The sequence below is a fragment of the Cheilinus undulatus genome, linkage group 10, assembly GCF_018320785.1.
Source record: "Cheilinus undulatus linkage group 10, ASM1832078v1, whole genome shotgun sequence".
Lineage (NCBI taxonomy): Eukaryota > Metazoa > Chordata > Actinopteri > Labriformes > Labridae > Cheilinus > Cheilinus undulatus.
In genome coordinates, this window is record NC_054874.1 from 42,731,554 (window position 1) to 42,875,732 (window position 144,179).

General features: G+C 39.9%; 1 protein-coding gene across 1 annotated transcript; it reads right to left on the minus strand.

The window, feature by feature from the left end:
- Nucleotides 1–49,380: 49,380 nt before the first annotated feature.
- On the minus strand, nt 49,381–115,806 carry ankrd50 (ankyrin repeat domain 50). Its single transcript, XM_041797284.1, has 5 exons — nt 115,568–115,806; nt 109,540–110,642; nt 86,552–86,784; nt 51,368–54,912; nt 49,381–51,102 (listed from the first exon to the last, which is right to left on the minus strand). The coding sequence occupies exons 2-4, from the start codon at nt 110,043–110,045 to the stop codon at nt 51,371–51,373; spliced, it is 4,281 nt and encodes a 1,426-aa protein (XP_041653218.1). The 5' UTR covers nt 110,046–110,642; nt 115,568–115,806; the 3' UTR covers nt 49,381–51,102; nt 51,368–51,370.
- Nucleotides 115,807–144,179: the final 28,373 nt, after the last annotated feature.

A 144,179-nucleotide genomic window follows, 5' to 3' on the forward strand; every position in this document is an offset into this window, starting at 1 on the left:
ATTTTTTAAAATGCTCTGCCTTTTCCCAAACGCCGTCTATGGAAGGTTTTCCGGATGGATGTGTGAAACACATCAATCTGGCGTGCCAAGTTAGCAAAGTACCACACTGAAAGCCTTTCATGATGGAAAAGATTTGTTCACTCTTCTCTTGACCTGCTTCAGCTTGAGGGGCGGGGTTTAGTTGTACTTTAGGCCAGTAATGGCTGCTAATGGGGCAATAAGCTGGCATGTGTCTACAGCATCTGTTTTATCCAAGGCACCCTGGCAGCAGAACGTACTCCCTCTCTTAGACCTTTAATCTTAGACTCCGTCTATGTCAGAACACATGCTAAAATTTTGAAATCAAATCTGATTAAGCCTGCACTTAGGGTTAGGGTAAGGGTTAGGACACCAAAGGTCTCCAAAACCTGATTAACACAACTTTATTAAGCATTTTGCCAACACTCTGCTTACAGGAAAAAAAAATTTTCTCCAAGAAAAACATTCTAACATAGCTACAGAGCTAGTGTAGCTAAAGCTTAGCTCACAAAGCACATGGACAATACGAACAAAGCCAATGTTAGCTACACAAGCTTCCTTTGATAAAGCTAACTTAGCTACTCTGGCTTATGTTGCAGTGTTAACTACATAGCTAGCATAGATTTGTTAGCTTTAGCTAAAGCTAATGAAGCTAAAGCAAGCCTCTATTCGTGTACTTCTAAAACAAGTCTATACATGATTTAATCCCTGATTAGACCTCTGACCTTTATCTCTGTTTTACTAGGGATTATTTCTGTGCATGCGCCGGATGTGTGAGGACGCTGGCGTGTTTGTCGCCGCTTCACAATCCTAAGAAAACTGTCTGCTTTCGCTTAACATCGATTATTTCTTGTAGTTCTGCTGTTCCTCTGCTGTTGCTAAACCATCCAATCGAGCGCTGATTGATATCAGTTAGCTCTAACTTTGTTACAACGAACCTTATGTTGTCGTCAGCCGAAGTACTCACCGCCCCACAGCTGTTAGCGTCCTCCTGCTAACCTCTAGCCCCCTGTCTTAGCAAGTCTCCCATCGGAGCTCCGAATGTGCTTTTCCCCTTCGAATCTTGAGTATTTTCTCCTGACCACCTGTGGATCTTCCATTAGGTTTTCCCAGCTAGACGCCTGTGAACCGTAATTCCTCTTGGATTAGCTGTTAGCTCGTAGCCGCCGATCAGCTGTTAGCGTCCTCCCGCTAACCTCTAGCCTCCTGGCTTAGCAAGAGACCCACCGGAGCTCTGACTGTGCTTTTCCCCTTCGAATCTTGAGCATTCTCTCTTGACCACCTGTGAATCTTCCATCAGGATTTCCCGGCTAGACGCCGGTTTAGCTGTTAGCTTGTAGCCGCCGATCAGCTGTTAGCCTCTGTGGGCTAGCGGATAGCTAGCTAGCAGCAGCCTGCTCCCACTGCTTCCTCGCGCAGCTAACATGGTGCTCCTCAAATACTCGCCCCAGCAGCTTCTCAACCTCATCTCTTTCTCCACTCCAGCCTGTCTTACAGACATTAAATCCCTCGGCCTTCTGCGTCGTCCTCGTTATATCCACAGAGCACAGAAACTAAAGTTTGTTTACTCCAGCCACGCCGTCCCCACAGTCCAGTCGGACCGGCGCCCTGCCCACTCTCGACGACGTCATCACAACAAACCACACGTACAGCTCAGTAACCTGAGACCTCTCAGATGCACTAACGTCCCTCCCACTCCCCTCTGCTTATCATCTTCAAACATTTCCACCACATTTATGCTGCAAAATGCCTGGTCCATAAACAATAAAGCCCACCTCATCCATGACATCATCACAGACAGGAAAGTAGACTTCTTATGTCTGACTGAAATCTGGCAAAGCCCAAATGACTACTTCACACTAAATCAAGCAACCCCACCTGGCTATGTGTATATCCAAAAACCTCGCACCACTGGTCGCGGTGGGGGGCTGGCCGTGATATATAGAGAAGATTTCCAGGTTAAGGAGCTACCAGCACCCAGCACCTCAGCTCTCGAGTGTCTAATCATCTCTCTCACTGGATCAGCTCCGCTTCAGATCGTCCTCATCTACCGGCCTCCCAAAGCAACTACCACCTTCCTGTCTGACCTGTCTGAGCTCCTCACCTCTGTCTGCTCCAGGTCTTCTTCCATACTTCTCCTTGGAGACTTCAATATCCACATTGACTCCACCAGCTGCACACTCACCTCCGAATTTCTATCACTACTGAACTGCTTCAACATCACACAGCATGTCCAAGGACCCACCCACTCCAAAGGTCACACACTGGATCTTGTGTGCTCCACTGGTCTCACCCCATTCATTCCACAATGCCTGGACCTAGCCATCTCAGATCACCATGCTGTTTTCTTCTCTATCCCCACCCCCCTCCCCAGACAGCTTACAAAACGCAACATCACTTTCCGTAACCTCAAGTCAATAAGCATCCCAGCCCTCAAGAACATGTTAGCTACCAACCTGACCACTACACACCCTATAACCACAGTTGATGCCCTGGTGAATCACTACAATACAGCACTATCCCTCAGCCTGGATTTTCTTGCCCCTCTGAAGACTCACTCAGTCTCCTTTACCCACCCAGCCCCCTGGTACACTGCTGAACTCCGCTTCATGAAGGCTTCTGGCCGACAGCTGGAGAGACTTTCTAAAAAATCTGGCCTCACCGTCCATCTGGAGGCCTATAAAGAGCATGTGCGCTCCTACAAAGAAGCTCTCTCCAGAGCAAAGTCCAGCTACAACTCATCCCTCATCAGTGACCAGCAAAACCATCCCCGGATGCTCTTCTCCACAATAAATCGCCTTCTCAGCCCCATTGACAACCTTCATTCCCCAGCCAACTTTGACCGCTGCACTAGGCACCTGCAGTTTTCCCAGGATAAAGTTGCCTCCATCCAGCAGCAACTTTCATCTGGACCTCCACCTCAGGATTTCACTTCACATCAGGACACCGCTCCTCCGCCTCACTGCCGTCTTTCCTGCTTCACACCCGTGGACACTCTCCAAGTGGCTGAATGGGTCAAGAAGGCCAAGGCATCCACCTGCTCCCTCGACCCCATGCCCACACCACTGGTGAAAGCATCTCTGTCTGTTCTGTGCCCCATCATGGTAGACATCATCAACACCTCATTATCATCTGGAATTGTCCCCTCATCCTTCAAAACTGCCTCAGTAACCCCCATCATCAAGAAGCCTGGGTCAGACCCGGAGGACCTCTCCAACTATCGACCGATCTCCAACCTTCCCTTCATCAGCAAAATTCTCGAAAAAGCAGTCGCTGCCCAACTCCAGCAACACAACCATGAGCTCCATGAACCTCTTCAATCAGGATTTCGCACTCACCACAGCACTGAGACCGCCCTTATCAAAATAACCAATGACCTCCTCACAGCTGCAGATTCTGGACACATCAGCCTCCTCATTCTCCTTGACCTAACTGCTGCCTTCGACACAATATCCCACACCCTCCTCCTTGACCGCCTGTCTCACCATCTTGGCATCACTGATACAGCTCTCTCCTGGTTTCACTCATATCTCTCACAAAGAAAACAGTTTGTTACCATCGGCACCTCTCACTCATCCCCCGCCCCAGTTAACCAGGGTGTGCCTCAAGGCTCTGTTCTTGGACCTCTCCTTTTCACCATCTACATGCTTCCCCTTGGACAGATTATTCACAAACACGGTCTCAGCTTCCACTCTTATGCAGATGACACCCAACTCTATCTCAGCACCAAACCATCCACTCAGCTCCCTCCCCACTCCCTGGTAAACTGCCTCTATGACATCAAAGCCTGGATGACCTCTAACCAACTCAAACTCAACAGCAATAAAACAGAGCTCATGGTGGTGGCCCCCAAAGCGCTGCTGCAGAAGGTTGGAGATCTCATGCTCGATGCGGACGGGACCTCCATCTGTCCATCCTCCGAGGTCCGAAACCAGGGCATCATCCTGGACTCCACCCTCTCCTTCCAGTCCCACAAAAAGTCTGTCACCAAATCTGCCTTCTGTCATCTCAAGAACATCTCCAGACTCCGACCATCACTCCCTGATTCTGTGGCTGAAACACTCATTCATGCTTTCATAACCTCCCGCCTGGACTACTGTAATGGAGTCCTATCTGGAGTTCCCAGCAAAACCCTGGACAGGCTTCAGTACATCCAAAACTCTGCAGCTAGAGTTCTCACCCGCACTAGACCCTGGCAACACATCACTCCGACCCTCATCCACCTCCACTGGCTCCCTATCAAGTCCCGTATCAACTACAAAGTCCTCCTCCTCACATACAAATCTCTCCATGCTCTGGCTCCCCAGTACCTTTCTGATCTCCTCCATCCATACACACCATCCCGCAACCTTCGATCTTCAGACACCGGCCTACTTTCCATGCCCAAAACCAAACTCCGAACCTATGGAGACAGAGCCTTCAGTGCTGCAGCTCCCACCCTCTGGAACACTCTTCCTGCAGACATTTGTAGCGCTCCATCTCTGGACATTTTCAAAAAACGTCTCAAGCACCACCTGTTCACCACAGCCTACAGTCTTCACTAAACCACCCCTTACACTCCTCCTACCCCTCACATAGTTTTTCCATGTCTATGTGTTCCTGTAAAGCGTCCTTGGGTTTCTTGAAAGGTGCTATATAAATTCAAGATATTATTATTATTATGATTATTATGAAATTTTGCTCAGTCTGTATTGTTTGCAATGTGGTTATTCCATGAATGTAAGTGCCAGGCAGTGTCCCAGATGTACGGTCTGCAGCCAGACCTCTCCCTTTCACATGATCTGAGCCACTTTTCCTCACTGAAAAAGAGCATAGAACTGCACTGAAAGCTTTTTGGGAGGGGGTGGAAAAGATGTTTTTTTCTCTTCTCCCAACCTGTTTTGGCATGGGTTTAATAATAGTGAAAGGCAAACTTAAGTTGTATAGCAGTAGTCATTGCTACTGGTGAATCTATTAGCTTGGATGTACTTTAGTGACAGCATAGCTAAGGATAAAGCGTTGTAAAAACACAGCAACTGTTCAAAAACATTTATTCATTACTACTGCAGGAGTGACATGTTTGTGTTTGGCATTAGGCTCTGACAACATCACTTCTTGACGATTTATTTTTACGTGCAGAATTGAAGTGATGGAAGCAAGAGCACAGTACTGGTTCAAGGCAGAGCTGTCAACAACGCAGCAGAGGGAGAGAGCAGAAATCTTGCAGTTGAAATAGACTAACAGATTGGAAGGATGTTTGTCAGTTGATTGGGTTATGATGCATGTCAGGAGTGAATTCAGCGCAGCTTGAGATTTGTCTGCCTGAGCTCTGAACAGGCCGTGCTCTTTTAGGGGTGCAGAAATTGACTGCACTGTAAACTGACTGAAACCCGATCTAAAGTCTAAAGTTTGTGCTCCTGCATTTTTGTTCGATTTTGCATTGGAAAGACAGACATACACAGATGGGTTCATGATGGACAAGCGTACAGGGAAGCACAGTGTAACTCCCAGTGCTCAGTCAAGTATGTTTTTGCTTCTTGTTTGCTAAAATACACAGTGTAAATACCAACGTCCCAGCCTGCAGGTGCACCTGGCTCTTAAAGGGAATGCTAACATTGACTGATTTGATTGATGTCACCCCTTAACCAAACCTATTGATAAAGTCAGCAAATTAATCCAACCTTAAGCACTCTATGCTTAACTTAAAGCCCATTGTGCACCGCCAGACCATTTTAGGAATGTAGCTTGGTGACTAGCTTAGGCATCCTTACAACATCCTTGAAACATCCTCAATAGACAGCCCAAGTTGAGGGTAAAGGGTGGAGCAGGTTTACAAATCAATCAGTAATTTTAATTAAGCATCTATTCAAACAAAATTAGCAGTAGAGACTAAAGGCTTAATTATGGCTACTTGGTTCTACAGGAACAAATCCCCCTTAGAATGGCAGTATCATTCTCACAGCCATTTTTAGCACAAATGCACAGAAAATACTAACTTCTTTGCCCTCCCTATGTCCTGCAAACTTGATAACTCATATATTATCAATGTTATTTTAGATGTTTTTTCCAGTTACCACCTGCTGGGCCTCATATTGATCCTGGATGTTTGTGCCTGATGTAGTCATCAGAGGATTTCTGCCTCAGCTTAAGAGTCTTACAGAAATATATCTTTAACGCCTCTGATAGTCTACTTAAAGAATCAATTACTGCATCAATCACTTTGTAAGTCTCTGTCTTAACTCTAACTCCCATACAGGTGTGTTTGGAGCAAAGCGATCCCCTGATTTTCTCTGTAAAGCTTTTAGAGCTGTATAGGTCTACTTTAAGTCCCGTCTGATTGCAATCTGATTACAGGCTTCAGATTGCTTTCTTTTGTTTATTAGTATTCTGGGGATTAAAGGCCATCACAGAGTGCATCTGTTCATCTACTTTCAATTCTTCAGCCATGAAATAAAACCTATTAAAGAACGATGCCAGCATACAAATTGTGACTTATGAAAAAGTTGTGAAGTTATTACAGATAAGTTAACTTCAAGAAAGTTTTGTCCTTGTTCTACGGGTAACTGTAGTCAGCTTACCAAATGTTATCATCTGGATCAAAAGTTTAAAGCCAGACTTTTCCACTGAGTTTATGGATGACATATCTTTAATAAAATGCAGCAAGACTGCAAGACTCCACTGTGTACCTTTCTTCCTATATGCAGTGCGGTGATTTAATGGATGTTGGGGTATGTTTTTAGTGTTTGAGAGCCGGAGCCGTCTTGTGCATCTCGCAGTAAGAAATACTTCTGCTTGGCTGTGTGCATCCGTTTGACATATTAAATTAAATTGGTTGTGCTTCTGCCTTTAGCTGCAACATCCTTTGAACAAACTTTGCAGTGGGCTGTGGTTTGTTTAAGTGAACCAGTTCTGACAAGACAGTGCCTTTATTGGGAGCATGGGCAGCTGTGCTGCTGTTGTTGTGTGTGTTATTGGAGCCAAAGGAGGAAGTGAAATACTAAATCCAGACCATCTGCAATCCATCACAACAGCAAAATTTGCCCAATGAACCACATCTTCAAATTAATCAATAAAAAATACTTAATTGATCTGCCCTAGTATCTTATGTAACTGCAAAGTAATGTATCAATCCAAGAAGAAAAAGAACTGGACTTACAGGCCGAACAGATCTGAATGTAGAGTAACAGCAGAGAACCAATCAGCCAATCAGAAGACACTACCTGCAGATTCCTATTCAAATGCCTGGCCAATGCAAAGTTTATTCAAGCTTTGTTGTTTTCAGTTCCTCACTGTGCCTCTCATTGTCCATGTCTTTTCTGAACTGCTTTGAAAACTACTAATCCCGTGGTTGTCTTTGTGTTCTTAGGCCCTCTTTGGGGTGATCCACAAAGATATTTTATGCTGCAGATTTTAGCACAAGATTTGCGCCTGCATATAAGAATTTGCACTAATGACATGCAGGTGCAAACATGCCCATCATGCTTTGACATGGGCAAAGTGTTACATCAGTGGCTTTGCAATAAGATCACCAACACCACAAGGATAGAGAAAAAACTGAAAATTACAAATATCAGACAAAGAACTACACACCTGTTGGCACATTAGAGGATCATGTTTGACTCAGAAACTGAATGAAAAAGAATAAATGTGCTGACCATACACTGGTTGCCACTGTTGATGTAACAATATCTCATAAAACACATTATTATGACATAAAATAATATGTTTGGAAATCAGTCATTGGTCAGCTACAGCTGAGAGAAGTCATTTTGGATGATGTTACACTTCCTGCTGCGTAAATCAGTATTTTACCAATAAATCAATTTGAAGTTTAGGTGCATTCAGTGTGTTTTTTTCACTATCATAATTAACAGCAGCCCAGACTGCAAAAGACCACAAACTTTACACCACAAGTTCACACAGACAAAGAGCAGTAAGGAGACATCCATTTAATGCAGAGGATGAAGAAGACACAAAACCATGCAGATGTTTCTTACCATTACACATCTTCGGCGTGTTTTTGGGTATCATTGGCAGGACCGTGTGTCGAATACAGACATGCCTAGGAGGGGAGAGGTCAGCTGGAGGTTACCTGGAGAGATGGGGCATGGGGCTGGTGCAAGCCTGGGTAATCACCAGGCTGGAAATGTCTTGTCAGGGCATCCAGTATCAAAAATACTTGCACCCATTTAAAGGATAAAAACTTGGTGGAGAAATCCCTAAATGCAGTTATGCCCTAAATGTTGGCCCTCACAAGTCTACTGTGCAGACTAATAGGCCAGCACTTTGCCAGGGATGACAAGAGGGACGCCTTTTGCTCAGGCCTGACTTTCATGATGTTTCTTTAACATGATTTAAAGGTGTGTTTGGGATAGTACTGTGTCTCATATTGCATCATCATATTACCCAAGTGCCTTATAGAGACCCGCTTGAAAAATTTTGTACTCTCTCTTTAATAACTTCCTGTGGTAGTACAAGGTCACTTGGGTGTCATTGTAGTCTCAGAGGATGTGATATAACCTGCTCTTGGCTGCTCTGTGTGACCTATATTCTCTTGTACCTGCATTTGCAAAGCTCCCACATTCCAGGGAACACAATGGAAGAATGACACAAAGACACATGGAGAGACAGGCATGAAGCAGGCCAACACGTCATTGAGGATGACTGTGCTCAGAATAGAGATCCCTAAAAGCAGCGACATGCAGCAATAAATCAATCTGTGAGACATTTACCACGTAAAATCACACAAACAGCACAAAGTATTCACAAACTGTCTCCAAAATAAACATAAATAGAATGAAATACAATATAACACTGACAAAGAGAAGATAAAAGCACCTCCTAACAGCAAAGCTGAACAAAAGAAAGATTATGTATGGAGTTGGATTAGGTTCATTTTTCCCTCTGAAGGTGTAAAGACTGGAATAATAATTGCAATTTCAAGCTTTTTTCTTTTCTTTTCATTGTCCACATTTCATCGACCCGTGTCTCATTAAGAATACTCCGAGAGACGTAAATGGCTGCAGGGGCGTTGATGTGCAGGAAGAGCAGGCTGTCTTAATGGGGGACAGGAGTGGGTGGTGGGCTCTCTGAGGGCCCTTACCTTGCTGAGATGACTCACCGAATTCAGCTTAGTCACCACGCTTTGTATGGTGTTGTAACATGTTTGCTTATCATCCTATTTCATGCTTTTTATCATGAGTGCAGCATTCATTAGTGTTCAGTAAGGAAGGCGGCTGCAGAGAGGAGATGTGCTTGTAGCCTTTTGGCAAAATTGGACCAGATATTTCAGAAAGATGGGTGTTATTTCCTTTCATCAGAGAGCTGGTGAAGTCTGACACCAGAGCTTCATGATGTATGTCAAAGGAGTGAATCTCAGGTCTTGTTTCTCCATGCCCTGACAAATTTCAAACTAACTCTTTTCTGAATGGGAAATTTCTTCTGATTTCTTACCCTGATATTTCCATTCATATGTGAATTGTTTTATTACATTTCATACACTGAGGTTTAATAAGATGTAAAATACCCAATCAATCCCTGATATTTGAGACAGTATTGTTAACCTATAGAACAACCAAAACCAACACTTTACTAATCTGTACTTCAGTGTTAATTTCCTAACATTGCCAAGTCAAGCCTGGGAAACACAAATCAGTCTTCACAAATACCTATCTATATTTTTAAATCAGGTAAAGCCGCTGTGAAGTAGGCATTATTTACTTTTTTAAAGAGATGTGAGCGTTAAACCATATAAGCAATGACACAACTACAATAAGGAATTTAGACATACATAAAAACAGCAGCTAGATATCCATTATCTTTCCCTGCTCTCACAACATTGGAGAATCAGAACATTACTAAGATTTTGAAAGTCTCAAAATGCAACCCGAATTCCAAAAAAGTTGGGGCACTGTGCAAATTTGCAAATCTTATTAACCTACATGTTATCCAAAGTACAATATGAACGACTTATCATTCATTAAAACTGAGACATTTTACCATTCCATGAAAGATATTTAGCCCATTTTGAGTTTTATGGTGGTAACACTACGGTGAAGTGGGCCAAAGCTCATTTAAAATGGACTGAAGCAAATTGGAAAACTGTTCTGTGGTTAGATTGATTAAATCTGAAGTTTATTCTGGAAACTGCAAGCCCCTTTACTTTGGACTACAGAGGAGAGGGACCGTCCAGCTTGTTATCAGCACACAGTTCAAAAGCCATTAGTGGCTATGGTGTGTGCAACTCACACATCTGGAAAGGCATTATCAGTCCTGAAGAGTATTAAGAGGTTTAAGAGTGACATCTGTCCCCATCCAGACAGCATCTCTTTCAGTAAAGGGCAACTATATCCCAGCCCTAGTTGGATACAACTGGAAACAACCTCAATTTCACCTAGTTAAAAAACAAAACAAAACAAAACAAATAACGTGGATCTCTTCTCATCCCCAAGAGAAAACTTCCCCATGAAATACCTCAGTAAAAGTAAATAAATTTTGCCCAAATGGAAAAGAAAAAAATGACTCAGTCACAAGAAAGTGAGTAAATCAACTTATCTGCTTTCCACCTCTGTTATTTTAAGTCTGCTCTTGGAAAGCAAACAGGCTTATACAGGTTAAAACAGGGCTCTTTTTGAGAGCTCTCTTATCAACTGACATCTCAACTGCTCCCATGACACCCAAACAGACACTTCACCGTTGTTTCAACGATTAACGACAATGAACAAACTGACTGTTTAACAGGTTTTAACTGCTCTGTGCTTTTACACATTTGAAGATCTTTAGTGACACTTTAAAATAATAACATGATTTTTAGCATCCCTCTTTAAAACATTATTAAAACATTATTATTATGGCACTTAGAAACACAGCTAAAAATACTGAAGTGCTGCATTAAGCACTGTAAAGAATTAGTACAGTATCAGTAACCCTAACCCTGCCCATACCCCTTGAATGGTGTTTTAATGCATCAATAGAGCATTTGTAATTGTGTTTTATAACAACATATAAGGGTGCAGATGGTCCAGTGGTTAGGCCACGACCCATGTATGTGGATGGTCTGGGTTCAGGTCTGGTCTTAGGCTCCTTTCTGCATGTCTCTACCCCACTCTTTTTTCCCTGTTTTCAACTGTAGCCACTGTCGTATAGAGGCATAAAAAGGCCAGAAATTTATCTGGACAAAAAGAAAAAATATCAAATTAAATTAATTCATTGTGCCTTATTTTTCTAAAAATTCAAAATATATATCAGATAGGTAGATATAGATATAGACAGCGAGATACAGATACAGTATATTAGGGGTTAAAAAAAGATTTTGAGAAAAACATTTTTATTGCGATTAATCTCAGAATTTCTTTTAACTGTAATTAATCACACCCTTTTTGTTGCATTTTAAAATTCCATTATTTTGCATTTTAAACTGTTTTTGTGTCATTCTTTATGATGCTGTCTTAAACAAAGGGTAAATGACTTCCTGTTTGTACATGGACTTGCTTTTATCAGTACATAGCATGAACTTTACCAGGAGGAAAGGAACTTGTAATGGATTGGAAATGAAATAAGGGGACATTAAAAAGGTTCAGATGGCTTTTGACCAGTCAGCTAAGCTGTCTGTACGTTTTTCAAAATAAAACGAGACATGAAAGAGCAGTGATGACTGATTTGATATCACTGTAAGTGCAGGGGGATGTTAATGTGTCTGAAAGTCTGTTGAAGGGGACTATTAAGCATGTGATTAATAGCAATACATGGGACTTGATTAATCGCAATCGAGTCGATTAACCTTGACAGCCCTAATATATACAGAATATCATCTTATTTGCAGAGGAGCCTGTGATTATTTTAGTTCTTAACACACAAACAATTTTGAAATCTGCTAAGAGAAAGACCTCTGGCTTTGCACTGTTACATGAAAACATAATGTTACAGATATGGCATTGCTTTCTCCTTTATAGGAGAGACAAGAGCAAATATTAACCATGTCCTCACCTTTGACTGCGTCAGCCTGTCACAGAGGTAACAGCCTCATGTTGCTGCCATGTTGTTTGTTTCCTGACATTTCTAGGCTGAAGCCACGCCCACAGAGATAGCCAGCACTTGTCAGAAAACAGGGAAAGGTGTATATGTAGCACTGTATCCCATTTTATTTTGGAGTTCTCTAGGTGGGAAATATGGTGTTGCAAAACCAGCAGAAGACCAAGCAAATGTGAAATACTCATGTCTATAGAAAGACATTATTTTGTGAGCCAGCTGTTTGCAGCATGGTCATGCAGACTTAGATTGTCCTGAGAAAGCCTTGTCTTCCATCTGCAGTTAGCAATGCTATAAATGTGTTTCTATATCACAGCAGGCTGAGATGTGTATTTAAACCATCTGACAAATATGGTGCTACTCCTTCTGAACTGGATTACAATCATACAAATCCCCCTCACTGAACCCAGACCAAACAGCAACACTGTTGTTCTAGTAAACAATGTTTACTTACACAAGTGTAATGATTAAAATAGCAACGGCTCTTCTAGTGTAACTTGCAATTACACAGTGATTGTGTTGGACGTGCTGCTTGTTTACTGCGTGTTTGAAGGCCACAACAAACAGCGGCCTGAGCAGAGCTTTAGAAAACAGCAGTTAGAGAGGGAGATTTGAGAGAGGAATTAAAGAGAGTGAGTTTAGAGGAAACTAATTAGAGTTTATTTGCACTGTAAAGTGCATCCATCTAATCCTTTTACTTCTCCACTTATGAAGCCATAGATTCTGCTCTAAAATGAGCTAAATACAGATGGACCCTCAAGGTAAAGCCGTTTCTCTTTGGCTAAAGAAAATCCATTTAGAAATTTAGTTTTCTCCAGCAAAGCGGATATATAGGTTTTAATATTTAACAGCTGATTAAAGAACTCAGAGGAGACTTTTTCAGAGGCAGTTATTCATCTCCATGACTGGAATAAAATCCAAGAAGACAAAACTCAGTCGATTAAAATGAACACCACCAACATTTACAACATGAACCCCCTAAGATATTTCATAACTCCATACTGGGTGTCAATTTTAGCTAAATTAAAAGCTCAGAGGTATCCTGGTAGCTTTACCAAATCAACTCAACTCTCGCCTGTCCGTTATACCAGTGAAACCTTTTTACCAGAACATAATTCTGAGACGTGCTGTCAATACCACAAGTGGAGTTAAACTTGATAAATGATTGATCATCAAATCAGATACAAAATGTTATTATTTTCTTGTTCTGGCAGTGTTAGATGAATTATCTGTTGCAAATACGGATTTTTTATATAGAATAATCACATTTTGATGACAAAAACACTGAAAAAATGTCTCCATCCATCCATCCATCCATCCATCCATTTTCTTCTGCTTATCCAGGGCTGGGTCACAGTGCTAGCAGACTGAGCCCACCCACACATCCATTTCCCAAGCAACATGTCCCTGCTCTTCCATGGGGATTCTGAGGCGTAATCCCTCCAGTGAGTCCTGGGCCTACCCTGGGGTCTCCTCCCAGTTGAACAACCTCCACAGGGAGGCAACCAGCCAACCGAACCATCTCAGCTGGCTCCTTTTGAGTCAAAGGGAGCAGTGTCTCTACTTCAAGATCCCTCTGGATGTCCAAGCTCCTCACCCTATCTCTAAGGCTGATCCCAGTCACCCTCCTGAGGAATCTTATTTCGACTGCTGGAATTTGGGGTCTTATTCTTCCAGTCAGATGAAGTTTATAAGATCTTCCACAGTCTGCAGACACAAATGGACCACTGTGTTTTAACAGTAAGTCCTGGGAGATGTGCATGATATGGTCCATGCAATCACTGTCCGAGGTAAACTTTTTTTTTTAAACCTTTCAGTATGGCACTGCACTGCTACATCAGTATAAAGCCATAATTGTCAGAATACCAGAAAAAAAGAGTCTTATTTGAATTAAAGGAGACATTTTTTACCCTTTAAAGACAAGTTTATATTGGTCTCAAAGGTCCCCAAAACATGCCTGTGAAGTCTATTGCTAACAAAACCCCTCTAGTAAAGGATTTTTGTATGCCTAAAAAAACCCCTCTCTTTCAGCCCTGTTTCAGAACGAGCTGTTTCTGTTTCTGTGGCATTAAATGTTACTTAGCTTTCAGACTCCGCCCAGTGGTCAGTGGTTTACGGGTCCTTGGGACATCCACAGCACAACCAGGGCTCACAGAAACCCTGCTACCCACCCAGACAGTACCACAGGCCGTGCTTACTGACCACATCCACCCCTGACTCCACCTTAAGGGTGTGGACTCTGGGTTTTTTTTGTTTGTTTGTTTGTTTTTCCAGCAGGTTGCATTTTTATGCCCCTGGTAATATGCAAAGACATCCAGAGAATGACCTGGGTTGTGTCAATGCTCCTTCCCTCCAGATGGCCTCAGGCCCTCAGGTTGGCCTTTTCACCATTACAGGCCTTATATCAGCCTCAGTTTTTGGCCCAAACATGCCTAAAACTTATACACAGTACAGCATAATCCCACAAGCGTACACTGCGTTGCTAACATCATGTACTACATCACTTTGCTGCAAACTTTGCTATGTCTTACTATAAATTACCATAAATAAACTAATTACTGCTATGGTAAGCATTTTTGTTCACTGATAGTTGAACATGAAGGATCAGTTGTTTGAGTATCTGATTCTGTTCCAGCTTTTATAGTGTTTTTGAAAGCAGGGGTGTCAAACTCAATCACAGTTGGGGCCGAAATCTGGATTTAGGTCTGACCTGAGGGACTAACAGGGTCAAGATTTAACCAAAATCTGTCAACCGTGTTTTCACAGGTAATGAATTATAGGGGAAATTAAACAGTTATGATAAATGATTTTAAGATTTAAAAAAAAAAAGTCAAAATGACTAAATATCACAGCTTCACGTTTACTGTGTCCATGTCAAATATATGCTAAATAAATAAATGAATGAGTTCAAGGCTCAAAATCTGAGATGAAATGTCAACTTTATAAGTCCTAACGGTCAAAATACAAAATTAAAAGTCAAAATAAGGTTTTTTAAAGGCAAAAATATGAAATAGAGATTTAAAATCATGAGTTTAAAGGTCAAGATATGAGATAAAATACAAAATCAAGAGTTTAAAAGGTCAAAAGGAAGATAAAATTCAAAATTGTGACCCTTTAAGGTCAAAATATGAGATAAAATCCTCAACCAGGAGCTTAAAAAGAGAAAATATGGGATTAAAAGTCAAAATTATGAATTCAAAAATGTCAAATATGAAACAAAAAGTCAAAATCCTAAGTTTCAGTCATAATCTTGGGATGCAAAATGAAACCATGAAATGGAAACACAAATTAATTTCTTTCCCTCATTCCTGACTTTTCATTTAATTTAATTACTTCTACTCTTTACTTTTTCTAAATTTTTATAACTTGACAGGGCTTTTTTTTTTTTTTTTTTCAAATCTTCAAGGTAAAATTTACATTTCTATACTGGAGGAAATCTGCAGACCTCATACCAGTGAGCCAGTTCTAATTAAGATATGATATAGTCTTGCAGGCTTGGTAAAACTGCACTGTGGGCCGCATTTGGCCCCCTTGAGTTTGACACCTGTGCATTAGAGCTTCAGACACCACACATATGGCCACTCATGCCCACAGAACGATTTGCTGACATTTCATTTGATACATCCTTCTATTTCAGGTCAATGTCTCCTTCTATCTATGATGTACAGACTTGACATCCATCCCATGACACACCTTCTGCTTCCTCCTCCAAACCTCTCAGACTGCACATGAATGGTGTAAACAGATAGGAAATGAAGGGCAGGATCTTGCCTGTACTTTCATTTATATGTTAATCTGTCTGCAGACCTTGGTTAGGATTTGAGTGATTCCAGCATAAGGTTTGGTAATGCATTCAGCTGGACATATTCTGACGGCGGTGGAAAGCCTGTACATCCTTGTAGTGCTGAAACCATCTATCATTTGTGAGGTCTGGCAGCATGTCCCCCCCCAGACTCCATAACCGTTCCATTTATTTAGGAGACTACCTGTACAATATCTGTTGAATATAGAGCAGCCAGGCAGCCGGGGTTAACTTTTGTCATAAATCCAGGAGACAAAATAGGAATTTACCCATGTATGATTGACTGTACTCACTTTCCATCCAGTAACTGGCAAACTGTGAATGGCAATTGTGGGTAAAAAGGAGGAAATGAGATATTTCACAGGCCGCTAATGCAAACACATGCCTGTTGAAAGCTTTGGAAAGAGTGGGATGATGGATGGAAGCTATTCCCCGACATGGGGGAGAAAAGGGATTTGAATTGGGCTGTTTGCTGCTTTGAACATGTTGCATAGTTTAAGGATTTCTATCCATTTGTCTGCCCAGTAATACAGTGTCTATGAAAAGTGTCCCCCACCTTGGAAGTTTTACCATTTAATCAGTTATATAAATCAGACTTAGTCATAGAATCTGGCTTCTTTGACAAAAAACTCTTTAATGTTAAAGTGGCACCACATTTCTACAAAGTGATGTCAATTAAGCAAAAGTATTTCATGTAAAATAAGTGATTGCACAAATATTCTCCCCCTTTAAAGTGGCTGACCTAATTCAGTCAAGGTCCAGCCAATTGCTGCTAGCAGCCTCACTGTTAGTGAAATGGGGATCACCTGAGCACAATGAATGCGTCTCAAGTGATTGTAGTATAAAGCAGGGGTTCTCAACCATTTCAGCCCGCAACCCCCAAAATAAAGGTATCAGAGACCGAGACCCCCACTGTACCTGAAGGTGGTTCAACATGCACAATCAAGACAGTCATTTGCAGACAAGGTCATCCATAAGTGGGGTGAATGGGAGAGCTTTCTGGCACCCAGCCAAACTGGGGGCCCATGGAGGTCAGCAAAATCATGGTCTATTAAAAAGTTAAGCTGTGATAGCCATATTTTAATTAACCTTATAAAATACCCTCTCTTATCAAAGAAACAAATAGGTTTTTTAATCATTTTTGTTGTAAATAGCCTTCTTAAAAATGTAAATCCCTTTAGTTTAAAATAAAATAGAATTAAAATTGGTTAATAATGGCAAAGAAAAGGTGGAAAAAGTGGTGAAATTGGATTTTAATACTAGCAGGAATGGGTTAAAAGTGGCAACAATTACATAAAAATGCAACAAAAAATCCATGGCAAAAAATTGGTTTAAGTTGAAAAAATGGGCATAAATAGTAGTAAAGAGGAGTTCAAAAGTGGTTGAAATGGCTTTAAGTTGGCAAAAATGTGTGGAAATTTTGCAAAAAAAATGAAAAAAAATTGATATAAACCGACAAAAAGTGTTAACTGAGTAAGCAAAAATAGGCAGATACTGGCAGATTGGTTAAACTAGCAAAAACTGGCATATCAGATAAGTTAAATCCATCATCAAGAAATGGAAAGAATATGGCACATGTGTTAATCTGCCTAGATCACGCCATCCTCACAAAGTGAATGAGCATACAAGAAGAAGACCAGTGAGAGAAGTCACCAAGATACCTATGACTACTCTGAAGGAGTTACAAGCTTCAGCGGCTGAGATGGGAGAGACTCTGCACACAACAACTGTTGCCCAGATTCTCCACCAGTTAAAGCTTTATGGGAGAAAGCCACTGTTGAACAAAACTCAGATTAAATCTCTACTGGAGATGCCAAAAAGCATGTGGGAGACTCCATGGTCAAGTGGTTTGAGAGAGCAAAATGCACAGCGGACACCAACCACTAAACACACTTCCCACTGGGAAGCACAGTGGTGGCAGCATCACGCTGTGGGGATGCTTCTCGGCAGCTGGCTGTAAAGGCTTGTAAAGGTAGAGGGTAAAATGAATGCAGTAAAATATAGGAAAAATCCTGGAGGACAATCTTTTTTTGTGCAAGCCTGACTTTGTTTTTTAAGTTTTTGGTCTGAAACTCAAACTGTATTGACCATAATTGATTTATAAAATCAATGGAAGGGTTAACCATCCAGGGGGGTGAATACATTTAATAGCCACATAGCACATTATATTCAAATGTCAGTGCTCCATTTTTGTGAGTATGAGTCATTCATATTCAACTTTTTACTGCTGTCATCTGAAATGAACACAGTATGTTAGCACGGTGATATGTTCTTGTGCATATTAGAGACTTGAGCTGATATTTGGTCAAACAAACAGAATATTTCTGAGAAGCAGCACTAAGAGGATAACCAGAATGATTATCCTGAGAGACACAGAAATGTGTGGGCAAAATTTGATGGTAATCCTTTGTAAGCTAACATGAAATGTTAGAAAACAAATGAGCTGTCTGTTCTCTGTGTTGTAAGTATCTTGTTTCATAAATTAATCCACATAGCTCCCTGCCTCATATTTAGGCTAGTTCTATTTATACAAGCCAGCCTACATAGGAAAGCATCAAACACAGAGGAAATCTTAGATCTCCTCGTGGTGCAGCTCAGTCCATCCTGCTCTTTCAACACTTCTCCTTGGTCATTCATCAGCAGACCCTCCCTAGACTGCCTGCCACAGCTCCTAATGAGGTCAGACTCCCGCCTGCTCGGCTGGCCTGATCAGCAGTATGTGTGTCAGTGTGTGTTTGTGTGTATTGGAGAGGAGGGGATGAAGCAAGCAAGACAAAGAGAGACAGAAGAAGCAGTGTATGTGTGTGTGCAGCTTTCTAGGGATAAAAGAAGTCTAAGAGGGCATGTGTGTGTTTCTGTGCCATACGTATTGACCTGGAATAGGGTTAGTGCTAATGAGCAAAGGGTGACACAGAGATGTGAGGGGAAGCGCAGGGTTGCCAGGTCACGACTAATTCGCATTTAGAGGAGGCCAGAATTGAAAAGTCATGCACTGCTTGTGCTGAATAGAAGCTGCTCTCAGGGTTTGGTGTCTCACACGAAAGCTGGGCCAACGATTTGAATGGTGGGAAGTAAATGTCTACAGCGAGAATAGACACCCCAGCCAGAAGCAATTAGCCTTCTAATACTGTAGCAACTGTGTAGCAACTTGGACTTTCAGCTATGCTAATGTGTCTCTGGAATAAACAAAAGGCTACATTTCTATTACCAGGCCAACAAAGCTGTTATCCTTTTAGCAGTACAAAAATAAATCATTATAAATAAAGGCAAATGTCACAAAGCTCCTCGCTAGATAACAGCCAAAGAATGAGACAATGCAAGAAGGGTTTTTAACAACATCAAAAACAGCATCAAAGAAATTGCAATTAAAAACTGGCAAAATTATTCAGATCAGATATATTTCTCTTATGGACACAAGGTCTGCTGTCCACTCACTAACCAAGACTTTACAAGATGGGACAAACAGATTGGGACTCTGCAAGCAGAAGTCTGTAAACCTATCCTCCATGTCCAACAAAAAACACCCAATAATGCTTGTAGAGAAGAATTAGAACAATATCCTTTGCTCTTAGAAATACAAAATAAAGTAAATTTAGGTCCCTACTCACCCCCTTGGATATTTTATCCTTTTATTGATTCCTCAGATCAGTCATGGTCATTGGAAAACAGATTTTTACAATAAAAAGTCATTTGATTAAACATTTTCAAGGCAAATAAGTGACTGCATAAATATCCAACCCCTTCAGGTCAGTATTTAGTAGACCCACCTTTGGCTGCAATCACAGCACAGAGTCTGTGTGGATAGGTCTCAGTCAGGCTTGTACATCTGGACACTGCAATATTGCTCCATTTCTCTTTGCAAAACTGCTCAAGGTTGTCAGGTTGCATGGAAATTGGGCTTGAACAGCCCTTTTCAGGTCCAGCCACAAATTCTCCATTGGATTGAGGTCTGGGTTTTGACTCGGCCACTCCAGAACATTCACCTTGTTGTCTTCAAACCATTCCCTTGTAGCTTCAATTGTATGCTTCGGGTCGTTTTCTTGCTAGAAAGTAAATCTTCTCCCGAGCTGTAGTTCTCTTGCAAACTGAATAACATTGTCCTCCAGGATTTTCCCACATTTTCCCACTTTTTTCCCCCCTACCTTTATGAATCTTCTAGGACCAGCTGCCAAGAAGCATCCCCACAGCATGATGCTGCCACCACCAGTGGAGATAGTGTGTTCAGTATGACCCCCAGGGGGACTGCTTTAAGATTCCCCCTCAGACAGCTGGAACCAAGACTGTTTACCTGCAGGGCTCTGAAACCCCAACCAGCTTAAACCAAATTATTCAACAACAAAAAATAAACCATTAAATCAACCAAAAAACAAAGAAAACTGGAATGATATTTGTCCCTGAATAGGGAATACACAGTTGCAGAATACTTAAGCACTCTGACTGATCCATGGCTGTGAAATGTTTGACTTTTTACAGACTCAGTAAGCAACTGTCTTGCAACTGAGAGACAAAACAGGATACCTAAAGAAGACAGACTGTGCACCCACTGCAGCCAACCATCAAAACAACAAACAGAAACCTCCATATCTGCTGGGTGAAGTGTAACAGTGTGCAACTTCTGCAGCACATTACATGACCACAAAGAGCCTTAAAGACCCTGTAAAGGGAAATCCAGTTTTTTTCTTAAGACTCTAGATATGTTGGAATATGGTTGCTGTAAACATGTGAAAACACTGAGATTCACATATGACTGAACTTTGGATTGGGACTGTTAAAACGTTTTTCACCTCTTTCCTAACTGGTTTTCATGTGGGCGGGGCCAATATGTTGGCTAATGATGTCATGAGCCCACAGTAGGGAATGACCACGCCCCTCTAAAACTGAGGTAAATTTGCCAAACCTGTCAGCCGCAGTGGTCTATTGCTCATTTACAGTATCATAACAGAGATTTGAGCCAGAAAACTGACTTTGTCTGTTCCTCTGAGGTCAACAAAAGGTCAAGAGGCAGGCTAATGGTGAGAGTGCTGTCATCCATTCACATTGTAAAATTTTTAAACCTGAGTGGATCATTTTCCTCCGGAGTGGGCGTGGCTTCATCTCATTCAACAGACACACCCACACCATCCTGGAGCAGATTTTACTGCCTCATTTTTCAGGATTTTGAAGCTTAATTTTATAAACTTAGAGATGTTTTATTTGACTGAATTGATTTGGGGGTTCATAACACAGTGACCTGTCATACAACAAACCTAAATACAGATTTATTTTTACTTTACAGGGTCTTCAAACATCACACCAAATGTATTTGTACACTGCTTTTGCAGTGCTTACACATGTTTCCTGTGAGGGAGATCACACAGGGCATTCACTGAGTGTGATCAATCAGTGCAGTGCCAGGTGTGTGAGAGCTGATTGCTGCTGATTGTGGCCAGGTGTGGTAAGCTTACATATACTCCTGTGTTTCAGCTCTCAGTGCTGACTCACCTCCAGAGAAAAGGAGAGCATCTCTTTGGGGTTTTCTGGGATTTCTCTGCATTTTCTGTGTGTGTCATGAATGTAAAGTGTGCTTAAGCATTTCAAGAATCTTTTATGTTCTAAGTTGCCAATCAATCTAGAATAGTAGTTTGTGCTGAAAGCCATTACCCAGCCTTTTTGCTTCACCAGTCTGATGGCTGTGGTATTTCTTTTTAGAATCATTCTCCCTGTCTTTCCCAGCTGCTTGGCAGCAGTGGTTTTATTTGCCATTTTTCCTCACTTATTAAGAATGGAAGCTTTCTAATTTTGGCCTCTGCCATCTTGTTTGGTGTTTTTCTCCCTTTCCAAGTATTTATATGCGATTTATAGTTGTTATCCTCGTTGGATAACTTTAAGATACCTGGGTCTGCAATCGCGTACCACTTCCTACCTCCTGACATTTTCCATGCCATTTTCTAGATCAAAAGAGTTGCAAATTGTGCCATTACAACAAGGTGTCACTGATGTTGTCAGTTCATTGTGCTTTGCTTGTTTGGATCCAGGCTGTAGAGTGATATTACAGCAAGGCAGTTGTGATTACCTGCAGCTACATTAACGATCAGTGTCTGCATTAAAGTTTAGGTAGACTGTTGGCCAGTATTGGGGGCCTGTAATGCTTAAAACCAAAAATAGAAATTAAGAATTAGCTTAACCCACAAGCAGTAGGGTGGCCTACTGAGCAATCTGACTATATTTAACTGGTTAATCATACACATCCCCAGTATTAAAGGGCCTGTGGTTTGAAACCATGGCTGGAAAAGGAGCATTAATGGGCTGTTATTCAAGGACAACTATGACGGATGTGAAACTCACTGATTACACTATCAGTCATTATTAAACAGTGATTTAAGCCTGCTGTGGCGGAAAACAAGATTGATGAGATCAGTTAAAGAGAACCCAAACAGTTGACTGATGCTTAAAAATCTAAACTATGTGCTGAAAAATGATCAAGCTTCTTAGAGCCGAGGGAAACTAAAGAGACAGCTGATTAGGCCCAGTTTAGACTTTTTCACACATCAGCACCTGAAAATAACTGGAAAGTTTCAGGTGAGGCTGTCCCTAAAATCTTTCATTCCTGTCTGTTCACAAACACAGCAGACAGAAGAGTCAGGGGTTTCAGGAGGTGGAACATAATTTGAATTACATGAATCTACAGCATCCAAATTTTAATGCCAGTTTTGCCTTTATTTCCATGCTACCTGTGCCTGGGCATATTAAAGCATCAGGAAACTAAAGATAAAGAACATACTTTACTTCAAATATACTGCAGTGTTTCATGCACGTATTAGGACATCTTAGGTAACCTTTTACACAAGATCAGTCAATAAACATTCCTGATAAATGTATTGACACTTGGCTTTCATAGTGTTTGATGGTCAGTTTTACTATATTAACATATAAGCCTTCATATGTGACCTGCAGCCTATGTTTACAAAACAAGCCGCTAGATATAGTATTAAAAATGTTATTTAGTTAGCAGTTAGTAGCTCATTCAACTATGTGTTGACTAACCATTAGTGACTTTCTTCCTGCTGGTTTCATAGCAGTTAGTTATTCATTTGTTTCCTGGTTTACTTGCCATTAGTTACAAATATGTAATCCTGTAAATATTCTCATTAGTAGTTGTTTTTTCTCCAGTCAGCTTTATGTTTGCTGATCATTTTCAAGGATAACTAGCAGTTGGTAGCTTTATTTTTTATTTTTTACCAAGAAACTAAGAGTGCTTTCACATTAGACCCAGTTGTTTCGAGCTGCGCCACAGCACGATCCCCCCCCCCCCCCGGCTTGCTTTCACACAAGCAACGTCGATCGATGCCCGGGCCCACTTGTGTATATACTCGGTCTGATACAGCAGGTGGCAGTATGCATGTAGCTGGTTCACAAATCTGCCAAGGAGGAGAAAGAAGAAAAAGCTACCACGGCAACCACTCGGGTCATTACCTGAGTGAAGTTTTTTTTTTTTTTATTTCAGTTCGCCAAAAAGTCCATCCTGCAACCATGGAGGATTTAAAATCACTTTTTAAGGTGCCAGGAACGTCGCTCTTCACATCTGCACATCTACGTGCAGCTCAGAGGATTAAATGGGCTTGCACTGCGCAGGTGACAGGAGACTTTTACTGCCTTTGCATCTCATCTCACTGACTCCGACATGTGTTCATCCTCAGTGTGAGCCACAACAGACCGTTTATTGACTTGATTCTCATGATTTCTGCCTTTTGTTGAGGAAAAATGTGGACAAACTGCTGCGCTGTGGAACGAAATTTAGTTTTTATGATGACGTCATAAAGCTGATATGGCGCTCTGTCCCGTATCTGTGCGCGGTTGCATTCACAGTTCCGGAGTCCACTTGAATTGTGCCCAAGACCACCACCCCAAGTGGGCCTGGGCCTGGTGCCTGGGTGCGGTTAATTTGCATTCACACTAACCAAAACGAACCAGACTTCAGGCTCAAGTGCACTCGGATCCAGGACCAGGCCCCTAGTGCGAAAGCCCCCTTATTCATTCCTTGGTCAATAACCTGGTTATGCAGCTGTTAGTCATTGATCCCTGGCCAACTAACAGTTACTGTATGTATTAATCACATGGTAGTTATCCCAAATTTAGCAGGCTAACTAGTAGTGAATATCTCATTTGCTACATAGTAATTTGCCAAATTGTATGTACATTTATGTCAAAATTTTGATTCAAAGCTCTTTATCAATAAACTAGAAGGACAAATATTAACCCTTATGCCCCTCTCGCACATTTTTGTCCATTTTTCTCAACTTTGTTTTTTTAATTTGTGATCATTTTGTCAGTTTTACAGCTTGTGGCATGAATTTTTGCGGGAACTTTTCTTCTGTACCCTCTGGACACCTTCGAGGCAAAAATGTACACATACAAAAAAATAACTGCTATTAAATCACCATACGTCAATATTTTTTTCTACTTTTTCATAAATCTCTTTAACAACTTCAGACCTGCTCAAAACTATCAAACATGCAATAATACTCAGAATTTTAACCCTTTTAATACCACTTTGATTGTTTGAAATATTTCATTTTTTACTACAAAAAACACAAAAGGGGATTATTTTCCATATAATAGATATTAGAAAGATAGGGCTTCAGGGGTGATAAGCATCTTGGATGGGTCAAAGATTAGCAAATTTTTTGTACGTGTACATTTTTGCCTTGAAGGTGTCCAGAGGGTGCCTTTATGTTAAAGCTGGCACTACATAAAAAATACAAATGCAATCAAATCAATTTTGTTGCTAATCTTTGACCCGTCCAAGACTCTTATCAGTACCAAAGCCCCATCTTTCCACTATTAATTATATGGAAAATAATTCACTCTTTGTGTTTTTTTTTTTTTTTGTTTGTTTTGTTTTGTTTTGTTTTTGGTGTAAAAATAAAATATTTCAAAGAATCAAACTGCATTTTAAATAGAACAAATATTGACTTATGGTGATTTAATGGCAATTTTTCTGTACCTGTACATTTTTGCCTCGAAGGTGTCCAGAGGGTAGTAAATTTGAGGAGGGCACAAGGGTTAACTGTGCTAAATAAAAGGAAAGACTTTATTTGAGGATGATGCATATCTGTACCACTAATCATGTAAATATATTCAGTAGCTGTTAAGATATTTCACATGATAGAGCTGCAGAGATGTGTTGAATTGCCTCGCCACCATCCCTGTCCCCAGGGAAACACTGCTAGCGTGGCTAATCTCACCGGGTGAACTCGGTTCAGCATCCAGCGCTGGGGAACAACAGTGTTTCTGGCAACCAAATGCCGCTGGTTTTCCCTACTGTTATTTTCTTTTATCTTATTGCATCTTTAAAGAGAAACAAAGCAGATAGATTTGTCCCAGAGCTGCCACCTAGAATCTATGATCTTAGTTTGCTGCGTTGTGTAAGTTGTGATATCCAGACGGTCTTATGACTGCTGATAAACGTCTGCTGCAGAAGTTAAATCAGGTCAAATCTGTTAAGCACTCCTTACAAACAAATTTAAATGCTGGCAGAAGCTAGGCGGCAGAATACGATCTCTAAATTGAATCCAAGAGGGCAGAGTCAGTGCCAGTTTCTTTGCTCGTGTGTGAACAGTGCTCAACAGTATCCATTTGTGATATCATGTGGCATTCTGGACTAAGCCCTCCTTGTCATTTTAATATTGCACACTTGGCTGTTTGCGTCAGTGAAATTCTCAGAATGTCTTTGTTTTGTCGTAACTGTTCTCCATCTGTCCCCGGGCCCCGCTACACCCAGGAGTTTGAACGAGTCGACAAACGGTGCGTATGTGTGCAACAGAAACAGCAGCGGAGCGCGGGTCTGTCCTCGGATGAACTCTTGCAGCAGCCGTGTTGAGGTCTGCTCGCTGCTGACTGAGGGAAGAAACAGAAGGAGCCGGCGAGGGCAGAGAACAGACAAAGAGAGCTGAGCGACAGAGAGAAGGCAGACGTGACAAAGAGAAGTCAAAGAGACACGTAGAGACGACAGAGGGAAAATTCCCCCTATAACGGAACAAACAGCGCATGATTGAGTGGCACAAAGAGAGAGGATGAGCCGCAAAGAGGCAGAGCAACAGGAAAACAGCAGAAAGTCAAAGAGAAGGACAGGAAAATCTGGAAGAAAGGGGTCAAAGGGAGGACGACGAAAACAGACAAGGTCGGGAAATGCAGAATAAAAGAGTCGCATAAAGGATGGGGAAATGGGAAAAAAGAGGAAATGTCAGAGACCAGGAAGGAGACATTAATCCAAATACCGAGAACATTAAGTGAGAAAAACAAAAGTCAGTAAACAGCAGAAAGAGCATGACAGAAAGAAAGACAAGCGCGGAGAAAATAAAGAAAACAAAGCCAAGAAGAGAGACGGAGCCAGGTAGCGAGAACGAGCGGGAAAGAGAGAGAGAAAAAAAGCCTCAGCCAACTCTGTGAAATTTCTTTAACTCCCGGCGATAATAGTTTTGCATAATAAGCCGATTTTGCAGCTCAGTGCCAGTAAAACACCCAGGTGGTGCTCACTTCTCTGTTTGATGAACAAACGCTGTGTTGCAAGCTAAATCTGCCTCTCACTGTTGGGTTTTTCCGACTGTTTGATGGTCAGGTACAGATAAAACAGGAAGTGGGTGTCAATGATCACTCCAGCTTAGATGAAAATTAGCAGTTTGGTGTTGTGTGTATTGATCTGTCCAGGTATTTAATACAGTAGGACATAACAAGCTGTTTGAATGCTCTGGAGAATCTGGCTTTGATAACTTGTTGATGAGCCTGCAAAACAGACAATATGTTCCTAAAGAAGTCCACCACCAGGAGATCGGCATCAGAGGAGCTCCTCAGGATACTGGAGTTTGTGTTCATTATTGCTGGATCAAGTTCATTATATTTGTTCATCATTATCATTTGAAAACATACAGATGTAACATCAGAAGTCAAGGTTTGGTGCACACAGACACATGGCAGATACATTTGAAACACTGGTGGATTGTGGGGGGTTCCCTAATGTTCAAAAAGTGCCCCATTGGTTGTCCTTCTAGTGGGCAATATGTGATCAAGTGCCAATAAATTTAAAATAATGAATGGAAATCTTTTTTTATAGGCTATGAACTCCATCCAACATTTGTTCAAGGATTGGGTTGAAACGGTTACCAGTACTAATTATAACCACGCTGAAAATTCCTCATGGTTATCATGCTACTCAAATTTTATTCAACTTTTAAGCCGTTGGCTTTAACCTGGCTTAGATAACACGGTAAATGATGTCCAGACAGAAAGCTATGGGAGCTTGACACAGTTTGGCTCAAGCTTAGAGGAAAACATTCAGGGACAGTGACATGATAAGACTCTACGGTTACCTTTGACTAGGAAAAAAAAGAAAAACTCTGACTGTGAGAGTAGAAAACACTCAGTGGCTTTAGCTGCTCCTCATCTCCTCAGATCATCCACTAAAGCTCTCCCAAACTTTGTAGTGGTTAAAAATATTAAAGGGATATTTTGGTATCTTTTAAGTTGGGTTGAAATGGGAACTGTGCAATAGTAGTGGCGTTAGCCTCCAGGGCTTTCAGTGAGCATTTTCCTTTATACAGGATACGCCTGGGCAGGCCTATTCAATTAGTGGCCCGGGGGCCACATGTGGCCCAGAACCAACCACCAAGTGACTCAGTCTGTGGTCATGCCAGAGATGCAGAGGGCAACCTGTTTCACAAGTTTTCATAAATTCCCACATTATTTCAGACAGTGAATGCAACACTCCGTGGCTAGCGATGCTGATAGAAGTAACCCCAAAATATCAAGTATAAATCATGTCCTTTACAACTGTAGCTACAGCTGTGCAAATTTAGTTTTATGCACTTTAAGATATCCCTGGTTAAGATGTGACCAAAACTATTATTCACAGAATGTCATTTTATTTTTCATTCTATCTTTTTCTTTTTTTCAAGTGAAAAAAAAAATTCTACTACTATTATTTTCCAATACAGCCCTGTTGTCTGTTTTTATGCAATTTTTGATGTGTTTTTGCAATGTTGCCAAATTTAAAAGGGAGAATACGAATAAAAGAGTGCATATTTTTCATCAAATTGATCTGTACTGGTTCCAGATTTGACATAACCAGGACACCGAACATGTCTGGCCTGGCTATACATTTCTTGATTTTAAAATTCGGCGTAGCTAAATTTGTAGTTGAATAGCCCTACGCTAGGGTAAGCAAGGCCACACAACACCACAGGTGGGTACCACTCCGACTGCACGATCACATCTTTGATTTTATTTTAACTTTTCACATGGAAGTCTTACCCTGTCCCCTCCATCAGCTATGGGATGCATGTATAAAAACTACTGCAGACAGTATGGTTAAAAATCAGACTATGAGGAGAGTCTATCTGCTAAGTGTTGGTAGTAAAAAATGAATTCTGATAGAATGAAGAGAATGTGTTCAGTGAAAACATCATGTTTCACTAAAAATGCTGGAATCTGTAACTCTGACATTCAACCATGACTCCAGAAGAAGCTGGAAAAACTGCAGAAATAGTAGAATCACTGACATTGTCAAGCTCTGAATGAACGTGGTTGAGGTCTTTTTGTTCATGTCTTACTCTGCTGTTGCCACCCCCAGTCTAAGGAAGCCATCAGTCATCCCCACCTCTGCAGTGCTGTCACTCCTTACAGGCCCATTTGTCTCCCAGCTACGCCCACTTATGAGTGATCCATTCAAACAATTTCATCAAATCCTCTTAAAACGTCTCCTCACCCACATCGTAAGTTTATTTAGATATATGTGACATTGTGGGGGCTGAATATACTCTGCTGTTCACTGTCCCACATCTGTCATGTGATTACTAGTAACAACTGTGCTAATCCTTATTTTGAATAAATACATTAAAAAGACAGCCCTGGAGTCAAAGTGGCCATATTTACTCTTCATATATCCTTTAGAGCGCTCCAGACTTTCAGTTCCAGATGTCGTGACTCACCTTCTCACTCATGCTCTTCTTTTAGAAATTGCTAGGATTAAGACAAACTCATGAAAATGTGCTTTTAGTCACTCTGTCCTTTAGCAATCAGAATACTATCAGGCTTTTCACACATGGTTACTCTCAATCTTCCTCTGTCATTGAAACATTGCCCACAGCTGTTTTAATTTCACTCCAGTGCTTCCCTCATAAAATTGGCGTCTTCATCGTTTATCTTTTTACAGTTTGTTCAATAGAGTATTAAATGTTATCTACATCTTGTTTTACTGTTTGGCATCCACAGTGGCCATGCTACACTGACACAAGTGAGAATGGGAGTCTCATATCCTTTTATGATGTTATGCTGCTGTTTTTCAAGTGGAATTAAGTAAGAGTAGGAAACTTCACAATTATTTTTCCTTATCCTCTAGCAACTGCAAAGACAATGGCTTGACAAAATGTAAATATACTTGAGCCATACTTCCAATCACATTGAATTAAATCACTTTATACCTCAGCCCTTTGACAGCCTGTACTTCATTGTAAAAAAGTCCTTAAAAGTGGTAAATATGATGCATTTAGGTTTGTTTTATGATATATGGCTTTATTAACAACCACCAGGCCAAATTTCAGTTATGAATAAACATCTCCACATATGTAGAATTAAACATCAAAATAATGGAGCAGTAATAGCTGCTCGAGGATGCTGCGGTTGTGTCATTTAAATGTGTGAAGTCACACCCACTCTTGTGTCTGTCTGCTCTTCTGGACCTGTCAGCTTTATGGGTTTGTTCAATTACTCTTTTTACTAGGGAAAACTTAATTTAATTGTGTGTTATCCCTTTAGGCAGTGCTTTTAAAGCAGACATATTTTACCACTGATAAGTTTATATTGGCCTCAGAATAAACAGTCCAATATAGGATTTTTGTGTGTCTAAAAAAAAAAAACCTCACTTTCAGGCCTGCTCAGATCAGCTGTTTCTGTGTTTGTGACTGACTCCGCCCCTGACTCCGCCCCTCTCAGGAAATGGATGTGGCTCTCCTGATCCTCCTCTCAGCTGTCAGCTGAAGATCGGGACAGGAGAGTGGAACTTTCCCTCAAGCGGGGCGGGCCAACCTGGGGATGGGGTTAACTCCCTATATGATATCATGAGGGGAAAATCTGAGAATGTTTTTTTTAGCACACAGTTTTGAAAGGTAGAGAAAGAGAGGGCGGGAGGGGATGGATTTTTCTGGTACTTGAGGGAATTGTGGACAGGCTAGGGGCATATATTTTTGTTAGAAACACCTGAAAAAGTGATTTTTGAATTATGTCCCCTTTAAGTTTATCCACTTATTCTCTTTTAACAGTGTGGCACATCCAGTTGAACAACATCTTGGTGCTTCCATGATTATATGCAGTCACGGGACAGCTATGAATGCTGGGACAAGGACTGCCCTGGGTGTTCTGTGTTGCCAAACAGATTTGGATGAGAGCTTTTCATGCACATTGGCATGAACTGATCCTTTAATTGTTAGTTGGCTTTCTGAAACTCTACAAAACCCCTGCCTTAGCCTAAAAGAGAAGTTTGACAATGATTACAGAATAGTCACCAGTAAATAAGATTTTATTGTTGAGCTGCTGAAAGAGAAATAAATGACTTTTCAAAATTGATCAATGGCAAATCGAATCAATGTGAACAAAGTTTGAAAAAAGGTTTTATTTTTGTCATTTTTTATGAATTGCCAGACAATTCAAGGACCAAAGCTAACATTGCTGCACCACACTTCTTTTATTCTGAGAGAGCACCCTTTTTCTTAAATTCAATTTAAAAAGCGTCTGTGTGTTTCACTTAGTTTATTTATTTATTTATTTTTAAACCATGAAAACAGCCTTGATTTATCATTTCAATCAATCAGTCCCAGACCTCTGGTTGTGAATGTTTGCCAATCCACAGGTAAAAACAATAGTGGAGAACAAATGCAGTCTTTACTCATGCTTTTTTAGCTACAGAAATTATTAATTCTTGGATCTTACAGAACTATAATGTTAAGATGTTTTTCACTATCAAACAAAAATACTGTTGGGGGTTTTAGGGGTAATGAGAAACAAAGAATGCCACAAACCTCATCCTTCATTGGTATTCCATCTATTTTCCACCCAAAACTGGCCGAGGCATTCTCAATATGCCCAACCAATCTGTGCACCCTGAAGTAGAACAGCAAAAGCAGTAGAAGAAAGCAGGAGAGAAAACAATATAAAGATGCTGCAGTCACAGCTCTGAGTCTGTGTGAATAGGTCTCAGTCAGGCTTGCACATCTGGACATGACAATTTTACTCCATTCTTCTTTGCTAGACTGCTCAAACTCGGTCAGGTTGCACAGAGATCAGGCGTGAACAGCCCTTTTTAAGTCCAGCCAAAAAATTCTCTATTGGATTGAGGTCTGGGTTTTGACTCGGCCACTCCAGAACATTCATCCTGTTGTCTTTAAACTATTTCTGTGTAGCTTTCGCTGTATGCTACAGGTCATTATCTTGCTGAAAAATAAATCTTCTCCTAATCCGTGGTTCTCTTTCAGTTTGAATAAGATTGTCCTCCAGGATTTTCCTATGTTTTGCTGCATTCATTCAGGGCTGGATTAAGAAGCATCCCCACAACATGATGCTTCCACCACCGTGCCTCATGGTAGGGATGGTGGGTTTGTGCTGATGAAGTGTTTGGTGTCTTGTCTGATGGCCAAAAAGCATCATAGTGGTCTAATCAGACCAAATAACTTTCTTCAGCTTGACCATAGAGTCTCCCATATGCCCTCTGGAGAACTCCAGTCCAGTTCTGATATGAGTTTCTTCAACAGTGGCTTTCTCTTTTCCACTCTTCCATGAAGCTCTGACTAGTGAAGAACCCAGGAAACAGCTGTTGTATTCAGAGTCTCTCCCATCTCTGCTGCTGAAGCTTGGAACTCCTTCAGAGTAGTCATAGGTGTCTTGGTGGCCTCTCTCACTGGTCTCCTTGCACGTTCACTCACTTTGTGAGGACGGCCTGATCTAGGCAGATTTAAACACGTGCCATATTCCTTCCATTTCTTGATGATGGATTTGACTGTATGCTGGAGGATGTCCAGTGTCTTAGAATTTTTTTTATATCCAATCCCTGACTTATACTTTTTAATAACCTTTTCTCCAAGTTGCTTGGAGTGTTCTTTTGTCTTCGTGGTGTAATGGTTGCCAGGAATACTGATGAACCAGTGACTGGGCATTCCAGACACAGGTGTCTTTATACTGCAATCTCTTAAGACACATTCACTTCAGTCAGGTGATTGCCATTCCCCTAATTGTGAGACTGCTAGCACAAATTGATGTTTTTTGTCAAAATATAATTATATTGACCATGACTGATGTATAAAATCAATAAAAGGGTAAAACAAATCCAAGGGGGTGAATACCTTTCATAGACACTCAAAATATACACATCCAAATATACAATATTTTGCCTTTAATTGTTAGCAGAATTAGTGCTATAGTAGTTCATTCGAAAAAACTTGGTTGCTTTCATGGTGAAGGCAGGGCGTTACACAGTCAATTAATGCAAAATGGTTGAAAGCAAAAATCAGCTTCTTTTGGCTTTACAAGTTGTCTTGCCAGAGTTTGATCAGTTATGAAGCAATGAGCTGTGATTATAGCTCTGATAGCCTATGTAACAGCAGTACAGCGTTATAGCATCCATCTAAGCTTCCCACCCAGAGAGCGGCGACTGAGGGAACGGCCTGTGTGAATTTTGTGAGGACACTTCTAAGACAGAGCTTTGTTCCTGTGAGCTTGCCGTGTATACACTTAAACCTTTCCATCCCCGGCTGCTTTGTACTGATTCCACTCTCTAACATATCTTCTCAGCTGGGCGCTAACCTTGTAACTCAAGTAGAAGTGAATTAGAGGATTATATGCTCCACAGGCTAAGAAAATTCTCTCACCTCTTGGGCTTACAAAACCTTTTGGAGAACACGGTGTGGCTTCAAAACTGGATTGTCTTCAAGATGTCAACAAAGCTGTTTTTCTAAGTCCCTTGAAAGCTGACATTTTTGGAGATACAGGGTTAGCATGAGAAAGCTAGAGTGAGGCAAAGAAAGCACTGAGCTGTGAAACATTAGCATTTGTTTACAGGCTGCTGTTTTGACCCTGTTAACATCTGACGTCAACATCCATGCTAGTTAATAGACACTCATCTAGACAGCATTTCTGTGTCCTTTGGGTGCATGTTTATGAGAAAAATTAGGGAATTAAGCTGTTCGTAGATTCACTGCTAGCCTTTTAGCATGTGGCTAAGTATGCATGCTATGCCACTGGAAGTAGGACTGAATGAGGGCAAATTAGCCACAAACTAGGTTCCCTCTTTAACAGCTTTTCTCCATATTTTATCCAATACAGCTCTGGCAGAAATCTAGTCAATATGAGTCTGGTTTTGCTCAAGGTTTCTGCCAGGTTAAAGGTGTTTTTTTTTTTCTTTAACTTTGCTAAAGTTGCTTAGTACTGAGATCATGGGGGATTAATGTTGGGTCTTCACAAGGCTGCCCATAAAGGGGGGTAAAGGGGAGAGCTTTCCAGGGACCAGCCAAACTGGCGGCCCATGGAGGCCAGCAAAATCAGTGTCCGTTGTAAAGTTAAGCTGTGATGTCCATATTTATATATTTTTTACCTTAATCATAACCACTATAATCAAAACAACAGTTATTTTTTTTATTTATTTATGCCATAGTATATGGCCTTCTTAAAAATGTAAACCAATTTTCATAAAACAAAATTAGACTGGATTAATAGTGGCAAAAATGGGTCAACAGATACAGAAAAAGGTAGAAAGTTGCAGATAAGAATGATATAGTATTTAAAAGTGGGGAAAAATGGTCAAAAGTGGCAGAAAGTGTGGTGTAAAGGGAATACAAGTGGCAAAAATAATTTTAAAGTCACAAAAAAATGGGCCTAGAAGTAGCTAGTTGCTCTTAAAAGTTGCATGAATCGGCTGGAAAGTGGTGGAAATGGGGGATTTGTTGCAAAATTGGTTAACAGAGGTAACAAAAGGTGGAAAGTGGCAAAAATGGGTAACAAGTGCCAGAAAACGGGCAGAACGAGTACTCAAAAGAGATTAACAGTGCCAAAACCGGTTCAAAAGTGGCAAGAACAAGAGATAAAGTAGCAAAATTAATGCAAAGTGGCACCAAGACTAGCACCTATGCTGCTGATCCAACACATATTGATGCATCAATAAATCACAGCTGAGGTTGACCCCTTTGTGTCCAGGTTTGTCTGGGGCACAGAGATCTGTGGACAGGCCGGGGCCTGAGCACGGACTAGACCTGGCCTCTTTGTAACGTATCTTACAATAACATTGGTTTTCAGTTGGAGCTACACAAATAAAGACTGATAAATCTATGGATAACTATTCTTTAAAAGGATATTGTGATATTATTTTGCGACTGAACCTTGTGGTGTCCTGCTTCGATTAAAATCAGCTGTGTAGTGAAGTAGGTAATTTATGCTCCTCTTCTTTCTTAAGCCATCCAGCAAAGGATAAATGGCCTGCTTCTGCATATTCACCGCATCCAAAAATAACAATGTTGTACTTGCACATTGACACTCAGTTTCTGCTGCTTGACTTCTGTTAGTATGAGATTATTATGAGGGAAAAAACCTCACAGAAAGTAACGCTGCCATCTCTGTACATTTAGGTATACTAGAGAACCGTGACCCCCCTCTACTCTACCTCTTATCAACAATCATGACAATAATGACTATATTTACCTTGGCCAAGGAGGTTATGTGATCGGCAGGGTTTGTTTGTTAGTTTGTTAGCAACACAACTTAAAAAGTTATGGATGGATTTTGATGAAATTTTCAGGAAATGTCGGAAATAGCATAAGGAAGAACTGATTCGATTTTGGGACTTGGCTTACCAATCAATCATCAAAATGACCTCCTATAAGCTATGTTTTAAGCATAGATTCAAAAACAGGAAGTGAGTTTAATCTGAAAGGATTTTACCTGGTCTGAAAATGGACAGGCCCAGTCAGTGTGATTTGAGGAAAACAAGGCAGTAACTATGTGTGGGGTTTGTTCTTCTGCAAGCCAGTGTGCAATGGCAAACAGGTTTAATTACAATTTGACCAAATTTTCATACTAAAAGAACAGCAAGGAACCGCCCTTAAGCTTTTCTTGACAGGAAAGATGTTTTTGCTTTCTTGACAATTTTTTTTTTTTTTTTTTTTTTTTTTTTTGCATGAAGGCAACCAGACTAAGACTAACTAAAAATGCTAAAACAAGACTAAAAATGTCAGTGTTGGATGTGCAAATTAATTAAAAATCAAAAACTTAAATTTCACATTGGCATAACAATTTAGACCCGATGAAAACACATGTTAAATTTAGCTCAGGATCTTCCCATTTCTCTGGGTATTTGCTGGGTATAGGATGTTCTACATCCTAATTGGAGTTAACCTGTGGTAAATTAAACTGATTTGACAAGATTTGGAAAGGCACACAGCTTTCTATAGAAGGCCTCAAAGTTAACAATGCATACTGTATTAGACTAAAAAAACATTAGGTCAAAGGAACTGCTAGCAGTGCTTAGAGACAGGATTATTGCAAGGCTCAGATCTGGGGAAGGCTACAAAACCAATTCTGCTGCACTAAAGGTTTCCAAGAGCACAGTGGCCTCCAGAATTACCAAGTTTAGTATGACCTGGACTCTTCCAAGAGCTGGTTGCCCAGCCAAACTGAACAATCAGGGGAGAAGGGTCTTAGTGTGGCAGGTGACCAAGAACCTGATGGTCACTCTGACTGAGCTCCAGAGATCCTGTGTGGAGATGTGACAGAATTCCAGAAGGACATCGCAGCTACCGATCTGGGCTTTATGGCAGCGTGGCTACACAGAAGCCTCAGTGCAAAAGCACACTTTGCTTTCATGTGGAGTTTTTGTAAACTCCAAGTGGGCTCTCATGTGTTTTTAGGGGGCTTTTTGGCTTTTAATGAGAGAGGGGAATGACAGTGGATAGAGTCAGAAACAGAGATGAGAGACTGGGGGAGATACAAGCCAAAAAGAGCCACAGGCTGGACAAGAACCCAGGACACCCATGCACATGGAGCACAACCTAACTGCCAGGCGATCCGTGCCACATCTTCAGTATGTTTTAAAATAATTTAAGTTTTGCTAGTGCATTAATGTGAGTGTATTACATCTGAATTAATTTTGCAATATGGCTAATAAGGTTAGCTCAAAGAAAATAACTTTTTACAGGAAAACAAGCTGATATAATAAATACCAACTCTACATCAGTGCACATTTAGGTGCTTTCACATCTTGCATTAAAGATCACTACTTGCTATCCAAACCCTCGGCACAGATTTAAATGCATGGTGTAAACAGGGTCTTTGTCTTGCAGCAGAATACCTCAGCCTGTGGAGCTACAGTCCCTCCATTGTTGGAGCTCTGGTCCATTTATTGTCCCAGGCTTCAGCCATGATGATTAATGATGCAGAGAATGATGGTGCATCACAGCTAGAGCGCCCACTTTCAAAAGATTTTGCTGTTTTGTCTCCTCACTGAAAGACCTTTTTTACCCTTCTACTGCCATGTGCTATCCTCTGCTTGTTCAGAGAAAGTGGAACACCTGTGTACATGTTGGACCACTGTGTTGGGCTTCAAAGAAGAAAACAGGTTTTCCACAGAGTGGATAGAAGCTTTTCATCCCCACTACTTGATGACAGACTGTGTGGATTATGTAAACAGGCGACAAAGAGGAATACAGCCTGTATAATCTCACATTCTGCAGCTTTGTTGGCTGTGAGTTGCTTCATTGTTGTTGAGTGGAGGCTGCATTTTAGCACAAGTTCTTTTTTTCGGAAAAATTTGAATTCAACTTCTGCTGCAGTGCAACAGATAGAGGCATGCAGTCTGAAAAAGGCTCTCCCTATTGTAACATTTGTATTCATGACAGTGCATGCAGGCCTTTTGATGGATCTAAGAGCTGTTTATGAAAACAGATGAGCAAAAGCAGGTCTGTTAAGCCATCCTTTAAATGCCTGGTTCCTGAAGGGCTCATGAATACTCCTCTCCCTGTCTGCTGCACCGCACTCCGCTGACACAAATCCAGACTAGAATGGCCTTATTGAACCCAAACACTTTGTATTTGAACTGTTGCCAGCGGCGAGCATAAAATTCAGCAGGCTGTCTGTCAAAGCAGCATCTTAAACCCACTTTGTGATTATTCCTTGTTGGCATTGTGGAGGTCTAAAAGTTTATAAAAGCCATAACAAAGATTTATGCTGCTACAGAGCACAAAGTGATCATAAAGTATCTGCAGCAGGATGATGGCACTTCTGATCAATACCAGCGACTTAAAGACGACTTCAGGACACATTTCTGACTTTCAAACTCAGCCACACAGAAAAAATAGAATCTTAGCAAAGGTATGTTACACTTATTTAAATACAATTTAACATAAAAGTCTGAAATAACAACTCCATAAAAGCTGGGACACTGTGTACGGTATGTTTTAACACAGTGGTTCTCAACTGCTCAGGCATCAGGACCCACCACCTCCTCCTTAAGAGAAATCACGACCCACATTTAAAAAGAAATATATCTTGATTTATTCCATGAATGTAAGTTTATCACTCATCACTGGTTAATCAGTATTCTTGGCTACCATTACACCATGAAGACATAAGAACACTCCAAAAAATGTTGATGTTTGGACTCTAAATAGAAAATCTTACAGAATGAAGAGACAGGACAAAACATATATGTTAGAAAAGCACATCATTACAGAAGAATTTGCATAATATACACCTTGTTTTATTCCATTTTCCTGAGATAGCAGGGAAAACTTTTCCTGTAATCTTGGGTAAACCAGCTTTATTTCCAAACAAAGGGGAGATAGGTAGAAATCTTGTGAAAAAACTGAATTTTACTCATAATAATAGGAAGACCTCAAAAAATTCATGTTTGAAATTACTATGTGTCTACTTTGGGCTTCCATAGCTAGAGTTTTTGACACATTTTTTCCCCCTGGCATAAATTCACGACACACTAGAAAGAGCTTTGTGACCCACTTTTGGGTCCTGACCCACCAATTGAGAACCACTGTTTTAACAAATCTTCAATTGATTACAACACAAAAACAATTTAATGTTCACAGTGGATATATATTCAAATCCTGTATTTAATGCCAGCAAAAAGCTGTGACAAGAGCATGTTTTCCCCTGTGTTTTATCCTCTTTTCTTCTAATGGCTGAATCACTGAAAGTAGAATTTTTTTAACCATTCTTGTTTGATGCACATCTTTACTATATTGATTAACACTTCAGGATTTCTGTTGGTAAATTTTGTGATTCAAAATGCACCATACATTTTCAATACTAGACAGGTCTGGACTGCATGCAGGCCAGTCTAGTAGCTGAACTCTTTTACTGTGAAGCCATGCTGTTGTAACTTGTGCAGAATGTGGCTTGGTGGTCTGCTGAAATAAGCAGGGACGTCCCCAAGAAAGACATCATCTGGAAGGAAAGCATATTGTTGGTGTCAAGCCAAAACCTCATACCTCTGTTTATCATGATTTCAGTGTTTTTTTTTTTTTTTTTGTTTGTTTGTTTAATAAATCAGTGATATTGGTTACCCTTTACATCTGTCATTAACCTGACATGCCAGATGGATGTGTTTCACACATCCATCTGTGAAAGCTTCAGTAGGAAACACTTGAGAAAAGACTTTGAAAAAAACTCAGTGTGACTGGATGAACATTCTGTCTGTCACATCTCTATGGGCCAATCAGAGCAACAAAACATGTGACGTAGTCGCTATTGAGCTGCACGTGCGCAGCTACTGAGGAATAACGCAAAACATGGCGACTATAGACATGTAATAACTCAACTTTTGTCATTTTTGAGAAGAAAACAACTCACTGCTGTTCTTTGTTCTTCTTTTAAGAAATGTCGTTAAGTTCTGATAAAACTGGCACTTTAGCAGCATCCATGCTAAGCTCTTCCTCCATAACTGCACCAGCTCTTGCTGCTGCTTGTTTACGTCATGACTCTGCCGCTCCTGAAAGTACTGCCCCTCGTCTCTGATTGGTCCTGTCACTTTCTAACCGGGCCCAAACAGTTCAGACGGAAGCTTTGCAAGATGGATTCGCCACTGAAAAACAAGGAAACAGGTGTATCCAACTGCTTTGCAAGGTTAATCTGTCATTGGGTTTTTACAAATTTAAATCAATAAAAAGATGCTGACTATGACCATTAGTTGTTAAATTATTTAGAAAAATACCGTTTTTTTTTTTTTTTTAAATTCTCTGAAAAAGGTGATTTCGAAGATACAAGGTATGTACCTTTGATATTAATGGCACCTTCACAGATGTGCAAGTGACCCACGGCATGGGCACCAGTACACTCGCACACACTCTGCATTGATAAAAATCTGCATGGTCTTTCCCCTTTTTAACCCAGAGGACTCAACAGCCATTATTTCCAAAAAACTTTTGAAATGTGGACTCATCAGTCCATCTCTGAGCTCAGGCTCAGAGAAGCTGACTAAACATCTGGTCTTTGTTAATATAGCTTTCTCTTTGCATGGTAGTCTTAAGTCCAGCAACACCTGCGAGCTTCAGGCAGGAAACTCAAGGATACTGATTACGTACTGATTGTTGCTCTTTCGATACCATGTGCTTTCAGCATGTGGAGTTTGCTGATATAGTAGTTGAGCACAGCCTACAGTGATAGTTGTGAACTACTGACCCACAGCTTCCCTCCCTCTCTTTCTCTACCTTTCAAAAAATGTGTGCTGAAACAAGCCGTTCTTAGATTTTCCCCTCATGATGTCATGTGGGGAGTTAGCACTGCCCAAAGGTTCATTTGACCCTCCCTGCTTGGAAGAAAGCTTGCCCTCCACTCATGATCCTCCTGTCAGGATCAGGAGAGCTACATCCATTAAGCCACACCCATTTCCAGAGAGGGGTGGGGTCAGACAGCTCATTAACATTTAAAGCTACAGACAGAGAAACAGCTCGTTCTGAGCAGGGCTTAAACAGAGAGGTTTTAAGACACAGAAATCCAATATTGGAGTGTTTTTTCAGCAACAAACTTCCCAGGCATGTTTTGGGGACCTCTGAGACCAGTATAAACTTGTCTTAAAGGGGTAAAATATGTGACGTTTAAATACTGAATCATGACCTGATGAGGCAGATAAAAATGTTCAGAAGGGCGCCACCAGCCTCATCTGTGTGGATTCGCACCCCAGCAGGTTTTGTGATTCACTGTAATGCAGGATGAAGCTTTAAAAGGTCTAGTCCAATCTGTGATAGTGAAGGTTGCACTTAAAGTAATGAAGGTGCATGGGCCATCATTTTATACTGGTAAACAGATCACACCAGTATATGCTGCTGCCAACTCTGAGGGATAAAAAACAGATATTAAAAAAACATCTTATGCAATGGATACACAGACAATCTTCCACTGGGATGAGTATTTTTTTTCTAACTGGGTGTCTGGAGTAAAATTGCTTGCCCTATTAGCAATGATGCTACTTTTGACAGCCAATCCAGGGCTCATTATTTGTGTTTTATTGCTTGAAATAAGTTTTAAATCTGGGCTTGTCACATTAATCTGATTTAAAAGAAGTATAATGAAACATTTTTGACAATAAATTAGATGAATACACTTGCCTTGGTTTGAGTTTTGCAGCGCATCAGACAAAGTTTAGCCCGAGGCAGCGTACCATTTCAAATGTACTGAATTGAGAAAAGGGTGTTTTCTTCCTCCTGAGTCTGCCTTTTCCTGTCTGAACAAATTTGAACTTTTCCTTCTTTCAAAAGTTACATCATTATTTTTTAGCAGCTGTTGCGAGGCAGAGATTACGTAAATGTAAAGCAGAGAGCGGAGAACAGGTGTGGTCAGAAACAGACTCTTTAAATTAGAAACAGCGACGCACTGACAAAGCTGTGACTGACCCCTGGAACTCTACATCAAGCGAAAACAGCCAAACACTTATAAATGTTGCTGTGAATGTACATAAACCACTCTAAGGTCAGTGGACTTCCAACTTCTACATCAGATTTTATTCAAACCCTTCAATTGCAGTCATTTCCTCCCCTGAATAGTCAAATAATTGCAGTAGATTTGAAAAAAATATTACCTTTTCGGCTCAGAGTCTGAACAATATGCTCCAACACTGGAAACTCCAGTCAATCTAATTTGAAACCCTGTATGATGAAAGGCTCTGCACGGCTGCACTTGTGTCATTATAAAAATGGATGGACTGATTTAAATACCCCTTTGTAAATTTTCTCCATGAGTCTGACACTTGGCTGCCTCCCTACCAAGTCACTGCTGGCACTGATCTAACAGTTTATTGTGCTCTTACCACTGCCAGATTTCCAGAGCAGTAATTAACGTTAGGAGCTTAAAGGTAGTTCAATATGATGTTTTCTTTAGCAGTCATTTTATTATTGTATACTTTAGGAGGTGTGGAATGGCTCACTTTTTAAAGGTTTATGTCATTCTTAAAATTTATAAGTGCCAATAAAGAGACCACAATTTCATCTCACATGAATCAGGTGTGTGGTAGCTTTTCCAATCTAAAATAAAAATCTCATGAATGTGAAGGCTGCACATGAAAAAAATCAAGAAGTGAGACATGTTTTTTATTTGCCTCAGAAAATGAACAAAAATATCCAAAATGAAAACAAATATGTCATAGTAACTTAAAAACATGTTAGATTAAGGCTCCATCCACACGGAGACGAAAAAAATACAGTCGCTAGAAAAAGTATGTGAACCCGTTGAGATTTATTGGATTTCTGCATAAATTGGTCATCAGATGTGTTCTGATCTTCATCTAATTCACAACAATAGACAAACACAGTCTGCTTAAAGTAATACTGTGTAAAAAATGATATGTTTTCATGTTTTTATTGACCAAACCATTTAAACACTCACAGTGCAGGGTGGAAAAAGTATGTGAACCCCTCGACTAATGACTTCTCCAACCTGGAGTCCAATCAATGTGATGAGATTGGATGTGTTGGTCAAAGCTGCCCTGCCCTATAAAAAACACACACCAGTGTTGAATTTGCTGTTCTCAAGAAGCATTGCTTGATGTGAACCATACCTGGCACAAAAGAGCTCTCAGAAGACCTACGATCAAGAATTGTTGACTTGCATGAAGTTGGAAAGGGTTACAGAAGTATCTCTGAAAGTCTTGATGTTCATGTGTCCACGGTAAGACAGACTGTCTACAAATGGAGAAGGTTCAGCACTGTTACTACTCTCCCTAGGCGTGGTCGTCCTGTAAAGATGACTGCAAGAGCACAGTGCAGAATGCTCAATGAGGTGAAGAAGAATCCTAGAGTGTCAGCTAAAGACTTACAGAAATCTCTGGCACATGCTAACATTTGTGTCGACAAATCTACAATAAGTAAAACATTAAACAAGAATGGAGTTCATGGGAGGACACCACGGAGGAAGCCACTGCTGTCCAAAAAACACATTGCTGCACGTTTGAAGTTTACAGAAGAGCACCTGGATGTTCCACAGCACTACTGGCAAAATATTCTGTCCATAACTGAAACCAAAATTGAGTTGTTTGGAAGGAACACACAATGCTATGTGTGGAGAAAAAAAGGCACAGCACACCAACATCAAAACCTCATCCCAACTGTGAAATATGGTGGAGGGGCCATCATGGTTTGGGGCTGCTTTGCTGCCTCAGGGCCTGGATGGATTGCTGTCATTGACGGAAAAATGATTTCCCAATTTTATCAAGACATTTTACAGGAAAACTTAAGACCATCTGTTCACCAACTGAAGCTCAACAGAGGATGGGTGATGCAACAGGACAACGACCCAAAGCATAGAAGTAAATCAACAACAGAATGGCTTCAACAGAAGAAAATACGCCTTCTGGAGTGGCCCAGTCAGAGTCCTGACCTCAACTTGATTAAGATGCTGTGGCATGACCTCAAGAGAGCAATGCACACAGACATCCGAATAATATTGCTGAACTGAAAAGGTTTTGTAAAGAGGAATGGTCCAAAATTCCTCCTGACCGTTGTGCAGGTCTGATCTGCAACTACAGGAAACGTTTGGTTGAGGTTATTGTTGCCAAAGGAGGGTCAACCAGTCATTAGCCTAGGGGTTCACATACTTTTTCCACCCTGCACTGTGAATGTTTACATGTTTTGTTCAATAAAAACATGAAAACATATCATTTTTTGTGCAGTATTAGTTTAAGCAGACTGCGTTTGTCTATTGGTGTGAATTAGATGAAGATCAGAACACATTTGATGACCAATTTATGCAGAAATCCAAGAAATCTCAAAGGGTTCACATACTTTTTCTAGCGACTCTTTTTGCTGTTTCGTTTTGAAAAAGTTTTCCATAAAGACGGGATTGTTTCAGGAAATATCCATGTAAGCTCGGAACCACTGAAAAGGACCGAAAACGCTGTAGTATATATGCCAAGCCTGTACATGGTGCTGTATTGATGCCATTAAAATGCATCAAAAGAGAGAAGAAAATCACAGAAAATTGACACAAACTTTCTTCTACTTGTCCTTCTGGTTGTTCTCCACGTTGGATTTCAGAACATATGATTTATGCGTTTCGCGGTGGTGGTAAAGAAGCATCAGATTTTGCTGTAAAAGCCATAACATGCTCGGTAGCTTCTGCAGTATGAACGCAACCCTGCTATCAGGCGTCTTATGAGAGCTACGCTATGTGTGACATAATCTTTCCAGAAAGATGCAGCTGGCCGTCCACACGGAGACAAAATGTTAGTTGTTTACGGATTTGTGCACTCTGGGACTCTTTTCAAAAAGTATCATTTACAGTCACCCAAAACGTTGTTTCTGTGTGGAATACGACAAAAAACTTTTGCATATACTCCTGAATTTGTCTCCCTGTGGATGGGGCCTAGTTGTGTAAGTCGAAATTAGTGGTTCTCAGCTGGTCTGTCCACTACCACCTTCTTAATGAGAAACAACAACTGGCTTGTGAACCCTGCTTAGAAAAAAATCCAAATTCTTAGACATGTTTAAACTTAAAAAAAGAGTAACGCAATGGTTACTTTCCCTGGTAACTAGTTACTTTTTGGGAGAAGTAACTAGAAACTATAACTAATTAATTTTTTAAAGTAACATTCCCAACACTGCGAGAAAGTGGAAGTGTTTAGGAACAACAGCAACTCAGCCATAAAGCAGAAGAGTTCTGAACTTCCACTGATAATGTAATGTGAGTACTGAAACCACGCCGAGCTTCATGAATGGCTTTCCATGGATGAGCAGCTGCTTGCAAGCCTCACCTTTTTTATTTGCATTTTTACTGTGTAAAAAATGATATGTTTTCATGTTTTTATTGATCAAACCATTTAAACACTCACAGTGCAGGGTGGAAAAAGTATGTGAACCCCTAGACTAATGACTTCTCCAACCTGGAGTCCAATCAATATCCAATATCCAATATGTAGATATTTTAATTCTATATACATTTTAATTTAATTGAAGTTTCTCCCTAAATTAATTTCTGAATGACCTGCATGCCTTTTATTTGCCTGAAATGTGTACCTTTTAAAGTTTGCGAGTCCAATATTTTATTCTTCCTTCAAAAGTATTAGTATCAGTATCGATAAAATTACATCAAAAGGTATTGGTATCATATCGAATTAAAAAACATTGGTATTGCCCATCTCTACTTTGTAGCAACAGTTTAATGAAGGCCCTTCTCTATTCCAAAATGACAACAATTGGTAGTGTTGTAAAATAATAATAAGATAAAGATGTTGGCATTTGACAGTGATTTGCTCTGCTTAAATCACTTCCTGCCCCCAGTCTGGACTTCTCCACAGTGACATGATGTTATCTGTAAAGAACCTACACTGATATTGCTCTGATAGTATTGTGCATTTCTGAAAATTAGCTGTTGGGGAGAATCACAACAGAGGAAAATAAATCATATAGAAGTATGTCTGCTTAGGGCTTCTGTAACTCATAGACTCTTTCCACATTTTGTTTTTTTCGTGCACACAATATCAACCCCCTGAAAAAAGCTCAGAGAGCTACTTTTGAGTCCCAACCCTCCAGCTGAGAACCACTGGTAGATGACGTGTTAATTCAGTATTTTGAGTGAAAGCCATCTCAACTAATAAAATGTTTTTGCAACTTAATACAATTTTTAATTAAAAATAGGAATGATAAGTTTAACCACAAAGGCATCAACATTAAGATCATCTGTGAAGGCCAGGATACTTTTACAACAGTGCCTTTTGCTCTTCTTTTGTTAGAGAAATGTCCTGTTTTGGTAAAACTGCTGCTACAGCTATCTCAAAGTTAATCTCCTCACTGGCAGCCGTTGCTTTCAGGCCTTCAGCACATTTGAACTGTTGTTGGTAAACTCCATCTCCTCAGCTGATGCTAATTGGCACGGTCATTCTCTGGCCAAGATCAAGCGATTCAGCTTGAGGCTCTGCAAGATGGATCTGTTGACAGACATGGAATCTGGCCAATTCATCTGCTTTGAAATGTTGCAAATCACGCTCATCTTTGGATTTACTACACAGGGAAATGTAATGTTTTTACTTTAGGCCTGGAGCCAGCTCTTAAAGTTTGCGGTTGACATGTCAGCTGTATTTGCAACTGTTCAAATTTCTCCTCACTACTTTAGGTCCTAATAATTTTCATAGAAGCCTATAATCAGGGATCTATTAAAGAGGAAAAACTGAACATATGAAACATGTTTTCAGGGGTACTTGTGCCATTTTCCATGAATGTTGTGCATTGTGCTCATGATTGACTGGGATACTGGTGAAACGGCACTTTTTTTTTGGGCAGTTTATGACATTTTCTCACATTAAACAGCTTAAAATCTTGAAAGCTCCCACAAATCTGTCAAAGATTGACATTGTAATTAAAGGATGCGAGACTTATATACAACTGTGCTTTGACAACATGATGTGTGCTCTGTGTTGATGAGCTATTTTGAGACTAACATATGTGCTCACAGCGTTGCAACCCACACACCAGGCACTGCCCTGCAAAGCTGCGACACTATCTTTTTAATGTTTGAACCTCCATGTTCTTCTTGCAATGGCAGTCTGGAAAAAGTATTCCTTACAAGGATGCAACAGCAGTTTTTGATTTGATAATCCCTTTCAGCACACTTTGATCTGCATGTGTGCAACAGCGAGAGCTTCTTGCTTGTGCAAAAGACGTTAGTATGAGGAAAACCTTATTGCTTAAGTGTTTTTCTGGAGTGTAAACCAGCTTTCAAAAGTTTCATACATTTAGGACTTTCAGTATAAAGTTGCATTTGGAACATCTCAGCCACAACTGTCGCCATGTTGTGTATATTGCGTGGGAGCCTGTTAGTGCTGTATCCAAAACAAGGGCATGGGTGGAGAAGAACCAGATGTGGCCACTGGCAGATGCTTCATAAGGAGATCCTCCAAGCTTGGACAGGACATACTACATTACATCAGTACCAGATGGTTTCCTCATTAACACCCACCCTCTGAAAACATGAAGAAAAGACTGTGCTCAAAGTCCAAAAGCCGTATACTGCTCTAGAGGTGCTTTTTTCTCTGTGAAATGTTGGATAATGGCCGACAATTAAGCCTAATTAGTCTGTGTATCAACTCAGTCCAATCCTTGTTCTTTGCACCATAGGCTTAAAATGCTTCAGACGCTATTAAACACTTAAAAAATGCCTCTATTTCAGTTTAAATAACCTGTATGGTATGATTCATAATGACAGCCAAGGAATCCAGTTACAGTGTCTAACATATAAATAATGTCAGTTTGTGAGATATCATAAAATGTGTGTGAAACCTTCACAGATCTTCAAACCATTGCCATCTGTGTACTTGATCTCTCTGGCAGCTCCTGTTCGACTGCCATGAACTGAGTGAACTGGAGGGAAGGAGGGGGCAGCGGCAGCACTTGGCACACTCCTGTGCTCCACTTCAGCATGATCCATGTGTCGTGCTGCCTGCAGTGTCCTGGTTTGGCCCTCCACCATGGAATGACCAACAGTGAGGTGGCTATTAAATGCAGTTCTGCACACTCAATGCTTGTCAAAGCAGCACTTCTGTGGAGAAAAAAAAAAAAGGTCTCCAGGTAAAAATGTGTATCCCTGAGAAAATCAGTCACTGCAAATTTGTCGATTTCTGGATGCTGCCTTTATCTGTCTCCAAAAATTGCAATAAAGTCGGTGGATCTTCAGAGCTTGCATAAGCTTTTCTGTTCCAGACAAATCAATCAGTGTGCCTCGAATTCAGGAATATTGGCAGCTCAGCTACAGATAAAGTGATAAAGGGACTGTTATGACCTGAGATTGCAGGCAGTCGTTAAAAGCTGCACTTTAAAATGGGGCCACCTTAAAAACTAACCAGTGTGTTTATGCAATATTCCACATTTTTATGCAATTCAGGCTCTGGTTGTTACAGAACACCTCCAGGGCCTGAGATGATATGTTTTACCTTGTCCCTCCATTTCCTCCACTGCTAATTATTTGGTGCTTACCATGATTTATAAACTTAGATTAAGAAGTGTTAGATCATTTATCTTGTTTTAAAAGTTAATTTCTTATTTTAAGTGTGTAACTTTAAAGTATAATCTGAAATCAAGCATGATCATATCTTTTTTTTACCCAATTAGTCAGGAAGCCCTTAAATTAAGTAAAAAACAGTTAAAATAACCTGTATTAGTTCTCTCACCCACAGTCTCAACAAAATAAATCTTGTTTCAAGATTCAGTAAATGTTGAAAAATGTTAATGTAGAACTGAGATGGTTAAGAGATAACAGAGCATTGTTTAAATTTTTATTCTTCCTTTTTCTTTTGGATTGTCTCATCTTCCTTCAGCATTAAGAACATGTTTTTGTATGATGATTGCCATTTGCTCTGCGGTGCAAAAGTTGTGTTAAAATGTCTTTGAGCCATAAAAAGAATGTGCAGCAACTCTGACTCACTGTTGATTGTGCTGACAGTTTAATAAATGGTGAAAGTTGTCATACTTGCCATCCTGACTGGGATTTCAGCGGAAACATTTAGATGTATGGCCTAAAAATATGGACTGGTTTTAGTTTTAACATGGATTTAGACTGGGACTGCACGGTGGAGTAGGGGTAAGCGCTGCTGCCCCACACCCAGAAGGTCCCTGGTTCCCTTCCTGGCCAGGGCCTTTCTGTGTGGAGTTTGCATGTTCTCCCCATGCATGTGTGGGTTCTCTCCAGTTTCCTCCCACCACCAAAAACATGCTCATTAGGTTAAAATATAAGAAATATATTTGCTTCTTTTGAGTATATTTCACTAATTTTTAGGCTGTAGAAAGTTCAGTTCTAAGAAATCTCAGCTTAAAATCAGCATTTCTGCTGATTTTAAGCCTTTTGAAGGGTTCTGCCAACTTGTTTCTAGATTTAACAATCTTATTACAAAAAATCTTACCAAGTCAAATTATTTCACTGCACTGGCAGATAATTTCACTTGATTTGAGAAGATTCAGACTAGAATCAAGTTTTTTTTTCTTAAATCTACAGATCATTTTATCAGTGTCAGGCCTTACTGTCAATGTGACGTGACAATACTCAAGCACATGTCCACTCCAACTTTAGGTGGAAATGATTTGATTTTGAGGTCGAAATTCAAGGTTGTTAGGCCTCATATTAATGTCCACTCTGACTTAAGGAATAACTAAATAATTTATGAACTCAAAGGTCACCTGGACTTCATGTTCAATCCCTGTTGTGAATCTCATCAATGCTTTGAGTTCCCTCAAATTAGGCACAAATGCCCACTCTGACTCAAGGGTGAACTGATTTGTTTTTGGAAGTTTAAGGTCTTTGGGCCATATCTTCACTCCTTTCTTTTGAATGTATCTCAAGAACACTTTGAGGGAATTCCTCAGAATTTGGCACAACTGTCCATTCTGACTAAAAAAGAATAGACTATTTAAGAGGTACGAGGCCATTAGAACTCATGTTTATCTCTTGCTTTTGTGATACAACAACCATCTGAGGGATTTTCTTCAGATTGGATACAAACGTCCACTCCTACTTGAGAATTAACTGGGGAATTTTAATGTCAGATTTAGTCATGGTCATTGGACCTTGTGTACAGTCCTTGTTTGTAACTTAAATATCTCAAGAATGCTTTGAGGGGTTTTCCTTCAAATTTGGCACAAAAGTCTACTCTGACTGAAGGATGAAATTATTCAACTTTGGAGTCCAGTGTCAGAGGTCATGGTTATTGGGACTCATGTTGATCCCCTGCTTTAAATGAGAAATTTTCTTACACTTTTTACACAAATGTCCACTCTATCTGAAGGATGAACTGAATAATTTTCAGGTGCAAGGTTGATAGACCTATTGTTCATTCCTTGTTTTTAAGTGTGATGTGGCATGAGCCTTTTGAGGGATTTCTATAAATTATGGACAAATGTCCATTCTAATTAAGGGTGAACTGATTAGATTTTAAAGGCTGAGGGTCATAAGACCACATGTTAATCCATTTAATTAGAAGACCTTATATGGGCACAACAATTTAGTATTAGTTGGTTCTGTGAATTCCAACCCCCCTTTAATTGAAGATGATGGCAAAAACAACACTTTTTTCAGCAGTAAAGCAAATATGTTTATTAAGCACTTTAATATACATCAGAAAATTCCACTTCATATAATACAGGAATTCTTTTTAAATGAAAGTTGAATGTACATGGTAAGCTATTTACAATCCAATCACTGACAGTCAAATCAAAGATGACAGACAAAACACAGTCAAGACAAACAAGAGAACTGTTTCATAAGACTATACAGTATGTTTTCCAACACTGTTTCTAGACCTGATCCTGATCCTGCCTCCAATCCATCCTTTGACTCTTCATAGCATATATTTGAGCTACTGTGGCACCAAAGAGCTGAGAAGCTTTAACATGGGCTTAGATGTGTTTTTGTATGCGATAGGTTCCTACTCCCTCTGAACCCAAAAAATAGCTCACAGCTGACGATATGAGAAGCCTGCAAAAATATGACACAGCCTTTAAATGCTAACGCAGCTCCACACGGTTCATGACAAACAGATGTTTCAGTTCCCTCCGCGTCACAGTCGAGCATCTCCTCCCCTCCATCCCCTGCAGGGTTAACTACTGCTGAGCTGATATTCAGCTCCTTACAGGGAGGAGGTGGGACAGTGTAATGCTGTCTCTACTTTGGCTTTAAAACTCTGCAATGCAAATAAAATCATTCACAGCTATGAGTTGTCTAAATGGCTGAACCCTTATTGAGCTGTTTGGTGTCATGCCCCCTGAAAAACCCCAGCAGGAATTACTGGAAAATAACCACATGACAAGAGGGAAACAAAGCTTGGATTTTGTTTCTTGCATTGCATTGGGTTAACTCTGCGGACAAATGCCTTTCTTTAAACCGCTGCTTTCACATGTAACCACTGCCTTTAGCACCAAACTCTTGCTGATGGTACACAATGAGTTTTTAAATATTTTTTGAGCACACAAAATCATAACACACAGGCAACTGAAAAATCCCATAGGGACAAAATGATCTTTTTTTGTTTTTTACATTTTCAATGAAATTTCCCCCTTTCTAGATTTTTGTAACAATACACACACAGCCAACAAAACTGGGAGTCCAAAATAACTGCAGGCAACTTCTGAACACAGCACCATGGTAGAGCAGAATGCAACACAAAATGCAGAAAAGTGGCTTTTCTTCCAAAAATAAATATGCTTGTATATACTCATGAATTAAATTGCCATAGCTATTGACATATTACATACAACATAGGTTTAGCACACAGATTATTTGGGGTCTCTAGAAAGGCAGACTATCAATGCGCTTAATATCATACCATGGCAATCGATACTGTTATGTCCTGTGGTTTGTGACAATGCACTCAGTGGCACATCGCTGTCAGGGTGAAAAAAGTCGACACAACAAACTTAAAATAATAAAACAAAAGCATTGGTATGTCTCAAACAGTTCTTGATAAAACTTGGATGGGTTACAAAGTGAGTAAGAACAAATGCATGTCTGTCATTTTACTCTTAAAAGTGCATACACTGTTTATTAAATAGCATTACATTAAATTAAAATGAAAGTTTGCATGAATACATGAAGAAGGCTGTAACAGATGTAGGCACATTGATGTTTCAGTTCACATAAGCCTTAGGCAGCAGTCAACAATTATCCCCGGTATTGTTTTAAGGTCTCCCAATGATGAATACAGATCTTTTGTTTTTTTTTCTATGCAGATGAACACAGTTGCTTTGGCACATTCCCTCCAATGTCTGCATGATGAACGGCATTTGAGACATCTGAAACAGTACAGGAAGGATTTGGGTTAGTGTTGGAAAAAAATCTGCTTATCCAGATTGAGGCATTCTTCATGCAATTAAATCCAGCTAATCGTGGCTGTGGTGAGTACAATCCAGCATGACCTAAAAGACAGCCCAGCCTTAATATAGCTACTGTGAAACAAAGGACAAGCTAAAGGATTGTGTATTTGCTGTCTCCCTGACCTTCATGTCAACTTTTGAGCCAAATGCATGAACAAAAGAACAAACTGGAAGACAAGCTTACCAGCTATAATGGAGTCTCCTTTTTGTAGTTGAACCCAGGGTCTGATCCTTCAATCTGCAGTTTCAGGGCTTGTTTAAGGCTTAGCTCGGTTTCCCCAATTGGATAGTTCTCTAAAACATCTTGGTGGCCTCTGCTCTGTACAGTCCGAGGAACTGACACCCTACTCAGGAAAACCTGATTACCCTGTAGATGATAGTTGGGGTTGGTCATGATACCATTGCGCTTCTTCTCCGAACAGCTCTGCTGCTGGATGAAGTACTGATCTTGGCTTTGCCCCCTTTCTGATCGAATTGATCCACCTATCATGATCTTGCAGTGGGGATCCTTCACTGAAATGTTTGCCACTGATTTGTTGAGGGCAATCCTCTTGTCAAACTGTGTCATTTCATACTCCAGAACCTGACCTTGGATGGATCCACTGTTTTTGAGTTTCTTCTTGTCGCCCAGGGCTCCTTTACTGTTTGAGGTCTCATTTCCGGTCTTACTTCCCTTTGTTGACTTTAGACCTGATTTTAACATAGACCAGTCGAAATCATTTGAAGGAGATGATGGCTGCTGGCCAATGGACTTTGTTGTCGAGGAGGGGGACACAATAGACTGTCTGCTCCGGCTACGGGGCAGTGAATGCTGTTGGATTTGTTCTGTGAATGTCAGTCCATGGAAACTGTCGATCGGCACGGTCTGCGCTGTAGCTGTGGACGATGTGGTTCTCAGGGAGGAGTTCTTAGAGCTCTTGAGGGAATTATTTGAAAGGGAGGATTTCTGTCTATCTACTGTTGAATCAGGTGATTCTGAAGGGGAGCTGAATGCATGGACTGGCCCATTGGTTAGACCACGTCCAGAAGACTGCAAATCTCCTGCCCCAGTGCTGCCAGAACTACTTGATTTAATGGTGAGGGACTGCATTTTACCAGTCACAGCCAATGGTGTTTTTTCTTCCATGGTGTGAACTGGAGAGGGATTGCAGCCATTTAGACTTGTGGCTCCATACTTTTCCAGAAGTTTTATTATCGTTGAATGGCCACCTTTTGCTGCAACTCTCATTGCTGTTCGTCCAAACTGATCAGCGTGGTTTGGGTCAGCACCATTTTCAAGAAGTATTTGCACAACATCAATGTGACCCTCCTGTGCAGCTATGCCTAGTGCTGTAGCACCCTGGTTGCATGTATGATCCACATGGGTGCCATTCTCTATCAAAAACTGCACGACTTTTGTGTGTCCTTGCCATGCAGCAGACTGGAGGGCAGATCGCTTCTCATTGTCACAGGCATTCACATCAGCATGATAGTTTATCAGCAGCCTCACCATTTCAACATGCCCTTGCCAGCAGGATACATGTAGGGCTGTTCTTCCCTCAGTGTCACATGCTTCTACATTCGCACCATTTTCAAGGAAATACTCCGTCATGGCAAGCTGATTTTCAAGTGCCAATATGTAGAGTGTAGGGCGGCCGTCTGCGTCTTTGTAATCAATATCGGCACCGTGGCTCAGCAGCAGTTCAACAATGTCCCTGTGGCCTTCTAGTGCAGCAACCCTGAGAGCATTCCTTCCATCATATCCCCTCTCGTCAATGCATGACTTGTTTTCCAGAAGAATTTGCACACAGTCGTAATGTCCCTCTTGTGCAGCCAGTATCAGCGGTATCCTCCCATCATTATCAACCTCTGTGCAACGAGCACCTTGCTCAATGAGGGCGTCACACACTTGGCGGTGTCCCTCAAACGAAGCCATGTGTAGCGGGGTCCAGCCTGCATCATCCCTGTGATTCTCATCCAGACCTCTGTCCAGCAGAGTTCTGACCACCTCGACATTGCCCTGAGCAGAAGCAATGCTCAGCACAGTCCTTCCCTCACTGTCGATGCTATCAACAGCTGCCCCCCAGAACAGTAAAGTGTTGACAACAGAGGCATGGCCCATTGATGCAGCAGCAAGAAGAGGTGTTCGACCATTGTTGTCTGTGTGGTCAACATCAGCTCCGCCTTCCAAAAGCAGATCAACCACATCGACATGTCCTTCATAGCCTGCCACAAGAAGAGGAGTCATGCAGTCTTTATCACAGTGGTCGACCTCTGCTCCCCTGTCAATCAGAAGGCTCACAACAGAAGCATGGCCTTTACTTGCAGGAACGCAGAGAGCGGCAACTGAGAGGGCAGTCCTCCCATCCACGTCTTCATGATTCACTTCTGCCCCGTGGTCCAAGAGGTGCTCAACAATCTCTCTGTGTCCCATGTATGCTGCAGCAATGAGAGCTGTTCTTCCTTCGTTGTCTGCCTTGTTGACTTCAGCCCCATGCTGAAGAAGGTTCAGCACTATGTCCTCATGGCCTCCCCAAGCAGCAGCTCTCAAAGCCGTTCTACCATCAGCATCAGCACAGTCCACTTTGGCACCAGCATAAAGCAAAGCAGATACAACCTCTGAATGTCCACCCCAAGCTGCTGAGCGCAGGGCAGTCCATCCATCATGGTCTGTGTGGTTTATATTGGCCTCACAACCAATTAAGCAGTTAACCACTTTGGTATGGCCTTGCCTTGCAGCAAGTGTAAGTGCTGTTTGCCCATGGTTGTCTTCAAGCTCCATATTTGCCCCTCTAGATATGAGTAAGTTAACCACATCAAGGTTTCCACTGTATGCAGCGTTGGCCAGAAGAGTTCTCCCACTAGAGTCGCACTGGTTCACAGATGCACCGTTGTCAAGTAATGTCCGTATTGAATCCTCTCTTTCCAGGGCCTGTTGCACGATGCATGATGCGTGGTCATCCTCATTGTTTACATGGGCTCCAGCTTTCACCAGAAGTTGCAGAACCTCCTGTTCTCTTGGTATGGAGGTGGTCAGAGAGTCTTTAGCAGGAGTTCCATTCCAAACCATCCAAAGAGCCAGATTAAATGGCTCAATCTGCAGATTGGAATTGACAAGGTGCAGTGCAAATTCCTGCACTTCAAGTGGTTTAAGCTGCTTGGCCCGACAGGTGTAACTCATTGCCAACATCCTGTGTCCCTCGGCTGCATTGCACAAGTACTTCTGGGTGCAGTGCTTAACATCCAGTAGCCACTCTGCAAAACTGTAGTGAAAAAGGATTTTAGTATTCCCAAGGCCATCAACCAACAACTTGGAGAGAATGTCCATCTTCTTTTGAAACTCTTCCATTGTCAGTGTCATGTTTTTGGTCCACACTGCGTGGTACAGTTCCTTGATGGTGAGTGGCCTGCAGGTTGCCAGGATTACATTAAGGATGGGCTGTACTTTGGCAAACTGTTTCCTGACAAACAGTCTCTGGCAGAGCCACAGGTAGAGGCCATTGAGAGTGCCTGGGATATCACGGATCTCCCGGAGCATGATAAAATTTTCCACTACGCCATCCAGAACGCGCTCCAGGTATAGGAAACAGCCACTGCTTTTGATGTGGAGTTGGTTGAGCATCTCAGCTGTCTCCTTGGTCAGGTGCTGCCTCAGGGCTTCCTCCTGGTCCAGTCGGTGGAGGATGTACTGTTGCACATCCTTGACAATGTAGGCCTTCCGTAGATCATCAAGGCTGATTTTGCGGAATCCTGAAAGAAGAGAAAAGGACATTAGATTATTTGATTCAGATATTTATTATATGTAAAGATCTACGGATACAAAGGAGCATATTTTATATTACTAGAAAAGCACTCGGGAGAGCGCAGACCTCCCCCATTAGCCCTATCTCCCAATAGTGAAGAATCCTTCAAAAAAATTCCTGGATCCAGACGGTGATCCCGATCACTCCAATATCTAATCTGTTCTTCCTAATGTCATTTCTGACATGTCCTGAAAATTTCATCAAAATCCATCCATAACTTTTTGAGTCATGTTGCTAACAATCTAACAAACAAACCCTGCCGATCACATAACCTCCTTGGTGGAGGTAAATATTGCCTGAGAATGAAGAGCATGGAAAGGTGCAATGGACAAATGAACCATTTGACAGGCAATGGTTGTAAAAATCATAGTTTGAATTAACTTCCCCTTGAGTACTTATTGTAGGTCTGACCTTAGGAGATCACAACCAGTATTTATCCACAAGTCCTACTCCTTTGGAGTTAGGTTATCACCTAACATCAAGGATAATCACCAGTAAAGCCATGTTGTTTAAAAAAAAAAAAAAAAGTCAGCAGAATTGAGAGCACATCCCCTCAAGCTGATGGAAGCAGACATGATCAGCCTGAGTTCACTATCAGTTCAGTTTATGAGGAGCTGAGAAAAACATAATCATGGTAATTAGTGCACTTTGTTGTGCCTTATGTAGAAGCAATATCAGTTAAATAATTTAGAGTAAAGCCCTGAGGTTAAAAATGAATAATTCAAGTGGAAACGAGAGTGGAACAATAATTTAATTCAAAAGTATAATTATGTTGTTGCTTATAAATGTACACCCACATGTACAGAAACATTAGAAAATAATAAAAGCAATGCAATAATTGACTTTTAAAAAGGTAGGCGTCTAAAGAACAAATTAATATCTAATTTCTCTCCCAACCTCTGACTGTAGATGTTACAAGTACTTAAACAGCAGGAGTAAATGTGTAGAAAGGGCTGAAGATGCAAAAAATATCCAATTGTGGAGGGCAAGGGAGACATCATTTCCATGTCTGTAGCACATCAGTGTCTGTGTAACGTCCCTCCAGTGCCTCACTTATTATCATGCTACATGCTCCCATGCTCTCGGCACAGACCTTTACAAATCCTTCCGGAAAAAAGGGAATTATCACAGTAGGTCTTAATGAAAGATCTTTAATGGGAATTCCTCCCAGAGATGTGGAAAATGGCTCCATAATGGCCTCGGCTAATGGGCATTAAGTGAACTTTCCCTCCATGTTAAAACAATCAGTTCATGGTCTATGTGGCCACCACCCTGAGGGCAAGTAGAGCATTTCTGCATACTTATACTTACAGTTCCCATGGTTCCCAGGGTTACTGGGACAGGAAAAAAATGTCATGAGAGGCTCTCTAGGGGGTTATTGACATACTGTATTTTACTGTGACTAACAGGGCTACAACTATGGGAACACAGACACATTTTTCTTACTAAACAGTTACATGCCAGGATAGATGTTGGCTTATTAAATTTGACCTTTTGTAAAGTTAGGCACTTAAACCTTCAGTTGCAGGCATCCCAGTAATGACTGAACATTTTATGTTCCAGATTAAACTTCATTTTAAAGATGAAAAGACAGCGCTGGTTCTTATATCTTCCATCGTTAAATCTGATTGCTTTGATTATATAACACAACTTTCCCTTGACATTATATGAATCAGACGCCATCACCGAGCCCGAGGCTGTGCTCTGTTCATCTGACTGCTTTTGTGTGACTGTGAAATCTTACCCCACACAGGGCAGGTGCTAACCACACCTGGAAGCCAGATAACAAATCTGGTTCGTTTAATGAGGGTTCCCATGCCGGCACTGACAGTTTGGACAACAGATCCCAGCAAACAGAAGGAGCGATGGGTTTCTTTATCATCTGCTTCTGAGTTTGTTTAAGATAAGCTGGTCTCTGCTAACGGGGCCTCACTATTTTCTCCTATGCATTGTCCTTGAGGCCTAGGTGACATTTCAAACTGTGATAAAAACAGACCAATTTAAAACATCCCCATTTCAAATACTGATTGTGTTTGATTATGTTTAATTAAATCTTTTCATACTTGGCAGAAAATAAGAATCAGAGAAGCACAGGTTTTTAATCTGATATATTACACTCTTGGGTGTGACTCTGTTACAGGCACAAATTACCCAACATAAAATATTTATGAGAATATTTAGGGCCTGGTGCAAGAAGGGGAAAAGCTTAGGGGATTCGGGACTTTAACAATATGGTGAGCATAAAGCCCAGCTCTAAATACACTGTAACTGTTCTCTTATTTTCTTTTCAATCCAATCTTATTTTTGGCAACTATTTTTAATTTTAGTCTTAGTTGTAGTCTTTAGATGAAATGTCTTTTAGTTTTAGTCACATTTTAGTCATTTCTACCCTTTTTGTTTTAGTCTTGTTTAAGTCTTGTTTTAGTCGATGAAAACTCCCCCCAAAAATTTTTGGGCTAGTTTTAGTCCTCATATTTTAGTTTTTATTTTTAGTCCAAGCATTTATTTTCTTGCCTTAATCTGGTACCAAATCTTGGTATTGTGTTCTCTGCACTCAGCTAACCCTTGCTCTCTACAGCTGAGAGGCAGAATAGCTAGAGATGCATTGTTTTTTGACAGATTTACCCACAGTGGAGAAATATCATGAATTCTGAATGCCAGACAAAAACTACATTACATTTTAGTCTAGTTTTAGTCATCTTAACAAAAAATAAACTCACTTTTGTCAGTTTCAACCATCACAGATCTATTTTTGTTAGTCTTAGTCTAGTTGTTGTCACGAAAAAAGGCTGTCAACGAAAAGTTTTAGTCAGAGTTTTAGTCAATGAAATTAACACAGTTTCAACCCATAAAAAGTTATTTTTTTCTGTGGTTAAGTTCATGAAATAATCGTCAACCTTATACCAGGTCTGTATCCAAACAGGAAGTCAATTACCCTGGGCCTAGGGCAGGACAAAATCCCCAAATGACACAAAAACAATTATGGCAATTTTAAAATGCAATAAAAAGATGTGATTAATCACAATAAACTATAGAAATTCTGGGTCTTAGTCGTGGTTTTAAAAAAGGACATATCTTGACAGCCCAAGTTTTAAATACAATCTTTGTAAATTTTAATGACTTATACTAACAAAAGTACAAAACCTACCAAAAAAAAAAAAAAAAAAAAGAAATATACTAGAGGTGTGTAGGAGAGAAGTAACTCCATTAAATAGCTGGAAAACTCCAGCACACTTTCTTAATTTTGCAAAAAACATTGCCAACATTTCCACATCAAAACATTGCCACCGTTCTGTGCTATTTAAACAATGTAGAGAAATTTGCCTACAGTTGTTGATGATTAAAAAAACAACAAACAAAAAATTTAATATAAGTAGAGTAGGAATTTCTAGGAAGTATCGACGATTTCAGAAAGTTTCTGGGAAAAATCCGAGATTAAAAAAAAAAAACTCTTCAAGAAAAACCCAAAATGTGCCCCAATACTTCCTAAGAAAATTCCTAATCCTAAGCTATTTTTAGTTATTTGTTTTCACCTTAAATTCAGCTTAAAACAGAACCTGTAGATTTACAGCTAATAATCAACTTTTAAAAGAAACAGACATATATTGATAGATTATAAATAATTTAACATTTGATTAGAATGAATTATAACTGTGTTGAGCTAACTAGTAAAAGTCAAGTGAACAATTCTGTAAACCAGTTTGACACTGTAATAGTGCAAAAGTTGATCTGCAGAATGTGGCTAAAGGTAGCAGTGCTAGCACCGCCGGCCTCTGGTTAACATCAATATCCCTGAGCTGAATGTCGTCACTCAGTGTTTTGGTTATATGATGCCTGGCATCAGTACATGCAGGACACAGTTTTCATATGCCCAGCTGCGATCAGCTGACAGCCAGCTGACCCCAATTAGTGCCTCCTAGCTCCCACAGCCAATCACAGCTCTTTCTCTCAACACAGCAGTGTATTTAAATATGACATACCTGACCTACATGAGGGGAGGGGGTGTGGTGAGTGTATGGTGAATGTTCTTCAATGAAATGTGATTGTAACATGGCACAGCCTACATACAAGCATAAATAAGGACTTGAATTCATAAAGAGTATTGGTAAGATAATCAATTTCAATGAAATGAAGATCCCCTACTATAAGTAATTCTGGCTGACCCACATATTTATAAGGCCCTTAATTAACTACATTTTGCAGATGCCAATAGAGATCATTCCCCATCTAAATAGGTGTAGTTTTGCAAACACTTGAAATCAATAAAGCTTTAAAGCACCATTGCCCAGTGTTTAACTATATAACTGCCCAGTCAGAACAGAAACTCAGTGACCCTAACCCACTTTCAGTGTTTCATTGTTTTCAGCGACTGAGAGCATTTTCCACCCTCCCTTCAACCTCTTTTCTCCGTCTCCATGACCCCCTTTACCAGCTCCCACTCCGGCACTGGAAAAGTCACCGACATTCCAAGAGGGACACATTCAGAGTGAGCACGCATGGCGGCTATAGGAAAGTCAAACATTGTTACCTCTGACTACTAAAAACCACAAAGGAAAAATAAAACATCAAAGTATGGACATTCAAAACCTTTACTCCTTTGAGCTATTTTTACAGAACCATGGAAAAGGAATATGAAGGGCTCATTAGAAGTGCGGCGATGGCTTCTTTAAAGTTTATATCAAAGAAGCAGAAACACTCCGAGGTACCTAATGATCCTAATGTGCATTCCTGTTCTCGGTGCACTCCAAAGTCCTCTGGCTACAACTTCAAGCATTAAGCTCAAATTTCAGCCTCATCATCACAGCATTTCTAACTCCTCCTCTTCTTATTTCCTCTAGCCTTTTGTTTCATGTCAGGGTTTTTGTTTAGCGTTGAGGCCAAACCAGCCTGTGCACATGCTTCCATCCCCTTTAAAAGGTGTTTTTGAACTCTAACTTTTCAGGCTAATGCACAGTAGCAAGTACATCTGGGGCATTGGAATGAAGTAATCTGCATTTACAGATATCTAGTGTTTGGTGCGATCTTGTCTATGTTTTTAACTTCCTAATACTCTGACTTGCCCTCCTTCTCCTCCTGGACCAAATCCTTCTTTGGACATTCTGGGTTTGCTCCAGTAGGGACAGGAAACCCACTAACTCAGAGGGGGGAAGAGGCCATTGAGGGGGAAAAACAAGGACAGAAAACGGATTCAGAGGACCAAAAAGGAAAAAAAAAGGAAATTTTTAAAAAGGCAAAGGGACTTCAGCAGTGTGACATTTCAGATTATTTTTCTTGTTGTTGATTTGTTCTGCTCAAGGAGGCACCGAGAAAAACAGTGAGTGTGCATTACAGCCCAATTCTGGAGATGCTGCTCTATCATGAGTATTTTCCCAGGGGAACAAAAGAAAAATGCTTCAGTGCTGAAGTGTATGATAAACAGTTTCTCCTACATTCCACGGCTGCTGACACACCAATTATGAAGATACGATGACTTGGGAAGCTGGAGGAGGGAGAAGGAGGCAGAAATTTGACTGCAGACACCGTAAAAATAAGAAAAAAATCAATTTTCAAATGCAAGAAACAAAAGAACTGAACAAGCAAGAACCTTAAGTTAAAAATAAGGATGGGGAATGTTATGTTTCATTGATATAGATACCCTTATTAACTCTCCTTAATTATCAGAGGTCTTATAGATACAGCTATCGATACTAGGGATGTTCCTTGACGAATAATTTTACATTTGGATTATCGAGTGAACACTTTTGTAAACCAGCTTGACACTGTAATGGTGTAAAAGTTGATCTGCAGAATGTGGGTAAAGGTAGCAGTGCTAGAACTGTCGGACTTTGATCCTCTTTGCAGGTTAATGTCAATATTCCTGAGCTGAATATATTGACCTAATGCTTCAGTTATATGATGCTTGGCATTAGCGCATGCAGGGCACAGTTGTCATATGATCAGCTGAAAGCCAGCTGATGCTATTTATCGCCTCCCAGCTCCCACAGCCAATCACAGCTCTTTCTCTCAACACAGCTGTGTATTTAAATACGACATACTTCTCACAAATCCCTGCTGGCATTAATGCTGACGCAACACACCGCTGCTGCTGGCAAAGCTTAACCTCCTCCACCCCAGCCTCCTCCTTTATAGCATAAAGCTTGTTGCGCCCTCGTTTTCAGAGTCATGCTACTATGCATTTATTGCTTTTGAACTAATTTTGTTGTATTCAGTACGTATGGTCATAAATGTATTCTTCCATACGGCCATGTACTCCCTGGAAAGTCAAAGCATGCTTGACTAACCCAGGGAGAAGCAGAGCCCTCTTGGCCAAGTAAAATCCATATTTACAGTAAATTGGTAAAATGTCTGATGAGTGTTCTTGAATGAAATGTGAGTGTAACATGTCACAGCCTACATACAAGATCTAAATAATGCTATACTTTGCTGTTCCTACATGATGCTATCAATGCTAACAGTTTACTGTTGTTTACATTAGATTAAAGAGAACTCTGGCAGTACTCGTTGAGATTAGCTATAGGAGTTAGCAGTGGCAGGTGACTGCATTACAGTTTAGACAGAGCATCTGACTGGCATTTTGGGTGCTATTAAAGTAAGTGAAGCAATACAATATAAAATTAGCCAACCTGACACAAAGGTCAGTGACTGTCAAATGAAGTACTTCCCCTTAAAGGCGCTCACAAATAGAATACTTGTGAACAGCAGACTTGAAGCCTTCGCACACTAAGGACGGCGTAAAAGAAACGGCATGAAAATGTAAATAATTCAGAGGTGAATTTTGACGTGCCTTTAGATGCAGATCGGAGTGATGCGATTTTCTGAATGCGCATTCTAAAAACCATTTAATTTGCAAACATCTGCTGTGTGTTTTGCACTATCCTCTGATAAACTGAGATACATGAGAGTGTAAGATGCCTGCCTCTCTCTCCAGCATGCACAGCCAGGTGGTCAGTGCTCTTTCACAGCGCTGGTGGCCTCTTTCAGCTGGAGGAGGAGCTGACTTTTTGTTCATTCTTCCAGTTAAATAATAAAGATAATGTTAAAGGCACACCAAAGCAGAGCAGTGATTAGTCACATGTCTGAGGTAAGGGGAGACGGTTTTGTTAAGTGTGTCATTGGAGCAAAGTAGCGCTCGCTACAGACAAGTATTTACATGAAAAGGGGGAAAACATCATGGTGTGTTGGAAAATGTTTTTTTCCCTGGTGTCTGACTCAAAACTCTTCTACCATAGGCAACCGCCAGTGTTTTGACTGGTCAGGTGTGGTCATTTGGAGTGAAACTTGAAAAAATATACATATCAGCCATATTTTCACACCGTGAAACTACGCCACCACTACATGCTTACATAAAAATAATTTAGTGCCAATAATTGGCATTAAAAAACCCCGTCTCTGGTGTGCAAGGGTATTTTAACTGGTATTTCTCCAAATAAACAGGAAGTGATCTTAAAACAAACCAAAGCATCAGTGCCTACGTAGCTTTCCCTATGAATACCTCCTTTTTAGTGTTTCATTAAAATGTAAAAGTATGTTTATGTTTCAGAGACTCATCGGGCTGAAAGTCACCTGTAAATAGGACCACATTTTAAACCTTAATACAATTGTTTGCTAGCTTTAGCCCAGTGCTTCTGTTTTAAAGATGACATTAATATTGAAAATGCAGTCTAATGCGTCATAAAATAATTTGCAGGCAAACAGGCATGTCGAGCTTTCAAAACTTTCCTTGTACAAAAATGTGCACTACACAGATGACCACAGGGAATTCATTAATAGGACCAGTGTTACTCAACCCTGCTCAACCAAAGCGCCAAATTGTTGAAAAATACCTTTGCAAGAGCCACAATCTAAGTGGTGAAAGCGGCAAAAACGGCTTAAAGTAGCAATGAAAATAAGTTAAAGGTGGCAAAAATAGTCAAAAAGTAGCAAGAATGGGTGAGAAGTGACAAAAGTGTTACAGGTAGCAAAAAATGGTCCAAATATGGCAAAAAAATGAGTGAAAAGTGACTAAAATGGGAAAAAAAAGCAGTTAAGAGTAGCAAAAATGGGCAAAAAATAGGAAACAAGAGGTATGCAATGGCAAAACGAGCTTAAAGGTACAATGTGTAGAATTTGGCATTTTAGCGACATCTAGCGTTCAGATTTTAGAATGAGCTGATCTGTTACCAAAACGTCACATCACTAAGCGACGAGAGCCTGTGAAGACCAAAAAGGATCGTGAGCCGGACATCATTTACAGCAGTGACGAGGTGAGGGTTTATTCATTCATTTTTGTAACCATTATTTTTATAGATTATAGGTCAGTCTTCTTCTCCACCTGCCTTCCAGGTAGCTTTCAGGACCGGCGGGCAGGTTCGTATTTAAAAATCACGTTTCGCTCTTTCTGTCCCCAAAACGTTGCCATAGACAACATGGCGGTTTGTTATGTCAGCCTCCGTGAGGGCAACCTGGGGTAATGTAAATTTAAAAAGCTTTTTTCTAATTTTGTAAAAAGAAAACTAAAGTTTAAAGGGGATGCTTGTGCACTTATTTTAACATACTTCACATAGATATGTAAACATTATATCCCATGTACACCGTTTCTATTCGGCGAAATGCAGCCAAATTCTACACATTGTACCTTTAAATGAGCAAAAAGTGGGAAATAAAGGTGAAAAATGTCAAAAATTTGAAAAAAAGTGGCAAAAAGAAGAGGCAAAATTGGGAAGGAAGGAGACAAGTGGTATTTAGCCTAATGGCAAAAGGTAGCTTATTTAGATGAAAAGTGGCAAAAAAATTGTTTAAAAAAAAAAAAGGGGTGTGTTAAAAATGGGATAAAAGTGGAAAAAATGGGCAAAAAATAGAAAAAAAAGGGATATTTAATGGCAAAAGGTAGCTTAAATGGGCAAAAAGTGGCAAAAAATGTTGAATCGGGCAAAAAAGGGATTAAAGTGGAAAAAAATGGGGGAAAATTGGCAAAAAGAAGTATCAGAATTGCAAAAAAAGGAAAAAAAGGGTATTTAATGGCAAAAGTAGCTTAATTGGGTGAAAAGTGGAAAAAAAGGCAACAAAGTTTCCCTTTTTTTAAGGTTTTCTGGGGGAAAAGTATTTAATATAAGGACATAAAAGAGCCACATGTGGCTCTAGAGCCACCCATTGAATATCACTGGACAGGACTATGTTTTATAGCACTAGCGTCCAAATGGAGACATGCCCCTTTTGCCGACAAAGTGGGGTGAGGTTGGATGGAACAGCCTTTGTGGTGTCAGATGCAACAGTGGTTTAATTTAAAAGCTATTGACATTTGAGATGTCATGTTACAGGGCCCACAGGACTCAGCAGGAGTACTGATGAGCTCAAAAGTGATTTTAAAAATGCAGAATAGGTTCCAATATCCATCCCTAGGTAAAAAACCTCCTTAGTTACTGGACTTAAGGGAGGATGACCTATAATTTTCACTTCAGTCTTCAGCACACATCACTCCATAAGGCTTGGATGTCAACTAAGAAGCAAGCCGTGGCACAGTTACTGCAGCTCCTGCAGATAAAGCACAAAAGTAACCACATGGGGGGACGTCATCCAACCTGTATTTGATGACTGTGGTGTAAAAGGAACTGCAATAAAGTAGTACATAAGTATGCAAGAACTTTCATTGGCAACAAATCTTCTAATACCTTCCAGGAACCATTTTTTCTTTCCAAAAACCGAGCAGTAATGAAGGCCTAGATTTTTTGCACCCATTAAAAGCAGGCTATACAAACTGTAGCAGGGTTTACTATGAGATCTGGCCATTAACGTGTGTGTGAGAGGATGGTTTAGAATTTGAACAAAAGCGACTGCTAAACAAGCAACAAATGACACATTCATCAGGGTGAGGGATGCGGCTCCCGAGTACAGGCCTCTGAGCCAGCTGCTGCTAGTTACAGAACTGGATAGCAGCCACGGGAGACAGAGCCCAACGTACAAAAGAGGGACTGTTTGCCTTCTAGATTAATTTTTTCAGATGACAAACGAGGCAGCGTGCGTGCATGTGAGAAATGAGAGGACCTAGCTCAGGACTTCAGAAGGACAGCGTCTCAGATTCGGCACGTTCTCTTATGCGGGACACCATCTTAGGTCATCTGATCCATAAAGAAAACAGAAACTCAAGCCTCGTTGCCCTGTCCTCGGGCCCTCCAGTAAACCCCAGTTCGACAAACGTCTGTTCGACAGCTGCAGCGTTCTCGGCTCCAAAAAAACATGAGAGCGCCAACCTCCAAAACACAAGTATGTGGATGAGAGTCAGCTCCAACAGTCTGCAAACAACAGGCCTTTGAATAGAGAGCTGCTATAGTCCTTGAAAAACACTGCTGAGTTCCATGTTTGTTTATATAAACTCTTCAATTTCTACTAGGGCTGGGAAATATGGGCCAAAATTATATCTAGATATCTTTGGTCCAATGCCACAACATAATACATATATCTTGATTTTTTAACCAGTAATGGTTGGCAAGTGTAGCTGTTAGTGTGGCTAGTTGTCTCCGTAACTGCACATGCCCACTACGTCAAATATTTCTTCACTCTGATTGGCCTGTAATGAACAAGACAGGCAGAGCATTTGTGCATTTATTCCTCAAGATTTTCCTCGAAGGTTCTGCTCTTCTCAAAATCCCAAAATTTGAAATAATGGGCAAAAATTGGCAACAAATGGCAAAAAAAGTTGAGAATGAGCAAAGAGTGGAAAAAACAGCAAAAATAGTGGAAAAAAGAAGTGGCTTATTTAGGTGTCAAGTGGCAGAAATAGGCACCAAGTGGCAAAGTGTAAACATTTGCAAAATGGTAAGAGATAAGTGGTAAACACATAGGCAAGTGGCAAGAAAAGTGTAAAAAGTGGGTGACAGGGGAAAAAGGGGAAAAATAGGGGGGGCAAAAAGTGCCAAAAATGGCAAAAAGAAATGGCAAAGATGGATTAACAAGAAAAGTAGCAAAATAGTTAATAAAGGGCAAAAAGAAGTAGAAAAAAGAAATGGCAAAAATTGGCAATGATGTGCAAGAAGAATGACAAAAACAAATGAAAAGCAGCAAAAGCAGATTGCAAAAATGGGCAGCAAATGGAAAAAAAAAGTTGAGAATGGGCAAAAAGTGGCAAAAACAGCAAAAATAGTGGCAAAAAAGTGGCTAAAAAGTAGATCGAAAAGTGACAGAAGTAGGCACCAAGTGGCAAAGAAAGTGAAAAATTGGCAGAAAGTGCCAAAATTTGCAAAATGGTCAAAAAGCTGTGGTAAATATATAGACATGTGGCAAGAAAAGTAAAAAAGTGAGTGACAAGGGGCAAAAAAAGGAGAAAAATGCAGGGGAAATGGGGAAAATAGAGGCAGAAAGTAATGACAAAAAATGGGCTCTAAATATCAAAAAAGGTTGAGAATGGGCAAAAAGTGGCAAAATGAGGAGAAAGAACTGGCAAAAATAGGTGGCAAAAATGGGCTACAAGTTGCAAGAAAAGTGGCAAAAATTGGCAAAAAGCAGTAAGAAATGGGTTAAAAGTGGCAAGAGCAGTGGCAAAAAGTGGAGAAAGTGGTGAAAAGACATTAAATAGTAGCTTGGATAAAGATTTTCAACATCAGAACCCAACGCTTGACACTTTTCAGCCTTAAAATGAGGTAACTGTTAGCCAGGACTCTACCACCAGTGCTACTGATCCAACACACAGGCACATCAGAATACATCAGAACTGGGCCCATGCTCTGGGTTTTACCAGGGCCCAGCCCACCACAAAGAAGACAACTGTTCTTGTTTCTGACATTACACATGAAACTGCACAGAGAACACAGGAGACAATAGAAAGACAGAGACGAGTTTGAAGAAATCTTAGTAAGAAGATCGGGGAAGCAGAGTCAGGGTGGGATGCCCTGACTGGGGCAACCACAGCACCCCAACTGACTAGGCAGAGGCTCTACCTGTCTTTGCTTATCATTTTTATGATGGAAGAGAAGAAAATAATAGACGCAAAATCCTACCAGGAAACCACCAGTTTGTAACTATATTTGAAAGATTCAGCCTTTTGCCCATCCCTAATTTCTACTCTAACAAACATGGAGATAACCCATTACATTTGAAAAGACACCGAAAATCCTTGACTCTTGATTGAGCTCGATTACTGCCAGAGAAAATCATTTATCCAGATATATTACATATTTAGCAGCTTATGTGCTGTGTATACATTTCCTGCCCTCTAAACGACCACCAGGCGAGACACTGAAATGATTACACTTAAACAATTAATTTATGTAATGCCAGAGGCAAAGCACATGAAAACACTCCTGCCCAAACATGCCTCGCCTGCTGATTTTCAAACGTGATGTGAGAGGATTTCCAGTCAAACCTGTTGTGGCGCAACTGAAGCAGGCTGTGGAGGCTAACAGGAAAACATTTAACTCGCTGCAGGTCTGGAACCTTCAAATTGCTAGGGGAAAGTAAGAGATATATGACTGAGGAGAGAGAAGAGCTGAGGGTGTATTTCTCCTCTCATAAGCTAAATCACTGAAGGATTTTTAACCATTTTCTCCATTTAGGCACATATTAATCATCACTTGGAAGCGTAAGTGACACTTTCCTCTGCTTTTAAAAGTAATACTTATTGAACCAAATAATTTAATGTCACTTGAAGCAAATTCTGCTGCCTACTTTTCATGACCATGAGGGCAATGAAATGGAACTGAATCTATTCATTCATGCAGGCAGCATGAATGAACACTTAGAGTGGATTTAGCCTCGTTATTGTACACACGTTTAGGATGCAAAAACGCCAATTCAGACCATTTTCAATGCAGAGTTCTCAGGGTTGTTCTGTTCAGTGCTCAACAGATGATATATTTATTGCAGTGATCTGGCAGGCAGTAACAGACATGCACAAAATTTCTCCCCCTCTGCATAGTTTTAGTCTCTCTCTCTGCATTTTCGTAATGTTGCTGCTGCAGCATTTACATTAATCTGGAAGCAATCACGTCCAACTTGCAGTGCTCAAAGTGATGCAAAAATATGAGTCCAAGTGGTAAGATTTTAAACTTATTATGAGTGCTTATTCTAAGTCACATTTTACACAAGGGATGGAGATAAACTCTTGGTTCAATAATGACTGGTTTATGCATTTATCAAAACCCTTAAATCAACAACCAGAGATGATCAGTACGACTATCAAGTCTCATGGGACTGTAATGTGTATTATATATCTCAATTCATGCCGTTTAAATAAAATCATAGGTGCATGACTAGGGATGCATGATATCATCGGTACGGTATCGGTATCAACAGAATTTGGCTGATGTTTCCTGCAATTTTCAAATTGCATATGGTGCATTATGTCTGACTTGAAGCATGCTTAAAAACACCAGTTTAATTCATTTTTGGAGGAAGAGATGCTATGCTCTACATTTCATGACATAAAAGTTATCACTCCCTTCAAAAATTTGCCATCAAATTTGCAATATGAGCCAAAATGATCACAATCAGCTACTCTTTAAAAAATGTTCAGCCCTAGTTCAATCTAATATTGTGTTGGTTATAATATAAACTTATTTATTGCTCATGTTTCATACATAAGATGAGGAACTTAAGAAATACAAGCATATTTAATCGCAATCGCAATATTGGGGGAAAAAAGTCGCAATTAGATTCTTTTCCCAAATTGTTCAGCCCAAGTCTGAACTAGGGGCGGGAGTAAAACTTAATACAGCATAGTATCATCAATAAAATCAGTTGTTTGGACGATTGTTCGTCCAGTGAGGTTGGTAAAGGTGACGGTCATAGAGCAGGAGAAAGTCAGTACAACAAACATGGCAGCACCAGGGGAAGGACATCAGGAATGCAAGCAGGGCATGAATGAGATGGACATGACACATGAGGTTTGCAAGAAGTGCTAGATGAAAATAAGATACTGACGAAATATGACAAACATGAGGGCAAGACTAATGCTAAACCAGCTAAACAGTTGTAAAAATGGTATAGATATCAACATATAGCAGTTTATGGTAACGCAATACCCTGTGTGTTGCAAAATGTTTAAAATCACAATAATATCAAATAGTGACCCAAGTACCATAATAATATCGTATCGTGGGGTCACTAACGATTCCCACCCCAAGTCTGAACTACATTTAAATATCAGTATCAATATCACTTATATTAATCTGCAAATATTAGGGCTGAAAGATTTTGGAAAATAAGCTCATTGTGATTTTTTCCCCCAGTTTTGCAATTACAAGTTGATACACAATTATTCCTCAGCTTTCTTTTGTTCCTAAACAAGGGCTGAACAATTCTATAATAGTATTGAATTCTGATGATTTTGACTTGTATTGCAAGTTGGATGTGAATTGTTGCATTGAAAGTTTTTTTCACTCATATTTAATAAGAAAAAAAAAAAAAAAATTAAGAAGGTAAGATTTTTTTGTAGTCTATTCTTAAAAATTGGCACTTGAATGATTGCATGACATGTCATGCATAACATCCATGCAGCAAAAAAAGTTTGAAACTGGTATTTTGACACAAATTTCAGGTTAAAAAAATGTATTGCACCTTCTGCGATTTGAAAATTGCAGCAGGTCATATTGCAATTTCATCTAATTTTCCATTAATTGCCCAGCTCTCGTAAATATCCGTAATATAGTTGTAAACTGACACAGTCACATGACCTTCCACTGTAATGTTTTATTATCACAACCTATCCCTACTTATAAATCAACGCAGGCCTTATTTTTGTGTTTTGTATCTTGAAATCAGATTTCAAATGGACTTATAATGAGAATTTGGCTTACGATAACTTTATCTGGATATTCTGACTGGAAATCAGAAAAAAGAAACTCTTGCTTAGATTTGACTTTTTGCTAAGAAAACACTGTTCACTGAGCGATCCCTCATGCAGAACATGATGAAGGTAAAAAAAAATACATAGAAAGTCACTGTATCTGTGAATCTGAATGACAGGAGCTCATTAAGGCGCTGAAGAGGGGACGGAGTCATGAGGCTGTGCACCTGGTTGCGTGTGTATGAAATCACTCACTACATCACATAATGGATCTCTACTCTAGACGAGTTGTCACTATGTATCATGGAGCATCTCGCAGCTGCACAGATGACTTGAAACTTCATCCAAGTGAAAAAATTGAAAAAGAGAACTGGAAAAATAGATTATTACATCTGGAGCACACTGATCAAATAAGAACAACAGCACAGAAATAGCATGAACTTCATCTAAACTACACTTTTACCAGTTTCTATAACTGGGAATAAAGTATGGCTTGTACTGCCAATTATCCCCGTTTCCATGCCACAAGCTCCTTTTTATTCTTTCCTGTCAGCTTCAGAGTTATGTATCACTTTGCATGCTGAATACTGCTAACAAAGGCTCCAAATATAGCTGGATTACTGAACATTTTTTTCTTGTGACAGTTTTGGTGTTTTCATGGTGGGAGTAAGCTGATGTAGAGCTGGGAGCTCCCTGCCCCACATGGGATCAAATTTCCTGGATCCCTGCCCGTGTTTTTGTTCATCATTACACTGGCTGACCTCCTGCTGACCTCATTTAGCCCTACCAGCACATGTTTCCATTCACCTGCGCTTGAAACTACTCAGTCTAGCATGTCAGTTGTGTTTTATTAGCCATCAAGTCAAACAAGGCATTATCTGCTATCAAGGTGCAGTGCCAAGAAAGGTCTGGAACCATTTTACGAGATTTCACAGAGAAATGTCTCGACAACAGTTTCAGCATGGGGGATAGATGTGGCAGCTTGCTGTGGAATCAGGTACTTGCAAAGTCATCTGTGGCATGCAGGTCAAGAGGCGGTGAGGTATGAAAACACCCTGTCTTTACTTTAAATGCTGCAGCCAAACCATCCTCGAAAAACGCGCCAGGAATTCAACTGCATTCATTCCAAAAGACTTGCTCTAAAACCTAATGAAACCCAATTTAAACACCCTTAAATTAAAGCTAAGTGAAAAGCAGCGCTATGTGCTTGCACCTTCAGGAACATCAAATATGTCATGCCTTGAAAAATTTGGCAGAGGCATGCCACATACCAAAGGGCATCACCTCAGGAGGAGAGAGGCCAGCCAGCTCGTCGGCCATGTTCAGAATCATGTTTCTGCAGGGCAGCACCAAAGGTGTTACAGATACAGACATGGTAGGCCTGTAATTTACCAGGCTGTCAGACTGCATGGTGGTAAATTACAGTATTCAGCAAGGATTATGGTCTTCTGCACATCCAAAGTGAGGCCCGACATGTAGCCTTGCAGACGACAACTCATACATGAATAGGAACATAAATCAGCTTGTCTGTGTAAGTCAATTTCAAGAAGGGGGGGGCGGTAATCTAATTAAATTCATCGTCCTTGCTGTTGTAACTCGGGCATCGAGGCACGAGGGGACAATCAATACAGAAAACTCTAAGAGGAGATGGCTCCTATTCAGGGCTGACAGCTTTTAAAGTGTAAATGTGTTAATCATGATGTGATTAAGGTCCGAAATTAACACATTACTTTTTTAAATGACATTAATCAAATGCTTTTTTTGTTATTTTAGGCAAACCTTAAGCTACAGTAGCAGGACTGCAGCTGGACGCATGTAGTGCCTTCCAGCTCTGACAGTCTGAAAATCTCATCGCACTTTAGGACACTTACAAACATTCCACTTTTTCACAATTCTCTTTAGCTTTATTTCCATTTACTTTCCTGTATGTTGCAAGCTCTTTTTTCCTGTTCATAGCAAATGCCTTGACCTAAACTTACCAGAATTTCCTTATTTTCTCTCAAAACATAAACAGGATTTTGTCTGAACAAGAAGAAAAATATCCTTAGCTTAAGGTGGCACAAATGACTAAAGGCAGATTAGAGGGTGTTGCCTCTACAAATGTACAAGGGGTGCCCCATGACTCACTACTGGGTCCTCTCTTTATGTAGTTATTCCCTTTGATAAAATATTTCAGCTTCTTCTTTCCATTTTTATGCGGATGATGCTGCTATCATCTGGTGTGCACCTATGCCTGCACTAAGGTTGGGTATCATTTGGGCTATTTCTGATACCAGTGCTAAACCAATAACTTTTTATATGGTGCCAGTGCCTAATCGGTGCCTGAATCATTACTTTTGAGAGAAAAAAGTGTGCTGAAAGTCAGTGGGACAATGAAAGCTGTCTGGGTTTTACAAATGATTCACAGGAGTATCTTTAAAAGAAGATAGCAGAACATGGGACAAGAAAAGTGGTGAGCATACCTTTCATTTGGGGTGACAGGGAGTCGCACTGAGGTGATGGGGTATCGAAATAAAGTATCAGTAACTGTACTGCAATTTGGTCCAGTAACTGTTGGTTGTGCCATATTGGTACCAGATTTTGATGCTCATCCCTAGCCTGCACAAACAGTTACAAATCCTCACAAAATCAGCTTTATTAGCTGAATATTGTTTTAAATATAGATAAAATTAAACTCAAGAGCCTAGATGAGTTCACCTGTTATGGATCACACTGAAATGCTGTGCATGAGTGCCTTTAAGTCTATACACTATACAGTTTTTATCCTGCTGCACTGAGATTCATCACAGCCTGTAGATTTCTTGCTTGCAATTTGTAGTCTACTCTCTAAAATCAATTGTAAAGCAAGCAGACATGGTCTTCCACATCAGGATGACTTTATTTCTGAAGGCATTCTGGTACAAACTCTGGAAACCTTTCCTCTCATATACTTTTGAAAGATAGACAGCACATCCTGTGCTTGTTTGGCATGGTGCGATTTGTTGTTCCCAATTTAAATTTTCATGCATCTATTGCTTGCTGTAATCTGCATACTGAATCTAAACTGCAAAACTGAGTGACCTTAAATGTTGTAAAATCCCTAACTGGAAACTCTTGGATCCAAACTTTCTGTTTTTTTGTGGACTGAATAATTAATCTTACAATCGATGCCTTAAAATTCATCTTCTTACAGTCATTTGATACAAAATCAAGACGCTAGTAACAACTTCTCCATACCGTCGATATTAACTGCTTTAAAACGCGGTATAAGGAATTTAAAAATGCCATAAAATTATCATATTAGTAATAAAATTCAGTTATAAATAGCATTTTTAAGGTAACTGACAGCTCTACTTTTTAAGTTTTTTTTTTTTTTTTTAGGGCTTTACTCTTCTTTGGAGAGGGTACGACAGTGTGATAGTGTAGGGAATTCAAGGGGCAGTGACACGTGGAAAAGGAGCTACAATTCAGATTTGAACATGTGCTGCCCTCTTTGAGAAGTAGATTTTGTACATGGGGCATGTCCAAACTGCCAGGCTATCTGGGCCCCTGCAGCCATACTTCTATTATCTTCTGGTAGCATGAAGCATTAGTCGGCTCAGCTCCTTGGTTATGTACTGTCTCTAACGAAGGCCACGGCATGGCCAAACATGTTGCAGTCAGTTTCAACGTTCTTTTAAGTATTTAATAAAGACTTAATTTTAGGGCCTTGGCACTCCTTACCTGTTGCTGAACAGAAAGTTGTTCTTGGCATCAAATCTCCCATAAAACTTACATTTATTTCATAGCCAAGTGTCAGATTCAGCTGTGCTTTCTAACAGCTATACATCCAATTGACTAAATGATGCCACAAAATGTCATTTACTGGGGAATTGGTAAGCAGAGCCATCTTTGTCTGTCTTCAGGGTGCATTCCTCTGGCCCAGAAGAAATAAACCGTCCTCGCTGCTTTACGACTGTGTTTGTGTTGTCAGTCGGCCAGCAGATCTTGAGGTCCCTCCAGTGAGGTCTCGAATAGAAAGTATACACAAAAGCAGAAACACATCCAGGGAGATGTTAAGAGTTTTGTTGACCTTTCAGCAGAGGAGCGATCATGCCTTGTGTCGGATTCACCCGCAGGCCTTGGAGACAAAGGGCTGCTCAGAGAGGTGAAGGGGGCGGGTACTTTGAACAGGGCTGCTCTTTTCAGTTGTGATCATTGGTGGTAAATCAGTTCTGTGAAGAAAGCTCCATTCACAGCAGGCAGGCTGAGTGGAGGTGGGAGATGTGGTTCAAGTCCTTGCCAGGGTGGGCTACCACTCTTGCAAATACAGGAAACAAAAACACAGGCCCACCCTGGAGTCGCATAATTTCCTGAGAGTGCAGCTCTTTTTCTACAATAGCTATGGAATTTGTAATGACTTATCTTTACACTGCAGAGGTTAGAGGAGGACCTGCTGGGTGAAAAACTCAAAGCATGTGCAAATGTGTCATCTCTGAAGGAAATGAGTAACCCCCCTTCCCCCCATTCAAATTCCTTACAGGATGAGTATCTTCTTAAAAGTGGCCACACGCTCCTGTAACATTCCTCAGACTGAGCCAGGAATATAACTGTCTTAATTACAGCTGTGATTCATACCTAAGAGGGGCTTTATGTGAGGTTTAGCATGGCTATTTTCCAACTTTCTTCCCTGTACATCCCCCACCAAACGTCTGCGAAGCGCACCCTCTGACCAACAGGAAGTAAAATTTTAAAAAGACTGAAAATAATAACTTATTTTATGATAGTGGAAATCAATCTAATTGAAATTGCAATAAGACTGCTGTGCTGAAATGTGGTTGTTTTAAGGGGAGCTATTATCTTTCACGAGTACAGCAACACATTGAAACTATATTATTAGAGGTACTGGCACAGCACAGCAAAACTCATTTCTCCTTCTACATCCTTCCTTCTCCTTTGCTCATGCTGGCTTTTCCTCAAAATCCTAAGTGCTACTTGCATGTGAGGTGTTGTTTTGTGTTCACTTAAAACAAGCTTTATCATTGTCATCTACCTCCTGCTATATTCAGAGATTAGTCACGACATGCTACTACATGAGAGGGAGAGACTGGAGTGGCGAACTTCTCATTCTAGTTATCTTGGATCTTAAAAAGCGCCTTTTAAATCTACAGGAATGTGTTCTGACATAAAAGCCAGCTAGGACAGGAGACAGAGAATCAGAATCACTCTCTTATCTCCTGCAGAGAAGCTATTAACGTTATATGTTTAATCCATCACACAAGAAAATATTTTTCATAAGTAGACGAGTATTATGTAGGAATAGCATCACCTGGAACCTAACTTGATTTCTGGCAACATTGGTTTCTTGGATCCTGCAGAAATTTGGAGGGGTCATGGCACAGACCCTGTCCCCATCAGCATGCCTGAATGATGTGTCCAGGACAGGGGTGTCAAACTCAATCACAGCAGGGGCCGAAATCTGAATTTAGGTTAACCTGAGGGCCAAACAGCGTCAAGACAACTGAAAACTTTCAACAGTGTTTTCACAGGTACTGATTTTGGAGGAAATTAATCAGTGATGATTAATGATTAAGATTTATAAAAAGAAAAAAAAAAAAAGAAAAAAAAGTTAAAATGATTAAATATCACAGCATCAATGTTACTGTGTGTCCATGTCAAATAAATGCTAAATAAATAAATAAATGAGTTTAAAGTCTCAAAATCTGATAAAAAGCCAACTTTATAAACCCTAAAGTTCAAAACAAAATATTAAAAGTCAAAGTAAGGCTTTTAAAAGGTAAATATATGACATAAATTACAAAATCAAGAGTTTAAAAAGTCAAAATAGGAGATAAAATTCAAAATTTTGACTCCAAAAGGTGAAATAGGAGATAAAATTCTCGATCAGGTGTTAAAAAAGTGAAAACATGGGATTAGGAGTCAAAGTTAGGAGTTTAAAAGTTCAAGATTTGATTTAAAATGACAATTTACGAATCTAAAAGGTCACAATATGAGAGAAAAGGTCAAAATTATGAATTTAAAAGGTCAAAATATGAAATAAAAATTCAAAACCTAAGTTTCAGCTGATTTTGGGATGCAAAATGAAAATACGAAATAAAAACACTAATTTATTTCCCTCATTCCTGACTTTTGATCTAATTTTTTCTACTCTCTACTTTTTCAGATTTTTATAACTTAACAAGGTTTTTTTTTATCTTAAAGGCTTAAGTATATTTCTGTTATTGTGTCCACAGTTGGTCAGGCTCACTGGTACATTTTTTCTAAATCAGTATCCAAGCATTTCTCTCTGATTTTTGGTATAGTCTGAGGCATACTTTGCATTACTTCTAATCATAAATAGTTTGAAATGACAAAAGATTCTTTGCAGATGACGTCATGCAGCAGTGGAGAACACCCCTGGGGGCAAGAAGTTCTTTCTGCATAGAGAAACGCTACCAAAAAGCCGTGGTCTGAGCTGTTTATGCCAAATGTTCAGTGTGAAAAAATAAAGAAAAACTACATTGTTGAGCTACTTTTGTGTCCCAAAAAGTAGTAAAATATTCATGCAAAATATATAGAGTTTAAAAAGCCCATAGAGAAGCGGCAGCAGGAGAAAAGCCTGGTCAAACAGTGTCACACAACTGTCATGTATGGCTGGTTTCCACAAAGTGGTTCTGTTCTGTTCAGTATAGTTTAAACAGTTTAGCAGATTCAGCTCTGATCTTGCCTGTTTTTCCTCAGCTGTCCGTCCAGCCTTAGTCATTGTGACAGGAAATCTGTCTCTTTTAAGAGCTCCAGACAATTTGGCTGACCTCTGCAGAGCTGGTTGTTTGGCTCCCAAACGGCTCCTCATTTGGTCACAGTTTGGCCTTTCAAAAGTGGATTACATAACAACAAAGGATGGAGGAAAGGAAACTGACACTCAAATGGGAGTTAGCTTCCATGGCTAACATTTGGAAGAAGTTTGGTATCACAGACTCATTTGTGAAAGGCTCATCATGACACAGCTCCTCACAAATTGAGGAATTTTTACATGTTAAAGGGGCTCAGCCAGCCTCTTAGCTCAGTACAAGACTCCTCAGGGCTCTTGTCTCTCTTCATCTGTCTGTGCAGCGCAAGACACGAGGTCTGCGACTGAGTAAATTGTGATATTGAGCACCTCCTGGTAAACTGGTTAAAAAAAAATCACTTTCTACCTAAAGTGTAGGGATCGTACTTAATGGAAGTAGAAATTTTCTGATGATAATTGCAGAGCTATAAAGTACTAGCTGTCCTCCGTTCCCATTCATTCCTGATGGCTGACTCCACTTCCTAAACCCCCAAGGACCTTTGGGATCACTTGATTGCAAATAACCAATTGAAGTAGTTTTCTGCATTCTTTGCATTTGTCACATTAGACAAAGTGACAAAGTCACATGTTCTTCAGCGTCCTTTGTAATAGGGCTGAAAATAATCTAGTTGCAATATTTTTCCCCTAAATTGCGATTTAAAGTGCAAATAATTTTGAAGTTCCTCATCTTGTGTATCTCTAAACATCCAAGAAATAAATCATTGTATTTTATAATATGCACATTTGTTAGATTAAACAAAGAAAATCTATTTAATTGTGATCATTCTGAGTTATCATTGTATTGACGGGAATAATTATTTCATGTCTCTCATTTTGAATTAGACAAACAAACAAAGTGTTGCATGGTGTTTAGTGTGTCATCTCTGCTGCAAAGCATTTATTAAGCTGGTATTTTGACATACATTTCAGGTCAAACAAATATTGCAACTTGTGCAATTTGAAAACTGCAGTGTGTAATATTGCAATTTAATCTAAAATTTCATTAATTGTCCAGCCCTACTTTGTAATGACATGATTAACTATTAACACATTATGACACTTTTACATGGTCAGCAAATAACAAGCAGGAAAATGCCTGCTTTTCAGGGAATAAGTCCTTAGGATAATATCAAAATATATGTAACTTGCTGACAGAAGATCAGATATGAACAAAAATTAGTATGAAAGTCTGACACGTCAAATTCTAAATTTCTGAATTAAAAAAGGGCAAACTTTCTTGAGTATTGGCCCAGTTCAAAGTAAAATATCAAAATTTTGCTGGATTTTTGTTGTTGTTGTTAAAGACCTAGAACACGTAAAATTGGATTGCTAGATTGCTAGAAAAGCAGTTAGCATTTGGCCCCAGATGCCCCCAAAATGGTCTAGGTCTTTTAAGGGGGCATTTGGCCCCAGATGCCCCTAAAATGGTCTAGGTCTTTTAAGGGTATCACTCTGGCTGTATGTGACTAGTCAGCTTCATTTCACCAGCTAATTAGGAAAGCAGACAATATCTGCTTCTGCCCATATATAGTGCTGACCTGGCAAAAAGCTTCAGTTGAAAGGGTTAAATTATCAAAGGGAGATATATATACAGTAAATGTGCCTACTGAAGCACAAGTAATACTATTAATAATAAATGTTAGATTAATATCAGGGTTTATGTTGGTCGGTATGTGGACTTACTCAGCAGTTATGTGCTCAAATCAAAGTCTCATTTCTCTCCTTAAACCAGCTTTCACCTCTCTCTCACACAGAATTATTAATGAATTTAAGCTGAAACTCTTTTCCCTTTGAAGAGGAGCCTCTGTGTACTCCTCTCAGTACTCCCTGCCACCCCTAGGACAGCGACTTCCCCTGCTTACTGCTTGAGAAACAGTGACTTTGACAAGCATGCAGCACAAACAATATCGGGCAGATGGTAGCCATTACAGTTCAGTGATGCCTCCACACGATAAAAAGATCACACACTAGGCTGGATCAGACGCTATGAGGGGATTATAATTCAAATGAGTCTGTAATTATTTTAATGAGACCATAAGTGAAGAGATATTTTTGGGAAGCATGGCAAAGGACGCGATGAGTGTCCTCAAATGCCCCCTGAATAAATAAACAGAATCCCTCATTTGGAACTATATTTGCTGATTTGGACTTTGGAAAGGCCTTTCTGTTAAATTTTGAGGCATGGTAAGAAAATAATGAGAGGCTGAGGTAAAAACTATTGAAGAAATCCATGTCTGAGAGGCTGTTTCTATTTAAAAGCCCAACCCCCTGTCTCCCACCTCCACCCCGCCCTCTCTTTCCCCTTTTCCTTGCTCTCCCTTCTGCCGGAGGCCTTGTTAAATTGGCACAGATTCTACCCAGCTTCCAACTAAAATCGCTGCCTAAGTGTTTCCACTCCGCTACCCCTATCATGGCCTTACAGTAGCACAGAGGGGGTATAAAGCAAGCTTCTCTCCATAGGGCTTTTGTCACTGGAGACACAGAGAAGCACTGCAGCTACAGATAAACTCGGATTTTAGCATGACCCTGTTTATTTCCACCTCAAGACGAGTCAATTTCAAAGATGATACACAAAGAATGAGTCTTAATCAAAGCTGAATGATGGTATAATGTGAATCAGCCAGAGGGAAACGCTGCAAAAATTCTTGTACTCCTCCTCACAAACAGAACACTCTTTGTTTGTGGGGCTGTTAGCTGAGCGGATGCAAGCGAGTCATTCTGCAGCAGAAGTCAGAATGCTTCCTTCTTCCTGCTCGGTCTCAGAGGTGTTGAAAACTTCCCAAAGCACATTCCACCCGAGACAGACACAAGGAAAAACAGTCTGAGCAAGGGAAGAAGAATTTAAAAATATTACTCCTGGGAAGAACGTGGCCTCTGATATAGACAGAATGTGTCAGAACTGATAGAATTACCGTACAATCTATAATATACGTCGCACTGGTCTGTTTTTGGGTAACTCTCAAAAGAAAATATGTTTTATAACTGGTAGGGATGGGATTTATCATAGTTTCAGTACTTGAGTATTCCCAGGATCTCATGAGTTAGTACCTGAGTACTCACTAATCATAGAGATAAACAAATGCATGGAACACGAGGCTGCAGGTGCTGCACTTTAACCCTTCAAATCCCAGTTCTGAATAAAATAACAAAAGAGGATTATGTAACTAAGTTACCATTTTACCAGAACCTAGAATTTCAATACAGCACCAGTCAAAACCAAACAATATTTATACATGTTTTGATACTACAGCAACAAAAATAGTCTCCTGGACACCCAAAATTGGTGACTTTTTTTGGTTCCCAATCTGCATACACGAAAAGTTCATTAACAGTTATCACATGACAAAATTTAGCCAATTTAGCCATTTTTAGCCATGTGCTACCTCCTTGGACCCTCCTGACCCAGGGAGCATCTTCTGAAAAATTGTATTAGGGATGCATAATATTGGATTTTTGCCGATGTCCTACATAACGATATTTACAGATTCATTTCAGCCTATGTCAATATCGATGCCAATATCTAAATATGTTTTACTTGACAAAAAATGTAGTCCTTTGAACACAAATTAAGGTTTGAGGATGAAAAAGGAAACGTTTTTTCTTAAAACACACTTTAAAGTTTAAAGAAGGATGAATAGAGAAAAAGACCTCATCTTACATAGGTCTGCTGGTCCAGCCTAAAACTCCACTAATTTATAAGTATATATAGTCAACTTTTACAGTCACAGCCAAAAAAATTGTATATCGGCAGAAATTTTGATATCTGCCGATACCGATATCAGGCTGATAATACCGTGCACCCTTAAACTGCATATCTATCATGCAATGAAATGGTTCAATGTATGACGAGCTTGTTCCTGATTGAACTGATTATGGTAATAAAAAGCAAAATTAATGTCTGTAATTACATTTGTTTTTTATTTAGGTCATTTCATGAGTGACGGTGTTTGCGCGTGGCTCTGAAGCTCTCTCCTGTAGCTATTCTCCTACTCTTTGTCTATAACAGACACGAAAGCTAATGCGTGCATCTTTATGAGGCTCTAAAATGACTTCATAAAATGTTTTTGCAGACTGTTGAATTAAACAGTTAGCAAGGACAAGCGCTGTGACAGAGGGCAGAATGGAGGTGCATACAGCTGGCTGAAAGAGGCATGTCTTCAAAATCCTAATCTACAATCTTCTTTCATGCTCTCACTCTCGCTGCAGCTTTGGGTTAAATACTTCTGTACTTTTTTTGTACACTGAATACTCTATATTGTATCTTTAATGCCCATGGTATTGAAAAAGTACCAAAGTACTGAACATTTTGACAACCATCTGCCATCTGTTTTCACCATGTACAGTTTGTACGTCTGCTAGCTGTAATATGGTCGCTGAGCTTCCCACCTCTGCAGGTCACTTTTGTCTTCAATAGAAGAGTCTTCTTCATGAAACCTGAACTGCACAAGGTTTATTCACCTAACAGTAGATCACAGTTTCTTTAAATGAATGATTATGTGCAGTGGTGGCAGCTGCATGCACGGTCATGATGGCACCTGTCAGCATTTTATACAGATATATTGGCTGCACCAGAATAGGACCCAGACAATTTTTTTGGATGGAAATATAGGTATAAAAATGCATCCAATACACCAGATCTTAATCAATATTCAAATTAAACACTTTCCTTAAATTCAGAGAAAACAGAAACCTAAAAACACATTCATCCGCCTTCTGGCCCAGCAAGTTTTCTGCAAAACGACCTTCTGGTTGAGGGTCAATCGTCAAACTTTATCGACACTATATTCACACGACCACAAAGTTCCCATTGCCGCAGAACAGAGTATACAGGGAAACCCACACAACCTCCACCCCAGACAAAATAGGCCGCTCGTATAAAACAGGAGTTGGCTCGGCGCTGAGCGTGAAAGTGGAGTCTTTTGGCAGGTCACCGCCATCTCTGACTTGTAAACAATATGGAGAGTATTTTTAGGGGACACTTGGCCTGGATTTTCTACTCTTAAGTCCTTTTGGTCTATTTTCAGTCCAGTGCAGCAGAAATGAGGAGTATTCACGGTGCTGTTTTCATAATTCGAGCTAATAGAGGTCGAGGTAAGAGGGTGGGTGTATTTGTGTGCATGTCTACATCTGTGTCAGGAGGAAAAAAGAGCCAGTGTAGCAGAAGAATTTCCAGTGTTCGACTAAAAGCGGAAGACTGAACGTAGACAAAACAAAGTCGCTGCTAAAAGCATCCACAAAGGAGAGCAGCTGAGGCATAGTGTAGGTCCGTGGCAGCATCTCAATGTACAGACTCAAAAGAAGACAAATAATGAAAGCAAGAGCATGGAAAACCAGATCACATATGTCCTTTACTTCTTTCAAATGGGGGGTGTCATGTCTGATGTGCAAGTTTGGCTCTGTTCCTTAGTTCAAGAAGCAAAATCGTTTACTAAAAGCCATCGCTGGCCAATTGGAATAAAAGCTCTACAAAAGCTTGGCCGTCGTCAAAGAAGCAGAAAAAAGGGAATGGCATGAGAGCTGGTCCAAAATAATGAAAGCAAGAAAGCAAAGAAAGAAGATAACTGCTGTTTATCAGATTGTTCCAAGATGAAATTCCCTTCAAACTGTATCAAAAACAAAAGAACAGACAGCTCAACATGAGAGGAGGAAAAGCAAATAGGCAATCAGACAACTCTGCAAGATACTGTGAAGTAAGTTAAAGATAAAAAAATCCCACATTACCATTTCCATCCATGGCAAACACAGCTATATATTCCCAGAGTGACTCTACTGTCAACTTTATGTGCAACTGCAAATAAAATCTGACAACTCAAATCTACGGTTCGAGCCAGACACAGCAGACAGCTCGCGCACACATGCGGGAGAAAGCAGAAAATACGATTTAATGCAAATTGCTGCTGAAAGGAAATCAAATCTTAAACTTCTCGTCTGTGTTGTCTGTGGGCTCAAAAGTTTGGAGAATGCTGTGAGGAGGCTTTATACTAAAGTGGGATAGTGATCCAGAATCTAATCTAGCACGGGCACCTACGATGGAGCTTTGATGTTAGAGGGAAGCGTGGGTGGGCATGTCTTTGTGATTATATAGTGGGCAGCTTGCAACTCACTTGGTTTGTTTGCTAGATGCATGACGCCCACAAAGGATTCAAAGTGAGTTCTGATATCTAAACACCTGACAGATACCCCCACCTCACCAGCATCGTCAACACTGATTAGACCTACACACATCTAAAAGTACACTCAGACTATTGTGATGCCTACATTTCAGGTGTGCCTTATTCCCAAACACTGCAGCCATTCATTTTCAGCTTTCAAACTACACTGATGAGTTATGGTGTAAACATGTTGGTGACTCTAATGGGAGAAAACTGACACCAAAATGCATCATGAAATTCTGTACTAATGATACAAATTTATGCATTGTAAAATAACATTTTAGCAGGCATTGGTGTATGCAGGAGGAACGGCATCCTGCAGGCTTAAGCATGCTGATTTTCAGCCCAAATTTGCCTTTTATTTTGAAAGAAAATAAGGGCATTTTCTTAGATTAAATCTGGACACTATGACATAAACTTAACCACAGAAAAAGGAAGTTGTTAAGGACAGAAAGGGAAAATAAGGAGATAAAAGGTAAATGTTTGATAATACAGGATACAGATGACTTCTGACTTGGCCACTGAGCTATCTGTTAGTTTTTTAAAAGTAAAATGAGACATTAAAGAGCAGTGGTGGACTTATTATACACCACTGTCGCTGCAGGGAGATGCTACCATGGCTTAACCAAAGTGTACTCACAGGGACAATAAAGCAAATAATTAAAAAAGGAATGCATTAATCACTTCCTGTAGTTAGTTTCATAATTAGCATAGCCACTTAACATAGCTAGGTTAGCTTTAGCAAAAGCTAACCTAGCTATGTTCGCTATGTAGGTAACGCAGCTAAAATAAATATGTAGCTAATGCGGCTTATCTAAGGATCTACCAGAGACCGGTGACCATCAGTTAAAATGCCAGAGAGAATTTATATTCAATAGTGAAAAAAGCAGAAACTGTTAGCTTCTGTGTATTTACAACAGAGTTGTGGCATCTATTTCCCTTTGTGGGGGTTTGATTTAAGTCACAGGGGACATTTTCAGGGACGGCAACAGGTCTCTTAAAACAGGAACCGTCCATGGAAGTTTTGGGAGTCTGTTCATTCTACCCCTAACTTAACTGAAAGTGTTTGAGGTGTTTCTGTCCTGACTAGGGATGTTCAAAGGTGTCCATTTCCCCACCTGGCTTAACACCATGAGAAGGAAATACTCAGAAAACAGTCAATTTTATCACAGGGTCACCTTGTTAGCAGGTGTGATGTGAGCCTGATATGCTGTGTAGAGCGTAGCTAACATTAGCAGCTAGCTCCACCACCCTTCATTCCTCTTTGCAGATTAATATCGTGCTTTGATTTGTGACCTCTTTTCACTTTGGTTGAGTAGTATATGTAACTTAAACAATTGAAAGCCTATATACCATTTAATGTCCATTTATTACTAAAAAAAAACTGTAATACCATGCTGTTACTGCTACACGCTAACTGCTACGCTTCTCATGTTTATGTCTGGTGATGTGCTGGGGGAAAGCTTAGACAGGAAGTCAGCAGCCATTAAAGGGGACATATTTAAGTTTATGTTGGTCTCAGAGGTCCCAAAAACATGCCCTCTCTGGAAATGGATGTGGCACTCCTGATCTTACAATGTTACAGACACTTTTATCCAAAGTTAAGGGGCCTGACTGGGATTCGAACCATCAATCTTCTATACCAGAGTCAGCAGGGTAACCCATTAAGCTATCCAGCATCTCAGCTGGCAGCCATGAGGAAGATCAGGATACGAGGGTGGAACTTTCTTCCAAGTGGGGAGGGCCAACCAAACCTGGAGGCAATGCTAACTCCCAACATGAGGTCATGAGGGGAAAATCTGAGAACAGCTTGTTTCAGCACACATTTTCTGAAAGGTGGAGAAAGAGAGGGTGGAAGGGTATGGATTTTTCTGGTATTTGAGGGGATTGTGGACAGGGCAGGGGCACATATTTTTGTTAGAAAAGCCTGAAAAAGTGATTTTTGCATAATATGTCCCCTTTAACTAAAGATACAGTGGCTTCTAGCTGTGGGAGGTTTATTACAGTTAATGGACCGAGATTTCAAGCCCGTGTTTACAAAGAAAATATAGGTCATTCGTTTAACCAACTCGTAAACTTTGCGCTGGCTAATTTGATAAACGAATTTAACAGTTTAACGGCACATCCTTCGTCCTGACAGTGGTGGTCTGCAGAGTGGGTGTCAAAGAACGGCAGCCAGACTATTTGTTTTGCAAAAAAAGAAAAAAAATGAATCATAGCATGTGAAAACCGTTACACCACTGGAATCAGAAATAGGAAAAGAGAAATAGTGCTTACAATATTTACTCTGTATTTAGAAAAAAGAAAACATTCCTTGTTGAAATGAACGGTTTTTGAATGGATTTGCTGATGAATAAACTGCATGCAAACTGATTCTGATCTCCAGCAAGATTGTGAAACTGATAAATCTTCTAGGCCTCTAACTTAAATTTCACAGGCCTTTATTTCTATTTAGCTGTGTAAATGGTTATAAGTGCAGGTGTATTTCTGGCATAGCTTTCATTTAAGTGCACAAAGTGAAATCCAGCTGGTTACGTCTCTAGCAAAACTCCAGCAAAATACCACTATGCTCTTCTGAACAAATGTCTGAAACAATCAGCAGCCATATAAAGCTAACAATGTCAATCTTTTCCCTCCATATGTTCAATTACATCAATATTATTCTGTTTCAGTGCCTAATTTCTGTCTTTTTTATCCCTACATCTTCCATGTGCCATCTGTTAACAATGCACTCCCTGACAGAGAAAAATGAAAAGGACAGCGAGTGTGCCCTACTGATGCCTCATCTGCTGCAAATCGAACTAAACAAAGCTGCTGCTATCTTTAAGGATTTTGCATAATTTCTATATTATGACACACGACATGAAAAAGGCTTCCATGAAGACAAATCAAAGCCTGTGCTTCTCCACGCCAAGTCCTCCCTTGCTTCATTTTGCACATAAAATATGAAACAAAATGTGCGATACAAGAGATTACATTACAGAATTTTATGATCAATGCAGTGAAAGAGAGAAAATGTGTAGCAGATTGATGCCTCTCCTGAGTGGGGAGTAGCACAAAAAGGATTGCTTAGACTGCTGGGATATTGCGTAATGTTTTAAGAGGCAAGCTGAGGGCTCGAGAAGCTCCCACGTTCAGTGGTTTTGGAAAGGTAGAGAGGGTACACACAGCAGTGTGAGTCTGCGGAGGAGACTTCCTCCCACACAGGCAGGTTCTTGATTAATGTTTTGCCAGCTCATCACCACAGAGTAGGCTGCTGGCCTGACAAGGAGATAATAGCAGCTGGTGTGGTACAGTGTCACAGGACATCAAGGGAGAGCCGCAACCCTTCCAGGGGTCTGCCACGGTGACCCTAATCTCTTTAGGCATGTTGTGATGTTAACGCAGCGTTCTGCATCTGTACAGTGGGAGTAGCCATGACAGAAAGAAACAGCCGCAGGCTTTGTTTGTAACCACATTATCAGGTGAAATGTGTCATCTTAACACAGAGAAAAAACCTGCTATTGAGCGGAAGCAAACGTGGAGCAATACTGACAAGTGCAAATATTATCTCATCAATCAAAGTGTCCCCCAAAATCAGTTCAGCTCAGCTGTGATGAGGCTATCACAATTATTCTGACACTGAGGTATTGATTTAAAAAAAATAGCCACTTATGAAACTTTCAAGGCTAATGTGAGCATTTTTAAACCTTGGCCTGATCTTTCATATATTTTGGGGTCTTCATGATGGATTTGTTCAAAGACTACTGTGATTTTCTAAAGTTATCTACAGTAAGTCCAAAATCTGTAAAACAAAGGGCCAGGATTTAAACTACAGGACTTGCTCTTTTAAGAAAATGTGTTGACTGAGAGAAAAATGAGCAACAGTGTGAGCCAAAGCAGGACAGTTTACCTGTAAAGAGTTTGGTAATGGCCTTGTTCTGTCGTCGTGCAGAGCAGATGAGAAGCAGCCAGGGAGGCAGGAACTCATGATGACTGGCCAGGAGCTCGGCGATGGTCCTGGGGGAGCCGGGAGAGGACCTCTGCTCCCCCTCCCCCAGCTGGCAGCCTTCATCGATGGAGTCCACCAGCAGGAAGAGAGACTGCTGAGGAGGCTTAATGCTCAGGAGAGGCAGGAGGACACATCTGAGGATGGAAACCCAAGAGAATCAGATATATGCTACCGTACTGTCATGTTTAAATTATGACATTTATGTACAAATATTGGTGGAGAAGAGGAATATGTTGGTAAGCAGTAAACTGAATTCATATATAGTATCATCTCTCAGTAAAACGACTAAATAACCTTTTAAGAAGAGCACGATTCTGTCTGAATCCCAATTCAAATAAAGCATTCCTCAAGATTTACCATTCTAAGTTCATCATCTTTAATTTGTTTGGACTTTATGCTTTTAATGGGGTCTCCATCAAAGCCAAATCACTTCCATTAACAGGCCCAGAGCAGATAACCTCAGCTCCATGAAACTACAGATAATCTTTATGATTCTGCGAGCCTTTTTGTTTGACAACATGTTCAGCTTTCAGACTGGAGATAAAAATGTGTAACGTCACACTTTAACGTGCAAGTCAGACAGCAGCATACATATTGATGTTTGAGTTTGAACGCCTATTAAAACCAGCCCTGTGGCACCCTTTGATATAGCAAACATGATGTATAACATTCTGCGTAAAGCATGACATCAATACTGAGCAGAGAGCTCATCAAATGCTACATTATCCTTTAGTGGTGCAATGGATCCCGGCTGATCTGTAAGGAAAAGCCATCACAGTTTAGAACATTTGTGATGAATGGTTTGATATTTTGTTGTGTATGGCTACTCTTCAGAGTAGACATAGGGTTTGGGATGCCTCCTGGGCGCCTCCCTTTGGAGGTCTTACGTCCAAATTCAGGTATACCTGGAAGGTGCAGGAGGAATTCTTTTCTGGGAAAGCCTTAGAGCTTCCTAGGAAGAGCTGGAAAATGTCTGAAATTCTTTTTAGTATTATTTCAGTTGGGCTAACATTAACATGCATTTTAAAACCTCCTAAAACACTACATGCACACAAGATGGCATTACATTTTGGCTTTTCTACAACATGTCAATAATTTCTGCTGTGGGGATGTTTGGGATAAATGTTCTGAATGTCTGTTGGAGTTTAAGTAATTTGCTTGAAATGTTGGGTTATTTTCTGTTTGGATATTTTTGCTTATTTTGGAGTTTCATTGGAAGATTTGGGGAAATTGCTTTGGACCTGTTTTCGCATCTTAATAAGGAATCTGGGAAATTTATTTGTAAATTTCTGGGAACTGGATGAGGAATTTGGGGTAGGAGTTATCTTTTGAAAATTTCAGGAATTTTGATGAATTTCAGAGAATTTGTGTGAATGTTTCAATCATTTTCATGGAATTTTGGTAGATGTATCTGTAAAATCTTACTACTATGACTGGTGGCCTTTCTGATACACACACCACACCTGTGTCTGTTGATTTGCATGCCACATTGTTGCTCCAACTGTCCTTGATACCTCTCAGAAGACTTTTTGGGTGCATTGGTTTTAAACTGGTGCCATAAAAAATCATAAATATGTACAGATTTTCAATAAAATCCTAAATGTTGCACTGTGTTAACATCTGGCGACTCCCCCCGTATAATGGTGGGCTCCATTAAAATCTCGGATCTCAGAAGTTCTGAGTTGATGTCGTCAAAAAAAGCACCCTTGTTTTTACAGTTTGCTAAGAAATTTTAGGGGGAATTTGCTTTTTTATTTGGGCTTGAATTTTTTCAGAAACTTGCAAGGCTTTATTATGTTCCAGATTTAAGGACCACTTAAAGAAATTTTTGGGGTACGTTTTTATGGGATACTTTAAAAATATGTCTAAGAATGTTCACAGAAACTTTACATAATTTCTTTGAAATTTGAGTCAAAGTTTTGGGGATCCTAGAAAGCAAAATTTCCAAGAAATTCCTCTTCAAAGACATGGCTAATGTTTTAACTTATCAGACCCAGCTTATCCCAAATATACAGTACGTGAGAAACTTAAAATACTTTCCAAAGAAAAGCTCAAGTTTTAGGATTTTAAGCTACACATGTAGCCTGTAAAGAAAATTACCAGAAAGATTTGGACAAACCATCAGCCATCTGCAAATAATGCAGTCTTGAAGCGATGTCAATATTCAATGTTTATCTAATGTGTTTTGCATCAATTAAAGGCTGATATTTAGAATATCCAAAGGCTGAGTTAGAGAAGAGATTAAATATTGTTCAGGGATGCAACCTTTTGGATGTGTTTTTATAGTCAATATGGGAAAAAATGTTGACATTGTGGAAGTGTACCAAAAAAAGTTGTAAAAAAAACCCCTGACATTGGTGCTGGGAATCACCCTGATTTATTTTAATTATACATGTCCAATGAAGTAGATGTTATGTCATCAACGGTCCCTTGAAATGCACAATTACAGTATTTTTACTGAGGAAAATAAAGTTCTAAGATGTTTCGTTGGAAATAAAAATTGACTCAACCTGAACCATGAGGTGAATGATCCCTTTCACCATGCAAATGTTTATATCAAGCCCAAACCATCAGATAGACTCATAATCTACTGCTTAAGTATAAATGTTTAACTTCCAATAACGTGGTCAGTGAAGTAAGACAGCCAACAAACGCTCTCTCTGTTCTGCACAGATACGTTTGCTGTCAGGACCTTTGTTCCTCTGTGAATGCCACCAACAGGAGTGAGGGGTCCGTTTGGGAAAATGTCATCTCCCAAGACTCACTAAATTACTTCCAGCTCAACTGGCAGTGATAAAAGATCTGAGGATTTCACATCGCTGACATTTCAATCTGACTGTAGGTTAATTAAACAATTCAAAACGGGTTGAACAAATCAATTAAATAACATGAAAACTTGACTCAAGAGTAAACGCACCTTCAGGGCATATATTTAACAGAGCACAAATGTGCAGATAAAATCGGTCACCTTCCAGATGATGGGGCTCTTCAACTACCACTCTTACTTAATGGAAGTGACATTGGTTGTAAGCTTTGTCATAAAAAATATAAATACTGTTTTAATGAGTCTTCCACTGGATTCTCCACAGACTGTCTCTAAGCCTGTGGCACCAAAGCCATTCCCTTTTAAGCATCAACCATTTTAGCCCAAGTTCATTATCCTTAAGCACACGGAGGCACAAATGGCTGTGGTGAAGGTCTGTGTGCTGTCTGTCTAAAAGAACAATGACATTCAGCGAAGGCTATTTTCACAATGGCTTCCCTTTGGTTACTTTACTGCAAGTACTGACACAGTTATCCTGTTTGATTCAATTTCTCAAAGCAAAGGAATGCGACATCGCCAAGTCTGACAATGTTTAAGAGTTTAGTAAGGACCGATTAGTCAAGAAGCACACATGATTTATGATTGTATTTTTAATTTGCACTTATTGTGGTAATCTATGTTTGGCAGTGTGGCTGTTCTGGGATCCCCCTGCTCTTCTACAAGCCTGTGTGGAAAGCATGAATCAGGAACAGCACATGACCCTGCCGTCCTGTGCCTACAGGGCAAGTCTAAGGCCGGGAGAGGAGAAGCGGAAAACCGAGAGCAGGCATCAATGACAACAAAATAATATTGAAAAAGGAGGAGCTGGGGTGGAGGAGAGTTGCAAACAGTGTCTTGTAGAGAGGGCAGCAAATCATAGTCAGGCTAGAGCAGTTTAGATATGGCAGCATGGGGGTGATTAGCCAATAGCATGCCTACAGCAAATCAGCTGATTTTAATTATATGGCAGGGTGCGACTCCGTGGCCTGCCTGAACTAATGCTATATGCAAAATTTTTGATTGAGGTTTTCCTCTGTGTTTCTACATCAATTCAATCCGGTGAAAAAAGGATGCTTTTGTGCTTTTAATGTCTGGATTGAATTGTGACGCTTGGAATCAATATCAGCTTGGGCCTTGTCATACTGAAAGATTCACTCAAGGGATATTATCAGCATGATATCAGCATGGTCAGATTATATCTTTAAATCAGCCTTAAATACTATAAATAATGTACCAGTGAAACATCAGGTGTAGGTGAATGCCAAAGGTGCCACACAGCGTGAGCCCTAAACATTTTGATTTAAGCCCAAAAAGAAAAAAAAACTAACCGACTGTCTACTTCACCGCTCATCTCTCTGCTCCCTTTGACTCTTCCTCTCTTTGCACAAGAGATACTTGGAATTCTTTGCAAAAAAGCTGTGCATATATCTGCTCTGGTACTGGCTAAACTGGGTTTGAAAATATCGGCTTGGGGGAAAAATTGAATATCATGCATTCCTAATCCACATCCTTAGAATTCAGCACATACTCATTTTGAAATGATGTGAAGTGTAGCATCTGGTAAGCTTGATAAAGAAAAGTTTATTCTCAGATTTCTCCATTTCTTCAAATCTTCTCCGAACTCCAGCCTTGTACTTAAATTTTCTTTTCCATGTAGTGTGGACACTCTGCGGGAGAGAAAGCAGTGAAAGTTCTCCAACCTTTACGCTCCGTCATGATGTGGCTCAGCCTTTCAGAAACTCAGTAAATCACTCCATCAGATGGCTGTAGCACGCAGGGAACCTGCAGCGCCATCTGGGAGCCTTGCCAAAAGGAATGTCCATCCACAGGGGTGACTGTGTGAGTGCGTGTGAATGGCTGTGTCCGAGGCCTTGCTGCCTACTGAGACAATCAAATCCACAGTGACAGCAAGTGGCACAAACAAAGAGTCATTCTTCTCTCACAATCCAGCTACTTTTCGGGCTGTCAAAGAGTCAAAAGACAAGGATGGCAGACAAAGAAAACTCCACTGGATACTGGAGCTGGAGAGAAAACAGGCTGAGGAAAAGCTGATTAAGTCTGCTGGACCAACCTGCTGCTTACCTGAGCCAGAAAATTTAAAGTTATTCTGGTACTCTTGGACATTTGTCCCAACTATTCTGTTTCTCGCACAAGCTGACAACAGAAGCCCGAGTTGATGCCAATGCTATTTAAGACATGAAAAAAGGGAAAGAAGGGGGGATGTGAAATGCTTCTAATGCACTCACCATCTGTCGTGTTGTGTTCAGGGCGGCAGCGGCCTCCGCTCCCACAGCAATGTGCAAAGTGAAGCTTTCAGTGTGACGTTTAGTGAAGATGTCGAGGCCGACAGGGCAGCACCGGGCACCGAGCCAGCACCTTACAAATTTACACAGCTCATTTTATAGAGCCGACGCAAAGCCTGAAATCCATGCCACATACCCAAACACAGACCACACTCACACTCATAAACACTGGCCAGGATACAGCGAGAGATCAGGAATACACAAAGTGAAATATCTATCCCGGTCAAGCCCTGATGCTGCTCTATTAATGGAAGAAAGGCCAACTGGTAAGTTGAGCCCTCTGCTTTAGACAGATCACCACACAGAGCGATACTGACAATACTTTCCACTATGATCAGGAGAGAACCAGGGAGGCCTTTTCATTAGAAGAACCCCCACCTCTCCATTTAGTCTCGAGTCGATTTGGAGGAAGCCTGCTCAGCGTCTTTGCAACGTCAGGAGAGCTTAGTGCCACGGAGCTGAACGACAAGAGCTGACTCATGCACCGGCTCACCCAAAGTGAAAGGGACGACTATCTTGCAGATGCTTCCCTAGCACTTTCTTGTTCGATTCTTGCATTATGCATAAAGTTACTGCAATCATCTTGTTCAAAGCAATCACACTGATTAGGACAATAAGAGTTAGTGGTTGTGAGAGCAAATGTTCAGGCTCAGACAGATTTTTTTCTTACATCAGCCATATGCTCTCTCATTCCCCCCACAAGCTGTCATCATCTCACTCCAGATTGAACATAAACGCCAAAACTGAGGCTTTGTTACAGTTTTCACAAATGGGTATTCATTGACTAAAGCTTGTTTTTATAGCTTTTAACAAATCAAGGGATGGATGTAGAGTGGTTACACAGGAGCAGACAAACTTATTTGCATTAATTTGTGCTGAGAGCCTTTCATTAGATTGATAACCCTCTGAGGATACCAACCTTGCAGCAATAAATTGGGCAAATTTGAATTGTACAAAATTGGCTTTTCTCCATTTGTTTAAAATGACTAAGTGGAAAATTTGCCAGTATTTTGTAAGTTATTTTTAAGCTCTAATGCCTGTATCCTGTCTAGATACAAATGTTTTTAAAGCAACACTGAAGCAGCATCTCCCTGACATTATGCCTGACCTGCAAACATACGACTGAGTTTGCTGTAGGAGTGGACTGGAGTCAGAAAATTTCTTGTAGTTTCAAACTAAAATGGAAATTTGGCTCTTTTGCTAAAATTGTTGCCTTTAAGAGTGGCTCTAGTCTCTTAAAGCTGGCTCACATAAACATAAAACTCCTAAAACCTTCCTGGAATTTTCAGAGTGGGCTGCATGTGAGGATTTAAAAAGCCAAAATTTTATTCCAACATCCGCTCAGCCATCAAAAAGATGGCCAAGTAATTGGAAAAGGATCCTAATTATGAGAAATCTACAACATATGGGTAGCTGTTAGACAGCTTTTTCATTAGTGGTGTAAAATAAACTGATCTGAACTCACTAAATGAAGCCTAGTTTATGCAGGACATGGTAGTCATACACCCAGGCTTGATCAGCTGACAGCCAGCTGATCCTAATTATCGCCTCCCAGCTCCCACAGCCAATCACAGCTCTTTCCCTAAACGCAGCAGTGCATTTAAATGACGTACTTCACTCTAATCCCTGCTTACATTAATGCTGATGCACCATGCTGCTGCTGCTGGCAAAGCTTCACCTCCTCCACCCCAGCCTCATCCTCCTAAAGCTTGTTGCACCCTCATATTCAGATTCATGCTATGAATTCATTGATTTTGAACAAATTTTACTGTATTTAATCCACTTTATCATAGATGTATCTATCCATATGGGTGTCTCTAGCTATGCACTCCCTGGAAAATCAAAGCATGCTTGACTAACACAGAGTGCATCTTTTGAGCAGAGCCTTCTCTGCCAAGTTAAACTGTATATTCGTTTTGCAAAAAAATGGTTAAATGTATGATGAATGTTCCTTACAGAACTGGTCTGTACATTAAAGCTCTGAGTGCATCAGTACATGGAGCCCTGCATCAGTAAATGTAACATGAATCAGTCAATGCACTGGTATTATTTAGAGATTCATGATAACTATTGATACAACTAAATTATTGGCTGATATTGCATATATTTTCATTATTCTGATAATAAAATCTTGATCGATATAATCCACAGATAACTACACATTCGAATACAGAAGGCTGTGCAGTGGTACGTGACCTGCTGTTAAGCCCCAGAGAAGATGAAGAAGAAGAAACCTCAGCGCTGAGAGGCAGAAACAGACTGTACGTTCTTAACAATCTTATATGTTTCTGACATGCTACCTGGTGCAACATGAATCTCATGACGTATCATACAACATATGCCAATATACAGGAAATAAATGCCACATCAGTGTGTGTCATCTGTCTATGCCACCAGTGCCATGGTAAACAATGAAGCAAAGCTGTTGCTTGTAGCGTTTATATACTTATAAAAACATTTAACACCAAGATTTTCCTTCTTGTTGGAATCCCACAAACTTCCACTTTCAATCTAATGCTAACTTGTTTGTTAGTGCCAGTGTCACGGTTATTGTTAAATCATTTCTTGCAGCATTCCTATTGGTTGGTTAGTCTACGTATGTTGTAGCAGCAGCAATATTGTAAGACTGTCATCCTAAATTTCTGACACCATCAGAATTCTATCCCAGGCTATTTTTGGTCGAAAGGGCATGACAACGGGCGTCTGTTAACCTGTTTCACAGTGCAACATAGTATAGCTGTTTTAGAGCCATGGCAAAAGATATCGCACAGTGTATACCAGGCTTTAAAGCAGAATAACACAACAGTATTTGTAAAACACACCCCACAATTATTCCCAATGTAACCAAGGGCTTAATGCCGACCCAGTGCTGATTCAGCAGGCGTTTGAAAACTGCAGAAAGTCTGCTAAAAACTCCCAAAAGGTAAAAATATTAATGAAAAAATCAGCCCGACAGTCTACTGTTCGGTACTCTTAAGATGTATTCCTTCCTGCTGTTTTTGATGTGGTTTCATGCACAGTTGGACAACCTTAGGAAGAGAAATTTAAACACAGACAACACCATTATTTTGTATTAATGGTGTGCTAAAGATTGTTTACCTATAGGGCTTATGTCAATGAATATTTAGAATGTTTATGAAAAACAGCAGCTCTCTTTCAGCTCTGAGTTGTGCAGAAAAAAAATACCCCAGGAGTCCACACAACCATTTTCACTTACTAAGCATTACAGTGCCTTATATCTGCTTAAATTCCTGGAGTAATTTGCAGCAGCAGGCTTTTAGTTTCTCAATCTTTAATTAAAAAAAAAATCTTATTTTGAAAACTACCAATATGAGAATAACATCTATGCCTACAAAATATATCCAGCTGTTATTTTGAAACATATCTCATGTCAAAGAAATATTGTACCTTGGGTGATACCAGAATTGCAGCAGGACTTATTGTGACTTAATCTAATTTTCTTTTAATTACCCAGCCCTTTGTACTGTTTACTCTACCCTTAAGAATATAAAATAGCATACTGGCTTCAAAATGGATGTTTTCATGTTCTCATTCAGGTGTTTATGTAAGGGAGACAGTAATAGCTAAAAGTAGATATGAATAAATCAAAACTCAGCCCTGCCTCCAATCTAAAAGCTTAAACTCTCACACGTGTTAAACTTCAGGTCACACCTCAGCCAGTCATGTCAAAGCAGGTGTCTTTCACAAGCTGTCAACAGCAGGAGACCTCATAAAACAGGAAGTCAAATCACCTTCACACTCTCCAGCACTATCTTAAATGCTCTGGTAAGTATTTAAAAAGTGTTTTTTTCTGCTGATCTTTAAAACATGCTCGACAATGCAGGAATCTGATCTCAGCTTAATGGGTTTGCGCAATCGATTCAGTGATGGATCCCAAGCAGACAAATGCCTCCTGCTGTCTGGGAAACAAAGTCATGGAAACTGCCTGGGACAAATCAGGGGGGACTTCTGTAAACAAAAAACAACAGTTTCTTTTTAAAAATGAGCCAAAAATGGTTTCATGTGAGGGACCCTCACTAAAGTCCTATTAAAAAAAAACACATCTGGTGATCTTTAATACGAAGTCTCATGATGTCTTGGAGTCTCAACATTACAGTCATGGGGCCAGTCGTGAACAGTGATCACACTGTTTTAGTGATGGCGTTGAAATCCAGCTCAGTCCCCACCCTAACATTACATCATGCCAGCCTGTGGCTGTTGGAAAGCCAGATTCTTTCATAACTTCTCACTCTAGGTTAACCTATCCATTCAGGTTTAGGTTACTAAATAAGCAGACTCCAAAACAATGAAATGTATGAGAAATTTCACATCTTCATTTGGCACTTTTCTATCCTACTAAAACCTGTTAATGATTTCCCAGAGTGTAAACATACTGCACACTTCTTTTCTTGGCTAACTCACAAACCCAAGATAACTATTCCAAATCCCCAAGCTCTTCCCAACCCAGACGAGGTGTGCATTCCTGGCCAGCCATCCAATACTGTCAGAGGAATCTGAAATTGCATCCCTTTCAACCCCCTCCCTCTCCTCCAAGCTGACACTCCTGCTCTCTCCTCACACACAAAAACACAACAGTCAGCCCACATGGGCGCAAACCTTCAACACACCGAGAGGTGAAACTGTCCAGTGCCAGCCAGGTCAAGACTTCCTGGTAGGCTTTTCTTCAGTTTTAGAGATTTTCTGTAGCCAAACCCAGCAGCGTGAGCAGTCAGGCGCAAACATGAACATCGCAGCAGTGTAAAAAGAATCAGAAAATGATCTTCAATATTCAAAGATTCAACACTTATTTTCTACATCTTCCTTTTGAGATTTCTGTCTTCATCCTTGGTTCTCATCCCTGGTTTGAAGAGGGCGGATTTAAAATGAAGAAAAGGTGATGTCACACATGTGTGTCATCCAATCAGAGTCGAGGCTGTGTTCAAATCAGAATGCGATGACAGCTGCGGGGTTGTTTGCTTACGCTGCCAAACCACTGTCAATCATACGTGATCCAACCGCACCCACACAGTTTTTATGAAGCAGATCCACTGTTAAACTCTGCACACATCATGCCTTCAGTTCAGCTGTAATTGGTGCTAACTTTGCAATGAATGAGCAACAATTCAACCTGAGTAATTTATCAAGTAATGGTGACAGGATCAACCACTTACATTCTGGAAAAATTTCTTCTTTTCTTGTGTTTAAATCATTTTAAAGTGCTTGCATTTCTATTTATGGTTATCAGACTAGCCAGATAGGCAAATATAAGACTTAAATTAACCCACAGATCTTTGCATTAGAAGTACTGCACTAGAGCAATTTTTAGCATCTCAGGAAACTGATAATTGAAACAACATCAGCTTAAAAAAAATAAAGTCAGTGAAAATTCTGAAATTGAACTGGAAATGGTAAAGTACAACAGCAGTAACAGTGAGTTTTTGTTTTTGAAGAGACACCTTTTACAATTCATGTATGAATGGACCTGTAATATAACACTCACCGGCCACTTTATTAGGTACAGTTGTTCAGTTGCTTGTTAGCACAAATAGCTAATCAGCCAATCACATGGCAGCAACTCAATGCAATTAGGAATGTGGACATGATCAAGACTACTTCCTGAAGATCAAACCGGGCATAAGAATGAGGAGGAAAGGGGATTAAGGTGACTTTGAACGTGGCATGGTTGTTGGTGTCAGATGGGTTGGTCTGAGTATTTCAGAAACCGCTGATCTGGGATTTTCACACATAACCATCTCTCAGGTTTACAGAGAATTGGCAGAAAAAGGGAAAATATCCAGGGAGCGGCAGTTGTGTGGACGAAAATGCCGTGAAGAGGCAGAGGAGAATGGGCAAACTGGATGATAGAGAGGCAACAGTTACTCAAATAACCACTCTACAGCCTCTACAGTCACCAGATCTCAATCCAGTAGAGCACCTTTGGGATGTGGTGGAGGAGGAGATTCACATCATGGATGTGCAGCCGTCAAATCTGCTGCAATGATGTGATGCTATCATGTCAAAATAGACCAAAACATCTGAGGAATATTACCAACACCTTGTTGAAACTATGCCATGAAGAAGTAAGGCAAAAGGGGATCCAACCTGGTACTAGCAAGGTGTACCTAATAAAGTGGCTGGTGAGTGTATATCAGCACCAATGATCAGCCTGGCCAATAATGGATTGATCCTCTTGGATGGACACCCTTAGATTTCCACACGAGAGCTGTTTCCCTGAGATTAGTGTTTATTTTACACACTTGATTTTCATCAGATCAGTCCATGGGGTTAAAAAAATAATCCTCTTAAAATAATCTAGCCAACTATTTCAAAAGTTTGTTTACCTCAGCATGCAGCTGCAAAGGGTTAACTGGTTTTGTAGGAAAATCAGTGATCAGTATTTCTCCACTAGCTCTTCACATATTTATGGGGTAAATGATTATTCTCAAGTTACAAAATCAAGTTATTACAAGTTACTAGATTGTCCTTATGAATGAGTCTAAACTTGCATGCAGTCTGTCTTTATGAGCCACTATTATAACTATTACACAAGCCTGAGCACCCACATATATGAGGATTATTTACTGCGTGGGATAACAATAATATGAATGAGTTATGTTAGCCTACACAGGCATGTAGGCTCATCCACAGACACACAAACCCACACATATACACACAAACTGTCCGCCGGTGGTGTGGAGACAGAGGCAGCCCTCAGATTGCTGAGTCATCACTGCCGCCGCACCAGTGCTGCTGTTTCTCCTCATCTGCTCGACTGGGGTTGATGCGTCACACTGGGAGCCTTTTCTTTTTCTTTTTTGGTTTCTAAAACGCAGCCCTAATCTGCAGCGAGTTTTCCACAACCCTGCACCACATGAAAGGCACGGGGAAACCGCTTTCATTTAGAGTCCTTTAACCCCGATAATCAGGGGCGCCCCATGTGCAACAGTCAAAAAGTCAACACAAAAGGGAAAAAAACCCCAAAGCTCCTCGAGCAACTTCATTAAAATGTCTTGGATGGTTTTCCTATAAACTAAGATCTGCCCCTAAATCAGAAAAAGAGAGGCAGCAATACTTTTCTCCACATTTTGGAGGACTTCTTTTAAAATCATCATCTTCTATCTCTGGCTGTATATCTGAAGCATAGCACACTCTACCAGACAGTTTTGGGCCTGATTAAAGATTATTTTTGCAAATTTTACTGAGGTGATTTATAACCTCTAATCTGCTAGAAAGATGATCATAGCTGCTCTGATTTGAGACTGTAAATATGATATAATTTCAGTAAGGTGGGCAGGCATTAGCAAGATTTTTGTATTGTTTCAGAACAACAGCCAATCTGGAAGCAAACTGACTGAAGGGGGAAGCACAACAAACACAGCCATGGTGATAACAGTAAACAAAAGCTTAAAGTTGGATGAATGTCGGGAATGGAGGACCAACTTGTTTAATTGTGGCATCAACACAACCTGTCCTGTAAAACAGTGTTTCCCAGCCATTTCTCCTTGGAGCGCCCCCTACATGTAGCTAAGAAAAGCGGAGCCCCACCAGGACCCAAGAGAGAAGGAAAAGTGACAAACTGACACCTAAAATCAAGCTAGATCTTAATTGTTTTACTGATAAAACCCAAAAGAGGCCTAGATAGCTTCTCTCAGACTTTAGGGTAACAGAGATGCTGTACATTATGATTCTATTTGTTAAGCCATGTTCCGAGTCAAATATAGGTAAAATAATTTGCGACTCTGCACAGTCAGTCCAGAAAGCTCACACTGGTATCGGATCAGTACCCAGTAACGGCCGATGCCCAGCACCTTGGTGTCAGAATCGTATTGGGAAGGAAAAAATGGTAGCAGAACATCCCTAGTTAAAGTAAAAATCAGAGATGGTCATGTGACCTGCTGTAGTTTGGGAGATTTATTCAACTAGAAAAGCACTCAGAGACCTCCACCATTAGCCCTATCTCCCAATAGTGAAGAATCCTTTAAAAAATTCCTGGATCCAGATGGTGATCCAGATCACTCCCAAAATCTAATCAGTTCTTCCTTATGCCATTCTGACACTTCCTGAAAATTTCATCAAAATCTGTCCAGAGCTTTTTGAGTTATGTTGCTGACAAACAAACTAACAAACCCTGCCGATCACATAACCTCCTTGGCGGAGGTAATAAAACATGTACAGTAAGTGGATTTAAAAGGGTAAGAAGTAAAACCTGAAAACTGGAATCGGCCAATCAAATTATAATCAGTATGTCTCTGATTTATTTACTGCAAAGGAAAAACGTTTAAAGAGAACATTTCCATAGATTTCGCCTTTTCAATTTGCTTTAAAATCACACAACATTGGTGCATTTGATTTTAGAGTGTCCAAATTTTTCTCCTGCTGGAGCACGCCCAGACCCCCCTAGAAAGTTTGGCTCTCCCAAAATCCAGTGGGAAACACTGAAGAACTGTCGTGTTTAACTGTAAAAATCCTTTACTGTAAGTGAGTTGTGTCGTGCAGTAAAGCCAAACAATATCCTTCAGTTTAGTGAAGGCCACAAGACTAGATCTATTAGTATTTTTGTTGGGTTAAATGGCACTTCTCAAATGTCAAAAGCTTTTTATTCTTTTCTTTATATAAAACAAAGTTTTTCAAGAACTGTTCAGTTTAACTGCCAGAAAGAAATCAACAGTTTTTATTACTTCAGTGCAAAAAAGTCCAAACTGAAGCTTCAATTTCTGCTGCAGACAGGCCGCGGGAATAAAACCTCTGCCCAGAAACTTCATGTCATGTTCACAAATTTAAGACCCACTCATTCATCATTTCTGAAGTCTGTGCCCTTTAAGGAGAAATAAAAATGTGTCCAGCTGTATTTCAAGTCTACCTTCTGCTCTGTGGCAAACAGCCCGACGGCAGATCCGCATAGTGTCACACCTAAACTAAAGGGCGGCTTTGTCCCATCAGCAGAAAAAAACCCTGCTGCCTTTAGTTTGACCCACATACCTGGGTTAACTCCACATTTTTTCAGCCTGTGTTTTTGTTGAGAAGGGAAAGAGTGAGGCATGTTGGAGAGAAGAAGGCTGACTGGTGGTTTAAAACTTGCATTAAAAATGAAGCGACTCCAGTCAAAACACAGCAGTGACCTTTGATAAAGCGAACAGACAGACTGATGAGGCCCAGGAATGTACTTTGGCTCCGTTTAGAAATAAAATCCTTGATGATAAACCTGAATTTCAAGTGTCATAGCCTTCAGATAGTACTGGTGGCTCTGGATTTGTCCCAGCCAAGCAGACAATGTACCCCAAGTATCAGGTTTATCGTCTGGACAAGATGTCATCTTGTCCTGGTAGATTTGGAGCAGAAGAAAAGCAGAGTGAAAGGTGAAACTCTTTTATCTGAGAGACTGTGGCTCATGACCTTTGCTGACAGACAGCTGCTCTGCTAATGCATCACGTTACCCTAGTTATACAGACAATTAAAACAAATTCTTGAAAAGCTGGATCAATGCAGCAATATTGGATTAAAATTTCCATCTAAAGCTGAAACTAACTCTTGTTGTCACGTGCCATTAATCTTCACTACTTCTAATTTATCTGATGGAGAGTTTAGTCTATAAATGTCAACAAATTGAGAAAAATGCTCAAAACAAATCCTGAATTCATTATTCAACTGCCATGTTTTGTCCAACAACAGTCTAAAATCCAACAATGCTCATTTATAATAATCATTCCATTTTGTCGATGACAACAATCTCATCCTTCTGTTGCATCCAAAAATTTAAACTTAACTGACAACTTTTCATTAGAGCACTTCAGGGAAGTGTGACATGACAAGTGACAACATGGTTGCTTTCACACATGCACAATACTCCTGAAAACCTCTAGAAATTTTGGGGATAAGCTCTACATGTGACTCCTACGTTATTTGACTTTGCAGCCCTCTAGTAAATTGTATAAGCCACATCCAGGTAAGCTGGAAAACAGCAGGAACTCTTCGGACATATGCTAAATTTGATTCCCTCCTTTTCTAAGATACTGATACAAAATACTGCTGAAAAGCACTGAAAGATTGGTTGCTTTCCATTCACTGGGCTTGTTTATATCCAGGTGTGAGCAGGGGGGCTAGGCCCTCTAAATGGGGGCTTCAACTAATCTATGGCTACAGTCCAGGCTAGTGGCGAGCTGCTGCAATTGAGTTGGAGGGTAACATTTGACCAGTATCAAAGGCTTAAATCAGGGATGCACAGATGAATTGGGTTAAATTGTTAACAGCATGCATTGGCCCGGTTTACAGACATTAGCCCACCATTGGTAAACAACGTTTAGCGACGCACGATTTTAGATTTTTGGCGATATCAGATTTGCCAACATTTACAGATTCAGTTGAGCCGATATCGATATTTAAATATGTTTTTCATAATTAAGATTTCAGTCCTTTGAACACAATTTGAGGATGAAAAGAGAAAGACATGTTTTTTTTTTTTTAACACAGAGTTTAATTTTAAAGAATGAGGATGAATAAAGAAAAAATATCTCAACTTACATTGGTCTGTTGGTCCAGCCTAAAACTCCACTAATTTATTATAAGGCCAAATTTTGCAGTCAATATATGCTGATATTCATGGCCAAAATATCTGATGTAAATATCAGCCAACAATTTGATATCTGCCAATAATATCGTGCATCTCTAATAATGTTACAAGAAATGATGTCAGCTGCAGATTTTTATCAGTTGTGTAGTATCAGTTTAGTACTAGCACCCCTAACCAGTGGTCATTAAACAATTTAAGTGCCAACAATATCTATGGGATTTATGTCAATATAGCCTCATGGCTCTCACTAATGCTACTGATTAAAAACAAGCTTGTTGGAGGTCCTAACATGGCCATAGACCAGGGGTGGAAAAGCTATGGCCCAGGGGTCAAATGCAGCCCACGGTCCATTTTTGATTGAAATATAGCCCACATTAGTCCATGAAGCTTGTGCTTGATTATGTTTTACATCAAATAGTTAACAAATTGGCAACCAAAATAATAATAGATATCTTGACTGATAACCCTCTGATGGATTACTGCAGCAAATGGCAGCAGCAATGACATTCCTCTACTTCTCCATACTTGTCTCAAGGCCTGACTTACATTGCTCTAATCATCTTCAAGCAGCAACACTCCTATTAAGTTTAGGACATGAGCTGTCACAGTTTTCCCTCTCTGTTGCACAGAGCAGCATCCTTATCCTGACCAGGAGCAGAGCCAGAGGTAGCTGGGCCAGTCAGGGCCCCACTGATTGGCCACCCCAAAATCTTTAAAATGATTGGTTATTTGCCTTGTCAACTAGAAAATCAACTTTTTAGAGCTAATGCCTGCCGATACAGAAAACATGCCAATAACATTGTGCATCCTCACTTTTGAGTTCATGTGTAAACAACTCAAGCAGATTTTTAGGGGCAGCCTGCCAGACACGTTCAAAAAATATTCAGGGGTGAATGACGGCTCTTATTTACCTTTAAATAGACATTTTCAGAGCTTAAAAATTCACAAAATCAAAAGGGGAAAAACTTTCTAAACTGATATAAAAAGGTAATAAAACAAAAGACTGAAAAGGGGTACCTTTCAGAAAAAGTCAAAGTGAACCTTAAGAGGTTGAACATCTGTTTGGTTGTGGAGTGAGGGGTTGCAATGGAAATACCAATGATGTCATTGCACAGAGTGGACGTAAACCCTTGTCTGAACCAGTTTCAATGTACTAACACAGGACTGATGATTACCATCAACAAACACACTTGTTTGTCTTTGACCAGGCTAAAGAATTTGACAGATCCTCGCATTTACTCACTAGATAACATTTAAAATGGAGGCAGAGATGTTTGTGTTTAACAAGACCCTTAAAGAAACTTGTATAACATTTATTGTGTGAAACACAAGCCTGATTTTGTTCAATCAAAACTAAGTATGCACCCCTCTTGAGTTTTCAGACCTAATTTTAAATCCTAGCTATATTGTTGAAGTAGTAGTATGTTACACACCCTCCACTTCTCACTCTGTTCGAATTTTTTATGTCGTGGCCAGATACAGTCAACAATCTCTTCTTCCTGGAGCCAGATAGCATCTTGAACAGCAGGGGAGCCGCTCAGATTATTTGTGTACAACAGAGCCTGGAACGCTTTTACACCTGAGATGGTGATAAGGCATTCACCCAAGTGCTTATTTGGCTCACAAACAAAATGTGCAGTGATGATACGCCTTGTGTCTTTGTTGTCCGCAGATAGAGGGCCTGAGGTTTCATGTGCTGCAGAGAATCTGCTCCATGAAGCGAGGCTGAGCAAATATGATTGTCTATGGGGGGGAAAAGGGGGACACTGTAGCCTGCCAGAGCAGAGCTGAAGTGAAGAGACCGTCCATGCTGGGTTCAGCCAGTGTATGTCCCGACGATAACCTGCCTTTTATCTGAGAGGGTCAAACTGATGTCAGCGTCGTCTGCAGAGGCCGCATGATTACGAGCAGATGACAACAGCAGTGCTTACTTCCTTGGGAGCGAGCGTGTCAAAAAAGGGAAAAACGCAGGCTGAGCTGTTGACTCTGGTGAGCGTTTAAAAAATGATTTACCTTGCTGAACGTTTGACCTACTTTTTCCACCCTGTGCGATGTCGAGATGGTGCAATAAGCATCACCAGATGGCCAGACAATAAGTGTGTGTGCATTCACTATAGGGCTGGGTGATATGGAACAAAAATCATATCTCAATACTTTTAAACAATATTGAACCCTTCTTTTTTCCAGTTAAGTCCTATAGACTCCATTTTCTTACACTTAACATTTGCAAGGACCTTTCCAATTCCACTTCTACAAATGTTGCCAATGTATTTGTGCAATTTAGACAGGAGTGTCAGAGGATGCATTCACACTAGTGCCACTACAGCAGGATGAACAAAACAACAACTATGGACTTGTATTTTGATTTAATTCAGCTACAGAAGAAAAAAAATTCTTAGTGTACAGAGCTACTGTGTTTACAGCTGCTACTCTGGCTCCGTTTAACACCACAGCCTGCTTCTTTGAATCTTCATGGGCTTAAAACGGGCCAATTTTTGGTAAAAAAAAATGGATTTCAATACTAATCCTTAGACATGGCTCTCTCATACTCCACTATTGTTTGAATTGCTTCTTCCAAATAGGAATGCATGATATTACTGGCATATCAGTATCAGCAGATATTAGCTTAAAATGTTAATTATTGTATTGTTAGACACGAACATTTCTGCTGATATTTATATAAAATATTACTTTAAAAATCTTCCTATATCAGCTTGGATATTGGTCGTACAAAGAAGTTAGTAGAGTGGCTGGACCAACAGACCTTCAGCTCAAGTCTTTTTCTTTATACATCATCATTCCTTACACTTTAAGTCTGTTTTAAAGACTAAAACTTGTTAATTTGTCCAGCCTTAACCTTTAAATTGCGTGTTTTAAGTCTGAAGTTCTAGGTCATTGAAATATCAGTATCGGCTCAAATTAATCTTGAAATATCAGCATATCCAATTTTGGCAAAAATCCAATATCATGCATCCCTATAATCCAATTTTAGGTCTGGGCCCCTAAGGGGCACCAAAGATCTCAAGGAGACTTTGTCTCCACAGAAGTTTTCAAAATTTGATTAGCTTAAATCAAATAAAAAAAGGTATTTCTAAAAGTAGATAGTTATACAAAGTGTTTTGTTATGGACATCCTTGGAATTTATCAATGAAACATTGAAAATTTGGTAAAATAATCTAATTGTAATTTTTTTTCCCAGTATTGCATTTGCAATTTGATGTGCGATTATTTCTTAAGTTCCTAATATTATGTTTTTACCAACAAACACAAGCCATAAATCATTTTATGTTATAACCAACACAATCGTAGATAAAACTACAGCTGAACATTTTTGAAAAATATGTATTTGTGATGGTTTTGACTCGTATTGCGAATTGGATAGGAATTGATGTATTGAAAGGAGTTGATTTTTTTTTTATGTAATTCTCATATTTTATAAGAAAAACATACAAAAAAGTTGTTTTTTTTGTTGAGTATTCTAAAAAAATGCCCCTTGATGATTGCATAATATGTAATGCATAACATCTGCAAAATAAATAATCAAATTAAAAAACTGCTATTTTGACACAAATTTCAGGTTAAAGAAATATTGTACCTTCAGGGATTTGAAAATTGCAGCAGACCATATTGCGATTTAATCAAATTTTGGATTAACTGCCCAGCCCTATTGTCCGTGTAACATTGCAGCAATTGTACCATACTGAAGTACAGCCTCTTGTGTAAACCAAGACACTCACAGTAATCAAACATCAGTGTCAGATGAGATCTTGCACAGTGCAAGTGCACCCAAGTAATTCTATTTTTGCTGTTTGGTATCAAACAAGTGTCAATCTAATTTGATTTTTATCCATAAATAAAAATCAATTAATGATAGGAATGCATAATATTATCTGCATAACAACAGTACTGGCAGATAATCATTAAAAACTCACTATCGGTAACAGCAGATATGAACGTTTCTGTTGAAATTAAATAATTTATCAGCCATATTGGCAAAATGCACAACTGCTCCTCCCTCAGCTTGACACAGACTTTCTTCTCACGAGACACTTTTCTTTTTTATGAGTAAAAAAATGTGTGTATGTACTGGTATTGGAATTGGTATTAGCTAAAATGAGTTTGAAAGTATCAGCCTATCACATATCAGTTAAAAATTGAGTATTATGCATCTGTAATTATGCATTCATATAGAAAAGATATTTACAATAGGCTTCCTTTTGTTAAAAAGCTTATTACTGTTGGGGATTCTTACTGTAAACAATGTGAAGAGGTATGGAACATTTTTTGTCTTTTCAAATCGACATAAACTACATGAGCATGAACAACATTGTTTACGCCTGTATGTAATTCAAAAATGCAATAATACATCTGAAAAACGTGATATACTGCCCAGCCCTACTGTGTATAATGTTGTGATGGTGCAATAAGCACCACCAGATGGCCGGACAAGTCTTGTGTGAGTGTGTTTAGAGCTGCATTCCTGCCTGTGTTGTATACACTGCTCTGACCTATACTGTGTAGACGAGTAACCCACATCCACACATGCTCACGTGCAGCTCCCTTTAAAGCCCCAGCCTACAATAGCAGACCATCTTGATCGTGTTACATGCCCGGGCATGGCGCTGGAAGCCGACAAGCCTACTGTACTTCAGTTTCCCATGTGCTCTTCATCTTTTCTGCAGCACACTCATTCAGGTCAGTCAGTCAGTGAGTCAGTCAGTCGCAGTTCAAAGACCCTCCCCTCCTTAAGTCTCCGGCCACCTGAGCTCGGCTACGACTTAAAAATATCTGACCTTTCCTTGAATCACAAGCCAAGCAGGGACAGTCCCACCCAGCCTGCCACACCAGGGGGGTAAACCAACAAACCCATGACATCAAATAAGAGGAGAGGCTGCTGAGGCAGAGCTATGCGGTGAGTGTGAGCAGTCAAAAAAAGGGGAGGGGGGAGGGGTGCGTCAGGGTCAGGAGGTGGAGAGGGAAGGGGATGGAGGGGGGAGGGGCTGGCTTTGCATTTTACAATTTGAGGCAAGGCAAAATTCCTGGATTTGGGGCTTTACCTGAGCCTGCTACTGAGGAATGGACGGAGTAAGATGTGAATCCTTCTGTATCAGGTGGCGCTGATCACAAATTTGGGTTTTGGAAAGGAGAAGTTGCCCCTTTTTTCTTTTCCAGCAAATCATATTTCAAGTGAATTCATACAAAGCCAGGACAACTGGTTAACGTTATTCATGATAAACAAGCCCATTATGTTTCAGCAGAATCTGCTAAATTCTCTTTTCTCAACCATAAGCCAAATCACAACGATATTTTTAAATCTAAGGCTGTAACTAATGATTAATTTGATTATTATTATTCTGCACACTCATTTATTGACTTTACAATATTTTGTAGGGCTGTACAATAAATCACAAAGTTATGATATTTGCAAAAGAAATAACATAATCTTAGAATATTACTTGCTGAGCATGTTCACAATTTGTTCATGTAGACATGTATATAATAATCATGTTTTAACACCATTTTGTTTAAGTCAGATAGGGGCTAAAGGAGCTTTTAGTCAGCCAAAAACTAGACAACTTCCAAAACCTTATGTTTAAAAACGTGGGAGACCACAGACATAACAGCAGTTTCAATTTCAGTTTGCATCTCTGAATCCCTGAAGACACACAACAAAAAACTCGGCCAGACTGCATGACCACACAGCTGTCGTCTGTAGAAACGATCTAACGAAGATTTCTTTCACAATTACAAGATTTCACAGAAAACTTGCATGATAAAATGTGACTTTAGAGAGAGAGAAAAAAAAAGTTACAGCCAAAATCTTAATAAGTATGTTTGAAATCCTGGCTGAGATTAAGGTAAAGTTGTGTTTATGCTCGTGAGCCATAAAAGCATGCAAAAGTATGTTGATGGCACTACCTGGTCTGCTCACTCTGCTCATTGTTGTGGGTATTTCATCCAACCTTGAATTGTAAATATCAAACATGGTGATATTTCAAGGTGAGGTCAGTAAAACTCTGATGCAGGAAGGAGCAGTAATCAATTTGACACCAAACACTTGAGTATTTTTCGGACAAATAATCTTTGCAATGAGCCTGGACTCAGGACATGAGCCCCTGATTTCAGGACTAAAAGTTGCGCTCATGTATGTGTGGCCAGCTTTAGTGGCAAAATGCACACCATTAGGATCAACATTGCTTCAAAAGAGACGATAAATCGGTGTTGTGATATACACTGTAGCCGGAAGGCGCAGAGAGCTAACATGCATATGCTAATATTTATTTGTTTACTCTGTGCATTACACAAGTATGTTTGTACCTTTTTAGGTTTTCTGAGTTTTGATCTTCTGCCTTTTTTCACCACAGAAAGAAAAGATATTGCATCACTATTTATTTTTCATTATCATGCAGCCTCAATGTTCAGTCTATTAAATGTCTAACAATCAGGATAATGACTCATCAAACTAGCACTGAGCCAAGACTGATGTCTTTCACCTGAACTTTTATGAAAAAAAAAAGACCAAAAACCAAGATTGATCCCTAACAAAATGAAAAAAAAAATCAACAAATTCTGAGATTAATGAGGCTTGAAAAGGAAAATGTTTTGACATTTTTGCTTGCTGAAATGACTAATTCACTTGCAAAATGTCTGCCAGCACACTAAGGCTGAGCAATTAATCGAAATTTGGCCCAATGCAATTTTCAAATTTGCAGGAGGTGCAATATTTCTTTGCAGCAGAGATGTCATGCTCTACAGATTAAGCAAACATACAAGTGTCTTCATTTGTAAGAGCCTGTAAAAATCCTCTGTTTCTTCTTTTTGCATACATTTTTCTTATCAAAATTAGGATAACATAAAAAATGATGTGCCCCTTAAATACAACAATTCATACTTCATATGCAATGGCAATAAAAATGATTGCAATTAGAGGTTTTGTTCAAAATCCTTAAGCTCTACAGCAAATACTCCTAATCAATGAACTGTTACAGCTATGTATGAAAAGTGATATAAAACTTCCCACAGTTTTACTTGATATCCAGCACAGCATGGACAACAAAACTGTCATTATTTTACAGTCCTTCAATCGACTTCTCATCAGTAATAACTGTATTGATTGGTTCCTTACTGCTTATCACAGGAATCATCTGGCTCTAGCTGAGTGTGACAGCAGGTCAGACAGTAGAGGGTATGTTTATGTGTGCTCGTTCATCCATACCTCTTGAAAGCCTCTGTGGGGTTCCTCTCACACTCTCCAGGCTGCAGAGTGCTCTGCACAGCTGGGTCGCGCACCTTCTCCTCGTACCCCGGCACCAGCCCACTGCGGCAGATCTGAGCCACCAGACCTCGGATGAACCCTCCGACGCACAGCGTGTCCGAGTCATCCGCCCGGCAGAAGTGATAGGCCAGGCTCTGCTGCTGCAGACCCCGCTGTGTTCCCTGCACCGACGTGGGCCACAACAGCTCTGTGCACAGTGCTGTTTTCCCACTTCCTGGACCCCCAACCAGCAAAACCCCCCAGGAGCTACCTGCCTTTGAGGATCCTGTCGTCAAGGTGCCAGGGTTAGATGCACCCCCGCCGGGCGCCAGTGGGGGCTGCTTACTGGGAGCGCTGGTCACTCCATTGAGGTTGTTGGTTTTCTCCTGGAGGCAATGCTGGATCTTGTGGAAGACCCACTCCCGGCAGTAAAAGCGCTTCCCCTGCAGCAAACTGGTTTGAGCCATTTTGATATAGTGCTGCTGTTCCACCTATTCCTCCTCTTCATAGGGGTCCCTTCATCCCCACCCTCACATTTTCAACTCCAACAAAGGCTGGCCATAAATCTGAACATCCATTTTGGTCTCAGAAAGCAGGTTGCAGTCTCTCTTTTCTTCCTCGGTGTTGATGTTTGGAAGAAGAATGCAACTTCAGCAAGAGCGGAGAAGAGAAGCAGATGGCAGGAAAAGCAGCCACGCTATGGTGCGTTTCAGAATATCTAGGTCAAAATAAAAAAAAGGAAATCAAAATTGAGACTTAGATTTTCCACCAACTTTTTCCACAGCTTCCCCACTGGTTGGACTGAGTGCTCCTTGTTATGATGAGTGTGTTGCTTTAGCATGGCGCTGGGCATGGCAGGGCACCTGGCTCTTGAGTGCATCCACTGGCAAACTCGAGCCACCGCCGCTTGATGCAATTAGCCATGGAAGCTGCTGATATATTTCCGCTGATGCATTTCAGATGCTACCGGGGGTGACCAAAGCGCGTTTCCATTACATTAACGCTGAAGAGGCTGCCAGTGCAGAGTCAGTTTCTCCAATAACATGCAAACTCTGGCTCTAGACCTGGAAAAAGGAAGAAACAAGGGCTAAATTAGGGCAGATTTTCAACACAACTGTATACTACTGCACACATTAACAACCCAAGTCAAAGAGAAGTTTGTTCAAAGATAATTTGAAGTCCTGGAGCTGCAGTAGTCTGCAACTACTTGTTATGATGCACAGTTCTGTTGTGGATATTTTCAAACCTGCAGAGACGAGTTAACTCTATTCCTGCAGTGTACAAAAGGTGGGTATGTTTATTTTTCTGCGCTTTTATCCTCCACAACCCACATCACCGCCTGCCTGCTTGCCCTGCAACTAAATTCTTGGCAAGGGTTCGTCCAGTTTCTCTAGTCTATCCACTGATCCCCCCCCTTCCTTCCTATGTGGCTTTAAATCCCAAACAGTCCACATCCGTTCTGAACTGTGGGGGTGGGAAAGTCCAAATGGGAGAGGACCCCCACCTCTCTCTTTCCTTTTCTGGACCGACAAGGGTCGTTTACATGGGCGGAAGTGGGAACCTAAAAATGTGGTTAACAGCTTTGCAAGGTGACAACAATCTTGCATGTTTTTAGTCATGGGTATGGAATAACCCCATGAGATCCAGAAATGCTTTTTTGTCCTCTGTTAAAGTTTTTTTTTTTAAAACCGTTTTGGTTAACAAACTAAAACTTGCCATATCAAGGACACCCTAGTCTTTCCAATGAGATTTCATTTGTTAAGTTGTGTCAGCAGCAGCAACTTAACAGCCATACTGTATGGGTGCAAAAGAGGTCAGGAGATGAAAAATACAGATTTGTGCTAAATCAAAAGCAAATGATTGATATGTTTCAGATGGAAGAATGTCTTAACTAGCTTTCAAAGTGGTTTTCATTGATAGTGAACTTAAGTTATTAACAATGTGCAGTTGCGAGTATACACAACAATAATGCAATGTGCAATTATGGTATAATATATAAACGGTATAATGACTGTTCTGTCTTATCTATCAGTGAAGTGCAGAAAATGATAGTTCTGAAGTAAGAATTTCTCTGCTTAAAACATATTGAGTTATTTTGAAAGCAGTACTGTACAAACTTCAGGTTCTGTACTTTTTTAGTGCTTCTTCATGTTTAAACGTTCTGGAAACATGTGTTTTTCCTTTGTGGAAAATAAAGGTACCTCTACAAACTGCAATAGTGGAATTTTTGTAAACCTAAGTTCAGTCTGGAACATTCTAGTCATACATTTAACTATTTTATTGCAAAGTGGATATACAGTTTTACTTGGCAGAGAAAGCTCTGCTCAAAAGATGTTCCCTGTGTTCATCAAGCAGCAGGCTTTGACCTTCCAGGGAATGCAGGGAAGCTAGACACCCCCATATGGACAGATACATTAACGACAATGTATATTAAAACCAGCGGTATTTCAGAAGAAATTAATCCATACTAGCATGAATCTGAATATAAGGGTGCAACAAGCTTTGTGCTATGAAGGAGGAGGCTGGGGTGGAGGAGGCCAGGATTTTTGCCAGCAACAGCAGCATGGCGCATCAACATTAATGCAAGCAGAAATTGGTGTGAAGTATGTCACATTAAAAACACCGACGTGCTGAGAGAAAGAGCTGTGATTGGCTGTGGGAGCTGGGCACGATAATAAGGATCAGCTGGCCACAGCGGATCACAGCTGGGCATATGAGTACTGTGTCCTGCATGAACAAATGCTAGGCTTCATTACCACTTCGTACAAAAGTAACAACAGCCTCTTATCTGATTTTGTAATTGCACAGGCTGATGTAGTGATAGTGATTTGATTGACTGTGCAGAGCTAGTCTACAGGCATATTTTGTGTACTCGAGTGCACAAGTGGTGGTAAGGACCCTAACAGTAGGTTGTTGATCTCTACTCTGGGTCGCAAAAAAAATTTTTCGAAAAAAAATATGTGGCATAAAGTCTATAATGTACAGTAGCCCTAGGTGAACTTAGCAATTTTTTTCAGAGACATTTCAGTCATTTTCAGGATTTCAACCTTTTAATCTCCTTTTCTCAGGATAATAAAGCTGTTTTCTCCACAATAACATTATTCCTTGAGAAATTGCCCGTATTTCCATGCTATCTTGGGAAAAGAGAATAAGAACAAAACATATAAATGCATGCCCTTCTGTAACCATGCACTTTTCAAACATTTTGTCCCTTTTCTTAGGCATGTTGTCCCATCTTCGGTCCAAATTGCCGCATTTTCCATGATCTAAATTTGAGTGGTTGGTTGTTTTCTTTAAATTTGGGTCGCAATGTTGCATGAAGAGGTGGTGTTGGGTCCTGATGCACAACCAGTTGAGAACCACTGCTCTACCGTAAGATAAATGCTGAGCGCAACAAATAAGGTCTTCAAACCTACTTGCCAACATCAAAAAATAACAAAAGTACCCTACATGTCAGTATCATCCATGTCTCTTTGTGCCTCAGCTGATTCAGAATCCATCCCCTCTCATAATTTCAGTTTAAGTAACTTCCAGCGTTTTACAGACATGGAGTAGTCAGCCTGTGTGAAAACTTAGCTTTCAAGGGGATTACAAAAGGGATTTCTTCACAACAAATACATTAGTTTCATGTCGATGGAACCAGTAAATAAACATCTTCAACTAAAAAAGTGATAAACTGATATATGGTTGAAATAAATCTAAAATGTACAGGAAAGTTAGATGTTGAATCAACATAGTAACCAGCCGTAAGTAAGTGACTAGTTGGCTGTTTTCGCAAAAAACTGGCACTTCTGCAGAGCCCTGCAACAGCTGCTCAATATTAATCAACTCTGATGCTCAGTTTCACTTGTCATGTAAACAAACAAGCAGAGAACATGACGAAACTGGAAACTTGCGACACTACCATACAAGTATGTAGGGGTGTAACAGTATTTCTTTTCCTCCCAAAAGGTCACAGTTTGGGGGTCGCTGTTCGGTTCCTGAAGTCACACAACAAATATGTCTGAAATGAGAAAACAGCAATCATTGTGGCAGTATTTACATGCCAATGTAGGTGTTAGTAGTGCTCCTAATCGCTAATAAACAACCAACTTACAAGAGGAGAGAGCATGCACAAAAAAGCATGATGATGAGAAGTTAGCTTCAGTAGCAAGAGCAGCAGAGCTCTAAAATCTGCAGGCACACTTCTCTAAAATGCATGCATTTTAATTTGCATGCTTTATATTCTACATAAGGAGGCGGCTATTCATTTATGTGTTGCTTTTAATTTTGCACACATCTTAGTTTTATGTTACATTATAAACACCACAGGCTGTTATGGGTGGTTCATACATGACACTAGATGGAACAAACTTTAAGCAGCGCATCTGTCGGCTAGAAATGAGGAAAACAGAATTCTAAATGCAGAGGGCATTTTTGCAAAGGACGCTGTATGTATAATGAGAATCATAACTTTCTGGTGAGGAAGACCTAGTGAAAAAATGGATCGAGTTTACTTTCAGATGTCTAGTTGTCACAGATTAATTGAATTTGTACTAAACTGTGACCCCAAAACACAGGTAGGAACCGAACGGTGCCCTGTATGAACTGTTGCAGTCCCAGAATGTAGAGCCCACGATGGCGTACGCCACTACAGCATGGATTTGAAACACTACTCTGAACCAGACTTGAGGCACAGCGCATTTCTGCAAAAGACTGGATGATGTATAATCAGAATCTCAGTTTTCAGATGAGGAAGACATGAGTGAGAAATGGGTCAAGTTTACTTCAGATGGCTAGTTGTTTCGGAAAGGACCGTTCAAGCTGGTGGGGATTTAGTTCAAGTGGTTTCATTTTAGATGCAGCACATGGAAATGAAAAAAAAAATGGCTTCAAAAGTCTATGGCTGGCATAAGGTAAAACTTAGGAAAACCTGGATTTAAGAGGTTCAACATATTATTGTCTCTTTGGAAGTGTCTATAGCCTTTTATTCCGGGCATTTCTGTTGTCAAAAAGATAAGTTATTTATGAAGCTAAGCTAAAAGTGAGAAATTATCAGAATACTTTAAGGATATTCAGTTATGCTTAAATTAACTAATTTGAAATTCAAATAACAGTCCATGATTGTTTTAGTAGGAGCTAATGTTGCAGAATGTGTTTGATGCAGAACCAGGCAAAAATAAAGGAGGACAAAATGGTTTGAAACCTCAAAGGACATGCCAGAGAATATATCAACTAGTGTTAACATTACATTTTTTCATTAAACATGTCTTTGTTTCACCCCACAGACTTCAATCATTACTGAAATACTCAAACTTGAATATCTGGGTCTCAAGAGGATAAGCTTTAAAATTATAAAGAGCATTAAATTTGCTCTACTTGGCTTGATTTCTGATGCCTTTCGGCTAAATGCAGCTTTTATTTAGCTCATCATCGCTGCCTAATACTTGTGCCTCTCAATAATGGAACAAATGCAAATATTACCCAGCCTCTCCAGCCAAGAAAGCACACTCAGACAGAAACACATAGACTCACACAGAGTCTTGCTGGGTTACTTTGTAAGGCTGCCAAATAACAACACGAGCAGCGATACATTTCCACCTTTCTGTTTTTCTAAGGCGCTTCCTGCCTCCACCACAAAGCCGATAAAATAAATGTGAAGCCTATCAATGGTTGTGTGTTCCGAGGCGGAAGAATAATCTATGAGAGCAAAACGACACCAATTGACTCCAGTGACTGAAAAGGCAGCACAAGTCTTTTGTATGGCCAGACAAACCTCACCCATTTCACATACAATTTACACCTACGGGGGGCTTTAAACCCCAGTCCACAGCAGCTAACAGTTGCATGCACTGAGATGGAGAACTACTCTAAATAAAGGTAGCCGTTGAGGTTGTTGCAGGAAGCCGAAACTGTCCTGAAACTTCAATTTAGCCAATTGAAGAGCGTTTCTCTGTTCTCGCTACAGTTTCAAATGTCTCACATCCCCAAACGGTTTTCCCCCCCTCACCTCTTGCTGATGCTTCTTGTTGGTTTTGGGGGGGTCTGGTTGCTGCTGTCCGTACTCAACACCCTTTCTGTCGGCGTTAAAATCCTCAGATAAACCCCTCCACCGTTTCGCCCGGTTCAATGAAGTCCGTATTTCTGCGTTTGAGCGACGTTCATGTCTTTCTTTGAGTCTTTTCTTTTCAGTCGTGTCGGCTCCTCCTGCTGCCCGACACAGCTCCACTGCGAGCCTGCCGAGTGACTCTCCGCCTCCAAACACTTTACATTTCTCCCCACTGCATGCAGAGCACACACACATTAATGAGCCGCGCAAGGCCTTATGGGACATGTAGTTCCCCCCTTCTTTTCGCCATTATTGATATTTACCGAGTCTATGAAATATTTGGTCATTGCAAAGCGTTTGAAAATTATTTCTTACTCCCCCCAAATGCGAAATTAATAATAAAAGGCTCTTGTCTCATTTAGAAGACTGTATTTATTGACATAGGCAAAATAATAAGCCAGGAGAAGCCTTACTTTATATCAGCCAAAGCCTATGGTACAGTTTTACTGTTTTAAATCATTTTTTGTTTGTTTTTGTTTTTGCTTTCTGCCTGCATTTCTTGACAGATGGGCTTTTACAGGACCCAATCATGGTAATAACAAACCTAAATTTCTTTGATTTTAATCACTGAAAATAATATGATAATAATGTTTAAAGCAATAATAATAGCTAATAATATTTTTATTACTATTACTAATAAAAACTAGGGCTGCAAGCAGCATTGAAGGGTCCTCAGACCAATCGCCAGTGTGATGCCATCGCTTGGTGTTGGCAACCTGTGCAGTGTTCACTAGCATACCAGAGAGACAACATAGGTCCTCCAGGACTGTCACTAATTTATAAATAAAAAGCATGCTGCTCTTTGTATATGAGGCAGAACTGGCTGTAAACACTTGGTGGCAGTATACCAAAGCTAGATGCTTATATGTGGATGTAATCAGGGCAGAACTTATATTAATGCCACTGCTAATGTGTTTTAGTCTCCGTTTGTACCCAGTTCATCTTTCCCCTTTTTCAAATCAACTGTCTTATCTTTTAATTCTCACAAAAGCCCCTCTAGGGATTGGGTGTTGCAAATTAGCATTTGCAATAGACACTTTGATACTTGCATGGGATGGTTGCTCTCAGCTGTCTATGTACACTGCATCCATCCCTAACAAATTAAATAAATAAAAAATCAAGGTGTCTGTACAGCAAAACCATAAAATTAGCCTTTGAATCTGTAGAGTGGCAGACCTTGATCATAAATGTGATATTTGAAGGAAATCAGATGTTTAATGCAAGAGTAATGCCAACTTCCTGAGAAATTGTCAAGAGACTCAATTGCTCGTCATTGTCAGTGAGGTGTCTATCTATCTATCTATCTATCTATCTATCTATCTTGTTCTGTGGGTTAACTACTGATTAACCTGGTGTGGAGGTGATCAGTATCACAGATTACTCAGTCCTGCAGACCTTCCACATTGAGCCACATGAAGGGAGACAGGAGTCTTAAGGAATCTTGAAGTAAACTAAGAGGCTAGCTGTTCTTTTTATACAATTTTCTCCTTCGTTTTGACATAAATATGCTTTTAACTGAAATGCTGGTATGCTATAAACTAAACAAACCTTACTGATAAAACAGCTCTTTTATAAGAACTACAGCAGCTGGCTTCCGTTATTGATCCAGTTTCCTTGCTTCCATTTTTGCCCTTAATTAATGCGCTTTTAAAAGCCAAACTGGTGAGAGTTGTTTGGAAGCAAAAAATGACCCTTATAACTGAGCTGAGCCAAATTATGGGGCTCTCTAAAAGAACAGATTTTCCATCGCAACAAGTGACTTCCTTAACTGAAACAAAACAGACTGCTGGATGGAAACAGACCATTTTTACAAGCATTGTTGGACTCCGCTTGTCCAGATGGAGGTTTATAATCCTCCGATCTGGAGTTCTTAACATGACATCATCTGCAAAAAACAACAACAAAAAAAAACTATATTGTTAAAACTCTTTGTTGTTCCTTTGATTTTTAGTCTGTTTTCATTTTCAGAAAAGTATTAGGGTGCCTCATATTAGGTACCTGAGCCTGGATCTAAGTACAGTGAGCCAAAAGTCAGGTTCCGCTTGGTCAGTGTGATTGCAAGTGTACCGTACTCGGGCACTAAGGCCTGCTTGAAGAGGTGGTCTCAGGCACAATTTATGCAGAGTGGTGCATGTTGAGTGGGAGATGTGAACACAAGAACTGGGTAACCTTCACTGAGTAGAGTAGCAAAGGCAATAAACATCTTTATTTTTAACATGTGTTGTATCATCCAAGCAGCAGTAGATGTTGAAGCCGGAAGAGAGGTTAATTATTTCCCATCATATGCATTCAAATATTCAAACCTTACTCTATATTTAAACATTGAAGTCTAAGAATATTTACCAGAGAGTCACACAAGTGTTAATGCCAGCTTTCTTTCTGTATTATTGTGCACTTAACATAGACATAAACCTGCAAGGATTAGAATCCACAGACAGACATTGATTTAAAGGTTCAAGCAGCTGTTGCTTTGTTAAATCCTTGTTTGCCTCTTTTTTAGCGGTACCTTTGTGTCTGTCAGCCCTTTCACTTGAACCATTGTACAGCATGCTTCATGTTCTTTTTTTCAGATCCTTCAAACAAAATAGCATCTTTTTGCTAAGAGGACTTTCAACAGCCTAAAAGCTCAAAAGACACTTCAGGAAAAGTGTCCTCTCAACAATCTGACAGCACAGAATCACCCTTCTGTGGCAGGGAATTTAAACATTTCAATTGTAGTGTATGTGTCCAGGAGTCTCTGGAGTACTTTTGAAACTGACTTAAGGAGACTGAAGCTCATAACAATCTAAACATTCTCCATTTATTTTGTAGCTGTTCCTGCCTCAACAAACACAAAGAATAAAAGTCACTGACAGCAGTACCTGAGGTACGTCTGTCTTCTTTCTAAAGCTGTAAACTAAAGGCTGTATGTAGAGGTATTTTTAATGTCTCTTTTTTCCCAAGACAATATTATGAAGTTTTATGCGTATAGGTACATCAGTAATACTGTATGAGATGAAATGAAGTTACTTTGAGAATATCAGCCCCCCACTCCTCGTATCTACCATAAGAGCAAAATAAACAACACTAAACAAAACTACAACAGAAAAGCATATATTCTCACCGGCCACTTTATTAGGTACACCTTACTAGTAATGGTTGTACCCTCTTTTGCCTTCAGAACTGCCTTGATTCTTTGTGGCATAGCTTCAACAAGGTGTTGGAAACATTCCTCAGAGATTCTGCTTCATATTGACATGATAGCATCACACAGTTGCTGCAGATTTGTCGGATGTGCATCCATGTTGCAAATTTCTCACTCCAACGCATCCCAAAGGGGCTCGATTGGATTGAGATCTTGTGACTGTGGAGGCCACTGGAGTACAGTGAGCTCACTGTCATGTTAAAAAATGTTCACAAATGCTCACAGGAAAACAGCTTGTCCTCCTTGAAAATGTTCCAACACAGCCAGAGTGGCTCAGCTGTGTTAGCTGCATATGCTAACATAACAGAGCTATGTAGAGCTAAGGGAACTATTAGGTCGTTTCCACCGAGCAGTTCGGTTCAGTTCGGACGGCACGCTTTTTTTGTCGTTTCCATAGAGAAAGGGTCCCAAAAAAGCGAACCGTACCATCCCACTTTTTGGCACCCTTCCGTAGGGGTGCCAATCTTACCTAACCGTACCAAAAAGGTGGAGCTACACACACAATAATAGGGGCTGCACTGACGTCACGTCAGGGCGTGACTCAGCTGCTCATCTCCAGGCTTCAAAGACAGAAGTCTGCTGTGAGAAGCGGGCAAAAACGGGAGAAAAATGGACCAATATCTGCCTAAATGGGAAATATCTGAACTCGATGGAGATCCAAACTGTTTCCTAGTCTATGAATATCGTTACCTGGCCACAAATCAAGTTTCCTGACGTTTAGCTGGATGATTTTAAGAACACAAAGCAGAACCTGAAGGCTCACATCTGCCTGATCCATCTGCGATGGATGAGAAACTAAATTAATGCAGAAGTTTTGTGAATACGAAGCCTTTGAACAGTTCATTCTCATCAGTAACTAGTTATTAATCTACGTCTTACGTTAGATAAACTGTGAAAACATCGCTCTGTGATTGTTTAACGGGCTCGTAAAACTGGAGACTATTTTTAAACGAGATCAGCGCACCCTGGATTTCTGACTTAATCTAGCTTGATTTTAACACCAGCTGAACTTTAACTTTATTTTAAATGCGGTGAATTCTCACAGTACAGCTCTAAACTTTCATATTTTGTCATATAAACTGTTCTAGACCAGATATATTCACATATTAATGTAGCGTTACAACTTAAACCATCTCTATACACGTATTCCATCAGCTGAGGATCTTTACTGACAGCGATTAACATCATTAAGATGTAGTTATTTTTTTAAAAGCACTTTCAGCTGAAATAAAGCTGTTTACTGCTTATTACCGACTGATTTCTGTCACTCATCCTTTCTATAACTCTGCAGCTGGAACAGCAGACTCGCGCTGTCTGTGACTTTACATGCATGCTTTCACAGCCCCGCCCACCCAAGTGAGAGCACGGGTGTCTGTGGAAACGCAAACTATTTTGGGTTTAGTGTACCAAACCATACCAAACCGAACTGAATCAAACCGGACCCCCTGATGGAAACAGCTTATGTAACTAATGGAGCTAAAGCTAAGCTCACGAAACAGCTATGTTAGCTACGTATCTATGTTTTCCACATAAGCAACGTTTGCCTACGCTCATGTTGCTACAGCTATGTAAACTATAGATAATGGAACTATGTAGCCAACAAAGCTATGTAGAGCTGACATAGCTATATAGCTTACGTAGCTAAAGTTAAACTCACAAAGCAGCTATGCAAGTTACGTAGGTACATCATCTACATAGCTACATCAGCTGTAGCTACTTTTGCTAAAGCTCACATTGCTAAAGGTTACTTAGCTACACTGGCTTATGTAGTTATGTTAATTACTTAGCTAGAGTAGCTATGTTTGCTTTAGCTAAAGGTATCAAAGCAAAAGGGAATCACCGTTCATGTAACTCCTTCTCAAACTGACTTATATATAATTAATCTTGAATTAGACTTCTTACCTTTTCTCTGTTTTAGTTGTGAAATGTTTCTTGATCTGTAATGTTTGCAAAGGCTTCATAAATGTAACTGATGGACTTTGTTTATGAATAAAGTTGAGTTTAAAAAAAATCTGAAACTGGAAATACATCACAAATTACAGCACTTCCTTTCTGAGATATATGGCGTCGCAGATGAACGGTCTTTGGGAGTGGCCTTCAAAAATCTACGGTCTGCAGCCAAGACCCCTCTCAGCTCTCAGACACTACTGGGGAAAGTAGAAGTCAACTTTTAATGCCTAGCAACAATAAACATTGGCAAGGAGCACTGAAACTGAAGTTGTGGGAGCTGCCATGCCCATATTTCCTCCCAAAGTAAAAACAGCAGTTGTAGACACAAATACATTTGAAGGCATAAGCTTTATGAAACTAACTTGTAATGGTAAAGATTTGGGGGCATTTGGGAATAAAAAGTAGCTTTGCAGTGAGGCTGCTGCTAATGTTCGCACTGCTAGCATTTGTGGTTTGGCAGAAAGCAGCAGCCAGCTAGTAAGATGAAGTCCAGAAGCAATCTGAGATCCACATATTCCCATCAGTGACTGTTTTCAAGCCCAGAAGACTCAGATGTTTTCCACACACAGCAGAAAACATCCACAGTATGTGCTTCCTCAGCTTTTCCTGATGACATCTTTATTAAGGCGGATTTGCTAAAAAGGGCATGTTAAATTTGCTGCCAGCAGGTCTTCACTGAGTACTTTTGGGAATTCAATAGAGGGTTGCTTGAAGCCTACGTTAACTTCTGAAAGGTGAGTAGGGATATCTCTGGAGGATTCTGGAGCTTCACAGGATCCCATGCTTGTCCAACTGACGTCAGCCCTATCCTCTGGTGCAGAGAGTGCTGTAAAGAGAGGTGGCTCCATCTTTGACGTCATTCCAGGTGATTCTGAGGTGAGGCAGAGGTGTATCTCAGCCCATACGCTCTTTAGTGCCTTTCTGGACTTGATGGGGCGGGTAGCCTGTTCAGCAAACTGTGTGTGTTGTTTCTGATGATTCTATGATCCTTACAGAGACTTTAGATGTCCTTGTGGAGGATCTTAACTTGCTGATTCAGGAGGCTGGAGCACTGGGAATGCACATCTCCTTGGCCAAAACAAAGATCTGGACACATGGGGAAGCCTTGGACGCTGCCATCCAATCTGTGTCTGTGAATGGTGAGATCTTGAAAGTTGTAGATCTGTCCACCTACTGTGGTGGCATAATCCACTGATCTGCTAATTGAGGTTGAGATCAACCAGACTTGGACTCGCATATGGGGAAATGGGCATGGGTGTCTGTGGCTCAGGAGAGTTGGGATAAGATGGTCTGTTCTGGATACAGGAGCAGCAGCTGCGCTTCTAAAGACTCCTAGAGTGCTTTCCCTAGCCTCATCCAGCTTAGGGATGGGCGATATGGACTAAAAATGTATCATGATATTTTGCTGAATTTATTGCAATAAAGATATAAATCACAATAAAAAATTGCACCATTTAGCACAACCTTTCCTCATTTTCTCGTGTAAATGGTGGGGCTGTGCATAATTTGTGCGAATGTGAAACAGAGGAATGGATCGTAAAATGAAGCACACTGTGCAAATTACCATTGTCTGCTTCACGTCTGATTTCCTCCAGATTATGGAGGTAGCTCCTTCTAACAAACTCATCCTCTGTTTCAACTCCGCCTTTGGCCACGTTTATGTTTCTGCATGTGAGTTACGAGTACGTTGCAGTTGATGATGTATGTGTGCGTGACGGCCACAAACACATACGTCATCAACCATAGTTTATCATAATTACCGTTGAATGCTGTTTTCTCATCGTGGAAAGTTTTTTCGCGGTATATCGCAAATGATAAGATATCACCCATTCCTGATCCAGCTCATATTAGGTACCCAGGAACCAGTAGGTTGGGCCAGGCCTTGGGGATGGTTTAGTTGGGAGGATACCTGGGCATGGGCCTGGCATGGCTCTGGGCAATGGCCATCAGGGCCACCCAGGTTGATGTGGCGAAGTGTCAAACTGGCATTTGCTCTTATACCTGATCTGAGGTGGCTAGATGCTAGCTAAGCTAAATCCTGACTTTTACCTTATCTTACTTTGGAAGAACTTAAGATGGGGTTGGTGTACAATACAATGGTTCTCATTATCAAGCTGGTTGTTATAAAGGTCAGATGTTGGCCTGCTTGTGGTTAATCTGAGTTTTGGTCTTCTATGAATAGCATCAGTGCATTGACTTGACTGGAATGGTTTTTGAGCGTACTTTGAAACATTCTTCTGAGGATGCCATTGGAATTAAACTATGTGATACATGCCTCTTTTAGGGATTTGATTCACTTTTAGGCATCTGAAAGACTTAAATAATTTTTTGTCTTGAATTGAGAGTTCAGAATCCTGCTCTTCTACCCTTCCTACACTGGGATCCTGGGAAGTCAGTTCACCCCCTTTTCAAGGTAAACGGCAGTACATCTCAAAGGATAAAAGTCTAAACCTTTTTTAAGTGACACTGCATGTTACTCATGGCTCAGATCTGTAGTTTGTTTTCACACAGATACTGAAGCATATTTTACAATACACCCACAAACATACACACTGAAACTGCCAGCATTAAAGAAGTGAATGCAAATGCTGACATTTTACAACAAGCATCTTTATTTGTTCGAATAAATAAAAAACTCCCGAATCAAATGTTGACTCTGTTGGTTTGATGGTAACTCTGAAATATGTTTCAGTGATGCCATGAGTTGCAATAGTTTCATTTTTCATTTTTAAAACATTCCCTGTTTTCATTCTGCACAAGGCTCTTCATTTGAGGACATCCAGTGTATTTCAAACTCTGCCCAAGGTTGCTGATGAATGGGATCAGACAAGGCTGCAGACTGATAACACAGCATCGGACAGCTGAGCAATCGTGTACTCAACAGGATTGCTTTATGGGAAGTTATGATTTCAGCAGGTCTGACCACATATTTCTCATGAGATGCCATGCATATTGGAGCACTGTCTGCAGGAACATGATAAATAAAGCATTAATCAGATAGGAATGAAACATACAAGGCTGCTTCTATGGTCCAGCAGCTATCTGTGCTGTGTTACAAACACTGATGCACGAATGTGTGTCATTTAACTCTATATACACATGCAAAACTCTTTACCCAAACTTTTTTCTTCATAGGCCCAGAGTATGTTTCTTGTTGGATGACCTGATGTGTGAATGCAGCAGATATACTTAGGAAAGTTCTCAGCAGGCAGCTACATCCATGGTTGAAAAATGAAAGCAATGCAGAGGTGCATAAACAATTGCAGTTCCTCAAGAGTCCACTTCAGACTGGCTGCTGAAGCAACAGATGTCATTATTAACAGTTTTGGTCAGAATAATTCATATCTTTAGCAGTGTTAATTTCGTCGACTAAAACTATGACTACAAATGTTCGACAGCCTTTTTTTCCATGACAAAAACTAGACTAAGACTTAGACAAATATAGATCTGTGATGACTAAAACTGACAAAAACTAAGTTTAGTTTTCATCAAGATGACTAAAACTAGACTAAAACTAGACTAAAATGTACTGTCCTTTTCGTCAGACATTCAAAATCCGTTGTTATGTCTCTAGTGGGTAAATCTGTCAAAAAACAATTAATCTGTATCTCTTTTGTCTCTCAGCAGTAGAAAGCAGGGACCCCAGGTTTAGCAGAATGCATAGAATACACTACCATGATTTGGTACCAGATTTAGGCAAGAAAATAAATGCTTGGACTAAAAGTAAAGACCAAAATGTGAGGACTTTTTATGGACTAAAACAGGACTAAAATGTTTTGAGTTTTTGTCGACTAAAACTAAACTAAAACTAAAAAGGATAGAAATTACTAAAATGCAACTAAAACTAAAATGCATTCAATTTAAAGACTTAAACTAAGATTAAAATTAAAAATAGCTGCCAAAATTAACACTAAGCCCGCGTGCGCATGGAACCACTGAAAACAACTAAAACATAGTGTATATAAGCCAAGCCTGTAAGTGGTGCTATAACGCTGCTACAGAAATGCACCAAAAGAGCGAAGAAGATTACAGAAAACTGCCACAAACTTTCTCCTGGTTGCACTTCTGGTTGCCTCCGTGGTGGATTTAAGAACATCTGGTGTGTGCTGTTTTCAGTGGTGGTAAAGGAGCATCAGATTTGGCTATAAAAGCCATAATAAGGTCAAAAGTGTCTGCAGAATGAACACAACCCTGTAATTGGCGGTATGCTGTCCACACGGAGACGAAACGGTAAGTGTTTACAGATTTGTTCACTAGCATGAACTCTGATCTTTGATGACCGCTTCCATGTGTTTTTTTGTTTTGTTTTGTCTTTTGTTTTTTTTTCACATCAAACCTGCCCGGCCGTCCCCTCTGCTTCATTCCACCATGAGGTTTGAAAGTAAAAGAAACTAACCAATAAAAATAAAAAAGTAGCAGACAAGTGCTTATTTGGAAATGAAGTTTTACTTTTGACTTTGACTTTGATCGGCTTTGTCTTAAGGTGCAGCTAAAACATCAATTCTGATTATTTGTACTTGTATTCAGCGTTCTATTGTCTGTAGATTTTCTTTTATTTTGTAAATGAAAGGTAAAAGCAAAAAGCAATGACTTCTGATGTGCTGGGAAGCTAATCCATGTGACATCCTTATCAGTTGTGTTGCATCACACAATAAAACAAAACTCTGATGTGCTTCTGAAAAATTCAAGTGACATTCTGTGAAACTGTTACACATTGACTGTTGCATAACCTATTTAAGCAGCAAAACAGTGCAAATGAGCACGTAGTAGCAGAAACGTGACGCTTTCTCCCCTTCCTTTCAGCAGTGATTGCGCATGGGGGCCCGCAGGTTGATGCGTTTTGATCTTACTTGAAGCTGCTGATCTTACAAGTTATTTACCGCTCTCTGAAGAATCACTTCAGGGACGTCTTCTTTGAGGTGAAGATGCAGTAGGTTTTAATAACTGACAGAGTTAAAGGCTGTCTGCGCTCTCATGAAGATAACACAGTCCTCTGATGGAGTCAGTTCTCACTTCATTCTGTTTTTAGTGCCGCCCTTTGTGTTCGAGGTTCGGGTTTAATTGAGGTTAACAGTACATAATTGTTAGGTGTCATAAGGTTATTGGTTGGGGTCACTGCTGAGGTTTAGTTGAGATTTACTTCAAATATACACAATGAATGCAGACACAGGTGGTGAGACACATCTAACAAAATGTATCATAAGACTAATGAGCTACTATGTGACAACTCTGCTCCTGGAAATTGTGTAAAAATACATTTTCAATAGGATACATACAGGGTATATAGGGCATATAAACCTTGATGTTTTTTTTTTATAAAAACCCATCAAAAAGACGTTTAATACAATGTATATACATGTGATGTAACTATGAAGCTACAGCTGTGAAAAAGTATTTGCCCCCTTCCTAGTTTCTTATTTCTTGCATATCAAACAAATGTTAATATTACACAAAGATAACCCGAGAAAATACAAAATGCAGTTTTTAAATGACTATTAGATTCATGGAGATGAAAAAAAAAACATCCAATCCTCCTTTGACCACTGCAAAAAAGTAACTGCCCTCCTTGTTCGTAAATGAACTGTGATTAACCATATATTTTTTTTAAGCTGATCTTAGTTTCACTCGGCACATCCAGTCCTGATTACTGCCAAATCAGTTGACTCCAAAAAGTTTCTTAAATAGATCCTGTCTGACAAAGAGAAGTGGCCAAAAATATCTCAACAAAGCAACACATCATGGCACGATCTAAAGAAATTTAAGAACACATGAGAAACATAGTCACTGACATCTATGAGTCTGGAACGGGTAACAAAGTTTACAGCTTTGGGACTACAGTGGACCATAGTGAGAGCCATTTTCCACAAATGGCAAAAACTTGGAACAGTGATGAACCTTCCAAGGGGTGTCCAGCCTACCAAAATGACTCCAACAGCGTATCAACGATTCATCCAGGAGGTCACAAAAGAACCCAGACCATCTAAAGACTTGCAGGCCTCACTTGACTCATAGTCCTTTTAAGACCTACAGGAGCGCCATTGCTCCCAATGCATTTCTGTCTTTAACTGCAGGCAGAATTGCAACCAAATGAGATAGAGCAACCTGGAAGAGTAACACTAACATATCACACATTCAGTGAGTCCCAGAGTACCATTTCCTTCCAGAAATAGCATTCCTTCTGTTGCAGAAATATAGTAAAAAGCACACGTCAAAAAAAATTGTAAAAATTGTAAATCCAAATGGTCAAAATATGATATAAAAATTCAGAACCAAAATTTTAAGTCATAACTGTGAGATGCAAATTAGGAAATATGAAATGCAACACAAAGCTCTTTTCCCACATTCCTGAATTTTTATCAACTTATTTTAACTCTTTACTCTTTCAAATTCTTATGACTCAAAAAGGATGTTTTCAATCATCAAGGTTAAGTTTACATTGTTATACTGGAGGAAATCTGCAGCCCTCAGATATAATAAAAATATGATATGATCTGGTGGGCTGGGTATAACTCTGCCACGGGCCTGATTTGGCCCCCGGGCCTTGAGTTTGACACCCCTGCTCTAACCCCTACTCTGCAGACACAGCATTCACCAAACCATCTCTGTGACTCTGGTGCTGCTCATACACTCAGCAATGCTGAATCTTAACTAAATCTAGATGTACGTAATGTTTGCTTCCACAACTTCATTGTAAAGACTAGTTTGTAAATATATTCTGGTTGAAAGAGAAAATCCTACAAAAGCATCGAGTTGTCCTAACCCTCTGCTCCAGCCTCTCCTCTAGAGTGGGCAAAGTGTCTGACTGAGAGGTGTGATGATGAAGTTTGATGGGGCAGAATGACTCTAGATTGACTCAGTGAGAAGTATGACTGTGACTTACACAACCAACATGTCAGGATGGGTTGGCAGAGGGAAAAGAAGTGGAGGCCTCTTGTAACATCATGTTCTTTGTACACTGTAGGACAAAAATGCTAATTCCAGATGTTCAAAGCTGTGGAGGAATGGATAGTGTTTCAAGAAATACAGCTGCATGGACTGTCTGTGCAAGCTGTTCATTGTTGTCCATATTTATGTTCACTATTATGAGGCAACTATTACTTTACATGTTAGGGGGCAAAGAAGGAGTCGGGAAATGTAGTTTAAAGATGAAAAATGGGCACTGGTTTAACCCCTCAAATTTCCTTTTTATCTCATAGACTGAGGAAGATATGAAAGGTCTGGCTGCAGGGTCTGGCTTCCTTCTGTCAGAGAGGAAGTGATTTAATTTGTGGGTACATCGCATTCCTGTTTTAAAAGTTTTATTTTATTTTATTGAGCTAAAAAACTGGCAGTTACGTTCATGAACTAAACAAAGATTACAGACTAAACACTTTATATATAAAACGAAACAATACATCAGAGGTCTAATCAAGGATTAAGTTATGTATAGACCCATTTTAGAAGTAGATACACAGATGGTGGCTTGCCATAGCTACGCTAGCTATGTAGTTAACATTACCAAGGCAAATTAGCTACATTAGCTTTAGCTAAAGTACAGCTAAAGTGAGCCACTGTTCACATTACTTCTAAAACGGGTCTAGTTTTAGCAAACAGCATAAGCCAATGTAGATAATTCAGTTTCTTGGATTTCGCTCAAGCTATTTAAGCTACTTGAACTTCTTTTAATGAAGAAATGTTGTCAAGTTCTGATAAAACGTACACTTTAGCAGCATCCACACTAATGTCTTCTACCATAATTGCACCGGCCTCTTGTTACTGCCTGCTTACGTCACGACTCTGCCACCCCCGAAAGCACTACCCCTCGTCACTGATTGATCTTGTCACTTTCTAACCGGGCCTAAACAGTTCAGACGGGAGCATTGCAAGATGGATTTGCCAGTAAGAAACACGGAATAGGGCGAATCCATCTGGTTTGCAAAGTTAGTTAGCTATTGTATCTGCGTTAGATTTGTATCATGGAGAAAAAAAGTCCTGTAAACTGTCAGTTTACTTTTTTAAATGTTTCGTACTCAGGTTTTGTGGGTTAGGTTTTTAACTTTTAACTTTTGGTATCTGAACCTTTACCCAAACTTTATCCAAAACCTCAGTTGAAGTTTAATCCGTTTTTAAAAAAAAGGTTTAGCGTGTATTTCCGCTCTGACAGAGGCAGCGTCTCACAGTGGCGGTCAGCAAGGAGGGGCATCTGAGAACTGCAGTCTGCAGCCAGACTGTCTTAGAAGATACTACAAAAAACCTGAGGGGTATCAACTAAGGGGGCTTCTGAAACCGATTTATGATGGCCACCAGACCCTTAGTGGCTAATCTGGAGAACCAGGAGAATTCCTGGTGGGCATTGCTGATTTTAGGGCCTTATTGTTGAGTTGTAAACACTGACCTTAACTGAGTCAAGTGAGGTCTGCAGGTCTTTAGATGCTCTGGGTTCTTTTGTGACCTCCTCGATGAGTCGTAAAAGCACTCTCTGTGTCATTTTGGTAGGAAGGCCACTTGGGAAAGTTCACCACTATCCCAAGTTTTCTACATTTGTGGATGATGGCTCTCATCATGGTTGGCTGGAGTCCCAAAGCCTTAGAAATGGCTTTGTAACCATTTCCAGACTGATAGATGTCTATTACTTTGTTTCTCTCTTTTGAGGTCTTTTATACTACCCCACTTCATCAGACAGGTTGTATTTAAGGGATTTCCTGATTCTTTCTCTTTTCTGTTCTGGAGTCACTGGCAGAATACTTTTTTCCATGTTTATGAGCACTATGCTATTTTTGTATAATTTCCAAATAACTGGAGCGGGCAGCTGGGGGCACAATTACCAGGTTCACCACTTTTCATTTAGTTGCACATAAATTAATCAGCTGCTAATTATTTAAGCATTTGTCTGGAGGGATATTATGGCCTTGTAGTACCTTGTAGAGAAATTTCTTTTTAATGTCTGGTGTATGATCCTAAATGTGTGGGGTAAATTTTAATAAGCACCTCTAAAATATTAAACTGGCTGTGGTTTGAAGAAGTGGAATGACCAAAGGTGCAGTATGCTGTTGTGTATTGTTGTAAAAACATTAGTGTAAAATTATTCCCGTGTTGTTGTGTAAAAGTTCTAAACACTAGTTTAAAACTACACAAAGAAACAGTGATGCACATAATAACAAACGTCTGAAAACCCAGCAGTAATAAGCTTGATAAAGCCAGAATAAAAACTCATCAGTGAGCTCCAAAAACATATTAGAAACCCCTTATAGGAATACTGCAGGGAAATTATAGTGATCTTTTTGTTATTGTGGAGCAAACAGCATCACATCAGGAAAATAACAGGGTGAGAAAAACACTTTTACAACAGTAGGAAGCCTGCTGATGAGGAAAAACAAAACCCTCTCTTTATTTCAGCTCTTAATTCTGTGACGAATCAAGCTCGATTCCCCACGGAGCTTTAAAAACGGTAAATATTACTTCAAGGACTCCCATTATTGAACATCACTGGTTGAACTCTCCTAGAGGTTGCGGTTCATTCAGTCCCCTCTGTCGGATGTGTCGTGTTAGCATGCAGAATGGGGGAGCGTGGAGGTGCCCCCCGTGGATGCACGGAGGAGATAAACAAATCAATATATCGAACAGCCCTCCAGAGTTATCACAAACGCTGATCGACCCTACATGATACTTCATCTGCTAATGCCTGCTCCTCAACAAATAAGCAACAGAGAGGCAGAGAGGTCGTATTCTTCCTCCTAATCTAGGTAATTGATGGGCTAGCAAATTCTGATCAGTTTCTTTATCAATAAATTTACTAATTCAAATATGGACAAGGTACTCAGGAAGCAAAAAAGTTCAAACATTTCAAATATTTAATGAAATTTGTAAGGATAGTGTACCTGATTTTAATTATTCATTTCTGTTTATTAATTGATACAGCAACCAGAAGGCTCACCATTAATTTATAGGTTTTCATCAAAAGGGACTGCCTTAAGAGAGCTTATTTCAACCAAGCAAGAATGATGTTATCTCAGTTTATGCATTTATGTGAATGATGATCTAGAAATTACTCAGTATAGAAGATCATCATAAACAAAGAACATTTCTTACAGTTTTGGAAATAAAGCCACACAAATGAGCAAATTAAACATTTGAATGTTTAGGTAAAACTTCAAACTTCACTTTAAGGCTTGGCATAACCTAGACTTCTTTGAATGCCTTTTAGAATTAAAATCCTAAAATGAGACCAAAGCCTCTGGTTTCATGACTTAAGCAATAAAGTTGTTGTTGAGATTGCATTTATTCTAAAGGCCTGCAGGTGTGAACTTAACTGGTTGCAGAGACGTATGGCTATTGCTCCAGGTCCAATCAGGCCTGTTCAGTTTGGTGCAGGATGGCATGCATTTTTTTTTTGCGCTTCCATAAATCAAAAGTGAAAAAGGTCCCAAAAAACAAACCCGTACCATCCCACTTTTTTGGCACCTTTCTATAGGGGTGTCAATCTTACCTATCCGTCTCAAAAAGTTGGAGCTACGCACAAAACAATAAGGGGTTTGGGCTGACGTCACTTCTGCAACACGACTGCTCAGTTGGACTGCAAAACAAAACACAGATATCTGCTCAGTGAGGAGTAGGCAACAATGGGAGAAAAACAGACTGGTATCTGCTAAATCGGAAATATCTGGACTCGACAGAGATCCACACTGTTTCCTAGACTGTGGATATTGATTTGTGGCCACAAATTTGTGCTTGTGTGGGGCGCAGATGCCCTAGTGGTTTAAGGTATACCCCAGGTACACCCAGACAAATGTGGGACTCCTGGAAGTTAGCAAAATCATGGTCTGTTGTAAAGTTAAGCTGAGATGACCATGTTTTATTTTTAACATGAATAATAACCACTCCTTTCAAATCGACCAAACATAAATGCCAATTATTAGTGTTGTAGTACAATAAAGCCTTTTTCAAAATGTCAACCCCTTTTATTAAAACAGATTTACATTTTTATTAGTAATGTTAACAATCTGGATGGGCACACTGAAATATAGGAAAGTAATTTCTTCATAATTTGGCCATGATGTGCACAAATGTCTGGATGCCAGAAAATAAAACTGATGAAATTTAGACAGCTGTTTTGTAGATACAGCAATAATTGAATAATTGTGAAAAGAAACAAAAATGGGCGTAAAGTGGCAAGAATTGGTTAAAAAAGTGAAAGGCCAAAAACAAGATAAACACAGCAAAAAAAAATTTAAAAAGTGGAAAAAAACCAAAGGCCGCTAAAGGAGGCAAAAGTTGCACAAATATGTTGCAAAAAACAGACAAAAAAGGGAAAAAAGTAGTTAAAAAAGTGGCACGAAATGGGTGTAAAGCAGCAAAAACTGACAAAATGAACAAAAAGTTGCAAAAAGCAGCTAAAGTAGGCAAGAATTTGCAAAAGCTTTGCAGAAATGAGCAAAAAGGAGCAAAAATGTAACAGCACTGGATAGAAAAGGTCATAAACAGGATAAAAGTGGTAAAAATGTGACCAAAAGTAGCAGAAGACTGCTAAAGTAGGCAAAAATTTGCACAAAGATGTTGCAAAAAAAAATGCAAGTATGGGCAAAATTAGTTAAAACTGACAGAAATAGGTGAAAAGGCCAAAAACAGGATAAAATTGGCAAAAAGTTTTACAAAAAGTGGCAGGAAAAAAAAGTGGCAAAGGACTGTAGGCAAAAAAAGTACAAAAAGATTTTGCATAAAGTTGGGCAAATAAAGGTGCAAAAAGTGATTAAAAAAAAAAAAGGTATCAGAAATGAGTAAAAAGGGCAAAAATAGGTTAACAGTGGTAAAAATGTTCAAAAGAGTGGCCAAAACAGCAAAAGGGGCAAAAACAGGCTAAAACGACAACAGCTGCCAAAGCAAGCAAAGAGTTGCAAATAGATGTTGAGGGCCCATCTCTTGATTTTCAGGGGCCCAGCAAATTCTGTAAGCGGGCTTGCATGGATCTGCGAATCATTCTATCTGGCATGACTGGTTGAATCAACCATACATAAGGGTAAGCCTCAAGCTTTTCTGTAACGACATGTCGCTATCACAGCAGAGTTAAAAAAAGAAAGAAATGAAGCCTTTTTGTTCAATAATAAATGTAAGTGGCTAAAATATTAAACTGAAGGATTCAAAAAATGTTTTTTACAACCTCATGGATGAGGTAACCATAGCTATTTGGACTACTTTTGGTTCCAGTTTTATCTGCCAGCGTTGTCTTATAGTAGCAGCTGAGTTTTATTGATCTCCTATAACAAACACATGAGTCATAAGTTATCAGTAGTAGCTGCATATTTTTATACCACACTACACACAGGCACTTGTATTATGTAGTCAGTTCTTAGAGAGAAAACATGATAAATCTGCCTTCATGGTCCCAACAGAGAAACTGCAGCTTTTTATGCAACATTATTATTTCACACCAACATCGACATGTAGATCCACTCCCAACCACACGCACTGATCTGCCAATCTCGCATAATTACAGTAATTTTTTGTCCTTTCGCCGACAAAATAACAGCCAGTCCAAGTTGCAGTCCTCAGGAGGCTGGATCAGCATGAGTCACCGCGATCATTCCTCTCTTCTCTGAATATTCTGAAATATTCTCCGTCTTGTTGCTAACAGCTTGATGACGCACGTTTGGTGATTGGGGTTTGGCTGGTCCATGTCTTCTCTGCTTTGTGTCTCCTCTTCTCCCAGACTTGGCTGCTGCTGCAGAGCGGTGTCCCAAGTAAGCATTAGATGGCAGTTTTTGTGGTTTTTCGGCATGTTTGACTGAAACCAAGGCTGGAGTTGCATTTTTTAGATTCAGATTTGTCATTAATCAGCTTATCATCATGAAGGGTATTGTTGCAGATATGTCTGGTTTCCAGCTGGTGCTGTTTTGACTGTGAGGCATGAGTCTTACCCATTTGCTTTAGGAGAGACGTCTTCAAGCTTTGGAAATCCTGCAGCATTAGACATCTTGGATCTTATATTTGTCACCACAAAAGGCAGATGGTTTCTTGGGGTAAGCTGAGGTTAATGTTGCTGTAGAAGTAAAGGTTCATTTTGGGTGATGCATATTGTTCACAGCGGTAGTCCCCTGTAAACAGAGGAGACAGAGACACAAAGAAAAAAGGTTGAGGCGGCTAAAGGAAGCTTTGTTATAAATCTGGTTTCAAAGCAGCAGCATCCTGCAGCTGAATAATGATGACGGAAAGTTCTGGAAATCCACAAACAAACACCTGACAGTACATTCAGTTCTGCACTTTTTCTGAGACGTAAGGCAGTCTGCTAAAGGTCATGAAGAACCCTCTTGGATATGCCAGACAATTTACGAATCTAGTTCCTTTGACTCAGTGATGAAATTGGATACTTTATGAGTAAAACTATCTTATTGAGCTGGTGAGATGACGTCAAGAGGACAGCATCAGACTGTGGAATCATCCACATTATATAATTTTTTTTTTTTTTTGACAAAAGGGACAGAAACCTTATCTTGGTGGAAAGTAAATTCAAGATTGCAGTGAAACAGCTGATCAGCCATTCAGTTCCACACAATTATAGCGTGCAGTGTTTGTTTAGTTGTGTTTGCTTCAGCCCTGTGTTGGCAGATTGTGAGCATATTAAAGAACTCTAAAGGTTTTTGGAATGTCTTTTAGTGATGTTAGGCTGTGGAGTTACAGATTATAGGCCAAAAACAACACTGTAGAATGACAGCAGAGTCCACATATTGTGCTATTTTAACCCTTTGAGCCCTATGCTGTTTTTTAACCATTTTGTCTGGCCTGCTCTTATTGTCTTAAAAAGCGAGCCAAACATCAACCCATGTCAGGATCGACACGCTTTTTTTCAAGACAACCTTGGGTTTAAAAATGCCACTTGAATTTGAAAAAAGATATGTGACTCTTAAGACAAAATAGAAATTAAAACTCAAATATTTTTATGTGTGACACTCAGTAAACAATAATGACTAAGTTTCTTTGCACACTGACTTGTTATCCCATCTCTTGGGGACCAAACAGTGAACAAATTATCATCCTATAAAAAAATGTCTTCAAAATATTCACATTTTTACAAAAAAAAAAAAAAAAAAGTTCCTGGGCTTGTTATGTATTAGAAGTATCTATGCCAGTGATACTCAACGCGTGGCTCTTGAGCCACACATGGCTCTTTTGGGATGATTTGTGGCTCATTTTTTGTCTTAATTTGAAATATTATTCCCTCAGAAAACCCTAAAAAGGTCAACTTTGACCTCAGAAATTATCAACTGCAAGTCAGTTTAATCAGTTTGTTTCCCATACTTATACAGTAGGCTTTATCTGTCAAGTTAAAACCTATTTTTTTCCTTATATTTCCATTACCTTATTTGCAAAGTTGCCCCTTTTCAATTTTTTGCCACTTTTAATCAATTGATACTGCTTTAAGCCCATTTTGCCACTTCTTTTGTGTCACCTTTTGCCCATTCTTGCCACTCTTATCTAATTTTTGCCACCTTTATCCTGCTTTTTGCAATTTTTTGCCCCTTTTTCAGATTTTTTGCCACTTTTCACCCCTATAAGTTGCCTTTTCCATAAAATGCCACCTTTTTTAGTGATTTTTGCCTATATTATATTATTTTCCCTCATTATTTGCCACGTTTTTGCTTCTCTCAGACCATTTTTGCTGTTTGTAACTCATTTTTTGTCTATTTTCACCCATTGCAAAGTGGCAATAAAAACAGGTTCAAGGTGCCACTTTTGACCATTATTGGCACCTTGAACCTGTTTTTATTGCCACTTTTCACCACTTAGATTGTGGCTCTTGCGAATGTTTTTTTCAACAATTTGGCTCAGTGGTTGAGATGGGTTGAGTAACACTGATCTGTGCCATTATTGAAGGCATTTCCTGTCTGCATTAACATGGAGGGCCACATTATAGGCTCTCTGTCTCTCTCCTTCTCCATTATGAGCTATTCAGGCTGTTTCCTGCTTGATATGCCCAGCCAGATTTGCAGTTTGGCAAAGCATGATGTGACAACCAAACAACCTGCCATTGGTTTTCACAGACCATGTGAAGAAACAATATGGTGGCTAATGCTAAGCTTGTGTAACTCCTTAATACAGGGGGGAGGGAATTATCCTTAGCAAGGCTGAACAAGGAAGGCTCAAGGTAAGTAATTCTGGATCAAATCTCACAGGTTTTAGTATCTAAGGTTCTCTAAGTTCACCTGTACCAAGGAAGTAAAAGAATTTGTCTTCTTTCAGAGTTTCAAATGCACTAGATTGTTAAGGAGATTGTTAATCGCCAGCTCTATAAGGAGCAGCATGACCTCCAGTCCACAAAAAACACACAAGACACTGATGTTTGTAGCTATAGAACAAAATTTGTATTGCATAAGTTGTTAAAGAATAACACAGTCGTGTTCTCATAGGGGAATTTCCCTTCATAAGCACAAAACCAAATGTATACTCAAAAAACAAAAAAAATAAACAACCATTAAGGTTGATCATTTATAAAATGAATAGCCCTTTGTGCACAAAATAAAAAATAAATAAATTTGACCTCTTGAAATGTCTCAAGCTTCAATAATTGTCCTTCAATCCAATTAGTTACCCTTGAAGTTGATAGGCTATACTCTTTGTTCCTCAAGATGTGTTCTAGTCTTTGTTAAAGCTTTTTGGCAAAAATAAAAAATACTGAGATCTCTGAATGCCATGTGATGTGATGTGCATCCTACCGCCTCTTGGAACGGCACAGCATCCAGAGATCAGCATCCAGATGAAACGACAGCACCTCCTAGCCACATGGACCCAGACGGCGGCTGAATCATCCCTCAAAAAAACAGCCTACACACAAGTTTCAGAGCGATTATCTCACAGTTCAAAAGCCCTTATATTTTACTCTAGCTCAATAAAGTAACTTGAACCAACAATAGTAGACATGTATGAAACAACTCATTTGTCTGAGGTTTGTTCCACAAGTCACTTAAATATAACACACATTTACCTTCTAAATTGGTTAACACGTCCTTACTAAACCTCTATCAGCTTTAACCACACCACCAAGAGAGAATAATAGCATAGCAATGAGCTAAGCACATGGCCGCTAGGCTGCAGTTACACAGAACACAGTAGTGGCTAAACCTCTTTTAAAACACGAAAAACATATTCAACACTCTATTTTGTACACAATTTCGCAGCTGGTTTTTAACTTTTTACCCTTTTAAATGAAATGAATCATGGCATAACATGTTTGACTTTGAAATATACATATACATAAGCTTGCTTAAGCAGCTAACTCACCAGGAAATCCAGATGAATGTGAGAAAACAACTGTTTCCCACAAGACTACTAGCTTTACTGCCAGCTCCACTTTAGTGACTCTAAAATCTCTAAATCAAGCATGAACTTATCAAAACAGTTTTCAAAGTCTAACTGCAGTTTTCTTGAATTCAGGCTCTGTAATCATCCTGCAGTACAGCTTCCCTCTGCTCATGGAGTCTTTTCTGCAAGTGGTGCTTTCAAGGACGCTCGTAAATTCGAGATGAGTTTTAGGAAACATCCGTAAATCTGGAATTCTTTTGTGTAAAACTACAGAAAAATGACCTGGGTTACACTTGCAGCAGAAACGATCAAAAAGGGATTAAATGGATTAAAGAGACATCCAATATCATATTTACTGTTGTGGATTTAATTTTTAAAGTCACCCAAGTTCAAGACTGTCTAGAAAAGCCTCTATAAGGGCTACAAAGGCATGGGTAGCATCATTAGAACGGCACACTGGCAGGCTGCACGAGGAAAAGAGAGCGAGCATGGCTATGACTATAGTTCAAAAGTTATTTAACTTTTTGTACCCTGTGTCTATTCTTTGTCGTATACAAAAAAAAAATGGTCTCAGATGGTTTTAATAACCACCAAGTACAATGAAAAGTTAAAAGGTTTCTTTGTTTGGTAACGCAAAATTACTCTTCGGCTTACGTTGAAGATTAAATGCAATGGCTGACCGTTTAGCCTTTATAACGAGTAAATTTTGTTTGTTTTCTCAAAATAGTGACCTATTAAATGCGTCATCTTTGGATAACAAAGCTGGGTTTCCCATTATAATAAGTTAACTTCTCTAGACCTCTGAAAGACTTCAAGACAGTGCCAGAATTTATAAGAAAAAAAAACTGACCTGAAAAACCTGATCACAAAATACTTAATAATCTGTTTTAAAGAAAAGAGCTTCTCCTCCAGGAAAAAAAAATATGCAGCTGATGTAGCTAAGGCTAAAGCTGACAAAGCTACATTAGCTACATAGAAAGTGTATCTACATTGCAAGTTCTAAATGTAGCCCAGTCTAAAATATGTCATTTCAGACAAAATGCATATGTCAAAAGTCTCTAAAAATACATTTTAATAAATTTCATTTAGGATATTAAAACATTTTAAGTATTAAAAAAGATAAATATGTTCATAAAAGAGCAAAATGTTATTTTAAAAAATGTTTTAGTTATTCAGTTCATAATAGTTTAAAAACAAGGCATTAAGCAGACTACAATGTCTTTGTCAAGATGTAAATAAAGTTGATTGAAATTCAAACAAGTTTGTTCACAGTGTACAGAGGAGTAGCTGGTCTTTTCCACAACCTAACTGCAGTGAATGTCAAGCTGTCAATCTTTTGTTTTCGTAATTGTATTGATTGTCATTATACTGTTGTCCTATCAGAAAGGTAGAGGGGCGGGGCCTAGACACAGCACTAGCATGAAGCTGCAAAGGACTGATACTTGGGTACAGGCAGAGTAAACTGACGAGTAATGGACATGTAGAAACTTGCATAAGGTAAATCCTTTTGTGTGAATATGTAACACTGCTTCAGCAAGATGTAGTGTGTGTAAAAATGTGATAATAAGCGTAATTAGCGCTAGCGGGATTAGCATGTATCTGCGTTGAAGTAGCCGCTAATGTTACGATGATTGTGTAGTATATGTACGATTGCTAGCTTCTTTAAAGGTCACACAGACTTGGTGTGATGATTAAATAAGTTTTGAATGAATTTATAGAGACTGATATTCATCTTATGCATACTGTGGACCAGGAAGATCTCTTTGGACCCAATGCGTGCACAGAAGTCTCCCTATCAGCTATCATTGTGTCTGAACTTGCCGCCTACCCTTAAACCTCACTGACTGTTCCTGTGCGCCATCCATTCCCATCTCCTCACCCTCGGACTAGCCACTGACAGAACTGAAGGATTCGTGAGTTAAAACCTAACAGTGCACGTGCTTTTGTTTTCTGTTGCTTGCTTTAACAAGTGAAGTGACGCTTTGAAAACTACTTTATGTGGATATTTTATGTATGTTTTATTTCATGTTTAATTTTTATTCAACTAAAGTTAATATTCGATTTTAAAGTGAAGTCTAAGTGTCATGTTTACATGCTTTCATTTCTGTGTGTTTTGAATTAAGAGGGAACATTGTGTTGAAAATTAATTCTTAATGAGAGTTAAAAGATTGATAACTTCATTTTTCTCCCTAAGTGGAGACACCACCAGTCATTTAGAATTTATTAGAGAAATCTACAAAGGGTTAATGAACCTTAAAAGCAAGGTATTTTCCTCCTGTTATACAGGTTAGCCAGAAGCTAATTAAATCAAAGTACCCAGGGCCCCGTCCATAGTACTACAACTACTATATTATATTATATCTATAGCTACATGGGTCGGGTGCTACATAAAACTACAACGCTACGTAAGCTAAGTAGATTATTTATGTAGCTAATGTAGCCAAGTCTTAAGCTAATGAAGCTACACTAGCTTGTGCTACATTTGCTTTTGCTTAAGCTACTTCAGCTGCACAGTTACATTGCCTATGTAGCTACATTAGCTTAAGCTACATTTACCAAAGCTCACATTGCTAAATCTACAGCTTACATAGCTACCCTGGCTTATATAGTAGCATTAACTATGTAGCTTTGTTAGCTGAACCTGAGCAAGCCACTGTTCATGTAAAACGGGTCTTTACATAATTTAATCCTGGATAAGACATCTGACCTATTTGATGTTTTATTTATGAACTATTGAACTATTTTTATCATGACTATAACTGCCAGACTTTGAAAAAATCTAAAGATGAATGTAAAATAGATCTAAGACTCAAAATGCATTGTACTGGCACATTACATCACTTCCATTGTGACAGATCTCTCACTGTAGTGGTCTACCGGGGGGGGGGGGGGGGGCTGTGACCTGCAGCCGGACCCCTGTCCAAAATTAACATTATCATGGCAATAATGATCACATTAAATTGGGGTGTCAAACTCAGTCACAGCAGGGGCTGGATTCTGGATTCAGGACTAACCTGAGGGCGTAACAGGGTCACCTTTTTAACCATAAACTGTCAACCTTGTTTCAGTAATAAAATATGAACAAAAAACTTAGCACCGATGAAAAACATTTTTGACCTTTAAAAAGTTAAAAAGATAAGTTTAAAGGCTCACAATCTGAGAAAAGTAAATTTATTAGTTCAAAAAGCTCAAAACATGAAATTAAAAAATTATGTTTTTTTTTCAGTGGCTAATATATTAGAAGAAGTCAAAATAATGAGTTTAAAAGGTCAAAATATGAATATTTGTAATCATGAAACTAAAAGTCAAAATATGATTCAAAATTTTAAATTGAGTCTAAAAGGTCAAACTATGGGATTATGAAGTTAAAGTTTGGAGTTGAAAATATCAGGTAAAATACAAAATAATTGGTTAAAAAGGTCCAAATATCACTTAAAAATGAAAATTTTGAATCTTAAAACTCAAAATGTTTTATGAGAAGGCAAAATTATGTGTTGAAATGCTCAAAGTATGAAATTAAAAGTCAAAATACCAAGTTTGAATTTTAATTGTGAGATGCTAAATTGAAAATGTGAAATTAAAACACAAATTAATTTTTTTTTCCCCCACATTCTGACTTATCTAAATATTTTTACTCCTTACTTTTTCCGATTTTGTGACTTAACAAGGATATCTTTAATCATCACGGGTAAGTTCACATTTTCATACTTGAGGAAATCTGCAGACCTCATACTGATGGGCCAGTTATAACAGAAATATGAGATCATCTTGCAGGCTGGATTTAACTGTTCCATGGGCCACATTTGGCCCCCGAGCCTTAAGTTTGACATCTGTGAATTAAATGCATGTTTGCATGCACCCAAGGAATTCTTTACGAATGCACTGTTTAAACTTTCTTTGTCCCCTCCTTTTGTTAAATCACGTTTGGTTTGGTTTAATTTCCAAACGGCAACACTTTTTATTTGACACATTTCTGTGGTTGGAAATTTTCAGACATTTGGGTTGCAATTGGGTGGCGGATCCTGGGGCAAGATCAGTTAAGGACCCATTCTGCATTGTTACCTGTGTTAATTTTGGCAGCTATTTTTAATGTTAGTTTTTAAATGAAATGCATTTTAGTTTTAGTCACATTTTAGTCATTTCTATCCTTTTCAGTTTTAGTCTAGTTTTAGTCAGCTAAAACTCAAAACATTTTAGTCTAGTTTTAGTCCATAACAGTCCTCACATTTTGGTCTTTACTTTTAGTCCAAGCATTTATTCTCTTGCCTAAATCTGGTTCCAACTCATGGTAGTGTGTTCTATGCACCCTGCTAAACTTGGGGTCCCTGCTTTCTACTGCTGAGAGGCAGAATAGATACAGATGCACCGTTTTTGACAAATTTACCCACAGTGGAGAAATATCACGGATTTTGAATGTCCGACAAAAGCTAAATTACATTTTAGTCTTGTTTTAGTCATCTTGATGAAAACTAAACTTAATTTCTGTCAGTTTTAGTCATCACAGATCTATTTTTGTTAGTTTGAGTCTAGTTTTTGTCATGGAAAAAAAGTCTGTTGATGAAAAAATCTTTAGTCATAGTTTTAGTCGACAAAATTAACACTGACTGTTACAGGGTTGACATTATAGATACTGCAAAAAATGCAAAGTCAAAATGTTTTCCAAAGACCTCATAATTGTAGATGTTCTAATTCAACCTTCCAGGGACTAAAAAAGGGTAAAATCTTCCTCAGAATGATGACTTCATAGCCGTACGTGTCAGACTGACCAGGTAAATCACAGAACAGAAAATAACAGAGCTTTCCACTGCAGACATTTTGACCTGTGATAGCAGGGAAAACAGCAGGAAGACACATTTCCTTTGTGATGGCTCAGTTCCACTAAGTGTCCCATTAAGCCATGACAGTGAGCCAGCCAGCACAATACCCCGGAACAAGCTCAGCCAAACAGCATTAATCCTTTTAATTACACCTGTGCTCTTCCGGCTATGACAAGCCAAAATGTCTGCTGTGAAAAATGTCTTTTCAACAAATAGAAAAATTCAAAACCCATTAATAAAAGAACCCCAGGACACACACAGAGGGAGATGAAACTGTGTGTGCATACTCATGAGGGATGAGTGTGTGGCGATAGCCACGGGGGAGGGGAGGGGGGGACTGTTTTTAAAAATTCAGCCACAACCTCTGAAAATGTCCGTACATGTCCCTGCTGAACAAATACTGCGTCATATTATGAGGACGACTTCTACGCAATGACAAGCAAAATCAATATTTCACCACCCGGAATGATAATGTGGTAATAATGAACAATGAGGATGCTGACCGGTATAACTCATCCAGCAGCTCTGCTCTCTGTCTCTGAATAGAAGCTGAGTAAAACATAATTGGCAATCATGGAACCCGAAGCTACAGGCCTGTAAGTGCTAATTTGCAATCACAAGACGGGCCAACACTAGCACTCCAGGAGTTTTATACGTCTGTGTGTGTGGATATGTGAGAATATAGTGTGGGCCACAAAGTGCAGAAATAATTCAGATGCATGATCAGTTTCTCTTATTGTAGGTGATGAGAATGAGTGCAAAAACAGATGAAACCTGACGTATACCCTTACGGCGTTCACAGCTGATTAGTGTGTCCATTTATTTATGGAATAATTTTTCACTGAAGTGATTCATGATTGCAGTCAGTTGATTCATAAACCAGCACTCTGTTATACACAATGTAATACTTCAAACACCAGCAAGCTGCCACCCTGCAAATTCTTTTTAACCTTTTTCCATTAGATTTCAAAAATACGTTGACCAAGTCTAGTATGGTTTGCATTTCATATGCAGTGTTGAATTAATACACTATTTTCTTGACTATCTAATTGTATTTCTAAGTGTGTCTTGATTGGTGCTGCACTTTATTCAATCATTATCAACCAAAACTGACCACTTGCAGACTATGTGAGTACTACTTTATCACTCACTGCAGTGGGAAGGCAGAAGTACTAGTATTGACATTAGACAACTATACATTTTAGTTGTATTATGTTCAAGGTGCACTTGAAAGCCATAAAAGTAACAGACAAAGTTCAATAGCCTTCCTAGCTAGGGTGACTATATTGACTATATTATAGACAAAAGAGTCTGATCAACACCTCTGATTGTTCAGTCAGCAGATCAATGGGTTACGCTCCCAAGTTAGGTGAGCTGCTCTACAACTTTCACACTCTCACCATTCACAGACAGATTCAACGGCACCATCCAAGACACCCCCAAATGCCTGGATCTTTGTTTTAGCCAGAGACATGCATTCCCAATGCCTCCTCACTCAGCAAGTTAAGAGCCCTCACAAGGACATCTACAGTCTCTGCAAGGATCACAGCATCATCCTAGACATCGCCAAATGACACTACACAGTTCACTGCACCTGTTACCTGCCCCATTATCCAGTCCATACATATACTGAAGAGCAGAGGAGCTAAGACCCACCACTGCCTCACTGCCACAGTGAATCAAAATGCACAAACAGTAGAAAATCTCCCTAAAGGGGTCCCATCAAGACAGCCCTGTTGCACTGCTAAGTATTGCATACCTTATTTCTATAAAAATAGGGGGACAAAAAGGGCAAGATAGTGATGCAACCCCTCTGCCAAGGCCACAAGGGCTTTTTTAATCTTCCTCTTGATTTGGACTGACTTCATAGCTTTGATCACCATTTTATTGGGAGTCAGGGTTAGGACATCAGCTGCTGACTTGTCAGCTTAGCTAGCAGGCTGAAATAAACTGAATAAGCTTGTTGCATTATTTACACTTTAGTACTGGGCAGAGCTACCACTGGTGTGCCTACTTGAGAACAGTCTTGGTTTAAATTTTTTGGTGTTGTCTCAGACTCAAGAGCATTTTTACTCAGTCTTGTCTCAGTCTCAGACAGGCCCGTCTCAGGATTTTCCATGAAGACCAGTTGAGATCAGCACTGCTCTGCTATTCTTCGATTTCATTAATGTGATAATAAGGAGCAGCACTTGCCTAAACAACAAAGAGCTACACCTACAAAAACCTGAACATCAGTCCATTTTATTTCTAGCTAGAAATTACCTCTGAACACTTACTTTAGGCCTCATTCACC

Coding starts and splice junctions, on each gene's coding strand:
- ankrd50 (XM_041797284.1), bottom strand. CDS start 110,045: ATGGCTCAAACCAGTTTGCTGCAGGGGAAGCGCTTTTACTGCCGGGAG. Junction 86,785..109,539: donor CCCACAGAGGCTTTCAAGAG/GTATGGATGAAC, acceptor TTCCATCCTCAG/ATGTGTCCTCCTGCCTCTCC. Junction 54,913..86,551: donor CATTACCAAACTCTTTACAG/GTAAACTGTCCT, acceptor CTCTTCTTTCAG/GATTCCGCAAAATCAGCCTT.